Source organism: Manis javanica, chromosome 10 (assembly GCF_040802235.1).
Source record: "Manis javanica isolate MJ-LG chromosome 10, MJ_LKY, whole genome shotgun sequence".
Taxonomy (NCBI): domain Eukaryota; kingdom Metazoa; phylum Chordata; class Mammalia; order Pholidota; family Manidae; genus Manis; species Manis javanica.
Genome location: NC_133165.1, coordinates 36,122,440 through 36,259,776, shown reverse-complemented (window position 1 = coordinate 36,259,776; position 137,337 = coordinate 36,122,440). Strand labels below are relative to the sequence as shown.

General features: G+C 50.5%; 7 protein-coding genes, 1 long non-coding RNA gene and 1 other non-coding gene across 28 annotated transcripts; 4 read left to right on the top strand and 5 right to left on the bottom strand.

Moving 5' to 3' along the window:
- Window positions 1–18,262: 18,262 nt before the first annotated feature.
- On the bottom strand, window positions 18,263–23,166 carry TBL2 (transducin beta like 2). Of its 3 annotated transcripts, XM_017662663.3 has the most exons (7): window positions 22,753–23,166; window positions 21,134–21,264; window positions 20,708–20,892; window positions 20,072–20,223; window positions 19,617–19,743; window positions 19,104–19,256; window positions 18,263–18,876 (listed from the first exon to the last, which is right to left on the bottom strand). In XM_017662663.3, the coding sequence occupies exons 1-7, from the start codon at window positions 22,880–22,882 to the stop codon at window positions 18,414–18,416; spliced, it is 1,341 nt and encodes a 446-aa protein (XP_017518152.1). In that variant the 5' UTR covers window positions 22,883–23,166; the 3' UTR covers window positions 18,263–18,413. The 3 variants fall into 3 exon arrangements, with proteins under 3 accessions (XP_017518152.1, XP_036858632.1, XP_036858633.1); XM_037002737.2 differs by lacking the exon at window positions 22,753–23,166 and having other exon boundaries at window positions 20,708–20,980; window positions 21,134–21,262; XM_037002738.2 differs by lacking the exons at window positions 21,134–21,264; window positions 22,753–23,166 and having other exon boundaries at window positions 20,731–20,866.
- Window positions 23,167–23,602: 436 nt separating this feature from the next.
- MLXIPL (MLX interacting protein like) lies at window positions 23,603–60,401 on the bottom strand. 11 transcript variants are annotated; one of them, XM_017662642.3, is made up of 17 exons: window positions 46,810–47,154; window positions 41,200–41,306; window positions 37,600–37,682; window positions 37,407–37,496; window positions 37,026–37,070; window positions 36,261–36,462; window positions 36,058–36,138; window positions 32,969–33,138; window positions 31,100–31,646; window positions 30,814–30,881; window positions 30,588–30,738; window positions 30,320–30,435; window positions 30,108–30,227; window positions 29,842–29,969; window positions 29,637–29,760; window positions 28,894–29,023; window positions 28,353–28,608 (listed from the first exon to the last, which is right to left on the bottom strand). In XM_017662642.3, exons 1-17 carry the CDS (start codon window positions 47,106–47,108, stop codon window positions 28,490–28,492), a joined length of 2,580 nt encoding a protein of 859 aa, XP_017518131.2. In that variant the 5' UTR covers window positions 47,109–47,154; the 3' UTR covers window positions 28,353–28,489. The 11 variants fall into 11 exon arrangements, 10 of the variants coding, with proteins under 10 accessions (XP_036858631.2, XP_017518098.2, XP_017518104.2 ...); XM_037002736.2 differs by lacking the exons at window positions 28,894–29,023; window positions 46,810–47,154 and adding exons at window positions 37,769–37,850; window positions 60,275–60,401 and having other exon boundaries at window positions 23,603–28,608; window positions 29,680–29,760; window positions 30,588–30,881; XM_017662609.3 differs by lacking the exon at window positions 28,894–29,023 and having other exon boundaries at window positions 23,603–28,608; window positions 29,680–29,760; window positions 46,810–47,156.
- Window positions 60,402–67,328: 6,927 nt separating this feature from the next.
- Window positions 67,329–71,413, top strand: VPS37D (VPS37D subunit of ESCRT-I). 3 transcript variants are annotated; one of them, XM_037002491.2, is made up of 5 exons: window positions 67,329–67,561; window positions 68,884–69,055; window positions 69,516–69,598; window positions 70,204–70,556; window positions 70,804–71,413. In XM_037002491.2, the coding sequence occupies exons 1-5, from the start codon at window positions 67,424–67,426 to the stop codon at window positions 70,832–70,834; spliced, it is 777 nt and encodes a 258-aa protein (XP_036858386.1). In that variant the 5' UTR covers window positions 67,329–67,423; the 3' UTR covers window positions 70,835–71,413. The 3 variants fall into 3 exon arrangements, with proteins under 3 accessions (XP_036858386.1, XP_073071303.1, XP_036858385.1); XM_073215202.1 differs by having other exon boundaries at window positions 67,331–67,561; window positions 70,198–70,568; window positions 70,804–71,409; XM_037002490.2 differs by having other exon boundaries at window positions 67,331–67,561; window positions 70,198–70,556; window positions 70,804–71,324.
- A 4,368-nt stretch (window positions 71,414–75,781) lies between these two features.
- DNAJC30 (DnaJ heat shock protein family (Hsp40) member C30) lies at window positions 75,782–78,497 on the bottom strand. Its single transcript, XM_017662592.3, has one exon. The coding sequence runs from the start codon at window positions 78,479–78,481 to the stop codon at window positions 77,786–77,788; it is 696 nt and encodes a 231-aa protein (XP_017518081.2). The 5' UTR covers window positions 78,482–78,497; the 3' UTR covers window positions 75,782–77,785.
- An 85-nt stretch (window positions 78,498–78,582) lies between these two features.
- BUD23 (BUD23 rRNA methyltransferase and ribosome maturation factor) lies at window positions 78,583–90,807 on the top strand. The gene is made up of 12 exons (XM_017662581.3): window positions 78,583–78,721; window positions 78,816–78,853; window positions 81,331–81,426; window positions 81,514–81,596; window positions 81,687–81,783; window positions 83,566–83,662; window positions 85,559–85,609; window positions 86,351–86,436; window positions 86,646–86,691; window positions 86,863–86,924; window positions 90,316–90,408; window positions 90,543–90,807. The coding sequence occupies exons 1-12, from the start codon at window positions 78,674–78,676 to the stop codon at window positions 90,595–90,597; spliced, it is 852 nt and encodes a 283-aa protein (XP_017518070.1). The 5' UTR covers window positions 78,583–78,673; the 3' UTR covers window positions 90,598–90,807.
- On the top strand, window positions 89,857–89,988 carry LOC118969249 (small Cajal body-specific RNA 20). The gene has a single exon (XR_005057194.1).
- Window positions 90,808–91,454: 647 nt separating the features above from the next.
- Window positions 91,455–107,869, bottom strand: STX1A (syntaxin 1A). Of its 4 annotated transcripts, none has more exons than XM_037003040.2 (10): window positions 107,780–107,869; window positions 100,255–100,332; window positions 99,814–99,913; window positions 96,897–96,971; window positions 96,077–96,150; window positions 95,884–95,992; window positions 95,737–95,810; window positions 94,855–94,992; window positions 93,165–93,275; window positions 91,455–92,854 (listed from the first exon to the last, which is right to left on the bottom strand). In XM_037003040.2, exons 1-10 carry the CDS (start codon window positions 107,807–107,809, stop codon window positions 92,777–92,779), a joined length of 867 nt encoding a protein of 288 aa, XP_036858935.1. In that variant the 5' UTR covers window positions 107,810–107,869; the 3' UTR covers window positions 91,455–92,776. The 4 variants fall into 4 exon arrangements, 3 of the variants coding, with proteins under 3 accessions (XP_036858935.1, XP_036858936.1, XP_036858937.1); XM_037003041.2 differs by having other exon boundaries at window positions 92,767–92,904; XR_005057155.2 differs by lacking the exon at window positions 91,455–92,854 and adding an exon at window positions 94,439–94,556 and having other exon boundaries at window positions 93,165–93,357.
- Window positions 107,870–113,655: 5,786 nt separating this feature from the next.
- Window positions 113,656–118,590, bottom strand: ABHD11 (abhydrolase domain containing 11). Of its 3 annotated transcripts, none has more exons than XM_017662528.3 (6): window positions 118,394–118,590; window positions 118,092–118,227; window positions 117,302–117,475; window positions 116,962–117,132; window positions 116,686–116,867; window positions 113,656–116,412 (listed from the first exon to the last, which is right to left on the bottom strand). In XM_017662528.3, the coding sequence occupies exons 1-6, from the start codon at window positions 118,510–118,512 to the stop codon at window positions 116,352–116,354; spliced, it is 843 nt and encodes a 280-aa protein (XP_017518017.1). In that variant the 5' UTR covers window positions 118,513–118,590; the 3' UTR covers window positions 113,656–116,351. The 3 variants fall into 3 exon arrangements, with proteins under 3 accessions (XP_017518017.1, XP_036858814.1, XP_036858816.1); XM_037002919.2 differs by having other exon boundaries at window positions 113,656–116,458; window positions 118,394–118,588; XM_037002921.2 differs by lacking the exon at window positions 116,686–116,867 and having other exon boundaries at window positions 113,656–116,458.
- Window positions 118,591–118,696: 106 nt separating this feature from the next.
- LOC108398481 (uncharacterized) lies at window positions 118,697–119,426 on the top strand. Its single transcript, XR_001853434.3, has 2 exons — window positions 118,697–118,967; window positions 119,231–119,426. It is a non-coding gene; the product is annotated as an uncharacterized lncRNA (long non-coding RNA).
- Window positions 119,427–137,337: the final 17,911 nt, after the last annotated feature.

Genomic DNA, 137,337 nt, shown 5'->3' with positions numbered 1-137,337 from the left:
GAGAAGTTCCAGAGTTAGTTTCCATTGTGCAAAAATTTGTTGGGTGCCTTTGGGTGAGCAACTTCAGCTGTCTGAGTCTCTATGCAATAAGATGAGCACTCTGGACCTGTTTATCCCCAAGTTCCTTTCTGGCCAAGAGAGACAGAGACACACAGACATGCGAGGGTGGGATGTGTGTCTGCTAGGTCCCCCAAAAGTGGAAAGCAGGAAGAGGCTGAGGAGTGAATTGAACTGCAGGGCATCCCTGAGAGTAAAGCAGGAGGCCCCTGGAACCCCAAGTTCCCAGACTAGGGATTAAGGAAAGGATATTTTATCTCAGTACAGGATTGAGTGAGAAGAAAATTCCCGAGGGCACATTTCCCCCCAAATAGTAGACGTCCATAGGGAAGGGAGAGATTCCTAGAGGCAAATCTGATTCCCTGAGGGTACTAGCCAGAGCCTGGCTAAGACCCCCTGAGCCACACCCTTTACTTCTACCCAGCTTTGTGCAGAGAAGTAATAGGTTTTTAATACTTCATAGCTAGTTGGCAATTCTCAGGAGCAATGTAGGTGTTGTTATAATTTTCATATGAAGTTGAGGTTGGAAAGGTTAAATGAGTTGCACAAGGTTGCATATAACCTATATAAAACCAAGCAGGAGAGAACTTGACTCCATGTGCTATGGTCCTTCTCCTCCTCAAGCAGCCTATAGAACCAGCAAGGGTGTCCTTGAATTGGAATCTAAGGTTTAGAGTAAGGTGTTCAGATTTCATGGTTCAGATTTACAGAAATTTAGTTCCAGTGCCCCAAAACTCAAAGATTTAGGAGAAACACTCCTCTTTCCTCTAGTACTCTCAATTCTGGTTACCAAATACATGGGGTTTTCCACCAACCAATTCTCTGACAACAGCTGGGTGTCCTACAATTCAGTTCAGTTCTGACATTACCTACCTGGAGTTAGCATCAGATCCCATAGGTTAAGGGCTCAATGCCACAAGACTACCACCTCCTCCCCACTTCAGAGGCCAATGGAAAGTCCAGATGGTCACCTGAGCTTTTGACTGATTGACCATAAATAGGAGGTTCCCATAACTTCCTCCTCAAGTTTGATTAATTTGCTAGAGCAGCTCACAGAACCCAGGAAAACAGTTTACTTACTAGATTACTGGTTTTGACTTAAAAAACAAGAGCCAGCCATTTTACCAGCAAAATCAGCTTGTTCAGAAATAGCAGAGAATTGCATGTCAGGCCAAGCAAATTATAGCAAACTGTAGGCACATCCAGAGAACAGAGAAGAGAGGCTTACTTTTATGGAGGAAAGGAGAAAGTTGGGAGGGACTGTTTAGAAGACTTTAGGGTAGGGGTGGTTTCTCATTGGTTGGGCTGTTGCTGGGTGAGGAGAAATCCTTCTTTCCTCCAGCTAGGGTACATAAAGTAAGCCTTGTCCTGTTCAGGGACTGAGTGTGAGCTCTCAGGGACTAAGGGAAGGATATTTTTAATCCTTAATTAATCCCTTAATAAAGGGAAGGATATTTTTAAAAATTAAAACCATTTTTAATGAGGTTTCCTTTATTTATTTTCAGACAAGTTTATTATAAAAGTATATATCTCAGAAGAGCCAGATAGAAAAGGCACACACAGGGCAAGGGATGGGGGAAGGGGCACAGAACTTCCCTCTCTGAGTGTACCACCCTCCTAGCACTTCCATTTGTTCACCAAGCCATAACTCCCATTGGGATTTTTATGAAGGTTTCATTGCATTGGCATGATTAATCAAATCGCTGCCCATTGGTGATTACATTAATCTCCAGCACCAACCCCCTCCCTGGATGTGGGGAAGAGTGGGGCTTAAAGTTCCAACCCTCTAATCACATTGTTGGTTCCTTTGGCAACCAACCCCGATCCTGTGGTTATCTAGGGGTTTTCCAAAAATCACCACAATAAACTCAGGTGTGGTCAAAAAGGACTTGTTATGAATAATAGAGCTGAGAGCTATGAACCATAAACAGAGACCAAAATATATGTTTCTTTCTACAAATCACAACATCACAGGGATAAGCAGAGTGATATTCTGTACTAAGTGTATTAGTCAGGATAGGCTAGCTGCTGTAACAAACAACCCCCACACATTACATGGCTTTAACACAATATGAATTTATTTCTTGTTCATGGTCACAGTACAATGCTGGGGTCAGGAGGACCTGCTCGAAATAGTCATTCAGGGCCTAGACTCCTTCCATCTACTGGTTCATCCATTGAGAGCCTCAGCAATCTCCCCTGAATCCTCTGTTCTCAGCTAGCAGAAAAGAGAAGAGACAGCATGGAGAACCACAGGAGGGGTTCGAGAGGCAGTCCACATGTGGGTAAAATTGTAGTATTTCCAGAATATCTCGCCTGGCTTTTGTACATCTGCATATCAATAGGCGTTCAGAGGTGGAAAGAAGTATGGCTTTAATGCATTTGCATATCCTCAGAGGTGGAGAGAAGTTCATATCTGTACCTGAGAGAAGAGAGGAGGGCTGGTTTTGCTTCTGCTGGAGCAGGAAAGAGAGAAGGGCCCAGACTGCAGTTTGTAAGCAATAAACAGATTTTAAACTTTATTTCTCCCTTTGACTGATTTCGATTTCTAGAGGTATTTTGCCCCAGGATTTCCTTTCCCCAGACTTACACCACACTAAACAGATCACTTTTTTTTTTGAGAGGGCATCTCTCATATTTATTGATCAAATGGTTGTTAACAACAATAAAATTCAGTATAGGGGGGTCAATGCTCAATGTACAATCATTAATCCATCTCAAGTCTAATTCTCGTCAGTCTCCAATCTTCTGAAGCATAACGAACAAGTTCTTACATGGTGAACGAATTCTTAGATAGTGAATAAATTCTTACATGGTGAACAGTACAAGGACATTCATCACAGAAACTTTCGGTTTTGATCACGCATTATGACCTATAAACAATCAGGTCAAATATGAATATTCTTTTGATTTTTGTACTTGATTTATATGTTGATCCCACATTTCTCCCTTTATTATTATTATTATTTTTATTTTTAATAAAATGCTGAAGTGGTAGGTAGATGCAAGATAAAGGTAGAAAACATAGTTTAGTGCTGTAAGAGGGCAAATGTAGATGATCAGATAATCAGGTGTGTGCCTATGGACTAAGTATTAATCCAGGCTAGACACGGGCAGCAAAACATCCACGGATGCAGAAGATTTCTCTCAAAGCAGGGGGGGTGAGGTTCTGAGCCTCACCTCTGTTGATCCCCAAATTCTCACCTGATGGCCCCCCTGCGACTGTGCCTGTCTTAGGTTGTTCCTCCCTTGAGGAATCTTACCCGTCTCTGGCTAACCAGTCATCTTCCGGGGCCATACAGGGAAATGTAAAGTTGGTAAGTGAGAGAGAAGCCATATTGTTTGAAAAGGTTAGCTTTTTACTTCTTTGCAGATTTATACCCTGTGGCTTCTATGTCCAGCACTTGTCTTGAGGTATCTTTACCACCTGGAGGAATTATGATACTTGGTAAATTTGATATGAGGCACGAATTCTATTTAAGGGTTGTAATTAGGAAGGAAGAAGAAAAGCTACAGATGTAGCATATGGAAGGAAACATGGGAGGATTGATTATTTCTTTGACATATCTTCTTGTAGAGTACCTTAAGTATCGATAGGTTTTAAACTACTAACTAATTTGCACACACATATTAACATAATAGGAATACGGTGACATAAACAAAGCAAATCTATAATTACCATCCATCTCCAGTGAAGCCAAGAAAACCTCAGGCACCCTAGGCATTTGTGAAAATTTGTCTATGATATGATGGATATTGCCCAACTGTACTTGAACAGTCTGAGAGAAATCAGACAAATTAAAGCAGTCCATTTCTGGGATCTGTTCACATCCCATATGTTCTTTTAACCGTAGATAGTCTATAGTCATAAGATTTTGGAGTGCTACACCTTGCACCCCTCCCAACTCCTGGTTGAGTTCCAACAGTACAGATCCAGTCAAATTCGTTGTCTCACTGTATGCACATGCCAACCTAGACATCTCCCTCCTCATTCCTATGGCAAGTCCAGGAGACGGTGGGCTGGATGCAGCCACAACCACAGCATCGTCCCGATCCCTGTGGAGGCTTTTTGATGATCATCCCCCGGCACAAGTCCTCCAGAGAGTGCTGATGCCAGAAGCTCCTCCTCATATCGTATCTTAGTTCATTTTCTGGGTATCCAAGCTAGGCCTTGATCTTCTGCATAGAAACAAATAGACCCTTTGCCCACACTTTGACATGCCCTCTATACCACTGTGCAGAACTCATTGGAGGTCAGCACACAGTAACTGCTTTTTTTTTTTTTTTTTATTAAGAGAAAGGAATATTATCAGAAAAGAGTACCTCCATAGCTGATCATCTGACACCCTTTAAGTGATCAACATTAAGGATATTTAAAGCATGCGTTGATCTTTGATTTACCAATAGTTTTATCCTATCAAGGAGTAATCCCCCTTTTTTCTTTCTTTCTTTCTTTTTCTTTTTTTTTTTTTAATTTTTAATCTATACTTACATGAAGAATACTATGTTTACTATGCTCTCCCCTATATCAGGTCCCCCCTAACAACCACATTACGGTTACTGTCCATCAGCTTAGCAAAATGTTGTAGAGTCACTACTTGTCCTCTCTGTGTTGTGCAGCCCACCCTCCCCTTTCTCCCTCCCCCCCATGCATGCTAATCTTAATGCCTCCCCTTTTTCTCCCCCCCCTTATCCCTCCCTGCCCACCCATCCTCCCCAGTTCCTTTCCCTTTGGTACCTGTTAGTCCATTTTTGGGTTCTGTAATTCCACTCCTGTTTTGTTCCTTCAGTTTTTCCTTTGTTCCTATATGCCTCAGATGAGTGAAATCATTTGGTATTTCTCTTTCTCCGCTTGGCTTATTTCACTGAGCATAATACTCTCCAGCTCCATCCATGTTGCTGCAAATGGTTGGATTTTTCCACTTCTTATGGCTGAGTAGTATTCCATTGTGTATGTGTACCACATCTTCTTTATCCATTCATCTACCGATGGACATTTAGGTTGCTTCCAATTCTTGGCTATTGTAAATACTGCTGCGATAAACATAGGGGTGCATCTGTCTTTCTCAAACTTGATTGCTGCGTTCTTAGGGTAAATTCCTAGGAGTGGAATTCCTGGGTCAAATGGTAGGTCTGTTTTGAGCATTTTGATGAACCTCCACACTGTTTTCCACAATGGTTGAACTAATTTCCATTCCCACCAGCAGTGTAGGAGGGTTCCCCTTTCTCCACAGCCTCGCCAACATTTGTTGTTGTTTGTCTTTTGGATGGCAGCCATCCTTACTGGTGTGAGGTGATACTTCATTGTAGTTTTAATTTGCATTTCTCTGATAATTAGCGATGTGGAGCATCTTTTCATGTGTCTGTTGGCCATCTGTATTTCTTTTTTAGAGAACTGTCTGTTCAGTTCCTCTGCCCATTTTTTAATTGGGTTATTTGTTTTTTGTTTGTTGAGGCGTGTGAGCTCTTTATATATTCTGGACGTCAAGCCTTTATCGGATGTGTCATTTTCAAATATATTCTCCCATACTGTAGGGTTCCTTTTTGTTCTATTGATGGTGTCTTTTGCTGTACAGAAGCTTTTCAGCTTAATGTAGTCCCACTTGCTCATTTTTGCTGTTGTTTTCCTTGCCCGGGGAGATATGTTCAAGAAGAGGTCACTCATGTTTATGTCTAAGAGGTTTTTGCCTATGTTTTTTTCCAAGAGTTTAATGGTTTCATGACTTACATTTAGGTCTTTGATCCATTTTGAGTTTACTTTTGTATATGGGGTTAGACAGTGGTCCAGTTTCATTCTCCTACATGTAGCTGTCCAGTTTTGCAGCACCATCTGTTGAAGAGACTGTCATTTTGCCATTGTATGTCCATGGCTCCTTTATCAAATATTAATTGACCACATATGTTTGGGTTAATGTCTGGAGTCTCTAATCTGTTCCACTGGTCTGTGGCTCTGTTCTTGTGCCAGTACCAAATTGTCTTGATTACTATGGCTTTGTAGTAGAGCTTGAAGTTGGGGAGTGAGATCCCCCCTACTTTATTCTTCTTTTTCAGGATTGCTTTGGTTATTTGGGGTCTTTGGTGTTTCCATATGAATTTTTGAATTATTTGTTCCAATTCATTGAAGAATGTTGCTGGTAATTTGAGAGGGATTGCATCAAATCTGTATATTGCTTTGGGCAGGATGGCCATTTTGACGATATTAATTCTTCCTAGCCATGAGCATGGGATGAGTTTCCATTTATTAGTGTCCCCTTTAATTTCTCTTAAGAGTGACTTGTAGTTTTCAGAGTATAAGTCTTTCACTTCTTTGGTTAGGTTTATTCCTAGGTATTTTATTCTTTTCGATGCAATGGTGAATGGAATTGTTTTCCTGATTTCTCTTTCTATTGATTCATTGTTAGTGTATAGGAAAGCTACAGATTTCTGTGTGTTAATTTTGTATCCTGCAACTTTGCTGTATTCCGATATCAGTTCTAGTAGTTTTGGAGTGGAGTTTTTAGGGTTTTTTATGTACAGTATCATATCATCTGCAAATAGTGACAGTTTAACTTCTTCTTTACCAATCTGGATTCCTTGTATTTCTTTGTTTTGTCTGATTGCCGTGGCTAGGACCTCCAGTACTATGTTAAATAACAGTGGGGAGAGTGGGCATCCCTGTCTGGTTCCCGATCTCAAAGGAAATGCTTTCAGCTTCTCGCTGTTCAGTATAATGCTGGCTGTGGGTTTATCATATACGGCCTTTATTATGTTGAGGTACTTGCCCTCTATTCCCATTTTGCTGAGAGTTTTTATCATGAATGGATGTTGAATTTTGTCAAATGCTTTTTCAGCATCTATGGAGATGATCATGTGGTTTTTGTCTTTCTTTTTGTTGATGTGGTGGATGATGTTGATGGATTTTCGAATGTTGTACCATCCTTGCATCCCTGGGATGAATCCCACTTGGTCATGGTGTATGATCCTTTTGATATACTGTTGAATTCTGTTTGCTAATATTTTATTGAGTATTTTTGCATCTACGTTCATCAGGGATATTGGTCTGTAATTTTCTTTTTTAGTGGGGTCTTTGCCTGGTTTTGGTATTAGGATGATTTTGGCTTCATAGAATGAGTTTGGGAGTATTCCCTCTTCTTCTATTTTTTGGAACACTTTAAGGAGAATGGGTATTATGTCTTCTCTGTGTGTCTGATAAAATTCCGAGGTAAATCTGTCCAGCCCTGGGGTTTTGTTCTTGGGTAGTTTTTTGATTACCATTTCAATTTCTTTGCTCGTAATTGGTTTGTTTAACTTTTGTGTTTCTTCCTTGGTCAGTCTTGGGAGGTTGTATTTTTCTAGGAAATTGTCCATTTCTTCTAGGTTTTCCAGCTTGTTGGCATATAGGTTTTCATAGTAGTCTTTAATAATTCTTTGTATTTCTGTGGAGTCTGTCGTGATTTTTCCATTCTCATTTCTGATTCTGTTGATTTGTGTTGATTCTCTTTTTCTCTTAATAAGTTGGGCTAGAGGCTTATCTATTTTGTTTATTTTCTCGAAGAACTAGCTCTTGGTTTTGTTGATTTTTGCTATTGTTTTATTCTTCTCAATTTTGTTTATTTCTTCTCTGATCTTTATTATGTCCCTCCTTCTGCTGACTTTAGGCCTCATTTGTTCTTCTTTTTCCAGTTTCCATAATTGTGATGTTAGACTATTCATCTGGGATTGTTCTTCCTTCTTCAAGTGTGCCTGGATTGCTATATACTTTCCTCTTAAGACTGCTTTCGCTGCGACCCACAGAAGTTGGGGCTTAGTGTTGTTGTTGTCATTTGTTTCTATATATTCCTTGATCTCTATTTTGATTTGTTCATTGATCCATTGATTATTTAGTAGCATGTTGTTAAGCCTCCATGTGTTTGTGAGCCTTTTTGTTTTCTTTGTAGAATTTATTTCTACTTTTATACCTTTGTGGTCTGAAAAATTGGTTGGTAGAATTTCAATATTTTGGAGTTTACTGAGGCTCTTTTTGTGAGCTAGTATGTGGTCTATTCTGGAGAATGTTCCATGTGCACTTGAGAAGAATGTATATCCTGTTGTTTTTGGATGTAGAGTTCTATAGATGTCTATTAGGTCCATCTGTTCTAGGGTGTTGTTCAGTGCCTCTGTGGCCTTACTTATTTTCTGCCCGGTGGATCTATCCTTCGGGGTGAGTGGTGTATTGAAGTCTCCTAAAATGAATGCATTGCAGTCTATTTCCCTCTTTAGTTCTGTTAGTATTTGCTTCACATATGCTGGTGCTCCTGTATTGGGTGCATATATATTTAGAATGGTTATATCCTCTTGTTGGACTGAGCCCTTTATCATTATGTAGTGTCCTTCTTTATCTCGTGTTACTTTCTTTGTTTTGAAGTCTATTTTGTCTGATATTAGTACTGCAACCCCTGCTTTCTTCTCACTGTTGTTTGCCTGAAATATGTTTTTCCATCCCTTGACTTTTAGTCTATGCTTATCTTTGGGTTTAAGGTGAGTTTCTTGTAAGCAGCATATAGATGGGTCTTGCTTTTTTATCCATTCTATTACTCTGTGTCTTTTGATTGGTGCATTAAGTCCATTTACATTTAAGGTGACTATTGAAAGATATGTACTTATTGCCATTGCAGGCTTTAGATTCGTGGATACCAAAGGTTCAAGGTTAGCTTCTTTAGTATCTTACTGCCTACCTTAGCTCGCTTATTGAGCTGTTATATACACTGTCTGGATATTCTTTTCTTCTCTCCCTTCTTATTCCTCCTCCTCCATTCTTCATATGTTGTGTGTTTTGTTCTGTGCTCTTTTTAGGGGTGCTCCCATCTGGAGCAGTCCTTGTAGGATGCCCTGTAGAGGTGGTTTGTGGGAAGCAAATTCCCTCAGCTTTTGCTTGTCTGGGAATTGTTTAATCCCACCATCATATTTAAATGATAGTCGTGCTGGATACAGTATCCTTGGTTCAAGGCCCTTCTGTTTCATTGCATTAAGTATATCATGCCATTCTCTTCTGGCCTGTAGGGTTTCTGTCGAGAAGTCTGGTGTTAGCCTGATGGGTTTTCCTTTATAGGTGACCTTTTTCTCTCTAGCTGCCTTTAAAACTCTTTCCTTGTCCTTGATCCTTGCCATTTTAATTACTATGTGCCTTGGTGTTGTTCTCCTTGGATCCCTTCTGTTGGGGGTTCTGTGTAATTCCATGGTCTGTTCGATTATTTCCTCCCCCAGTTTGGGGAAGTTTTCAGCAATTATTTCTTCAAAGAGACTTTCTATCCCTTTTCCTCTTTCTTCTTCTTCTGGTATCCCTATAATACGAATATTATTCCTTTTGGCTTGGTCACATAGTTCTCTTAGTGTTGTTTCATTCCTGGAGATCCTTTTATCTCTCTCTATGTCAGCTTCTATACGTTCCTGTTCTCTGGCTTCTATTCCTTCAATGGCCTCTTGCATCTTATCCATTCTGCTTATAAATCCTTCCAGGGATTGTTTCACTTCTGTGATCTCCTTCCTGACATCTGTGATCTCCCTCCGGACTTCATCCCACTGCTCTTGCATTTTTCTCTGCATCTCATCCCATTGCTCTTGCATTTTTCTCTGCATCTCTGTCAGCATGTTCATGATTTTTATTTTGAATTCTTTTTCAGGAGGACTGGTTAGGTCTGTCTCCTTCTCAGGTGTTGTCTCTGTGATCTTTGCCTGTAGTTTTGTCTTTTCATGGTGATAGAGATAGTGTGCAGAGCTGGTACAAGTGACTGCTGGAAGAGCTTCCCTTCTTGTTGGTTTGTGGCCTTCCTCACCTGGGAGAATAGCGACCTCTAGTGGCTTGTGCTGGGAAGCTGTGTGCAGACAGGGCTTCTGCTTCCTGCCGGGTTGCTATGGGGTTTATCTCCGCTGTTGCTGTGGGCATGGCCTGGCTGGGGCTGCTCCTCCAAAATGGTGGAGCCCCGTTGGAGGGGGAGCGGCTGGGAGGCTATTTATCTCCGTAAGGGGCCTCTGTGCTCCCTGCTGCCCAGGGGGTTAGAGTGCCCAGAGATCCCCAGATTCCCTGCCTCTGGTCTAAGTGACCTGTCCTGTCCCTTTAAGACTTCCAAAAAGCACTCCCCTTCGCAAGGCGCTGGGTTCTTGCAAGTGTGGATATGGTCTGGATGTTGTCCTGTGTCCTGTGGTCTCTATTTTAGGAAGATTTTTCTTTGTTATATTTTCATAGCTCTATGTGTTTTTGGGAGGAGATTTCCACTGCTCTACTCACGCCGCCATCTTGGCTCTGCCCCCTAAACAGATCACTTTTGTACACATTCCAGGACTCATCACAGGGCCTCACCTAATTGCAAGAAAGGCTGGGTAATGTCTAGCCTTATATCCAGGAGAAAGAGTTGATGCATCGAAGCAATGTCTGCCACGGTCCCTGACAGTCCTGCTACTTTTCCATGGATGAACATGGGATGGGGGAAACCTGGCACACAGCTCACAAAAGGCTTCTCTATGCAGGTGCAGAGGCCACCTTGTTAGGGTGCAATAAGCACTCAAGGACCAGAGGCCAGTGCAGTTGTCATCATTGTCCCTTTCCTTTTGGGCTTGTTGTGATTGTTGTTTTCCCTGCCTCTGGGCTCCCAAAGCCTCTGAAACACACCTGAACATCTCCTGCTGGTTGTATGGAGATAATTTGTGTGCATGCCTATGTCCCAGACAAAAATCATTTTATAATGTGTAAATAAATGACAAGGGCAGAGGACTTAGCACCCATTTAAGATCTGGTAAGTTAGCTGGATCTAAAAGACCTTATAGAAAGTGAAATACTTATTGGGCAGAGGGGAAGTAGTGACACTGTCCAACAAACACCAGGGTGTGGGGTGCTGAATCTTATATCACAATGGGCTCTGGACGTTTTGTCATTGATGAGTAACAGGCCACCCACCCTTGCTCCCATCTGCTGATTCCCCCAAATCACTACATGGGGAAATAATGGTTCTGGGTTCTAGGTGTCCCAGAAAGTCTTGGAGAGACCCAGGGAGCAAGCAGGTCTGAGGGGCCTGGCAGACTGCAGACACTTGAACCCCACCCCTACTGCACGTGCATGAAGGCTTCTTTGTAGCTGTTGCCTTTTCTTGCCTATGCAGAGAGTTCAAATTGTCTGGTTGTGATGGAGGTGAGCTGAAGTCCCAGGAGCTCAGGGTGGTTGTAGCCTCCAAACCCCAGGGTTTGAACTCCCAGTTCTGGGATCTTAATGATCTTGCTCAGGAGCCATTAGTCCCTGAGAGAATCATGGTCCAATGTGTGAACCCAAAAGATGTAGTGACCCCACAAAGTAACAGAACAATTTCTATGGACAGCACAATTGCAATGATGGAGGGTTAAGTGGTAGCCATGGTGAGCTCACTAACTGTTGGGCAGTATGTGTATGTGTTCATGTTAACCAACAATAGTGAAGTGCCTACTGTGTGCTTATTTGCATTACTGCACTAGGATAGAAAGTGGTGCTGTTACACAGGAAAATAGATATGAGCAGGGTAGAAAGAGAAAAAGGCCAGGAAGTCCACTAAAAAGACCCAGAGTTAATCAGATAAAGCTCAAAAAGCCAGAAGCAACCTGGCCTGGAATATTTGAATATTCTCCAGATAAAGGAGGGTACCTCAGCATAGCCCATGTTTTTATGGTGTTAATCATGCAGGCTCAGCCTTAAACAGCAGTAAAAGGCAGGAAGTTCCTTGTGTTAATTCTAAATATTCAGCGACCACTTAACAAGTCCGCACCCCCAGCCCTAAGTCACATTCCTAAAGAATCCTTAAAAGAGGGAACCCCCAACCTTACAGGGTGCTCCTCTCTCTGAGGTCGCCCATACTTTCTAAGTGTGTAACCTTTTAATCTTAGACTTTCTCTCTCCAACCTTTCAGGGCACCTCTCTTTGCTGAGGTGGCCTGTACTTTTTCTAAGTAACTTTAAATAAAATTTTTACTCTGCTTCGCTACTGTGTCTCTGCCCTTCAATTCTTTGTTGTGGCAGGGACAAGAACGGAGGAAAATACAGAACACTCCACCAACAGTGCTAGACAGACTCATAAGACTATAAAGTCCTCAAGGAACTTACTCTGGATGGCAAGGCAGAGGCAGTGGGTGGTAACTCCAAGAATGAGCCTGAACTCTATACTGTCCCAGGTTGAACTCTAACCTCAACAAGCCTCATTTTTTCCATCTGCAATATGGGGATAATTGCTATTCAAGAACTGCTATGAAGTGAGAAAAATGTATATAATGAGAGGTTATTATTAATACTTCCAATATATCATGTGATGATCTTTTTATAAAAGAAGTTCATGTTCATCATGGAAAACAGACAACACAGAAACAAAATTTTATGCATCTTTTCCCAAGATATTCTCTGAAACATGACTTTACTGGAGTAGCTCTAATTATGAAAACATGCCCATACACTAGATGCTACCCAGGGCTTCAAGTATCACAGGAAGATGAGCAAGTGAAGGAGCTGGTTTCCATTATGCTCCTGAAGAGCTGTGTGCAGGCAGTGGGAACTGTCCCTAGGAAAGTAGTCAAAATGAGGGGCTGAGGCTAGGAGAAGGTAGGCAGGTCCCTGGGATGTGACAGCCACTGTTAGGATGAGAATGCCATCTTAATCTCCCCATGTGCTGTGTGATTTAAGAACCTCAAAGTCAAGTCTGTTCCAGACCCTCATCTTAAAGCAGTTCCAGGTTCTGGGAGTTTAAAGGACATGACTAGAGTCACATGCTGGTTATAGGCCACAGTATTCTTGGGCTAGGGTTTGGAAATAGCCACATCAGAAGGGAAGTGTCCAGAATGAGCACCCAAGTGGGCCCTTGGGGATGTGAGACCCAGAGCAATTGGGGAAGGCTCTAGGGAGGTGGAAGTTTGCTTATTCAGCACATCAGCCCTTTGGCAGGCTGTTGAGGGTATACAAATTAATCAGATGTCACCTGCCCTCCGGGGAACCGCAGCAGAGATAAATGGCAATACAATGCAGCATAGAGACAAGAAATGTGAAGGCTTGTGAAAGCACTGAGGAACCATTTAGTCAGTCTGAGATAACGGGGAAAGGCATTTTCCAAAGAGGGACTCCTAAGGGAGCTGAGGTGGTGGCCCATGTGACCAGGGACAAGAACTGTGGGACTTCTGGTACCAAGCAGTTTGGGAGAGAAAGCTGGTGTGCTCAGCGCCCACGGCTCCCTTCCTAACCTGTCAGATGGATCCCGGGATGTGGCGGCAGAATGACCAAGCTGTGAATGGTTTCCATACTGGTACCCTGGCTGCAAGCTAGTCTAGGGGATACTTGGAAGAACTTATAGGTGAGGAAGGAGAGCCAGTAACCAGCTCACAGATACCATGCAAGAAAATATACAAGGCTGCTTCCACATATCTGGAATTTTCAGAAAAACTCTCTGAGACATAGCTGGCTGAACCCTGAGGAACTCAACAATATTCACTGTTTACTTTCTGATATGCTGAGAGCTTAGAATAGAGACCTTGAAACCGCATGGAAAGAAGTGAAGAATGGTTAATGCAGAGGTTAACAGCATTAGATGTGGGCAAGGGGCCTCCTTCTGGGGGTCTGTCCTGGCCTTCCTCATGCCATGCCCCTCCCTATGAGGCACGGAGTTTGCAGGACCAGGGAAATGCCACCCAGAGCTTGTTTTCCCACCTCACCCACCAAACCACACTCAAGGTACACAAGACCCTGGAATTCCTGTCCCAACAGACCCAAAGCTGCTTCCAGGGATTGTAAGGAGCCCCCATTCCCCACTGGGTTTGTTTCCACAAAGGCAGTGCAGCTACGGGGTGCACCCTGAGGCCTGAGTGGTGGGTGGCCAAGGGGCTGTGATTTGTTGAGCTATGGTGGCATATGGAGGTGAGGCTGGGGTATCCCTTGCAATGTGGGGAAGATCCAGGTGGGAAAGAAAGGGGATTAGTCCTTGACCATGGAATGGCTGTGTTAACAGAGTAGGGCAGAGATCTGAGCCTGAATTCTAAATTTAAGCTTGGCCTTCCAGGATGTTCTATCAACATAGGAGGATGGAACATATTTGAGCTCAGCTTGATTTGTAAGTTTTAGATATTAAGACAGGGTATGTGGGCCTCCATTTGTATTCTTGCCCCTGGCTTTATAAATGTTGGGGATGGGCCTGGTGGTAAAGGTGTACTTCAGTACCAGAGACACCTACACTTACACTTCTGGGTGTGCCATTTACGGGGTCTGTGCCTCAGGCAATTTGAGTCTTTCTAGTAATACTGATATTAAGGCTTTTTTGGTTGCAAGAGTACCCCAACCCAAACTGACTTCATCATAAATGGGAATTTATTGGCTCTTAAGTGACAATTCCAGTGGTGGAAACCTCAGGCGTTTCAGGATCTGGATCTAAACAGCATCCTTAACGTGTGGTCTCTACTTCTTTGGCCCTGCTCTCCTGTGTCACCTTCATTCTTGGGCAGGACTCCACAGACTAACAAGCTTATCTCCTACTTACTAAGCAGTCCCAGCAGAATATTAAAGGTATTTTCACTTTCTAACATTCTGCTAAGTTCAGGGATCTGCTGATTGGTTATATACCATCTATGGGTCTGGGTCTCTCCCCTATAAATTATATGGGTTAAAGAGTTGGGGAAGTGGTACTTCACCAAATAAAAACTAAGATGTGGTTACTGGTAGAATGGCTGAAGCAAAAACAGTAGTGAGTTGGTAGGGATTAAATGCTTAGCTCTCAATGTTGGCCACTGATAATAATAATGGGCACTGAATAGAAAGCAAGTGGAAACCACACTCATTTTTCAACTGCTCTGAACTCTGGAATCAGGGATGGAAGCCTGAAGAAATGAAAACTGGGAAATGCAGTCAATTTCAGAAGACATTCACAAGCTTGAATGAACCACGCTTTCAGCTGCTGTGGCTGATTCTGCAATGCCACCCCGTGCACATCAGTGGGCCTCAGCCTGAAGAGCTGTGTGCTGAGACCAAGCCACACTCACCAGGAAGACTAACAGTTTTGGAATTATGCAAATAAGTACACGAAATACCCCAAATCCTTGAGTTTCTTGGTATGTGGCCCATGTGAGGCAACGCTGGGTCTAACGCTATCTGAAGCAAACCTACCCTCAGGCGTACCTCATCACAATAGTCTGTGCTTCCTACTTACCTCTTTATCATCTCCAATTATAGAACAATTTAAAATATTTGTATTCATAGTCCCTTGATGGAAAATGACCAAGAGAATCCAGGGACCTTTAAATGTGTACTTTTGTGGTTTAAATATTTTTTTCCATTTTTGATGACTGATAAAAATAGGCTATATACCACCATTTTTAATACTGCCCCAACGTTTTATTTTGGAAATTTTCAAATGCACAGAAGTTGAAATAGTAATATCAAAATATTTAAGCTGCCTTCTCAATGAGGATTTTTGATCAAACAAAAAACAAAAAAACAAGGTGGCCTCTGCTGTATGTTAAAATCCAGATATCTTCTCCACATGTAGGAGAAAAGCAGCCTCATTGTTAGTGAGAGGGGCTCTGTCCTTACGAAGTCTCTGTAATGACTTTTTTGTAGTGCTTTCACTCAAGGCACACATGATAGGATTTATTCCCATTTTACAGATGAGAAAACAGGCTCAGAGAAGTAAAGTGATCTGCTTAAGGTCCCAAGTGACCCAACTGAAACTGAAACCAAAGACTTCTGACTTCAATAACTCAATGCTCTACGTTTACTTCCTGTCCTAGATGCAATGAGTATAAAGCCAGAGCCAAGGAGATATGCAAAGAAGTGTTTTAGTTTCATTGATCTGACAATCAGAAAGCAATATTCACCAGGACCATGTGAATTTACTTTATGTTACTTAATGCTATCTGAAATTAGGAATCAAAAGTCTGGTATTAGGAACATAAAACTACAGTGGAGGCTGGGAGTGGGAGGATGTACGCAGAAGGTACTGACATTTCTGTTAACCGTCTCTGATTTAAGTTCAACATTTATTGAGTACTTTGTCCCAGGTACTGTGCTTGTGACAAGGCAGACAAGGATTCTACCCTCTAGAGGTCACACTCCAGCAGGTTAATGAACAATCCAGAAACTGCCAGAGAGGTTGGTGGGCTGCGTCTGACTCACACCCGCATCTTGCTTAGTTCAGTGTTGAATTTTTTCTTTTTATAATAAATTGCCAACTTCTAGCTTCTCTGAAACAGACAACTCCTGCTGAATTCCTGAGTAGGCAGCAGCCCCCCTCACCCCTAACCCAGGACACATGCTCTCTGGACAGCACTTCACCCCAGCTGTGTCCTACCATCTTACCCAGACAACTGAGGCCCAACTCACACATTTATGTTACCCACTTGATGTCCATAAGTATTTACACTGCAATCCCTGAAGCAAATAAATATCCAAACAAGATAATTTCAGAGAGCATTAAGTAACACAAAAGTAAATAAATAAAATAACCCAATGTAACAGGTGTGATAACAATTGCTGGAAAGGGCTACTTCAGATTGGGTGATCAGAGAGGGTCTCTTGAGGTGTAATGGAAACTGAGAGTTGTGTTATGGCATGTCTGCCAACAGAAAAAAGTTCTTCCAAGCAGAAGGAACAGCATAGGCACAGGTGTCCCTAGAGGCTGGAAATAACTTGGCGTGGTCAAATTTGGAAGAGCAAGTTTGGGATAGCTGGGATAATGGTAACAAGGCCGTAGAAGAAGGAAGAAGCCAGATTACATAGGACCTTGTAGGCCACAGGAAAAACTGGATTTTACCAGGTGTGATGGGGAGCCTTTGGAGAGTTTTCATTTGGGAACAATGTGATCTGGTTTACATTTTCAGAGATCATTCTGCCATGTAGAAAAGTGATTTAATGAGGCGAGAGGAGCAGGGAGACCAGTGGGGAAAGCTGTATTACAGTCCAGTAGGTGACTGGCTAGGACCAGGATGGTAACAGAGAAGGTGGAGAGAATGGCAGATTCGGGATGTATCTGGCGTGTAACCTGAAGAACTTTCTGATGGAGTGGATGGTAGTAGTGGTTGTGAGAAGAAGGGACGAATTCAGGATAGTTCTGAGGGTGTGGCTTGTTCCAACAATTATAATCACTAGGGGTGACACAGGAGGTACTAGTTTTAGGGAAAACAAGAATTTGATTTCGGTTGAATACATCTGACCAAGACTCAAGTCTTCCTAGATTCCTCATTTTCTTTACCTCTCACAACCAAGCAGTCCTCAAGCCCAAAAACTTGAACTTCTGTATACTCCATCTCTTACCAACTTTACCCCTTCAACTTCAACTCCACTGCCTCTGTCCTGCTTCAACCTCCCTCTTGTCTTTGACTTTTACAACAGCCTTGTACAGCTACGAAAAAATTAACAAAAAGCATCTAAGAGACATGTGTACCTCTCTCCCCCTAGCCATTTTTGATGGCAGGGTTCATGTCTTATTCATATTTACCTCCAGTGCCTAGTGCAGTGCTGGGCACAAAGCAGGCACTCAAATGTTCGGTGAACTCCGAAGAGGACTCCTCAGACAGGCTACAATCTCCTGAAGGAAAGGAGCCCCATCTTGGGAATCTATGATTCCTCCCTACAACTGAGAGCAGAACCAGATACGAAATGTATAATCAAGTCCCAGGAACTTCTCTTCCCAAGGTGAAGGGATGTGTTTGTTTTTTAGTTCAGTTTCAAATTACACCGAGTCCCACTTTTCCCCAGTAGTTAATAAATGATACTGGAAAACAGATGACATCTATCATTACTCTTTTCCTCTTTTCTTTGAATCTAGAGACTTTATACTCTCATGTCCTCACAACATCCTTGTAAGGTCAAGAGAGGATTATTCTCCATCTTACAAATGAAAAAACTGAGGCACCGAATGAAATGCCTTAATGACCTTTCGGAGGAGTTAGGCACTTTGCCTGGGCTTGGACCAGCTGTCCCAGACAGCATACCAGCTGTGTCACTGAAAGATATCCCCATCTCCCACCCCTGCCTAACACTCAGGGGTACCCCAGGCTCTGTCTCCACAGTTACAGACTGCTCTGGGTACCAGGGTGCACTGCCACAAGGTCAGGGGCGTTTTATCTCTTCACCACTCTCCTCAGTGACTGGTGAAGACAGACCCTAACTACCCTGTGAGCCCAGGAACAAGAGAAGCACCTTTGGTCATTAGCCTGGGAGGTCAAGTAAGGCCAGGAGTCACAACCAGTGAGCAAGACAGAAATCTAAGTACACAAGAATAATTTCAATGGGGAAAGGGAGAGATGGGCCACCATTAAGAACAGGAGGATAGCCTTTCCAAAACGGTTCCCGCGGGGAGCACCTGGGAAGGAAGGTGGAGCAGGCCAGCTCCTTCCAGCCACACCCTCCCAGAGTCATTTCTTCAAGGCACCCAGGCTCTTCAGGGCCTCCCGCGCTTGGCTCAGCTGCTGCTGCAGCCTCTGGCGGGTGCTCTCATTGGAGGCCCGCTTCAGGAGGCCCTGCATTTCCTCCACCACTGCCCGGTGGCCAGGGGTGTTGTGGAAAAGCCGCACTGCCCGGTCCCCACATGAGGCCAGAAGCCGGCCCGTAATGTCAAAGGACAAGTCAGTGATACACTCCCCATGGACCTGCTCGAAGCACTCCTCCTCCTCACCCCGCCGTGTATTGTAGAGATGAATACTGCTGCCACTGGCCAAGGCCAACACCTGGGCATCAGGGGAGAGTGCCAGGCGGCACGGCATGGTGCTCGCCCCTTGAAAGCAGCCTGTCCTCAGCAAGTAGGGGTCCTGTTGCTGCTTGTATTCCACATTGGTGTCCCACAGTTTCCATGTACCATCCTTGGAGACAGAAGCCATCCTGCAGCACAGGAAATCAAGGCTCTAGCCCCAACACACCTTGTGGGGGAGGGTCCTGGGACAGCCTCAGGGGATCCAGTTGGGAAGCCAACTCCCCCTCCATGTCTACCTCCTGCTGAGGGCCGGCACCCCACCCACTTCGGAGCTGCTACAGGGATAGGCACAAGGACCCTGGTTGCCAAGAGGGGCAGAGCGCGACTGGTGAGAGATCTGAAAGGATTCACTCACCTCCGAGAGTCATTGGAGAAAGCAAAGAAGTGGACAGCTGCCGAGTGGCCCTTCAGTTCAAAGGCTCGCACAACTTCCTGGAAATCCCCTTTTTTCCCAAAGCAGACTTCCCAAACTTTTACATCTGGGGTGAAACCACACGAGGCCACAAACCTGCCATATAATCCAGGTTCCTTTAAAACTTAATTTTAAGGGCATCTTGTTTCTGCAAACCTACTGACCCTCCTTTCTGAGAAAGTTAATAATCCTAGCTAAATAACACTGTATCTTTTAAAACTTCTTTGATAACATGACATCAGTTCATCCACAGAGCCATGTTATAGGTTACATAGTACCCCCACCCCAACCTTTTAAAAACTAGAGATGAATAGAGACTAAGGGCTTGAATCTAGACATCCTGATTCCACACCATATGGGTTCCATTATTTGAAGCCGGCTCTCTGCTTTGTCCCTGGCTTCCAGCCCCAACTTCTGCCCATCCCAGATGATATGCCAAAGCCCCTCCTTCCTCACCTGCTACAAGGGGATATAGCAGCATGTGTATTGTTCATCTGGTTGGTGTTGATGGTAGACAGCACCTGACCTTTCAGATTCCAGATGAGGATAGTTGTGTCACTGGAAGCGGTCATGATGAACTTTCCTGAGGAGTGACATGAGCTAAGGTCAATGACCTGACCAACTGTCATCCTCCTAGGAGACATTTTTAAGGCTTCTGCTGCCCCAAGTATCCACGCTCCCCTCCTGGGCCAGGGGTCACCACAGATAAGACTTTGCTAAAGACTGTGGCTTTTATCTACCTCCTCTGGGGACCTGGTGTGGCTCCAAGGACTCCAGGGGAGCCCAGAGGCAGAGTCTGTTTGTCAAGCTGGCACTGAGCCTAACTCTCAGGCAGTATTAACTCATTCAGCAAACGTAACTGGGGCATCCCCATGGCCTTGGGCAAGCTCCACCCTCTGAATGCCTCTTACCTGTGTCGGCAATGCCGATGTTGATGATGGGTGCCTTGTGCTTTTTAGGAAAATCCTCTGGGATGGCCGTAAAGGTATAGCCCCCATCCTCTTTCTTGGCCATCTTGAAGACCCGGAGGGTGTCTCCATTGGCCAGCCAGATGATGAAGGCTCTAGAGACAGCAAATAAGTCACTCACTGACTTTGACATGGAGGCCTACATGGGCCAGGTCCCATGCTAGGCTCTGGGGAAAATCAAGATCTCCTTTCATGCCCTACAGTTCAGCCCTACAACTTCACCCCTTGGTTCAAATCTCTTAAAAACTCCTTGGAAGATAGGACTGTCATAGTTTTGGCTCTTTTAGTTTCTCTAGGACTGGTTTCTCTAAAACTAGTTTTCTATAACTCCAAGGCTAATCTGGAAGCCAGGCTTTGTACCTCCCAAGTAGTAAAGACCGTTACCTCTCTGTTTCCTCACTGTGTAGCTGCTGTAAAGCTCTCCAGGGAGCCCCAGGGAGTGCTCAAATTGTCAGGATGCTCCTTGCCACCCCAAGGGAGACCCTGGGTGCCCCCTCACCATCCCAAACCAAGTATGGGAGTGACCTAAGTCTGGGGCTGGGCTTCTGCAGGCAAACCTGAGTCTCCACCCTGGCCCACCTGCAGTCAGGGCTGAAGCGCACCAGGGTGGCATGGTCCAACTCCACATTGGCTCTCATGCTGCGGTGCTCCCGCTGCAGGAAATCCTTGGTGCTCCAGATGCGGACAGTGCGATCATCTGCACAGGTAGCTAGGTACTTGCCATTGCTGCTAAAGTCCATGCAAGATATGTTCCCACTGTGGCTCTGGAGGAAGGGTTGCAGGAGTGTGAACAGGGACCCCTTGAACAGATGGGGCAGCCCAATCTGCAGCCAGACTCCAGGGCCCTGTTGCCTGGATTAACATGGGATGAGGAGAGAGAGAATGGAGCATCCCTACTGATTTTGGTCAGAGGCAGAGGGATTTGTAACACGCACAGAATCCTGCAAAGGCAGAGTCTACAGGGCTGTGTTTTTGTAGAAGTGTGTTGTGCAAGGGTACGCGTACCTTCAGTGCTGCTGCCAGGAGGCGATGAGTGAAGTTGTGTTTCTGAGGCTTCTCCTTGCGAATCCGCTGATTCTGTTTCTGCTTCTTGGATTTCAAGGACTTGTCAAGTGGAAATCCATTTGCTTTTTGGCCTATAAGGAAGAGCCATGTCATCCATCCATTCATTCACTCAGCAAGCATTTTCTGACCACCTCAATGGGCCAGGCATTTAGTGGAGCATAAAAAAGATGGCCAGATTCAGTCCCTGTCCTCGAGAAGAGCAAGTTACGTGGGCAAAAACAGAGGCTTTAGCATCAGACCTGGGTTTGGATTTTCTTTACCACTGGGTGATCTCTAGGAGGCTGCTGGCTGTTAGTCCATGTAAGACCTTGATGCAAAATAGAAAAAGCACCCTCTCTGGGATGGCACAGCTCAGTGGTTACATAGCACCACCAGTGGAGTGTGGGTCCTTGGCCAGACATCCCTCCATAGGGAATAATGTACACAACCAAATCTGGCAGCCCTGGCCTTGGGTAAGTTACACAATTTATCTGGACTTTGGTTTCCTTGAAGACAAGTTGTGAGAACTGGATAATGTATACAAAATGACAAGCAGAGTACCCAACACAAGCATTAAACGCTCAAAGGACTCCCTGAGAACTCAGGGTTGAGAAGCAGGCAACATATGTTGTGCACCTACCCTGTGCTGGGAATGCTGCCAGTCACTTGCATAAGATAGCTAATTTAATTGAGAATCAGGCCAGGCACAAAGTCGGCTAATGTTAGATCACTGCAGATGCACCCCAATTCCTACAGGAAAACACTCCTGAGGGCCACATACAAAGATGGCCACAATCTGCCCTCTGCTTACCTCCCCTACCTGTCTCACAGGCCCGCCCACTCCCCTGACAGCGGAGTCACACCAAATTTTGTTTCAGGACCCCGTCCTTCCTGTACGCTGACACTGCCAAAAACGTTCTTCTTCCCTCCCTGGCCCCCAGCCAAATTCTTACATACCTATGCTTTAAGACCCCATCTCATGTATTCCCTACTCAGTGCAGGTATCCTAGAACAGACCCCCTCCCCGAAAAAGCAGGACTGATACTATTCCCACCTCTAGATTTCCTGCTTCTAGTACTGACCTCTTCTACGAAACCTATTAGACTCTATTTTTCACTTCCATTTTCAGATGTTTTGTTCCCTTACCCGACAGTGGACTCCCTAACGGAAAAGACCCCAGAGCCTGCTGAGGTCGTAGGTACTGGATATATGTTCCTGCATGCTGGGGAACCAGTGGGGATGCTTACAAATGGAAGGTCCATCTCCCCGATTTTCATAAAATAACGAACAAGTGTAGCACGCTTGAGAGTTTACATGCGTTCCCGAAGCAACCCTGGGGAGAAGCTGGGGCTCAGAAGGAAAGCAGCAGTGCGGGACCCTGGTTCTCACTTGACCTCCCGAAGGGACGCGACCAGCCCGGCGAGGCGACATCTCGTCTCGGGAAGCGAAGCTCATTTCACAAGAGGAGAAACTGAGGCCCAGGGGTCTTCGGCACCCTAGCAGCCCCAAACCAGAGGTCGGAACAGGGAGCCCGGGGACGAGGGCCCCGCAGGCCGCCCCTACCCTGCCGCCGCACTTACCGGCGGACCGGCCGCACGTCTCCTCCTCCGCGCGCAGCCACCCCCGCGCTACTGCCGCCGTCGCCATCAGCGCCAGCAGCCCGAGCAAGAGCGACAGCCCCATCAACTCCGGCATCTGCGGTAGCTCCATATTCGCAGGGCCGCTGCCACCTCAGCCTCGGACGACACGGGCGTCTGCACGTCTCCGCGGGGCCGCGCACGCACGCGGGGTTGGACCGGCCGTTGGACGTCCCGAGGGTTGTTGGAGCGCCCCATGGGGCGGAGCCGGACCCCTGGAGCCTCTCGAGGGGCGGGGCCTGGCCTGGCCCTTAGTCTGGCTTGTCGGAAAGGTTTGGGGACCAGATCTACAGGCTCAGCTCAGACTTCCCCTTGAATAATTGACTAATAGTCGTTTATTAAAAGTTGTTCCAGCCATCATCACACTGGACCCTTTCAAGGAGGCGAGGCGGGAAAGCCAGCATCAGGGGAAATTTTGATGGGCTTTATGTTAATGGAGTACGGAAAGGGTAGTCCTGGGACTGGGATGTGGAGCAGCTTCAGCAAAAATCTGAGAAGGAGGAGTGCTGTGGAAAACCAAGGCATAAACCACATAGAAAGCAGCAGATAATTGGAAAGTTCTGGAGGTCCTTCAGCACTAGCTCAATCCAATAAGCAGAAAGGACCTGCCACTGGTTATTACAGCGCAAGCTAGGGCACAACCCGTGTCTTGCAGGTTCTGTGGATGGACCAGTGTGTGTCAAGATCAAAAACAGAAGGAAAACCAGGAGGTGGTTGCAAGGAGCCAAGAGGGAGGTGACAGGGCCTGGACCTAGGAGTGCCCAAGGGTGTGGAAAGGAGCTTGAAAAGCAGATTTTATCAAGACATTTTTTTTATTTTGAAATAATTATAGATTCACAGGGAACTGAAAAAGAAAAAAAGCAATAAGGTTCTGTGTACCCTTCATCCAGTTTCCCTCAGTGGTAACATCCCACATAACTATAGTGCAACATCAAAACCAGGAAATTGGCATGAGTACAATCTAGAGAGTTTATTCAGATTTCACCAAAAAATATATTCTGAAAGTCTAACTGATAGAATCTGGATTAGACCCACTTGACTGGGGAAGGAATGTTTCCAGAACAGGTGTGATCTGTGGGTCGCCCAGCCCCGCAACCCAGAAGGAGACAAAATACCAGGGTCAGGGCGCATCTCCCAACAGGGCAGGCCCTTTAGCCTTTGGAGAGGCTGCTCCAGAGGCTAGAAGACAGACACACCTGCAACGTCGGATGAGGACACAGATCCAATCAGAGAACAAATGGAGGGACCTCATTACCTTTTTTGTACTGGGGAGGTGGAGATTGGCATGGACTCAGCTGTGGACAATAGGGTGGGGAGGATTGGGAAGGGGTGTCTAGAATATTCTGGGGCTTTTCCTCCTTAATTTGCTATTAGAAATGCAGGTCCAGCCATGAACCACTTCACGTGACCTAGAGACAAAGCTATATTTTAAAGAATTTCATTCATAAAACATTTTGCATGTGGCATTTAATGCTCCAGGAGCTCTGCATTTAATCTTCTCACATTCTTGTCCTACAGATTAGCAGACTGATGATGCTCTAGGAAGTGCTCATTAAGTGACACTATTCATACATGTAAAGCATGCCTGGGGACTCATGCAGGTCTGTAATTCCAATCTACTGATGTGGGGACAAGGAGAAGCAAGAGTAGGGCTCAGCTGTGGGCTGCTCAGTTGAAGCTACAAGGTTCTCTCACATCATGAGTTCAGCTGATCTTTAGAGTGGCCTTTAAGACAGGAGATGCTATAAAATAACTTGAAGCAGATGAAAAAAGCTAGGCTCAAATTAAGTACCTAACCCAAGGTGATCAAGGAAACAAGGGACCGAACCCAGACTCAACCTGGGGTCTGCTATATTCCAAGATCCACACACTTCCCACCTCGCCTCTCCACTGGGGTACAGCCTAGTTCTTACCCTCAAGTGTTGTAGAGCCCAGTTGGAAGCCAAGGCCAACAAATGACACAAGGCAGGACCGGGAAAGCTGGGCAGGCCAAGAAGGGACATTCCCCAGTGGATTCTGAGGGACGGTGAGGCTTGTCTGTACCTTCAGGGGTAGATATTTAGGTGACGTGGAGGGTAGGAAGGAATTCTGGGTGGGAAACAAGGCATGGGCAAAGGTGTGCAGGTAGAAGTAACTTATTTCTACTTAGAAGAGAGTGACATTGCCAGCCTGTCTGGGGGAGTGTTGCAAATGATCCTGAGGAAAAGATGCAGTGGGAGGAGGATGGAAAAGCTGAGGCCTGCCTCCCTCATGGGCTGATTATGGCTTGCAATGGTAAAGCAGAATGATGCATCCAAAGGACCACTAGAGGTTCAGGACTCTTTGGAATGTGAAAGAAAGGTATATAGAGAAATGAGGCTGGAGGGGTAGTAGAGCCCAGGCATAAAACACCTGGAACATCTGCTCAGAAACCTGGCCTCATGAGAGGGAAGCAGGAGCCAAAGAAACAATGGGAAGACAACCTCAATTTGCAATTGAAGATCCACCTTGCATTGATCAGAGCCCTCCCTGCCTCTGGCCTCTATGGTAGGTGAAATTTCCTCACTGCTGAAGTGGTGTATCCCTTAACAGCTGCTCCTCAAACTTGAATGTGTGTTTGAATAACTTGGGAGGGGGGGCTTTAAAAAATCTTCATGACCAAATCCAGTCTAGACCAACATTCTCAGTGTGGACCCTGGACCAGCATCATTAGGAATGCAAATTCTTAGACTCCATCTCAGAACTGCTGACTCACAAACTCTGGAAGTAGGCGCCCAGGAATTTGTATTTTAACAAGCCCGCAAAGTGATTTTGATGCACACTTAAGTTTAAGAAGTGCTTATTTAAATAGCTTGAGCCCCAACCATGTTATTTGCAGCTCAAAGCTTCTATTACAGTGGTTCTTAACCTTGGCTGCATACTGGAATTACTTTAAAAATGCTGATGTTTAAACTCCACATCCAGGGGTTCTGATATGATTGGTCTAGACTGGATTTGGTCATGAAGATTTTTGAAGCCTCCCTGCCAAGTTATTCAAACACACATTTAAGTTTGAGGAGCAGCTGTAAGGGATACAGGAGGCTAATGCAAAAGTATATGTAAAAGGGTGATGTTGTGTTGGACCATAGTAGTGGACGTGGGGATCGATGCTTACAAGTCACCTGGTCAGGCCTTGGTAACATACCACAGGGCAGTGGGCCTGGGGAGTAGTCAAAGATAACTGCTCCTAACTTGCACAAGTCTCTGGATGGGGGCACCTTTCCTGGGATTGGGGAACATGGAGTGGAACAGGCTTAACAGGGAAGACTGTGGGCCACAGTCTTGGAAGTTATGGGTTCTGTTTTGGCCCTTTCAAGGAACACTCAGAGGGACAGGTCTGGGTGGCAGTCAGATGTGTGGTTGTGTAGCTGTAGGGGGAGAGCAGGGTGGATACAGAATAGAGGGTCCTCAGCAGAAAGGCTGAAAAGGAGGGCATCACTCAGGGCTTGCCAGTGAGAAGGGAAGTGGGCTGAGGAAGGGACAGGCGGAGGAAGAGGGTCCCGCAGAATCTGGGAAGGCACTGTCGGGGAGGGGGAAGGAGAGCCTGGGGTGAATTCTGGATTCTCAGGGACAGGGTGGCTCAAGAAGGAGGTCCAAGGGCTGGGAGTTGGGCAGGGGGGAGGCAAGAACAGCACTGCAGAGTGGTCACTGGATTTGGCAAAGAGGGAGTCAAGTGACCTCAGTGAGAGCAGAGGCAGTGCAGGGGTGAGGCTGGGATGGAAGGGGGAGGAAGAGGCCAAAGGCAGGAGCTGGGAGGAAGGAGGAAGGGCAGGAGGAAGAGAGAGCAAGTGTAGACAACTCAAGAGAAGGTGGCATCTAGAAAAGGACACACGGTCAAAGGGGTGTATTATGGGGACCTTCCCGGCAGGTATGAGTGGGTGAAAACAGCAGAGCGCAAACTGCCAGGCTTTTACCTTTCAAAGAGCCACTTCAAACCTCTGTCTGCAGCAGCAAATGGCACTTAAAGCCTGGGTGGCCCTGTCACCCGCACAGTGATGAGTAGTGACTAAAAGTGGAGACTAGAGTCAGTCCAGGTGGGTATCCTGGTAATTATCTTTGTCTGTGCCTCAATTTTTCATCTGTAAAATGGAGGTGATAATTATGATAACTCTTACACAATGTTACATGCCAGGCATTTGTTTTAAGTGCTTTATATTTCCCATTAAATCCTGACAACTGGCCTGTAGAGGTAGGCCGTGTGAGGATTGAGTGGGTTATACACATGAAGTGCTTAGAAAGGTGCATGGCATGCAGTAAACACTAGGTAAGTTACCACAGTTGTTACAGTTGTTATTCTACATGAATGAAGGAAAGTAAAAGCCCTAGGAAGACTTCGTGCTGATACTCCCTGCATATGTCTCTGGAAGTGCTGAGATGTGAGAGGTCAGAGTCATCAGGTTGGAAGGTCAGCTCCACAGGGAGGGGGCTCCAGCAGGGAACAGAATCCCCCGGGCTGAGCCCATGGCCTGGCACACAGTAGGCCCTCAGGAAATATTTGTTACATGGATCACTGAAGTATTGAGGCCATTTCCCCAATTGCCCATCTGAAGTATCGGTTTCTTCTAAGACATCCCAACCTAGCAGCCGGAGGAGGGATGCTCTGCCTGTATAGCTCACAGAATGGGGAGGTCACTCCAGCCCTGCTGCAGCACCTTCTCCTTCTGGGTGATCCCAGTGGGAGGCCCTGTCACTTCCACTCCTTGGTCCCAGCTCTGCCCTCTTCCTAGTTAGAAGGTGGCAAGCCTCCCTGAATTTTCTCCTGGCTGCAGAGGGAGGATTTCTAGGATGAGTGCCAGTCCTCTCTTGCCTGGATGACAGCAACAGCCTTAAACTGGCATCCCTGCCTCTGCCCTTGCCCCACTGTGTTCTCAACACCCAGAGGGATCCTATTTAAAAGTTACATCTGATCTTGTCCCTCTCCTACTCAAAACCCCCAGTGGCTTCCAGCTTATGGGAAAAGCTAAGGTCCTTTCAAGGATACCTCTCACTGCCAAATGGCTCTCTCCAACCCACACAGAGAGACATGCTGACAGTCCCCAGCAGTTGTTCTTATTGGTCAATAATTCTTTATAAAATATACGCACACACATACACACACACACATACAAGATGGCTGCCCTGGTTTGGCCAACCCCTGCCCTGCTCTCCTGGGACCAGACCTTATTGGTCTCACCCAGGGATGCCATCCTGCAGCTCCCCAGGCTCTCCGAAGGAGAGAGAGAGGAAACCTTTTCTGCTTCTCCACTTGAAAACAGAGGCCTGTGCCCTATCTGTTGGGGAGCAGGTGAGAGTAGTGGCCAAACAGGATCATCCCGCTCCTCCTTCCATCTCCCTGAGTTGCCAGCTTAGGCCACCAAGTGTCATAGTCACTAAGACCTTGGGATCTTCTTCTGGTTTAAGCTTCCCCATCCCCATTTTGCAGGCTGAAAAACAGAGGCCCAAAGAGGGAGTAAGAGTCCCCCAGGCCACAGCATTAGTCGCTGGTAGAGCAGGGACCAGAACTCAGCTCTTCCTGGCTGAGGGGAGGTAGGAAGAGACTTGGGCCCTGCTTGAGCCTCAGGAAAGGGAACAGCCAGGGCCTCAAGCAGGAGGGGACTGTCTAGAAGTTGCCCAGGGAAAGCAGCCCCTGGGCAGCTGGGTGAACAGCAGGGTCCGTCCAGCCCTATAAAGGTTTGCCAGGGGAGCCCTCTGTGACTGCCCGTGCAGCTTGCTCGGGTATACGGCCCGGGTCCGTCAGGATACTGGTAGAAGTGCTCAGCTGGCGAAGGGAGTTCAGGACAGCTGGGAAGAAGGAGAGAGGAAGAGACCTCTGGGGTCAAGGCCTTACCCTTGGGTGCTGAAGACAAGGGGATTGGGGAGGGACTAGCTGGTAAGACTGTCAGTCCCTTCCTGGCCCTCTGTCTACAGGTGTCCTGGTAGCCAGAGGACCATCCCGGGGCCGTGATGGGCTGGCCCAAACCCTAGGCTGTTTTGAAGGCAGGCCGGACCTGGCTGGGGTCTCAGCAGAGTGGAACCCTCTGTCCTGTGGCCTGGACATTCCAGTGGGCAGGCAGATGGCTCACGTACTTGGCCGGAGAGCAGGCAGGGAGCAATACTGGTCCAGCCAGGCCAGTGAGGTCTGGCGGAGGCTCTGCAAGCTTGTTGTGGACACCATCCCATTGAAGGACTCAAACAGAGGCCGAATGAGGATACTGAACTGGGCCCAGGTCAAGGAGCAGGACTGTTGTTCAGCTGGTACCCTCACTCAGCTCACGTGTAGCCCTGACACCTGGCTCAAACCAGGAGGAGGGCCTGGCCACTGTGGAGCCTAGAACCCTGAGGCCTCCATGGCAGCTGCCCTCCCCTCCTGCTGAGGCCCACCCAGCTCTCTGGCTTTCAGCCCCCTTCCCAGCTCCTCCATGGCCCTCATCCTGGGCTAGAATATGCCCCATCCCTGGGCTTCCTTCCCCAGCTCTGTTAAAAGCTTGACCAGGTGAGGGAGTGAGAGGGTCCCTGTCTCCTCTAGGGCCTGCCCCACTCCCACCACTGAGTTGTTCAGCTTCTCCCAAACTACCCTTGGGACTTCCTGTGGGCAGGGCTGTGGTCCCCTCACCCAGGGGCTCCTCCCTCAGTTTGCCTCTGCTCCCAGCTCATCACTGAGCAGTTCTGCTGGCCAAGCTTCCAAGGGTCTGGGAGGAGGGGCCAGAATGAGAGCTCCCTCCCCTGGGAGCAGCCCTGAGGCCCTGGATGGCCTGTGGAGCCGAGTCCTGGGTCAGGCACAGCCTGGTCTGGCTGCAGCAGTCACCCTGCCCCTGGACCAGTGAGGATACTACCCAGAACTTCCAGTTGTGCAGGGTCCGGGTGCGGACGTACTCATCAAACATGTCTCGCATCTGGTCGAAACGCTGGTGTGTGATGGGCACCCCAGTAGCAGGCAGCTGCTGCTGGCACAGGCTGGAGGCATGGGGCAGGTCAGGGACCGGGGGTCAGGCGGCATGTGCCCCTTGCCCCAGCACACGCAGGTCCCCTGCCTACGTAATGGCAGCGTTGAGCTCCTCTATCTGGTCCCGCAGCTGCTGGGCCTCCTCCTGCATGGCTGCACGCTCTTGCTGCAGCATGGCGATGTACTCGGCCGTCTTCTGCAGGGTGCTTGCCTTGCTAACCTGTGGGTATCTCCAGTGTGGGCTCCTAGATGTGGCCCTACCCCGGGACCCATGGAGGCACTGGGGTTTGGTCTTGGGGAGGGGGCTCACGAAGGGACCCCGTGGCTCTGGGGGTGCCAGCCTGTGCTGGCAGCTCACCTTGAGGCTGGGCTGGATGCTGAGCGTGCTCACCAGCCCGTGCAGGGTGTCAAATCCCAGTTTGATGTTGAAGCGCCGCTTCTGCTCTGCAGAGATGTGTGTGATGCGCCGGTTCTCAGTCTTGTGGGGGCAGAGAGCGGGGTGAGCCTAGGAAGGAGCGTGGGAGGAACTGGGGGTAGCCAGCGGATCTTAGGGAGGAGGGAGGGTGCCACCTTGTTGCTGTCTTGACGGCCCCTGCTTAGGATGGGTTGAGGGGGAGAGACATGCACACGCAGAGTCCCAGGGCCTGGCATGGAACTGAGCTCCCCAGAAAGCCTCTGCTCACCACCTGTGGCAGGGACAGACAGACCCACAAACAGACAGATACAGGTTCTCCTTGCCCTATCCCTCTTATCTTGGCTCCAGATATAGCGCCCCCTCCCTTTTTTCTTCCCCTCCCTCCAACCCCAAGAGTCCCCAGTCCCTGCAAGCCCTCTTTACCGCTGGGTGCTGGGGGAGAGAGCCGCTCCACTTTGGGGACAATCAGGGGCCTGGGAAGGGCCAGAGTAGCTGGGCCTGGAGGTGGCCAGGGAGATATGGGGGCTGGGGTTGGGGGTAAGAAGGTGCAGGGGAATTCAGGGACCATCTCCTGCTGGGGTGGAGAAGGGAGGAGAGTTGGGGTGAAGCCCCTGGGCTCACCCTCCTCTCCCAGTGCCTGCCATCTTACCGGGGACTCTGGGGGCTGGAGAAGGGCACTGGATGCGAGTGGCCGTTCCAGGGCTTGCTCAGGCTTGGCTGTGCACAGGCAGATGGTGAGGGCTGCTGGTGCTGGCCCTGCCCCACCATGTCCCCTCCCCTCCCACAGCCCAGACCACTTTTGGGTCCCTAATTCCTCACACTCTTCCCTTCCAGGTGAGCCTGCTCCTTCACCTTCACCCTCCGATCCCACAGGCTCCCCACTTTGCATTTGGTCCCCATCTCCCCCTCTGCTGACCAGCTCCCCCCCATCTCACCTGCCCTGAGCAGCTGTGTGAGGCAGGGGGTGTTGCCTGCGGCAGTGGCAGTGGGGCTGGCAGTGGCTGGGGCCAAGGCAGGGGGGCTGGGCTTCCGCCCCCTAGGGGACAGGGTGGGGGGCTTGCCTCTGGGCGGCATTCCTTGGGGCACTGTGACATGAGGCCCAAATGGGGGCTCCAGATATCCTGAGGGTAGAAGGTCTATTGGGAAAGGGGCAGGGGCAGGGCCTGGGCCTGGCTGTGGGGTAGGTGGGAAGGCTGTGGGAGCAGACAGTGGGGACACTCCGGGGGCAGTAGGGATGGTAGGGAAGGAGAATCTGGGAGAGAAGAGAGGCTCTTCCTGCAGCAAAGCAGGGGGAGGAGCCACGGGAGGGAAGAGGGGTGGGAGACAGGGCTCCAGGCCAGGCCCCTTGGCAGGGGCAGAGTATTGGAGGAGGGGTGGGGGTGCTGCAGTGGGTGGGAGCTTGGGCTTGGGGTCTTCAGGAAGGAGGAAATCAGAGCTCAGGAAGGCACTGGAATCCAGGGGGCCAGGGCAGCTGCTCCGAGCCTGGTTGTGGGGACAAACAGAGAGTAGGGGGAAAAGCTGGCTTTCACAGCCACCCAGGCAGTCTCCTGCCCTGGCTGAGCTCTGGACCGGGTACTGTCTGAAACAGGAGAAATGGTCCCTGGGGTCCCTTACACACACCAAGGGAAATTATAACCTAATGAGAGGAAGGAGTGGATACATGTATGTACAAATTAGGCATGACAAAGAGTATCAGTCTCCTAAATGACTTATCCATCTATCCACCAACCCATCACTAACCCATCCATCCATCCATACTCCATTCACCTACCTATTTGTACTCTCACCTATGGGCTAGCTCATTTATCTATCTCTCCACTATCCCACCACGTATGAGTCCATTCAGTAATCCATCCAACCATCTATACTTCATTCACCCACCACCCCATCCATAATCCACCCATGTATCTACCATCTGTACATTCACCAGGCATTTATCCAGCCACCAATCCATTCATTGATCCATAAAACTATCATCTATGAATCCATGCACTAGCCCATCCATCCATCCACTTAACCACTCACCTACCAATTGAGATAATATATATGCCTATACACATATATATGCATATACTCACCAACCCATGGAAAATCTACCCCATCTGCAAACCATCTATCCAGTCACCAACACACTCATCCACCCATACATTCCTTCATTCATTCACCTGCTCAGTCACTGGGCCACCATTTACCCAGTATTATTAATGTGTTTGACCTGTGCCAGTTACGGAGGATGCAGTAGCAGGCAAAACAGAGCCCTTCCAACCTAGTCTCGTTGAGGAGACAGACTTCACAACAGTGAATTACAATAGTGCCTGAAAAGCCCCATCATGGAGGAAAAAGGCATCTGCCCAGCAGCAGGGAGGCAATATCTGGATTGAACCTAGGAGTTCCTGAACCAAAATGGTAGGTCCACTGTTTCCTAAACACACATGTCCAGCTTTCTGCCTCCATGCACTCGGTCCCACTTCTCCCATCTGGCCTGCCCTCTTCTGGTTTCTTCTTCTGTACTGGTCACTAAAGCCCAGAACACCCCCTTCTCCAAGAAGCCTTCCAAAGCAACCCAGGTCTCAGTGGTGCCCTGCTCCATGCTCACCTGCCCTCAGCCTCCCTCCCACAACGATCTTATCCAGCTGGCTTCACAAGGGCTTTTCCTCCCCAACTGAATTGTGCCTTCTCGGGGGGCAGAGATGGGTCTCTCCCCCACACCAGTCCCCCTCAGCCAGGGAGTACCTTGAATGCATCCTGAGCCCTGGACGTGGCAGCTGAGCTGGGCGGGGATGGGCAAGAGGGGGTGAGCTCACCTGCAGGTGGTCATGCCCTGAGAGATGGGTCATGCCTGAAGAGGCAGGGGGCACCTCCGAGCCCAGGGTCCCACTGCTAAAGAAGGGGTCAGCCATGGGGCCAAAGCTGGGGGGCTCTGGGAAGTTTGAAGACGTGGGCGTCTGTGGGGGGTGATAGCTGGTGAAGAAATCTGCAATGTGGACACACAGGGCACAGCAGTTAGGGCTCAGGCAGAGGTTGAAGGCAGGGGGAGGAGAGCGGGCCTCGTGCCCTGTCCCCAGGCTGGCCTGGCGGTAGGGTGAGGGTGTTGGGGGAGGGAGTGCTCCCACAGGAGATTGTGAAACTGAGTTTCTGTCACATTCAGGGGAAGCAAAACAGGGGCTCCGGTGGGATGGGTCTCGAGACAGTGGCGGGGACTGCGGGGGTGTGAGCAGGGCCCAGGAAGCAGCCTCCCACTGAGCTCATCCTGGCTTGTGAGGCCGCCTTCCCCATCCCCGCCCTGGGCACTCCTGTCTGCTCCGGTTACCAGCTCTTCTGGGGCCATGGAGGCAGGGCGGGGGTGGGGGGCAGTAATAGCAAGTGTGGGGAGCGAAAGGGTGGGGTTCCTAGGGGAGGAAGTCTGGGATGGGGAGAAGCCCCAGGGTGACAGGAGGGCAGGGGGTGAATCAGAGGTGAGAGGGCTCAGGAGGTCAGTGGGTCAGAGATCAGTTGGTTTGTTGGAAGGCCAACCAGTGGGACCTCAAGGGCAGAGCCCAGGAGTGGGGCAAGGGGCTAAGAGGGTCTTAGCAGAGGTCAGAAGGTAGGCTCAGAGTGGAGGCAGGAATGGGGGATGCTGGAAATCCTGGCACAGCTGCCAGGGAGAGGGCAGCCAGATTGTCTGGGCTGCAGGTTGTGTAAGCCCCAGTCTATTCTGGTTTTTGGGAAGCAGCTGCCTGTGGCCTAACCACATCCCGGGCCTGGGTGCCACCCGCCTACCCGCTCCCTTCCGGGCACCTTTCTCTGACCCTGACCAGCTTTTGGTCTGTACCAGTTCCCAAGGCCTCCTGGTCCGGCCAGACCTGGCCCCAGTGGCCGTGGCTGGGCCGAGGTGGCCCAGCCAAGGGAGCTGGTTGGGCCCCTCTTCCAGGGTCCACCTTGAGGGAGACCTAGGAGTGGGACGGATGAGACCTCACCAAACCCCCAGCCTGATGGAAGTCAAACCTATGTGTGCACCTCATGTGACCCCGGGGCCCGTGTGTCACTGGGCAATTGGCCCTGCATGTGTCAGTGTGTGGTCTCATGCAGCATCTGTCTGCCTCCTTGTGTGTCCATCCTACCACTATAGCTCTGTCTGGGTCTGTGCACCTGCCCTGATGTGGGGTGCTAGGGCATGTTGGCTGTGTGGCAATGCGTGTGTATGTGTGTCTTTCCTCAGCCACCTGATCTAAAGGAATCTTCTTGCTACCCTGCTGTGTGTCTCCCTTTAATGGACGGATCGATGGTAGAGGGTAAACAGTCACTGATCCTCTGCTCCCCAGCCCTCAGGGACCATCAGCCTTATCATTTGGCCCCTTATGGCCTGGCCCTAGGATGCTGAGGGTCCCAGAACCTCTCACTGCTCACTGCTGCTGCCCAACTGCCCGGGGCTTGCTTGGTGAGTTCATGGAGCAGCAAGCCCAACTTATCACCAAGCCACCACCAGCCTCTTGCCATAGCTTGTCCTTGATTGTCCCCACTCTGCCTTGAGAAAAGTTGCTTCCTCAGCCACGCACTGAGCCGGAGTCCCTTCCTGAGCCCCTCTCCTGCCCCAGCTCCCTCCTCTTCCTTGCACACTCCTCCCCAGACCTTTGCCTAGGAAGCCCCCTACCTCCATAGAGTTCAGGCCTCTTCACTGGGTTTCCTCTCAAGTGAAGAGCTCTTGCGGACAATCAAAGTGCAGGCCCTGCTGCTCCCTGCCCCCGCCCTGGGCATGGAGCACTTGAGGGGCCACAATAGCATCCTCCTCTGCATGACCCACATCCCCTACCAGAGGTTGCCCATGCTCACCCCCGCCCCAGCAGCCACTCAAGACTGAGGGAAGTTGCTTCCTAGCCCAGGATGGGGACAGTTAGGCTCCTACCTTGGCGGGGTCTGTGTGCCCAGATGGGGCAGCTGCCCTCCCAGGCTGCTGTGCTCTCAGGACACTGCCATCAAAACTTCTGCCCCCACAGCCCCCACCCCTGCCCAGGGCTACAGCGGGGGTGGGGGGGTGGGGGAGAGGTTGGTTCCTCATTCCCTAGTCCCTGCCCCACCTCTTGATGACAGGCTCAGGACCCTGTGGGGAAGGCATGGAGGGGTTGCCAAAACTAAGTCTTCACACCAGAAACCCCCTTTTTGCTCCCTGAGCCTTGGCTGAGACAAGCTAGGCCTCCATGGCTATGTGATCCCCAAATGGCTCCAGAGTCCCCAGACCTATGAACACTGGGGTTGTCTCCAAGACCCACAGTGAAGCAAAGGGAGCAATGTGGGCAAGAGCTGTGAAAAGACACGTGTGTCCACGCGGACTTTACAGACATGAGACTCTCTGGACGTACATGAAAAACCAGTACCCTGGTGGCCCTAGGGGTCAGGAGAGAGAGGCAGGGAAACAACCTACTTAAAAAAAAAATGCTTTACAAGATATAATTCCTAGGATTTTCTTAAAAACAACATAGGAGGGATGAAGTGGGTGAGGTCTAGATGAAATAATACTGGCCAAGAGTTGAAGTGTGTAATTGTTACATGAAGGTTTATTGAACTCTCCTTACTTTGTGTATGTTTGAAATGTCCTTTAGTAAGTTTGTAAAAAGAATTATTTAAATAATACATAGACCCAAACAAATCAAAGTTCCTCCTTTCCCTGAGAGAGCCCCAGCACCTACTGCTTTCCTGGGAGGTCCTGGAGGCTGCAGCTTTGATGAGCCTGGCCCCCTGCCCAGGTACCCAGGCTGGCCCTGCTCTCACCTGATGCCACAAGAGCTGCATTCCAAGGCAGGTCAAAGGAAGACCAGGAAGTTTCCCTCTGAAATCACCCAGAGCCTCTGCTCTCCCCAAGGGGCCTGGGACCAGCCTGAGGTCTCTGCCCTCCCCCAGTGGGAGGGGCCTGTCCCACCTGAGATCTCCATGAAGTCATCCAGGCTGGGCTGCAGAGGCGTCAGGTCTGGCTGGATCATGTCAGCATTGCCCACGTAGGCTGGAGGGAGCAGTGGTGATGTCAGGAGCACAGGCAGGGTTGTGTGGGGGCTACTCACCCAGGCCATCCTCCCTGGGCTGCCTGGATTCTCACAGGCCCCCTTCCTGGGTGCAGGCCCTCACCATCCTCCGGGGGCAGCTGCAGGGGTGAGGAGTTGGGCTGAGTCATGGTGAAGAGAGTGTCGGAGATGTCGGACAGAAAGCAATCGAGGTCCAGAAGCTGCCGCCTGCCTGGCTCCTCCTCTGGGCCCCCCAGCAGCACGGGTACCACGCTGGAGAAGAGCTGCTCGCACCATTGTCCTGGTGGCTGCCACCCCTCCTCCACCTAGGGAGATAGCCGTCAGCAGCCTTGGGACGGCGGCACTGCCCCCACTCCTCCTCAGCCTGGGGACACAGGGGTCTCCCACTGCCCCTGGCCCTTCTACACACTGGCCCCCGTTGGGGGATGAAGTGGTCAGCCGGTCAGAAGGCCTCTCTGCACACTACCCCTCCTCACCTCTGCCTGGGGGACCAAGCCTGCTGCCTGGAAGGCTAGGGTTATCTCATTGGCCTCTAACAGTTTTACCCAGGAGACAGACCAGATGGCCTGCTGAAGAGATATGGGTCCCCTGCCTGCCTCTCAATACTTTTTCCTTCCTGAGACTCTAGTTCTTAGGGCAGGGCCCTCTGTTCCCCCATGTCTCCCCACCACTGGCTCAGCCAACTAGAAAGCTTAGGGTCTTCCCATCACTGGCTCCAAGGCTTCCTTTCCCAAAGGGAGAGGGGTTCAATTAATCAACCAGAAAACAGGGCCACGGCCACTCCCCTCCTGTCCCACCCACATTCTGGGCCATGGCCTTGCCCATCCAGAGGGAAGCTGCCAATTCTCTGGATCTATAGAACACCCACCTGCTTTGGGGCCAAGAGGTCCCCTTCCCTGCTGGACTTACGGAGCTGCAGAAACACACAGAGGTGAAACTCCTTCCTTGCCCCTCCTCCATCACTCCCCGCGGAGGCCTCCCCTATCACCAGCTCCCCCAGATCAACAGGATCCATCCAGCTTTTTGCCTCTGGAGCTCCTCCCCGCTGAAGGTAAGGAGGCTGCCAGGAGACCCCGTGGCCACACGGTGGCACTGTCAGCCTGGATTCTAATGGAGGGCGAGGTGGCGCGGTGCGTGGTGCGGGGAGAGGTCTGGGGTTGGCAAAAGCTCCTTCAGGGCTCTTCCACGACGGGCAGTGGCCGGCAGCCCCAGGGGTAAGGTCTGGGGTCTCCCCCGGCACTCCACTGACCCGCTTCTTGTAGTAGATGCGCCATTTGTGGTACTCGCGCATCACCACCTCGATGCGCCGCTTCCAGTAATTCCCCTCCAGAACGACCGCCTGGGGGGCGCCGGGGAGGGGCTCAGTGAGAGGGACAACACTGACCTCGCCCCTTCCCCAGTCCCCATACGGACCAGCACAGCCCCCAGCCTGCCGCCCATACCTCTGGTTTCCGGTGCTCGTCAGCCTCAGGCCCCTGGAGCGGGGTCACGAAGCCACACACGGGGCTCTTCCTCCGCTCTACATCTGAGATAAGGGGGCCAGGTCAGAGGTGGCCACCTGCACCCTCATCTCCTACTGCAGGGGCAATAGTGTGAAAGGACGTCCCCCACCTGCTCCGCCTCCCTCTGGAGCCTGGTAGGTGGGCAGGTGATGCTGGCTGAATGGGACTTCAGGGCCACAGGCAGGGAGCCGCTTCAGGAAGGTCACGGTCAGACTGGCAGGCCAGGTGCCCAGAGCCCTCCATACCCTGCTCCAGGCTCCTTGACTGCCCGATCTTCTCTCAGAGAACCACCACTTGTCCACTTCAGGCCACCTACCGGTGCCCTCTTTCCTCCTCCACTCCCTTCCTTGTCTCCAATCCTGATCTCTCCCCCACGGTCCTACTTTTTGGCCTTTAAACACATTCCAGGCTCTCCTTCACCTCCCATACTTTTCCCTTCCTTTGCTGCCCCTCCAAGTTAAACTTCTTTGCTTTGATACCTTTGCTTTTCCCCCAAATTCTGCAGGAGTTGTCACTCGTCACCTCCACTCCTACGTCTCCTGTAGCTCAGCAGCTGCCCCCATGCCAGCCCCACAGATCCAGCTCCTGAGCTGCAGGCCTGGGCCCTCCCCGGTTTCCTCCTTCTTGACCTCCACTGCACAGCCCCTCCTCCTCCCTAAGCTCCGAAGCCCCTTCCCTCTCTTCTCCTGCCTCCTGGACCACTTCTCACTGCCCTTTTGTGAGGCACATCCTCCCTTATCCTGCACCTTTCCAGCATCAAACCCATTTTCCAGCTGCCTGGGGAAACAACACGAGGCTGTTCCAAAGCTCGTCCCTCTCAGGTGTTTGGGAAGTCCACGGTCCCACCTGCCTCACTCTCCACCTGCCTGGTTCATTCCTCCGCATGCCGGCAGCCCCGCTGGTAAAAGGAGTGGAAGCAGGAGCTGTGCCCGTTTAGCCCCAATCCCTGCACCTGGCACGGAGCCTGGCACACAGCAGGCCTTTGACACCCTGGGACTCCCCCACAGTGACCTTCCCACACAGTGACTTTTCCCATGCAGTGACAAAGAGGACTTCAGCAGTGCCCATGAGGGCCCAGCCTGCCCTCAGCAAAATTCCTCTGAAACAGTTGACAACAGAGGACAGGGACCACCTGAACATGAAATTTACTGGGACTTTCAGGATCATTTATGAAGTTCTGTCCCAAAAAAACCCCGTGATCCCCATGGGATTGGGGGAGAGGGGCTGTCCTGGGTGCTGAGTGTGGCTTGGACAGCAAACAAAGGGATGGGCCCTTGGGTTGTGGACTCCTAGGGGGTTAGAGCAAGGAGGGTCTCAAAAAGTATCTGTGCTTGGCTTCCTGAATGAGAAAATGAACACCAGGGAAAAGTACGTTTGTCTAGGACCCCCAAAGAGTCAGAGTTGAGCAGGCCTAGCTTGGCTCTCCTCTCCCTGACTCAGGGATCCTGTGCTCTGGATAAAAGGGCAGTGACCATGTGACTTCCTGGAGCTGGGGCAGACTTTACCTAGCAGTAATATGGTCATCCATTTATGGAACCACCTAGCCCCTTGCACCTATGCTGGGACAGGGAATCCACAGATGAATCAGGGTGCTCCGTTTAGTGGGAGAGATGAGGAAAGCGCACACATGAGCTGATGCAAGGTGGAGAGTCTGCCCAGGAAAGGTGCACAGTGCTGTGGGAGCTCAGAGGAGACTGAGATGATTTGGCGGTGTGGGAAAGGAAAGGATCTTGGGTGCCAGGAGCCAGCAGAGGGGTGGTAGATGCCAGGAGGATGAGCTAGGCAGCTTTCTAGCAGTCCTGACATTTGTTATATGCCTGCCTTGCACTGTTGTTATTATCACAATCATAGTAATAAATCCCACAGCTCATTGGGAGCTCTTACATGTGTTGAGCACTAGGGTGAGCTCACTGAAAACTCACAGCAAACTTCAGCAGCTGGATCTATTATTATTCCCACTTTACAGATGAGCAAGATTCGGCTAGGGAAGGCTAGGGATGGCTAGGGACTTTCCCAAGGTCACACAGCTAGGCTAGGCTGGAACTTAACTCAAACCAACCTCTGTCTGACTCAGAACCAGAGGTCCTTCCAGCAACTTGTGCAATAGCTGGAGACCAGAGTCTCTCCATCTGGGTGAAGACCCCTGGTGGTATCAGAAATTTCTTCCGCAGAGAGAAGGGTTTGTATTTTGTCTGACTCTGGGGTAAGGATAGAGGGTGAAACCTGCAGGCAGCAGACTGTGGGGAGGAGGGCGGACATTGACTCCCCCTGGCCTGTCAGCTTCGTGTTTTGGGCAGGGCCTCTGCTGTGTATTCTCGGGTGAGGAGTGGAAGCCAGCGAGCTGCGAGCAATAGAAGGAGCACTTGGTCAGAAACCCCAGCTCCTAGACTTCCAGCCAGCCACAGACCTGCTCCTTTTATGCTCCATGACCCTGATCAAGTCACTTGCCTTCTGGGCCTCACTTGCTCATCCATCAGATGGGGGTAATAATTCCTATCTCCTAGGGTTGCTAGGAAGTCTTAAATAAGATGATTTATGAAAGTGCTAGGCTGGATAAATATAAGATGAATTTATAGAGAATATAAAGATGAGTATAAACCAGAAAACACTCCCTCTCTCTGCTGGATGGAATCCAGTGAGGCCAGTCCAGAAAATACTGCATATGGTCCCTCCACAGCATGGCCTTTGATCCTGCAGCAGCATCTAACTGAGGGCCTAACAGTGTCCCAGCACAGAGCTAACCAGTCTGAGGCCTCTGGGAGGGACTCTGCTGTCCTGTCACAGAGGGCAGGTGGGTCTTGTATCTCCAAGTGAATGACTGTGATCTCCTCAAGGGTCCATCAGATTCAACCATCATTTGTTAAGCATCAACTTTGTGCCAGGCCCATTCAAACTGTTATCCCCATGCTAACCATGATAAGTAGGACTATTTGCCTCATTTTATAGATGAGGAAATAGGGTTAGAGAGGTTAGACAGCTTGCCTACAGTCACACAGTCACCAAGAGGCAGAGATAGGCTGGGAAAGCAGCTCTGTGTGACTCCACATCTGGAGTCCCTTCCATTCTACCACACAACCCCTCTGGGCTCCCTCCTCCCAGATCTCCATGGGGAGCACCTCATTTGGGGTTCAGTAGGGACCTCAATGAAAGGCTGGTGGAAACCCATGCAGGATCCTCCCCATTTGTAACATGATGACATCAACCCAGATAGTATCTGATGCCTCTTTCTACTCTGGCATTTGAGGCATGTGGCTATACTACTGGCATGTGGAATGGGCCTTGAACTCCTCCCCAAATCACAGCCCACCTTAGGGCATCCAAGAAGTGACCCCTGCTGTGCCCAAGTTCACAGTGAAGAGCATGAACTTTGGACACATTTACCAAGACTCTCTGGGGTTAGAAGCTGTTCAGGGGCTCTGGTGGTGGGGGCCTGGTTTCCTTAAACGCATTCTGCTGGGGCTGGCCCCGAGGACCCTGGGGGTCTCCTGGGAATCCCCTGCATATAGCCCTCCTGCTGGGGCGGTCCAGGGACCCACTCACACTGGATGTACCAGGCCCTCCAGATGGCATTGTTGAGGCGGATCTTGTCTCGGCAGAGCAGCTTGAGACCTTTGAAATTCTTCCACTTGGGGGAGACCAGCTTGCCACTGTCAGAGGGAGAGACTGGGTCAGGGTGGTGGTGGAGAAAGGGGAAGGTTGGAGGGGGCTTCTGCGGGGGCTGTGTCCACACCCTTTCATGCACTAGTCACTCAACCATGGTGGGCAATTTGAGGGACCCCCGAGATCCTGTCCTTCACTCTAACCTGGCTGAAATCCCTACTCTGAGTGTCAGATCTTTAAAATATCTCCCAGATTTACCCAAAGAAAGCAAGATCTCACATTTAAAAAGACATGTACACCCCTATGTTTATTGCAGCACTATTTACAATAGCAAAGATATGGAAGCAACCTAAGTATCCATCAGTAGATGAATGGCTAAAGAAGATGTGGTACATGATAAAGGAGCCATGGACATACAATGGGGAAATGACAGCCTCTTCAACAACTGGTGTTGGCAAACTGGACAGCTACATGCAAGAGAATGAAACTGGGTTATTATTTAACCCCATACACAAAAGTAAACTCGAAATGGATCAAAGACCTGAATGTAACTCTAGAAACCATAAAACTCTTAGAAGACAACATAGGCAAACATCTCCTAAATATAAACACGAGCAACTTCTTTCTGAACGTATCTCCTTGGGCAAGGGAAACAAAAGCAAAAATGAATAAATGAGACTACATCAAGCTAAAAAGCTTCTGTACAGTAAAGGACATCATCAGCAGAACAAAAAGGCATCTTACAGTATGGGAGAATATATTTGTAAATCCGACAAGGAGTTAACATCCAAAATATATAAACTCACATGCCTCAACCCCCAAAAGGCAAATAACCCTATTAAAAAGTGGGCAGAGGATATGAACAGATACTTCTTCAAAGAAGAAATTCAGATGGCCAACAGGCACATGAAAAGATGCTCCACATCACTAATTATCATGGAAATGCAAATTAAAACCACAATGAGATATCACCTCACACCAGTTAGGATGGCCAGCATAGAAAAAACCAAGAAAAGCAAACACTGGCGAGGATGCGGAGAAAGGGGAACCATCCTACACTGTTGGTGGGAATGTAAATTAGTTCAACCATTGTGGAAAGCAATATGGAGGGTCCTCAAAAAACTAAAAATAGAAATACCATTTGACCCGGGAATTCCACTCCTAGGAATTTACCCAAAGGATACAAGTTCCTAGATTCAAAAAGACATATGCACCCCTATGTCTATTGCAGCACTATTTGCAATAGCCAAGATACAGAAGCAACCTAAGTGTCCATCAGTAGATGAATGGATAAAGAAGATGTGGTACATATGCACAATGGAATACTATTCAGCCATAAGAAAGAAACAAATCCTACCATTTGCAACAACATGGATGGAGCTAGAGGGTATTATGCTCAGTGAAATAAGCCAGGCAAAGAAAGACAAATACCAAATGATTTCACTCATTTGTGGAGTATAACAATGAAGCAAAATGAAGGAACAAAACAGCAGCAGACTCACAGACTCCAAGAAGGGACTAGTGGTTACCAAAGGGGAGGGATGGGAGAAGGTGGGTGGGGAGGGAGAGAGGGAGAAGGGGACTCAGGGGTATTATGATTGGTGCACATGGTGTGTGTGGGGTCACTGGGAAGGCAGTGTAGCACAGAGAAGACAAGTAACGACTGTGGCATCTTACTACGCTGATGGACAGTGACTTCAACGGGGTATGGGGGGGATTTGATAATATAGGTGAATGTAGTAACCAGAATGTTTTTCATGTGAAACATTCATAAGAGTGTATATCAATTTAAAAAGATAAATAAATAAATAAATAAATAAAAAACAAAAAACAAAAAAAACCCCAGTGGTTTCACACCCACCCATGCTACCACCACTGTTGTTTTATATATGCCTTATAATTACTTTGCTGTCTATGTGTATGATCTGGAAATATATCCACAGTAAATAAATATGAGGTTTACAAAAAAATAAATTAAATACTCTCCCAGGTCCCCCTCCCCTGAACTAGTTGCCCTGTGTTCTCTGGTGATACCTTCTTGTTAAACTCCTACCAGAACTAAAGCCAGAGCTTAAACCTGTTTATCAGCTCTGTCTTGATTACAATGCCCAGCAGCCTCAGCAGCATCTGTCCTGTGAGCTGGCTAGGGAAGGTTCTTGGACCCATTTATTATTGAAGGAAACTGAGGGTCAGGAAGGGAAAGGGACATGCCCAGGGTCACGTGGTGGAGACTCACTGAGGCCCTGTGGCTTTTTCTCCACCTGTCTTGCTGGCCCCCTTAGGCTAAGGGGATGGGTACGGTGTGTCTGGGTGGAGAGGGGGCCTCTTCACCAGAGGTGGCTTCCAAGAAGCCAGCTGCTGCCTTTTAACTGTCCTTCTGATGTCTGTCCAGTCCAGAATCCCAGGATGGCAATCTGGGCAGAGCTGGAAGCTGTGTTCCTTCTCAGGGGTGTGTGTAAGACAACAGTCACCACGGCCCCAAGGAAGGCAGCTGGGATGATGCAGTGGTGGGCAGTGGGGAGGCAGCACCGACCCTGACCCCAGCAGTCAATCAAATGCAAGAGATGGAAGAGCTCTAACACAGATGAGGAGCTTGACTGTCAGGGTCCTCCTGGGCAAGGCCAAGTCTGCCACTAGGGAGCTGACCTAGGAGGTCAAGATGTTCAGTGTTAGACCCCTGCTGGTGCCTCCTTCCTCACGGTCCACAAGTGTGGATTGTATACAAGTCCCCTCTGGCCCACCCTCTCCAACCCTTGCTCACATGGAAGCCGAGGCCCGAAGGCTTAGAATTTGAGAACTGCAGTCCTGCTCTCTCCCTGGGCCTCTTCCTCATCCTGGTGGGGAGCAGTGGGTGGGTATCAGGCTGACTCCTGCAGCCCCTTAGGTACATAGGTCACTGAGTCCCCTTCTCCTCTCTGGTCTCCAAGCTCCTGTGTTTGCTTTGAGGTGGACAGAGGGGAGGACTGCTGTGCCAGGGTACAACTGGCCTCATTACCCAAATAGAGTACAAAGCCCAGCGCCCAGGCAGGTGGGCTGGCCCCCTTCCTCCTAAGTTAGATAAACACCATCTGTCTAGGAGGGAGACATGGGTGGGGGGCACTCTGACACCTCCTGGGCCAGCTTCTTTTGTGGCTCCTGGGGGGACTCCTGAGCTCCTTCCTGTATCCCAGCAACCTCCCAGACCTCTGGTTACCAGGGCCCCACCTCCAGCCTGCCTGCCCTGCTGAGGTTAGGGTGATTGTGGCCAGGCAGGGCTGAGGGAATGAGACAGGGACATCCAAGCCCAGGAGGAAAGGATTGGTCTGTATTGGACCTGTCAGCTGGGAGGAGAGGAGAGGAGTCTAGCCTGGAGCTAAAAGCCTTGGGCCAGGATTCAAGAGCTTCTTATGACCAATAAAAAATCTGGACATTTTGGGAATGGGAGGGGGAAAACACAGAACTCCCTTCCTGCCCTTCCCTTCCCCACCCCCACCCCCAGCCCCCACCCCCCCACACACCTGCCTTGCAGGAATCCTCTAAGTATCTCCCTCAGAGGGTCGTGATTGCTCCACCACATCCCTGAGGCCATTCTTTACACAACTAGCCAGTTCTGACTACAAACCACTATCTTCCTGCAACTTCCAGGACCTGCCTCCCTGGGCTTCCACCCACAGAACTATGGAGCACAGGCCTCCTCCTCCAGCTTTTCCTCTGTCCACACTGCACTGCTAAGGGTGAGAGCTGGCCCCACATTCACAGGCTGTCCTTTGGGTCCAGCTGGCCAGTTGCTCCCAACATCTCTGAACCCCTTGCTGTCCCTTCTCACCCAGTCTCTCTCTTGGGATACCCTGACTTCTGTAATCCCCTCCCCTCCAGGTAACCGCTATAATTAAGAGTCTTTAAGGGCTAAAACACTGTCCCAATCTGAGCCTCAGTAATTTTCTTTTCCAAATGGGGAAGTCCAAAGGCTCCTCTGGTACTGAGCCACATAGGCCCCCACCAGGGGGCAGGCCAGAGAGATTGAATATTCTGGGTGTTTAGGGAGAAAGCACAGCTCTCTCCACCCCAGAGTGGAGTCACATCAGCTTCCAGTCAGCCTCTTAGTGGGACTGGCTCTTGGGAGTGGGCTCTGTCGCTTACCTTGCCCCCTCCCGAGCCTCCCCTTTTGGTCACCCATGGTCTGCGCTGGAGGGTGTGTAATATAAAGCCGGAAGCTAAAGCTGCGAGCGGGTGGGAAATGGGGGGCCGCGGACGTTTGAGGGGGAGGAGTGCCCACATTGTACCGGGACCTTAGATGCCCTGTCCCAGGCGGTCCCGTGATGTCCGAGGAGGGGAGGGAGGAAAGGGAAGGGAATTTGAACTTTCCACAGCGTCCTGCGCTCTGGACGATCAGGTTGCAACAGGACCTGGGCCCGGAGCCCAGAGCAAGTGGGCCAAGGTTACAGAGCCTCCAACCAATGGGGTCGAGGCTGGGCGGCCGTAGTTGGGGGTGGGCAACACTCCGCCGCAATCCCCACGCCAGACGCGGCTCCCAGTCTGAGCAGCAACTGTCGGTCAGTAGCCCGCGGTTCTCAGAACAGGAGGAGGAGGTGCCGCGGAGGAAGAGGAGTATTTGCACAGAGAAAAGATCAAGGCCGGCCATACCCCTTTCTCCCCTACGGTTTACGGTTGATAATTTATCCTGGCCCCTCCGCTCCTGGGAACTTTGCTCCGGGGCACTGGGCCAGGACCACGGTTTGCACCCTCCCTCGGGACGCAGGCACAGAACTGGGGCGGCTCGGCCGTCGCACTCTGCAATGCGCCAAGCAGGGGTTCCAGGCAGAGTTGCGCTCTCAGCCTTGGGCGGCGACCGCGGTAGGAGAGGCCTGGCCTCCGGGACACCAGACCCCTCTCGGCTGTAGCACCTCCTGCCGAGCCATGGGTTGGAAACTATGAGCTGTGCCCCCAGGGTCTGTCAGGGGCACCCTATTCTCACCACCCTCCTCTCTTGACCTAGCAGGTCAAGAACAGGTGTTTGACACCTGGGGAGTGCAGGGTGGACGAGAGACTGGGTTTTAGTCGACGTCGGCTATGAATTGGGACAACCATGGGTAGGAGGGGTCCCACAAGGGTGCAGGAATACAGTGGGTCTGGGCCGGGGCTGCTGGGGAGGGAGCAGGGAGCTGCAGGTGGTCGGGTAGAGTGGTCCCCAGAATGGAGGGTGGGGATGGCAGGATCTTAGGGCCCTGGGAGCGCGAGGGATGCCCTAGCATTTCTTTGGGAGCAGAGGAGTCAGAACCAGGGAGGGGGCCTACGGCGGTCAAGTTGGAGGGCAAGCCGCCAGCGACCTCGGAAGGAAGTGATGATGGTGAGGAATGGGAACCAGGAGGTGCGCAGGCCTGTCGGGGGCCAGAGGGTTGGGCCGGGGTCAGGAGACCCTCAGGGGTAGGGGAAGGGGGGTGTCCAGGACGTGTCCAGAGTCTCTCAGAGCAGCCGGGGAACAAGGTTTGGGGCCGAGTGGGGTGTCCGGGGCCCCAGGGCACGGTCCCGCCACAGAGGGCTGAGGCCGTCGGGCCCCGGAACCGCCCTCACCTGTAGGCCAGGCTCATGCACTCGAAGAGGTGGGTGAGTGTGGGGTCGATGCTGCGCGGCCCGAAGTCGGCAAGCCCCGCGGGCCCCTCCTGGTCGCGCCGCCGGGTCAGCGAGTCTCTGTGTGGCGACGACACCATGAAGTGTCCGCTGTGGATGACCTGCGAGCGGAGCAGCCCGGCCGCGCTGCGCCGAGTACTCGGGTCCTCTGAGTCTGTGTCTGAGTCCGAGTCCGGGCTGGGCACGACCCGTGGGCCCTGCAAACCCGCGGCCAGACCTGCCAGCGCCCGGGACGTGGCCATCGCCGAAGCCGCCTCTCCTGTCCTGGGAGGAGCAGCCGGCGGGGCTCAGATGGCCAGACAGCCTTCATTAGCATATCCCTGCCCTGCTCGAGGAGGCGGGGACTCAGAGCCTGGGCGTGGACGGGGCGGGCTTAATTAGCATAAGCAGTGGTTCAGGTGCGAGCGCTTGGGCCGCTGCGCTCCAGAGGGTCTCTTTAGAAAAAGAATTGGTCCCTAACTCCCCTCCCACCTTTCCTCCTGCTGTGACTTGGAGCTCTGGTGGAACCGCCTCTATTTCAACGCATATTGGTCTCAAGAAGAGTTGAGCATCAGTCATTCACATCTGAGCCTGAAGGCTCCCTTGGTGCTTGGGGTTCCTGCTTCTAGGGGCGCCCTCCCGTGACCTCCCACCTAACTACTACCTCCTGTTCTCTCTGCTCTCCCGGCTCAACTTCCACAGAGCTGGAAGCACCCACCTCTCAGAAGTCTTGTGTGGCCTGGCCCTCAGCGCGCGCACACACACACACACACACACATGTACACACACACGCGCACACACACCGTCACCATATGATCACCACCACCCCTGCACAGAGGCCCCAGGGGGTAACATGAGTGTGAACCCTGAGAGGGTGCCTGGGGCCCAGTACCAGTGGTGATGGCTGACAGCTAGCAAAGTGGAGCCTTGGTCACCCTCCCCAGGACATCCCCCAGTGTGGCTGTCAGCTCGGGTGCTCTGCGCTGGGTCCTCTCACTGACCCGGAGGTCCAGCTCATGTTCCTGTTCCTGATTCTTCCCTGGGTCTGAGGATACACACCAGGGTGTCTAGTCTAAGGTGTCTACACTGTCACCTTTAACGATTCTCAGAGGTGGGGTTCTTGCCCCACTTCAGGAAGACACTGGAGTCTACAGGAGTAGAAACATACCCATGTATCTACAGAGGGATGGCAACAAAACCCGGTCTAGAAGAATTCCAGACTTCCCACTGTGGCCTAACTGTGGTCATAAGAGGGAAAGGGAAGGGTCACACATGTCCCACAATCAAACGACAGTTCCCAGAGGGCCCCCCCAGGCCTGCTTGAGGAGCTGAAATGGTTACCTGAGGCTGCTCACAGGCCCACCCAGGCCCTTGGCCAGGTACCCTCTGTCACTGCTGAACTGACCTCTTGTTCCCGGAAGCCCAGGCTGCTCTTCTCGTTGCTCACTGCAGCTCTCTGCAGCTGGTGCATTCTCCCTACTCATTTCTGCCAAGTTCTCTGGGGTCACGGATGCCCACCTCAGCCTGCTTCTTCTGGAGAGAGAGCCATCCCTAAGCAGACTTTTTGGGATCCTTGGCACAGAGAACAATGGGGTCGTCTACTTACCCTATGTGCCTGTCTGACTTTTCTCCTGGCCTGGGTGCCCTGAGGCAGCACTCTGTGCCCACTGCACTGGACACTCAGGGACTTGGGGAACACTTAGAGAAGGGCATGACCCTAAGAGGAGTGGGTGGCCACTGTGGGGGTTTGGGGTAAAAAGCAGGGCCTCCTTTCTCCTTGGAGCCTCCTGGCTTAAGGGGCCCTGGCTTAAGCAGAGGCCCGAACTGATCCTTGCTCTGGGCAAATAAATGACCCTGGGAAAATCTCTGTCTTACTGGGGCTCTATCTCTCCAACTGTAAAATGAGGAAGTTGAATTCGATGATTTCTTAGTGTCCTAAGCTTTAGCCACCCTTGGTTCTAAGTCTCTGCTATCAGAATCCCAGCTAACCCCATTATGTTACCCAGGACCTCCTGTTCCCAGGAGAAAAATCTCAGAGTTGTCTCCTGCAGTTCAAGAGGCTTTCCCCTGAGCTGGGTCACAGTAGGGTGGATTACTTCCTTCACCCCATCCCCTCCCTTTCCCTAGTCATCAGTTGACCCTCAAAAGGCATCTGATCCCATTGCTGTCCTCTTCAGGGCCTGATAGGACCTTTGGAAGCCTAAGCACTAAGAAGACAATCCTTGTGTAATTCAAAACAAAACAACACTGTATTGTATAATAAATTCAAGGAGGCCCACACATTCTGATTTCTTCTATGATAACATCTTCAATTAAAAAAATCAATTACTAAATATTTCTACACACAAAAAACAACAACAGTAACAACACAACAACACCATGCCTTGCTGGGGCCTTGAACGTGTGCTTCATCAGCCTTGCGCAACCTCTCCTGACCTATCTGAATGGCCAGTTAAGGAAGCCTGTATTGCTTGTCGCAGGCACTTTTGCACCATATCTACCCATACTGAAGCAGGTAATATTACCCCCATTTTACAGTTGGGGAAATAGACTCAGGGAGGGGAAGCACTTGTTCAAGATTGCCAGCTAAGAAAAGGCAGACCTTGGTGACTCTGAAGTCCAGGCTCCTTCACTTACAAGGCTGCTGCTGTCTGCTTTTAAATATGGCTCCAGTTGCAGTTGACTGGGGAAGTCAAACTAACTGGAGGTATAGGGGCCTGGCTTTTCCCTTCAGGGTGTCCTTGCTCAGATGATAGTGCAGGCTTCTGTGGGCTGGCCTGGCTTACTCCCTAGTTCCCTTTCCCATTTGGGCTCTATCACCCACCACCCAGTGTTTACAGCTCCAGGAGGCGCAGAACTAGGTCCTGACTGAGGTGTGAAGACTTGGCTGTCCTTGACCCTGCGAGATACCACACCCTCTGGGCCTTAGTTCTCAGGATTCCTCCCCCAGATGGCCCCTCCTGTGTCGGGACAGCTCAGCCATCCTAGAAGCGCTACCTACACCTCTGACATCTTCCATCTAGTGGGGTACTCTTTCCCACTAGATGGCAAATTCCCTGAAAGCAAGAATCATATCTTAATCCTTCCAAGTGCAGATGTGCAAATGGGTATTTGTTGAGTGAATGAATGAATTTTTATTATACCTATCTACTAAGTGTGCCCTATCTACCGATCCATCATCTATCTATCTATCTATCTATCATCTATCCATCCATCCATCCATTGATCTATCCATCTGTCCACATACACACATGTAGATAACATTTATAAGAGCATTTTATGTGCCTGCTCCATGCCTTTTTGCAAAAGTTAAAAAAATAGAATAGTAAAGATTTGGAACATTTAATATCCATAGAGATGGAAAGGAGATTAGTGGCTACCAGGGTTTGGGAACACTTGGGAGTTGGGAAATGGTGAGTGACTGCTAATGGGTACAGGGTTTCTTTTTTTTTAGTTAAAAAAATTTTTTTTATTTTGGTATCATTAATCTACAATTACATGAGGAACATTATGTTTACTAGGCTCCCCCTTCACCAATTACCCCCCACAAACCCCATTACAGTCACTGTCCATCAGTGTAGTAAGATGCTGTAGAGTCACTACTTGTCTTCACTGTGTTGCACAGCCCTCCCCATGCCCCCCCAACATTATACATGCTAATCATAATGCCCCCTTTCTTTCCCCCCCCGCTTATCCTTCTCTTCCCACCCACCCTCCCCAGTCCCTTTCCCTTTGGTAACTGTTAGTCCATTCTTGGGTTCTGTGATTCTGCTCTTGTTTTGTTCCTTCAGTTTTTTCTTTGTTCTTATACTCCACATATGAGTGAAATCATTTGGTACTTGTCTTTCTCTGCCTGGCTTATTTCACTGAGCATAATATCCTCTAGCTCCATCCATGTTGTTGCAAATGATAGAATTTGTTTTCTTCTTATGGCTGAATAATATTCCATTGTATATATGTACTCCACCTTCTTTATCCATTCATCCACTGATGGATACTTAGGTTGCTTCCATTTCTTGGCTATTGTAAATAGTGCAGTGATAAACATAGGGGTGCGTCTGTCTTTTTCAAACTGGGCTGCTGTATTCTTAGGATAAATTCCTAGAAGTGGAATTCCTGGGTCAAATGGTATTTCTATTTTGAGCTTTTTGAGGAACCTCCATACTGCTTTCCACAATGGTTGAACTAATTTACATTCCCACCAGCAGTGTAGGAGGGGTTCCCCTTTCTCCACAACCTCGCCAACATTTGTTGTTGTTTGTCTTTTGGATAGTGGTGATCCTTACGGGTGTGAGGTGATATCTCATTGTGGTTTTGATTTCCATTTCTCTGATGATTGATGATTAGCGATGTGGAGCATCTTTTCATATGTTTGTTGGCCATCTGAATTTCTTCTTTGGAGAACTGTCTGTTCAGCTCCTCTGCCCATTTTTTAATTGGATTATTTGCTTTTTGTTTGTTGAGGTGTGTGAGCTCTTTATATATTTTGGATGTCAACCCTTTATCGGATCTGTCATTTATGAATATATTCTCCCATACTGTAGGATACCTTTTTGTTCTATTGATGGTGTCCTTTGCTGTGCAGAAGCTTTTCAGCTTGATATAGTCCCACTTGTTCATTTTTGCTTTTGTTTCCCTTGCCTGGGGAGATATGTTCATGAAGAAGTTGCTCATGTTTATGTCCAAGAGATTTTTGCCTATTTTTTTTCTAAGAGTTTTATGGTTTCATGACTTACATTCAGGTCTTTGATCCATTTTGAATTTACTTTTGTGTATGGGGTTAGTGATGCAGTTTCATTCTCTTACATGTAGCTGTTCAGTTTCGCCAACACCAACTGTTGAAGAGGCTGTCATTTCCCCATTGCATGTCCATGGCTTCTTTATCATATATTAATTGACTGTATATGTTTGAGTTAATGTCTGGAGTCTCTATTCTGCTCCACTGGTCTGTAGCTCTGTTCTTGTGCCAGTACCAAACTGTCTTGATTATTGTGGCTTTGTAGTAGAGCTTGAAGTTGGGGAGTGAGATCTCCCCCAATTCTCAGGATTGCTTTGACTATTTGGGGTCTTTGGTGGTTCCATATGCATTTTTGAACTATTTGTTCCAGGTCGTTGAAGAATGCTGTTGGTAATTTGATAGGGATTGCATTGAATCTGTAGATTGCTTTGGTCAGGATGGCCATTTTGATGATATTAATTCTTCCTAGTCAGGAGCATGGAATGAGTTTCCATTTAGTGACCTCTTTAATTTCTCTTAAGAGTATCTTGTAGTTTTCAGGGTATAGGTCTTTCACTTCCTTGGTTAGATTTATTCCTAGGTATTTTATTCTTTTTGATGCAATTGTGAATGGAATTGTTTCTCTTTCTGTTCAGGGTTTCTTTTTGAGGTGGTGAGGATGTTCTAGAATTAAATAGTGGTGATGTTTCTATGACTTAGTGAATATAGTAAAAGCCAGTGAAAAATGGTGAATTTTATTGTAAGTGCATTATATCTCATTTTAAAAATGTAGGCGCTTTTATACAGTACTGCATTTACTAGTAATCCTGTCAGCTGTGCTTATCTGTGAGTGTTACTGTTATTGCCATTTATTCCTCAGAAGGGGAAGTGGAGGCTCTGAGAGGTTAAGTGATTCACAGTATTGTGAAAATTAACTATAAGTAACTAATTTTTATAAAGCCTAACCTAACTGGCCTATGAAATTCTCAGCCCCATGATCTTCAACCCATTTACTAGGCAAGGAAAGAGGCTTTGCTGAAGGTCACAAGGTAAGAAGAGAACTAGGATGCAGATTCAGGCAATCTGACACCAGCCTGCCTCACGTACCTACCATCTTAAACTAAAATGACTAGGGATTGTTTATGAGGATGTGGTACCAGCAGGACCTCACCCACTGTGGCTGCCAGGGTAACTTGACACAATCACTTTGGAAAGCTCAGTTTGCACTAGAGCTGAACATGTACCTACCTTACGACCCAGCAGTTCCATGGAAATGTGTGCCTATGTGCACCGAAAGACATGTACAAGACTGTTTAGAGCAGCATTATTCTTCTCAGCTGAATATTGGAAACAATCAAAATGTCTATCAGCAGGTGATTGGATAAATACATCCTATTACAGACATACTATGGCATGTTAGCACAGCTGTGAGAAGGAACACTGTAACCAAATGCAGCCATGTGGGTGAATCTCACCAACAACATGTTGAACAAAAGTAACCTGATATAGAAGTGTATGTGCTGTAAGATTTCATTTATATAAAGCTCCTAAACAGGCTAATCTGTGGTGTTATGAGTCAGGGTTGTGTTTAGCCTTGGAGACTGGAGAGCTCAAGAAGGGGCCTTTTGGGGGCACTGCTAGCATTTTGTTTCTTTTTCTGGGTGTGTTTGCTGTGAATGTTCCCTCAACTGGATACTTATAATGTGTGCGCTTTGTGTATTAGACTTAAAAGTTTTTAAAAAGAGAACCCGAGATTACACAGGCACACACACACAAAATCAGCCACTCCACCTCTTTAGTCACCTCAGATCCTGTTACCTGAAGCCTTTCTTGGCTGGGGATGGATTGGGCATCTAGTAGGGGGCGGAGGGAGATGATGGATCAGGCTCAGAGGGAGATATGGCAGGGGGTGGAAGATTCGTTGAGCCAACTGAGGAAATAGAAGATGGAGAGGTATATGAGTGAGAAAGGGAAGTCTTAGCTGTGTCTCTAACTGGAAGCAAGACACCCTGTTTGTGTCTCAGTTTCTGCATCTGTAAAATGGGTGAAGAAATTATGAAGGGAAAATTGATGCATATGATGACACTAAAGTGAGGAAGCTGGACTGGATTCATTTTCATTTCAGAAGCACCCATTCTATTAAAATTTTGGATCTTGCAACCTATTAGAAATTTTAAAAATCACGTCCCTTTGGAAGAAGCATACTTCACTTCTTTTAAAGGGGAGGGCATCTGAGGCCCAGATTAGGGGATGATATTTATGTTTAGTGATACTACAAGTAGCAGTCATATTGTTCAGACATTTTTAAATTATGAAAACTACCAGATCAAAAAAAAATCCTATGTTGACTAGCTCTGACCCCAAATGAGAAGTACCGGTGTTTGTGCTCCAAGACTGTGAGGGTAGGGGAAGGGAAAGGAGGACAGGAAGATGAGGAAGTGGAACAGAATAGAGATCAAGTGAGCATCCAGCTATCCATCCACCTATTGATTCATCTTTGCATCTAGTCATTTACCTATCCATTCATCCACCCCCTAATAGTCAGTCCATCTCCCTAACCATCCAATCTACCTTTCTATTCATTAGTAATCTGTCACTCCATTTATCCATCCACTCACCCATCCACCTCCTACCAATCCACTTGTCCATCCATCCTTACAACTATGTATCTACCTAACCTTCCATCTCTTCAGCCAGCCCCCCAGCCAAATACCCCCTCATCTGCCCATCTAGCACACATTTGACTGTCTCCTGGTATCAGACCTTCAGGTAAGCCAGGGGTGGGGTATGGGAAGATGCTCAGACACTTGTAACATGACTCCTGTCTCCAAGCAACACAGCATGAGAGAGTGAGGCATGCCCACTAGCAACTCAGAGAGGGGAAGACAGTGCCTGGGACTGTGGAAGTTCAGTGGAGGGAGGGCTGACTTTCAGCGTGGGGGTAAGGGAAGGCTCTCTAGAAGAGAGTTTGCTTAAGGTGGGCCTCAAAGGCCAAAGCAGGAATCAGACATGCAGAGAGGGGAGAAGATGTTCTGGAAGGGAACAGCAGGGCAAAGGCAGGGCTGGGGAGCGGCTGGGGTGAGAACAGGATGCTGACAGCCCACGTAGCCACTGTCCTCCCTGGAAGCCACCCACTGGCCCTGCCCCAACACATAAATTGAGAGTATGTGTTTAGAAACATTTATATCAGTTTAATACAGCAATCTGATATCTGTTGAATATGGTAGTAATAACCTGGGCTTCTAGTTTGTCAATTTTTGAATTTAATTTTTCTAGTAATTGATTTGTTATGATATTTTGCATACTTATATGTCCATGGCAGATTGTAAATAAAAATGGACCCTTTGCCCACTTATTTTGGGATGCAGCTACTTTGAGAAGCACTGGTAGATAACACAGCTGACACTCATGTATCCTTTGCCAAAGTGGGTTCATGGTCATGAGCAGCTAATTAACACATATGTTGTATGATATGTGTTCTGTGTAATGTATTACAATAAAGTAAACTAGAAAAAAGATTTTTTCAAATTATTGCAAACCTCCAAAATATTTTTCAAAATATTTATTGAAAAAAATATGCATATAAGCAGACCCTCGCAGTTCAAACTTGTGTTGTTCAAGGGTAAACTGGACTGAGAAATGGGAGAGTGGTTGAGTAGATTTTGATCAATTCCTACAGTAGAATGCTGTGAAACTGTTAACCTCATCTGTAAAATGTGGATAAGGATAGTATCCATGTCTCACAGTTTTTATGAGATTAAGTGAATTAATACCTACAAAGTGCTTAAATAGTAAATGCTAGCTATTACTATTATAGGTGTAGAAATAGGGAAAGACAGCAAAGATGCAATGCTGATTAAAAGGAAAGTTTCAAAACAAATGTAAAGCGTGATCCCATGGGAGTAAAAATTAATAGCAAACATTCACATACTCACAGGAAAAGAGGACATGAAAAGAGAAGGGAAATCTGGACATATAGACACCAAACTATGACATTGGTAGTCCTGCAGGAAAGGGAATAGCAGGGGCATTCACTTTGTAAATTTCTTTAAGTTTTAAAGTTGTATAATACCTGTTTATTACTTCTGAAACCAGAAAATAAATTCAGTGAAGTGAAGAAAATAAAAGGAGACAGTGGATGATGGCATGGGAAGCCCCTCCCATCTTCTTGAGGATCCCAATGTCCAGAGATGAAAGCTATACAAACAGCAGGAAAGGCTCCTTGATTGGCTCACCAGAAACTGGGGAAGGTGGAGGTGTGGCACCCAGCTCAGCTTGTCAGGACCCTCATTCTTATCCAGTGGGAACTGAGGACCTGGAGGAGGGTGCTTTCTTTTTAGGGCACAGGACCCAGGGGCTGGGTCATCAGGGACATGTGGGTCATCTCCAGCAAACCAGTCTGCTAATCTGGGCCTCAGCTGCCCTCCCTGTAACTTGGGCAGAAGCAGCCCAGCCTTTTGGTACGTTAGGAACAGCAAGGGGAGGAGAGGTACTACCTGTGTTACAGAAGTTCAGGTGATGGGGGGTCAGCCTGGAGTTGGTGTTTCATTAAGAGCTGTCATACTAAGAATCCGTAAAAATGTCGATGGCCACCATTTATCAGTGGACACCAGCTGGGTGTCCTAAAATTTAATTCACGTCTGACATGATCTACCTGGAGTTAGCATCAAATCCCACAGGGAAAGGGCTCAGTGCCATGAAGACTTCCCCTCCTCCTCCACAGAGATGGGGGTTGGGGCTGAAAGTTCCAACCCTCTAACCATGCCTTGATCTTTCTGGTGATCAGCTCCCATTCTGAAACTATGGGGGACCCCAGCCATCAGTCATCCCATTAACACACAGAAATTACTCTTCACTCCAGAGATCCCACTGGTTTTAGAAGCTGTGTGCCAGAAACCAGGGATAAAGACCAAATATATACATGTTTCCCACTGAACCACACGAGGCATCCCAGTGGGCTGCCAGGCCTGCACACTGGTTATCTGTCTGACCAGTTCACACACCACCTGTCACAGAGGGCTGATGGTCCCCAGTTTGCAGAGCATTCTGAGGCTCAGAGAGCTGTTGTTTCTCCTACGCAGTAAACATGTATTAGAGAGAATGGGACAGTCATCCCCGGGTCATACAGTTTATGAGTAGTGTAGCCCGGGCTGTTTGGGGGGAACTGAAGGCTGACTTTCCCTTATTCCTCTGCCCCCAAACATCACATCAGCTGAGCCCACCCAAGCACGAGCTACAAGGAAGGTACTAGGGTGGAAGCAGCCGGCACATAGTAGGCACTTGGGGACTACTTTGCTGAGTCAGTGAAGGACTGGCAAGGCCATCTCCCTGCGCTCCCCAGGAGGGGCTGTGAGGACTAGGGTCTCGCTGCTGAGGACCCACACCCACCACCTAGGAAGTCTGGCATTCAGAACAGGTGTGAGCTGCGGAAGTTGGCACGGACAAGGGCCTCATGTTCTGCAGTGAGGACATGGCTCACTGTGGATCAGGGGCGTTCCTCAGACCACCTGGCATGTCAGCAGCCCAGCCAGGCCTCCTGCCCCCGATTCCCTTCACGCTGCCCTATTGGAGTCTCACACCAGAGACCCAGAAGAGGTAGAAGAGGTACCACAGTGTCAGTTTACCCATTCTACAGATGAGAAAACAGGACCAGAGGGCAGGTGTGCAGCCCCCTTCTTTGTGCCTAGATGATGCTTCTGGCCACCTCAGTGTCCCAGGGTGGGATCTGTGCCTGACTCTCCAGAGTCAGTTCTGGCAGAGTAGAAATGGGGTTGCTTTGGAAGGGGTACTCTGATTGCCAAGGCCGGGGCCCTCCTGGCACCGCAGACCGCTGCTTGCCTGGGGAGCATCAGGGTCAGACAATGGCCCTGCTGTCAAGGGCTCCCTGGCACAAAGACATGGGGGACAGAGTGTGGGCTCTGTTGCTCAAACCTGCCCCTGTAGTGTGACCTTGGATCTCTTTCTGAGTGTGACCCCTATACAAGGAGGGAATGGTGTGGTAGGCTTTGAGCCTTGGTTTTCTCATCTTTAAAGCGGGTGTGGCGATATAATGCTATATTTACCTTACGGGATTGTTGGGAGAGTTGAATGAAATATGTAAGTGAGAGCCAGTGGTAGGCATGTGGTAAGTGTGGGTTTCCTTCTTCCTTCCCTCTCTTTCTCTCCCACCCCGTTCTTTTTTCCTTCCTTCCTAGACAGCAGCTCTGAGTATGGTGTTACAGAAAGAACCAGGTGCTGTAGGATGCACACAATGTGGGGCACCAATGTATGGCATTGTGTGTCCCCTCCAGAAGATGGGAGAGGGTTCCCATGCCACTGATGTTGGGACAACCTTCAGCAGGGGACTTGGGGATGGAAAATAAGCTTCTCAAACCAGTTCTGCCCTGCCCAGAATACCCAGGCCTCCCACGCTGGGTGGCACTGGGAGTCACACCAGCCTCATGAGGGCATCAGGCTCCTGGACTGACATGGAAAGGGGTCCTAGAGGCAGAGCTCTCACCCAAAGTCACAAGCTACTGAGGCTGTGTGAGACAAGAGCTGGTGGGACTCCCAGAGCCACCCAGCACTGGGGAGGCCTGGGAGTTCTGGGCAGGGCAGAACTGTGACCCCCCCACCCACATGCTGTCTAGCCTGTCCCATATCTCAGGGAAAGTCAGAGGGATGCTTCACCTATTTTTTTGGTGCCAGGCCCTGCCCTGTTCCTTCCTACCCTGTTGGGATTCCACTGTGCAAAGTCAAATTAGCCAGCCTCAAAGAGGAAAGGCAAATGTGAGATGCCTCATCCCTGAAGCTCAGGGGAGGTGGATGAGGTGGCGCAGATCAGGTGGACAGCCATGAGCACTTACGGGTATACACCCTCTTGTGTGCTGCTCCCCAGCTGCTCACAAGCTGCTGCCTGCCAGTCCAGGCAAACTGGCTCAGCCCCAGATGAGCAGAGTGAGGCCTGGAAGAGGGCAGGGTCACCTGGGGACAAGTCAGAGGCAGCCCCGGAGCAGAAACCAGAGCTCTGGAATCAGGCTGCCTGGGTTTGAATCCCAGTCCTACTATTTCCAGACTGTGTGACATTGAGCCAGTACCTTGACTTCTCTGGGCCTCCATTTTCTCATCTGCAAAGGGGCAAGACTATCTTTTACTTCTCCAGTTATCAGGAAGAAAGAAACAGTGCATAAAAGCCCCACACCGTGTCTGGTACACAGTAGGTGCACAGCAAGTTTCAGGTCCTCCCTACCACCTTCCCGGCTACCCTGAGCCTGAGGGAAGCCCCTCTCTCCTCCTCCTCAGCCTCACTTCTGAGCCAAAACCCCTCCTTCGGGCTAAGGAGAGCCTCTCCCAGCTCCAAGCTCCCATACAGTCTCATCTTGCTTTTGCCCACCACAGTCAGCATCAGGGTCAAGGGCAGCCTCAGAGGAAGGCCCCAGGGGGCTGCCTGCCTGTAGGGATAGTGAGCATCTGGGCAAGTGTGGTCTGTTGGAGCCACAAAAGCACAGCCCTACTTGCTTGCATTACACTCTGCAGTTTGTCGAAGCTCATTATGCCCTCCACCGGTTAACCAGTGCCACCCACATAAGCCCAGTGATTTCATTTACAGCATTCCAAGACTCCAGGTGGGGCCCTGACCCTGGCTCATGGCAGCCCTCTCACCTTGTCTCAGGTTAAGTTCTGACCTCAGCCTGAGCCCTGAGCATGATTCCAAACTGAGCACTGGCCTGGGGTAAACTGGGTCCTTGGGTGGGGAGAAGGCACATAGTGGGAAGTGCAGTCAGAAGGCTCATCCCCTAGAGAGAGGGAAATCCTGGGGGCCACAGCTCAGAGCTCCTCAGCAGGAATCCCCTTCTTTCTCCAGAAGCTGCCCCTGGCCTGAAGCTGAAGGCTGAGCCTCCCTGGGTGAGCGTGAGCTCACTGCTCAGACTCCCAGGCCTGAGATTCCCAGGCCCCTGTTGAGAATAAAAGAACTTGTATGAGACGCAAGCAGGGCTAGACCCCTGGCCCCACCTACCACCTGATTCAGCTGGCCAGTGACAACATCTCTCTTGTGGGGAGGACCAGAGGGATCTTGCCTGGAGCGGCCTGCTTCAGGAGACACAGGGGTGGGCGCAGGGTGACTGGGAGTCAGAGGAAGCCCTGGTCCTCCATAGCCAGACCAGTGGGAGTGTCCTTCCCCATTTCTCTAGCTTCTACCTGTTGGCTAGGAGCCTGGCAGCCATGAATCCACATGACTTCCCAGCCCCATGGTGACATCTGGCTTCTCCCTACCTCACCAGGGGGAACTCTGGGTTCTTGCCTCTGATCCTAGGGTCCAACTGGGACCAGGTTCTCTACTGGCACCCACACCTGCCCAAGGCAGGGGATACAACAGGGTGGAAGGCCCCCATCCTGCCTCTCTGGGCCCACACTGAGCTCCACAGAGAGCCCCTAGACCATGATTCAATCTATTCAATCTCAGCCCAGCCAGTAGGACAGGGAACCTATGTGCACCTCACTGGCTGCTCCTGGAAGGGCAGGCAGATTGAACTCTTGAATTTTTGATCCTGAGCCCTTCCTAGGGTGTGAGCTTCTTCCCCCTGGCAGCTGAGTCAGGGTGGGTACACAGGGCATTAACCTCATCAGCCCCTCTGCATTTGACAAGTGAGGAGACTTATGTCCAGTATAGGGGAGGAGCCAACTCCCCTCCCACTAGGCGCGTCCACCCACCTTATCCCTCATCGTCCCTACCTGGATTCCGTGCGATCAGCGGATGGTCTGGGTCTCAGCTAGGGCCACGGCGTTTCCCGGGCGCACGCGGGTGCTCCGCGGCCCGGGAGCTCTGGGGGTGTCTTCTCTGCGAGGGCGGCAGAGGGCTCTGTGCACGGCGCCCTGGGCCGGGCTTTTAGCAGTGGGTGTGGACGCAGGCACTGCCCGGGCCCCACCCACTCGGGGTGTTCTTTGCCCCTTGATCGGTGCCTCCTTCTCTCCTTAGCACGTGAATGGCAGCCGCTCAGCGGGCTGGCGGCCTCTGGGTCAGTAGCCTGCCAATCCCCGTCTGGGATCTGCTCGTGCCGGCTCACCTTTAACCTCCCTCTCCCCAGGGACTCGGTGCCTGGCTCCCAAACCGCGGGCTGGGTTCGAGAAGGGAGGAGCCACGGGTGTGGTGCCATGGCCAGGCGGGCCGAGGCAGCGCCTGGGACGCCAAGTTACCTCCTCCCTCTAGGACGCCCCAGCTACTCTGGGAACCTCATCCCAGTCCCCGAGTTTCCTCTCTCTATTGCTCTCGCATCCGGCTCTCTGATCCCCTTTCATTCCTTGGGTGCAGCTCTATCCCGTACCTGCCTCTAAACCTTCTCCACCTCTAAGCCCCGACCTCTCCCCGATTTCCCATTACCCTCGACAAAGCCCCGCTCCCACTCCTGGGTCTCTCTTCCCCTCCCTGAGCAGCCTTCTCCCTTTTCACCCCCCACACCACCCCTTACAAAGCCTTCCCCCTCCACCCCTCTGCCCTCCCTGAGCTCCATTCCCCCTGGGAACGCTGCTTTCTGCTCTCCTTCCTCCCCACCTCCAGTTCTTGTCTCCTCCTAAGCCTCTTTGCTCTCCCGGAATGCCTCCTATACTCCCATCCTTAAGCCTCTGTCACCTTATCTGAACCTCACCTCTTCCCTGATCCCCTGCCTGAGGCTCCTCTTGCTTCCCGGAGCTCACTCACCTCCCTTCCAGAGATCTTGTTTCTGGATCCTGAGATTCCTCCTGCCCGAATTTTAAATTTATTCCACAAACACCCGCAGGGAACACCCACAGGGTAGCAGCCAGAAAAAGCAAGGAGTGATACACCCCAAATTCAGAAGTGTGGTTACTTTGGGTGTGGACAGGCAAAGGCACAGGCTTGGGTAGGAGCCCCCAGATGTAAGGTATGAGTTCTGGGTTTCAATGATGGATTCATTGGTGCTCATTATAAATTAATAAATCCACCAAGAAATGAAATAAAAGCAGACCACAAATAGACCAAAAATGAGACTGTATTTTTAAAAATTAGGATTAATCTACTTTTGTGTACTTGAGGACTTAAAAATCAGGGTATGTGTGTACACTAGGACAACTGGATATCTACATGCAAAAGTATGAAGTTTGGATTCCTACCTCACACCATATATAAAAGCTAACTCAAAGTGGATCAATGACCTAAACGAAAGGGCTAAACTATAAAACTCTTAGAAGAAAACATAAAGGTACATTTTCATAATCTTCATTAGGAAATGGTTTCTTAGATATGATGCCAAAGCAGAAGTAATAAGAGAAAAAATAGATAAATTGGACTTCATCAAAATAAATATTTTTGCACTTCAAAGAACACCACTGAGAAAGTGAAAAGACAACCTACAGAACAGGAGAAAATTACAAACCATATATCTAAAGAGGACTAGTTTCCAGAATATATAAAGAGGTCTTACAAGTTGACAATATAAAGACAGATACCCAACTTAAAAATGAGCAAAGGCTCTGAATAGTTATTTCTCCAAAGAAGATATAAAAATGACCAATAGCCCATGAAAAGATGCTTAACATCAGTAGTCATCAGACAAATACAAATCAAATCATGAGGTACCACTTCACACCACTAGGATAGTTATAATAAAAAAGACAATAACAATGTTGGCAAAGAAACTGGAAGCTTCATATATTGCTAGTGTGAATATAAGATAGTGCTGTTGCTTTGGAAAAGGCTGCTCTTTTCTCAAAAAGGTTAAACATAGTTACCATATACCCACTCATTGGCATATAACCAAGAGCACATGTCACATAAAACTTACATGTGAATGTTCATAGAGGTACTATCCATTAATAGCCAAACACTGGAAACAACCCCAATGCTTATGAACTGATGAATGGATAAACAAATTGTGGTATACACATACAATGGGATGTTATTTGGTCATAAAATGGGATCAATAGGTATATAATAGAATATTATTTAGCCCTAAAAAGGAAGGAAATTCTGACACATGTTACAGCATGGATGAACCTTGAAGGTATTACATTGACTGAAACAAGCCAGTCACAAGAGAACAAATACTGCATGATTCCACTTAGATGAGGTCCCTATGGCAGTCAAATTCGTGGAGACAGAAAGTAGAATAGTGGGTGTCAGGGGCTGCAGTGAGAAGGGATGGTGAGTTAGTATTTAATGGATACAGAATTTCAGTTTGTGAAGATCAAGACGGTCTGGAGATGGATGGTGGTGATGGCTGCAGAACAATGTGGATATACTTAATATCAGAGAACTGTATGCTTAAAAATGATTAAAAGGGCAATGGTAAATTTTATGTTATGTGTATTTTACCACAGAAAAAGTCAGAAGGAGTCATGTACTAATAAAATACTACAACATGAATGAATCTTGAAAATATTTTGTTAAATGAAAGAAGCCAGTCACAAAGGGCTATATTGTAGGATTCCATTCGTATGACATGTCCAGAAAAGGCAAATCTATAGGGACAGATTAGCAGTTGCCTAAGGTTGGGAGTGTGGGGCACTGAGGGAATGGGGAGTGACTGCTAATGGGTACAAAGCTTCTGTTTGGGATAATGAAAGTGTTCTAAAATTGACTGTGCCAATGGTTGTACAGCTCTGTGAATACACCAAAAAACATTTAATTTTGCAACTTTAATTGTTGACTGTATGACATGAGAATTGTATCTCAATAAAGCTGTGTTTTTTTTAGGGATGGTGACTGCTTCTTGGAGAATAATGAATTTAAAGACGGAACCAGGGAGCAGAACCATGAAGACGAAGTGCCCCAATTGCACAGTCCATTCCTGGAAGTTCCAAGCAGATAGTAATAGGTGTTCCATAATAAAACCAAGGGAGTGTTTCTAGAAAGAGAAACCCATTGCAGCTACTGTTTTTGGAGCACCAAGTAGGTGCCAGGCCTCATACTAAACACATATCAAGTCACCTAATCCTTCAACTACCCATTTTACAGATGATATAATTGGGGCTCAGGAATATTAAGCTTTTGGTCACATAGGGAGTGGCAGAGCTCAGGAGACCCGGTCTGTTCAACTCCAAAGCTAAGGTTTAAAGATAGCCCCTAATAATTATTAATGTTGTATAAAAGTTTTTAACTTTACCAAAAAATATAAAAAATAATACAGTGCGCACTTGTGTACCCCCACTCAGTTTAGAAAATAGAGCTATCTGTTAGTGCCACTGAAACCTTCTAGCTCCTCCCTGATTCCATCCTTCTGCTAGACAGCCATGCTTTTGCGTTTGGTATTTATTGTTCCCATACTATTACTTTGTACATATCCCCAAGCAATATCAAGATTAGTTTTGCATGTTTCTAAACTTAATATAAAGTGTTATAATGCATGTACTCTTCTGAGGCTGTCTTTTGATGCTGTGTTGTTTGTGAGATTCATTCAGATTGACATGTGTAGCTGTAATTTGCTCATTTCTGTTGCTGTGTAGTATAAAATATTCCACCATATGAAGGTCCACCAGTTCCTTTGTCATTCTCCTGGGATTGGACATTTAGGTTGTTTCCAGTTTTTTGTTATTACAAGTTGAGCCACTATTAACAATCCTGCTCTTTTCTTCTTGTCCAAGAGTGAAAATTTTTAGGAGTTTGTATTAGTTTCCTACTGCCTCTGTAACAAATTACCAAATTAGTGTCTTAAGGCAACACAGATTTATTATCTTACAGTTTTGGATGCCGGAAATCTGAAATGGGTTTACCTAGGCTGAAATCAAGGTATTGGCAGGAACATGCTCTCTCCCGAGTTTCTAGGGGAGAATCCATTTCCTCGCCTTTTCTGGCTTCTAGAGGCTGCCTGCATTCTTTGGCTCCTAGCTTCTTCCTCCATCTTCAAAACAAGCAGCATAAAGTCTTCAAATTTCTCTCTGGCTCTGTCCCTCCTGCCTTCCTCTTATAAGGAGCCTTGTGATATACAGTGGGCTCCACTTGAATGACCCAGCATGTTCTCTCGACCTCAGGGTCCTTAATTTAATCACATCTACAAAGTCCTTTTTGCCATGTAAGGTAACATATTCACAAGTTCTAGGGTTTTGGATGAGGACACCTTTGGGGACTGTTCTTCTGCCCATCAGAGGGGAACAGCTGCATGTTGTGATATAAGCATCTTTGAATCACCAGTTTGTCAAACAGCTCTCCAAAGTGAATTGATTCTCTCTCCCACTAGCAGTGCATAAGCGTTTCTGTGGCTTCTCCTCTTCACCAACACTTGATATCACCTGACTTGTTAATTTTCAGCAACCTGACAGCTGTGACATGTCTGGGGTCTGACTGCTATGTGGTCAAGAAAGAGATGGTGGTCAGTGAATGTGAAGGGGGTGGTGCTTGGCAGCAAGAAAGGTGGTCAGTGACCTTGGTGAGAGCAGTGCCCTTAAAATGGTGAGATGGGGGGTAAGTCAGACTGAGTCCAGGAACAAGGAGGGTGAGGAAATGGGCACAGGAAGTGCAGAGTGTAAAGGCTATGTCTTGGTCAGCTCGGGCTGCTATAACAAATACCAGACTGGGTAGCTTACCCAACAGACATTTATTTCTCATAATTCTGGAGGCTGGGAAGTCCAAGATCAAGGTGCTCGCAGATTTTGCTTTTGGTGAGAGCTCTCCTCCTGGCTTGCAGTCTTGTCTTCTCACTGTGTCCTCACGTGGTGGAGAGAGAAAGAATTCTGGTCTCTCTTCCTCTTAAGGACACTAATCCCATTGTGGGGGGCCCCAACCTCATGACCTCATCTAACCTCATTGCCTCCCAAAGGTCATACTTCCAAAGGCTATCACATGGGGGAGTAGGACCTCAACAGATAAATTTTGTGGGGACACAAGCATTCAGCCCATATGGGATACTTTATAAATATTGGAGGTGGTAGGGAAAGGGAGGTATCAGTCTAAAGGCGGAAATCAAAGGAGAAAGAAACAGAAAGAGAAAGAAGAGTGGAGCAGGAGGCAGGTGGAGATGACATGCACAACAAGGGACCTGGGTTGGCTTTGGAAGGAGGAGAGGCTGCCCTTCCTGGAGGTGGGAGGAAAGGAAGGGTGCTGGGGTAGATAGAGAGAAAATCCAGAGGTGGGGCATGAAGTACAGAAGCTTCTCCACGTGATGGGCAGTGAGTTATCTACTGAGAGGGGCAGGAATGGGTGTGGGGATCTGAAGTTTACATGGGACATTGCTGTGGGGCATTCAACAGGGCATTGAACAAAGGGGGTTTGGTGAGAAAGTGGGGACAAGCTGAGGCAGGAACCTTCCATCAGCTCTCACCAGCACCTCTGAAAGTGAAGGCCTGCAGTCCAGAGTAGAAGAGGTCAAGGAGGGCCGGGTAGGGGGAGTGTCTAGGAGACCCCTGAAAGCTTAATGGAAATAGTGGGTCCTGAGAAGTCAGAGCAGAACCAGGGAGATCATAGCCAGGAAACTGCGAAGTGTGGAGGAGCTCTTGGTAATGCCCAGGACAGCAGTGGAGGGAGAGTTGGGACTGCGGGAGCCAGAGGAAAGGGGCACGTGACTCAGCCTGAAGCGGTAGAGAGGGCTTCCAGGAGGTGGTGATGTTTCAGCTGAATCTTGAAGGAGAAAACCAAATTTCAGTTGTCGTAAAAATGTGGAAAAAGTGTTACCATCATAGTCTGTCAACAAGCCTGTCCTGCTCAACTCTATCATTTTTGTTTCTCTCATCTCCACCATACCCACTGTGTTTAGGCTGGACTGGGAGAGTCCTTGTTGGGTTCTTTCAGTCCCCATGCTTTGGCTTATAGTAGTCTCTTTGGTTTTATTACTTTTTCCTTCAATTTCAGAACTCCTATTCATCCTTTAAAACCCAGCTCAAATGTCACCCCCTCTAGTGAGCCTTTCTGATTGCCCTGGTTCCTTCTCTGTGCTTTCTTAGTAGTTGGCTGAAGTGGAACAAGTTCACTCATCACTGTCTGATTTTAGACAAGTCAGTCTCTGAGTGCTTGTTTCCTGACAATGGCCACTGGCCACGCCTAGTTGTGACGATAAGGGATGTGACATCCTCTGGCATCATCCAAGAATCACAGAGGAAGATCTCGTGTGGTGACCATTCTGTCCAGCACTAAAGTAAGCTGAGTGAGAATGTGAGCTCTCTGAGAGTTGAGGCGATGCCCAGCCCCGAGAGCCTTCCCGCAGAGCTTAGCCCAGTGCCCCCCCGCGGCACCATGTGCTTTGCGGACCGCACAGACTAGAAGAACTGAGACTATCATTTACCTGTAAGGTGACTTTGGGGAGGTGACATCATCTCTGTTAGTCTGTTTCCTCATCACTAAAGTAATAACTTATTATAAGGTATTCACTCACTGCAAGTAAGGCACGCAACATTCACCATCTCTAACCCTCACCCCATTTTACAGAAGAGAACACTAAAGCTTAGGGAAGTGAATGATTTTGTCCAAGTTAGCAGCAGGGCAGGAGCTCCTGGCGACTAGCTGAACTCGGAAAATTGTGCGAATCGAAGGGGAGATGCGAACTAGCCCTGCAAACTGTACACGCCTGGGGTGGGAGAGTCCGTGCCTGGGGGAGTGGTGAATGGTGGCACGGAGAGGGGTGCGAAGGTGGGCGGCCTCCGCTGTCCGGAGGGCCGCAGGGGTGGGTTTGCCCGGCGGTCGGGTGCTGGAGGGGCAGCGCGACGCTGCGTGGCTTTGCCAGGGTGGGTAGGGGTGCGGCCCGCCCCCTCCTACCCAACCACCAGCGCCCGCGCGGCGGCTCCTTTAAGAGCGGGGCGGGGCGCCCTCTGGCGGCGGAGCGGCGCGCGCGGCCGGAGCCGGAGCCGGATCCCGGAGCCGGAGCGGAGCGGAGTGGAGCCGGGGCGGAGCGGGCCGAGCGGGCCGAGCCAGCAGCCGAGCTGGGGGCGCGGGCGGGCGGCATGTACCGGGCCCGGGCGGCGCGGGCGGGGCCGGAGCCCGGCAGCCCGGGGCGCTTTGGGATCCTCAGTACCGGGCAGCTCCGGGACCTGCTTCAGGACGAGCCCAAGCTGGACCGGATCGTGCGGCTCAGCAGGAAGGTAGCACGGGGGGCGCGGGCGGGGGGCGCGGGGGACGGGCCGCGGCCTGCCGGACCTGCCGACCGACCGAAGGGCCGCGCGGGCCGTGCTGCGGGGCCGCCGGCGGGCGCGGGAGCCTGGCACGTCCGAGTGGGCCCCGCGGAGCCGCCCCCGGGGGAGGGGGCCCCTGGCCTGGGGAGGGTGGGGCGCTGGAGACTCGGGGAGGCACCCGTGCACCCCCGGGATGGCTGCGAGACGTGTCCTACGGCGGATGCTCCGGGGAGGTGTGTTCCGGGGACAGGGGGTGGCTATGTTGTGGGGGGCCCTGGCCCGCACACCCACGTTCTGTAGGGCCAGAAAGGGGAGGCACCTTCCATAGGGAGAACTAGGGGCCTGTGTGACATCTGGGGGGGCCGTTGGGAAGGGCGTCTGCATTCTGGGGGTGCAAGAGGGGGCTTTGTGTCTTCCATTGGGGAGGGGTACTGAAAGCTGATGTGTGTATTCCATAGGCCACCATAAGAGAAAGTTGTATATTTCACAGGAGATAGGCCCGGGCTGGTTGCTGTGGGGGCCAGTAAGGGAAAGTGTATGTTGGAGGGAGGCAGATAGGAGGGGCATGTGCATCCTATAGGGGACAGATGGAGGGTAGTGCGTTCTCCAGGGGCAGGGAGGGGAGGCTTGGCCCTCCTAGAAACAGAAGGAAAAAGCATTCTCCAGGGCCAGGGAAGAAAGGGGGTCTGCTTTCTGCAAGAGAAGAAAAGCTGGGAGCAGGTGCTAGGGGATCAGGGAGGAAAAGGGGGTGTGTATTCCTTGGGGTGTGGGGATTCCACTGGAGGGCAGAAGGATGGGGTGTGAAGGGAAGAGAGGGTGGCTTGAGGGGAGTACCGCACAGGGACAGGGGAAGACATCACTAGAGAGTAAATAAATACAGGGGGGAGTGTGTTCGGCACAAACACCTGAGGAGGAAGCAGACAAAGGCCTGGAATGAGAGGGAAGCTGCCCATGCATGGAAAATGGGACAGAGGAGGGAGGGGGACTCTTCAGGGACCTGAGCAGACATATTAATTGAAAAATTAAAAATTAACTAACATTTGTAGAGGCCTTCATAGTTTTTCTCACTTAGGTCTTACACAACCCCCTTAAGATAGATGTTTTTAGCTCACTTAGTAGAAGAGGAAACTGAGGTCCAGGGAGGCAAAGCCTGGTTGGGCCTCATGCAGTCTCTCCACCTGTTGGCTTGCCATCCTGAAGGTTGGGGTGCCTCTGGCTTGTCACCCAGGGTGGCAGTAGGTGGATGTGGGCAGACTCCATGAGCAGGCCTCTTGTCTCTTCTGTGCCGGCAGTTCCAGGGCCTACAGCTGGAGCGCGAGGCATGCCTGGCCTCCAACTACGCACGAGCCAAGGAGAACCTGGCACTGCGGCCACGCCTGGAGATGGGCCGGGCTGCCCTGGCCATCAAGTACCAGGAGCTTCGAGAGGTGGCAGAGAGCTGCGCGGACAAGCTGCAACGACTAGGTGAGGGGGCAGCTGGGAGAACAGCCTGGGCAGGAGCTGTTGGCCATATGGCTGGTTGGCCTTGGGAAGTGCTAGCCTCTGAAAGGTGGGACTTGGGCAGAACTTTCTCTGGGCAAGTTTGAGAGCTGCTCAAAAACTGAGAAAACTGAATTGGGGAAGTGAGCAGTGGAGAAGAGCTGGGTTGGAGAGGCCAGAGGGGAACCCTGGGCAGTGGGTAAAAAGGGGGCCCAATACCCAAGAGCCAGGGCTGCTCTAGGAGACAAGCCCCTGCTTCCTCTCTTGCACTAGGAGGGGGACAGAACCTTGAGAGGGCAGGGTACAAAGCAGTCCCGTGGGCATTGTAGAGGTGAGAAACTGAGGCTCCAGAGAGGGGGAGCAAAGCACAGAATCACACAGTCAGGATGGAGCCTTGGGATTCTGAGGGCAGGGGCCATTCACACTGCCCCTCTGTGGCCCTCAGAGGAGAGCATGCATCGCTGGAGCCCCCACTGTGCGTTGGGCTGGCTGCAGGCTGAGCTGGAAGAAGCAGAGCAGGAGGCTGAGGTGAGGGGGGCTGCTGCTGGGCTTGGGGAAAGGGAGGGAGACCCATCGTATTATCTCCCCACCTCATTCTCACATTGCAGGCTTGAGAGCACCTCCTCCAGGAAGCCTGCCCTGAGTGCCTGACCCCCAGGACAGCCCTTGGCATTGCTGTCCAGCCGTTTGCACTGGACCACAGGGCCCACTCACCCCACCCTGGCCCCCCTCCCCTGTGAATGGCTCAGGGTAGCATAGGCGGGGTCTACAGAGGAGCCAGGGCAGGTTTCTCAGCCAGCTGGGACAGCTGGGTTGGGATCACAGTGCTCAGGGAGTCCACCAAGGTTGGGGAGGAAGGGCTGTGGCCCTGATTCTACTTCAAGCGTGCCCCCATCTCTGATCCTGCCTCATCTCTGACCCAGCAGGTGGGGTGATAGTAAGGAAATCAAGGCTTGCGAGTAGAGGACATTTGTCTGCAGTCACTCAGCAAGTCAGAGGCAGGCTCAGGCTGTAATTCAGGTGCCCCGTCCCCCAGTTGTGGGGTGGTTGCCATTGTACGGGATTCAGGCTGGGAGAGCAGTCTTTGGGGGTGCTCCTTCCACACTGTCCCTTCCCTCCTGTCCCAGGAGCAGATGGAGCAGCTGCTGCTGGGGGAGCAGAGCCTGGAGGCTTTCCTGCCCGCCTTCCAGCGAGGCCGTGCCTTGGCCCACCTGAGGCGCACCCAGGCCGAGAAGCTGCAGGAGCTGCTGCGGCGCCGGGAGCGGTCTGCCCAGCCAGCGCCCACTGCTGCTGTGGATCCCCCCAAGCCCTTCCCTGCTGCGGCTGTCCTGCCTACCGGTGCTGCCCGGGGGCCACCAGCAGTGCCCCGGAGCCTGCCCCCCTTGGACTCCCGCCCAGTGCCCCCACTGAAGGGCTCCCCCGGGTGCCCCCTTGGCCCAGCCCCTCTACTGAGCCCTCGGCCCTCGCAGCCAGAGCCCCCCCACCGGTAGGATCCAGGGTACGGCCCCCCAAAGGGGGGCCCAGACAAACTTGATGCGTGGCTCCTCCTCCTCCCCCACTGTCTGGGTGGGGGGAGGGGCAGGCCCTTCCCCCTGGCGTCAGGCAGGCCCTGGCCCTGGAGGCTGAGCTGGGGAGGTGGGTCACCTGGAAGATGCCCGGGAAGAGGGCCGGGGTGGGGTGGGCAGGGTACTATACCTCTGGCGCTGAGGAAACTCTGCCTTTTTTCTCCCCAGGGCCTCCCAGGTGATGGGCCAGCCCCAATGAAAGAACTTTACTCTTGGGGTCCTGGGAAGGTGTCTGCCTCCCCCAAGGGGCCCTGCCTACGGGGTCTGTTGCACCCCACCACTCCACTGGGCTCACACAATGCCAAGGCTGACAGGAGTGTTTTTCATCATGTCCTGAGCTTACCTTTACCCCAATTCTGGGGCCCACGGCCTGGGAGCCAGGTGGTCAGGCTCCAGCTGTGGGGCCAGGGACTCCGTGGCTGTGGGGTTACTACGTGCCCCATTCATGCTCCAGACTCTGGGGCAAGGTAGGCCAGGGCTTCTGACCTGCACAGGTGAGAGTGGGCCATCCCCAGGAAAGACCGTTCTGTATTTTTCTGTCCCCATCTCCCTAGAATGGAACCTTTTTGAGGGCAGGTCCTTGTCTTTGTATGTTCTGTCCCCAGCCCCACCTCCCAGGGGCCGTCAATAAATGTGATGAGGATGATGATGCTGCCGACTCCTCTCTGCCCACGCAGCCGGCCACTCTGCGGTCACAGCCTCCACATCTCACTCCTGCGCTTCCTACTCTTGAGACGCCCTCCCTTCCTCTCTGCCCATCCAAAGCCCAGCTGTCCTTCAGGTCCAGCACTGCTGCCTCTTCCATGAAGCCTTCTCTGATTACCAACCCCTGGGAGTCTTTCCTAACTCTTAACTTCCCAGTACTTCTGGGCAGAAGTGCACTCTGTTCCATCACTGTTCAACTACCTCACCTGTACACACCTTCTTTTCCTGGATTGCTATAAACCCAGTCAGGATGGCACCTGCTCCTTTCTGGCCTGCCAAGTAACCACCCCCATCAAACGATGGTGGGGGTATATTGGGTAAATACTAGGCGGCAAGCTTGGCTGTTGAGCTTGGGACACAAAGTTTGGAGAACAGGATTGGCTTCGGTCAAGTCTAACAAGATGAAGTTTGGCAGGGAGGCATGGGAGGTCCTGCAAGTTAAGAGGGGACAATCAGAGTGCTGTAGAAGCTAATGTGATCTTGAGCCATGTTAACAAGGATCAACAACCAGCAAGAAGAGGGAAGTATTGGGTTGGCTCAACACTGTAAGTGGGATCCCCCAAACCAGCACCTTTGGAGTAATGAAGAAAAAGAGGATTGTGAATAAGTCCCATGAGGAACAGTTGAGGGATCTGTTTGAAATACATGTGTAATATTTAGCCTTTGAATCTCTAAAGGCTAGAGATGTATAGCCAGAGGTCATGCAGAGCCAGTCATCAGAGTCAAGACCAATGGGTGGAAATCACAGACTGCCAGGTTTGCGCTCAGTATGAGGCTTTTAAGTCAGGGTTGCTGCTGCAGGTAGATGGTCCCTAGTCCTAAAGCTGTGCAAGCAAGGCCTGAGGTACTGCTTGATGGGTTCCTTAGAGATTTAGGCAATGATTGGAGGGACTGGCCCATTTGAGCTTTTGAGAGTCCTTCAAGTCCAGTCTGATTTACCCTGGGTAGGGGTGCAGTCAAAGCGCTGACAGTGTCCACTTGAGAACTGCCATGTGACACTGGCCTTCGTGTTCGTTCCTGCAGTCCTCACTTTTCCTACTGCTGGCACTCGAGCTGCTGGAAGCTCAGGGACATTGGAACCACATGTGCCTGCCTGAGAAGACAGAAGACTGAATGTTGGCAACTGCCCACAGTCTGAGCACAGCCTGGGGGCAGGCTGGGCTCCTGGTATCCTGGCCTCTTACTCCTAGCACAGGCTTCCAGGGAGTTTTCTCCCAAAGGAGAACAGGAGCTAAGATTGGGCATGTCTGAGTTTCCTCCACTACCATGAATTGGGGAGCATCCTCTAGAAGGCAGAGTCTAATGTCCACAGCCTGGTTCAGTCTCCCCTCCCCAGTGCAGGTGAGAAGAGAAAGCAATGATCTGAGCAAGGGAGAGAATAGGAGGGGAGAAGAGTATTTTCATGGTAACCAGATGGAGGTCCTTCAAAAGGCCTTCCACCCTCCTCACCTTTAGGAACTCAGACTCAGTTTTAGAGTGGGGAGGGAATGAGGCCCCTTAGTGTTCAGGTCCAGCATGAAAAAACTCTTGAAGCAGGTGGGTACAAAGACCACTAGAGTGGAGTGGGCCCACTTCTGGGCCATGGTTAGCTTAGAGTTGGATGGTTAATGAACTCCATTAATCCTCTGATTGAAGGCACATAGAATGTTCTGGAGGGTTCCAGGCAGTTCTGGACCTTCTGCCTGCCAACTTCTGCAACTTTATTTTTCCAGGTTCTGGGCCCTAGAGAATGTTCCTGATGGTAATCTCTGTGAGGAAGAACAAGGGGCCTATGAGAAAGTTCCCACCAATTAGACACCAGCGCTTTTATAAACCAAAACTATAAAGTTGCCCATGTAACAAAACTGCTCCTTTTTGATAAAAACAAGGAGTTCCTGCCCCTCCAGACAGTGTTATGTACACCTCCTTGTTTGGGAATCACTAGCTTCTGAGTATTTTCCTAAGCTTCCCCCTTGTTTTCCGAACATGAAACATATGTTATTTTAAACATTATGTTTTAAACATATATATTTTATATCTATTTTTTTAACATATATATTTTAAACATAATATTATTTTAAACAAAATGTTATTTTAAAAAGTACATATGTCCCTCCCCCCCTAAATCAAGGCTTACTGAGCTCAGGAGGCCTAAACTAGTGTGGGCTCCCATCTTTATCATTGAATCTGTGGTCACTGCAAAGCCATGGCTATAGACTGCTCCTGACCTCCAAGGCTACAATCAAATGGTTTCCAAGAGACAAACTTGGACTAGCTGTGGGTTTATCCCTTTATACAAGGATTTTACACAAGGTGAGAGTACAGGAATTGGCATTACTGTACCAAAGGAACTCTGGCTTTCCTTTGTCTAGGACCTTGCCACTGATGTAGATTTCTCTTGTCCCACAATAAAAATGAGATTCACACTCTCCCTCCCTGCATAAAGTGTGAGTCATGTAACAACATGTGATATATAGCGTAGAGTTCTGCATACTCAAATGCCTGTGGAGTCCAGGAAGGTCACAGAGGTGCAAAGCAGTCCATTCCCACAAAAAAAGCCAGCCTCCCTCACTTTTCTGGAAATGCATAGTCCTTTTTTTTTGTTTTCCCTCTTGATGGACATGGGATACAGAGAGGTATTTCTCTGCTCTGGGCAAAAGGGAGCAAGTGTATTGATCGAGACCTTTTACATTTCCCCTGTTGGTGGGAGTACAGCAAACTGGGGAGCAATGTTCTATTATAAACGGCAGACGCTACAGCTTCTCCCAGGTGGTGATGCAGGTATGAGAGTGAGCTCAATGGAAGCACATTTTCTCATTTTCTGAGAGAAGTCTGAAATCTAGATTTTTACACAAAGTCTCCAAAACTTTTTTGAGTTATTTAAAGACACCATGCTAGCCACAGCCAAACACCATGTAGGTTGGCTGTGGCCCATGAACCATGAATCTTGGTCTGTTCTTGGGCCTCCTGAAGGCAGCCTTCTGTCTAGCAGCGGTCCCCTCCCAGGACTGAGGGCATGAATGTGGGAGGGGCAAAGGTGGGGTTGGGAGGGCCAACCCACCTCTCCACTAGTGAAAACTGTGTTTGGACAGCCTTCAGAAACAGTGAGATGGCTGCATCCAGAGACCCGATGACCTCCTGATACAGTGAGCGTGAACTCTCTGCACTAGTTTCTTGGGGATGAGAGCACTGAATGCTCTCGGTATATTCAAGCTCATACTGTCCACACTCAGGTCTCACTATCCTCCTCACACACTAACAGAGGGACCCTCAGCTTCTGTAAACAAGCCAGGCGTGAGAGACAAGCTGCTGAAGGCAGGTAAGGTGGGCCTTCTCCTAGGATTTTGCTTATGGCAGGTGGCAGTGTGACACCCCATCACAAGGCTAAGGAACAGAAGGGGCAAAAGCCAGGATAGATGCCACTTTCCTAGTGCAATGAACTCAAAAGAGTGGACTTAAGTAACACCGCCACTTACCAGCTGTCCTCTCACTCTTTATGGGATCTGGTGTTTTTGCAAGAGGCCCTTGTCCCCTGCCATTTTCCCAAAAGACAGTGTGGTAGCCACTCACTTGGGCTCCACCCATGGTGTCTCAGCCTCAGGCTATATATAATTACTATATATATGATTACAACACACTGGTCTAAGGTAGGCTATTCTTACTCATCTTGGCTCATGCTGCGACCAGTACAGAGGGCAAGGTGCACCCGGTGAACGAAATGCCAGAACCTCAGAAGGGAGCAAGAAACCCTACTCTCTCAGCACTGCAGTCTACAAAGGATCATTTCACCTAGTAACAGATAAAGGGCAATGGAGGGAAACAGCAGTTTTGACTCAGGAGGAATAAAGGCGATCTGATCTAGTCCAAGACAGTATTGCAACTGTCTAGACATGTACACATTTGATTCCTTTGTCCATTTTAGGACCTGTGTACATGGTTCACTCAGCCTGGCACTGTACTTGCACCGCCATCCCCACCACAATGAGCACTGCTGGGGACAAGCTGGGCCCCTCATATCCATCTCCTGGTCCAACCTTCTAGAGTTTTGTTTTAGTTTGTGACCAAAAGGAAAAAATGAACTAAAACAGCATGTGTGAGCCTTCCTCCACTATTAAGAATTGGGGAGCAGCCCCTAGAAAATAAGGGCTAACGCCCACAGCCTGGATCAGCCTCTCTTCCCCAGGGCAGGTGACAAGCTGGGAAAGTAAAGACCTGGGATGATCTTGGGGGTGGGGGTGAGGGCAAAGGGAGAAATACCATGAGAACCAGTTGTGGGTGAGGGGTCCTTCCAAAAGCCTCTCACAAATCTTCCCTTCCAAGAAGAGCCCACTCTTTCAGGGAGGGGGGTAGGGAGTGGGGTGTCAAGAGTTCAGCTCTGTCCTAAAAGACGTGAGGCAGGTAGGATGGCACTGTAAGTAAGAGTGGAGTGGGTCTAGTTCAAGGCCTAAGGAGAGGCTTAGAGTTAGATGGTTAATGTGCTTTATTGACTATCCTGCTAAAGTTACGGAATGTTCCAGAAGTTACACGCAGTCTGACTCCCACCCCCAGACCCCTGAAACCTTCTGGAACTCTTTATCTACCACCTTGTTCTGAGGCACCAGGGAATGTTCTTGGCTTAGATCTTCAAAAGAATACAAACTTGAGAGGTCTATGTCCATGAGCCCCTAAGAAAGGTCACAGCTATTACAGACCATTAGTGCTTTTACACACAAAAACTAAAAGAACCCCAATTCCTTTTGATAAAAACTTTGATAGAATCTTGCCGAGGACACTGTTATGACCCAACTCCTGTTGAGAACCATACTTCTGTACATTTTACTAAGCTTCACTTCCTGTAGTTTGTGTTTCAGAAATACTTTCCCTCGTTTGCCAAATATGAAATACAACATTAAATGTTTTATTTTAAAGTACATATGCCTCCTCCCCACAAATCAAGTCTCACTTAGCCCAGCAGGCCTGAACAAGAGTGGGCTCTAATCTTTATTGCTGAATCCTGTGGCCACTGCAAAGCCAAGACTAAGAGGTTGCCCTTGACCTCCAAGGCAAGAGAGAATCCATTGTTTCCAAGAGGCCAAGTTGAACTAGCTGTGGGTTTATCCCAATTTATAAAAGAATTTCACAAAGATTGAGTACAGGAATTGGTATTAATATACCAAAGCACCTCTGGCTTTGTTTAGAACCTAGACTTAGGCCCTAAACCTTGTGCCAGATCTTTGGGAAAGGTTTTCCTATCCCACAGCTCTACATTCAGCCCCAGCGCATAAATGCTCCAGCACCTACCACCTCACAACTTACATGGCACCTGCAGTGACTGGGGGTTAAAAGAGCCTGACTACAACTCTAGTTGAGTGATGACTCACTGCCTAGCAGAATTATAAAAAGAAAACAAAAACCTCAGCCAGCTCTAATGAACCCAGTTTCCACCATGCACCTCCTGTCTCTCAGTAGTCCCTCTAAACCCCCCAAATTCCCCATAGCCTCAAGTAGCTGTTTTTCAAGGACTTGGCTTGTGGGGCCTGTGATAAACACTGCAAACTAAACAGAAGGGTGGGCCACATTCAAGAGACTCAAACTCCCAGTTTGATGCTCTATTTCTGGGAGAGGATAAGCTGCAGTTAGTCATGGGACTGGCTGGTAAAGGGATGACGAAATGGCAGGCACACTGTCCCAAGGATAAACCTGACTCTATTAGCATCGTTTTAAATCACTGAGCCCCCACTAGAACTATGGATAATAAAGTATGACAGACCTCAAGAGGGCAAATGATTTGCTCCTCTGCTGTCATGCCTGAAGGTACTCCTCCAAGGTCATATATTAGATAAGCGTGGGCACAGGAACACTTACTCCTTATGCTCCATAACCTTGTTTTCCCATTCCCACATGCCATCAACAGAATAGGGACTGGGTTCTGGGGCTGACCATAAAAAAATGTCAAGGTTTCCACACATCAAATTCTTACCCTATGTCAGGTCTCACCTGTGGCTTGGGGAACTCACAGAAAGACAAAGTTCATGCAACCCCAGAATTTTTCTTTTGGCAGCCGATTGGTCACATTGCACGTTTCAAGGTTACAGAGGAGCCCCACAGTACAAACGTCGGGGGAGCAGACAGTGCTTGCTCAGAGCTTTACAATAAAGCCAGAGCAAGGGTTCCAGAAGTTGACAACCACAGGAAGGCAACCTCTGGAAGCAGGCGCCCAAGGGACTCCAGAAAACCCTTCATTCTGGGCTTTTGGGACTTTCCATCTTGGGGCCTCTTCTTGGGCATTCAGTATCCTTTTCTGGGTCGTAGGGGAGGGACATGCAGGTGAACGACTAAGCAAGGTGGATGGGGAAAAGGAAGGGGGAGAACAGTTCCTTCGGACCCCAGCTGAGGTAGAAAACGGAAGACAAAGGGTTCAAGAAGACAGGAAAGGCTATTTTCTTGGGGTTGGCTGGGGGCTGCTCCCCTTTCCTCCTCTCTCCAACTACAAACGGAAGCTTATGATGAGGAAGATTGTGACGAGAAGGACGACTAAAGTGGCATCTCGGGTCTCGTCCCACTGGAAGTCCTTCTTGGCCCGGTTCTCCTGCTGCTTGCGAAGGGCCTCCCGCCGGGCCCTCAGGCGCCGTTCGCGCTCAAGCTGTTCTCCGTAGTGCGCCTGGTAGAAGGCGTCAAAGTTGAACATGGTGCGGTTGGCGCCCGACGCGGTCCGAGAACGGGCCCCGGCCCGAGCGTCCGTGGGAGGGGTGCGGGGCGTGCCAGGGTCGGCCGCCGGCGTCCTGGGGGGCCGGACTCCAGGTCCGCGCAGGTCCTCGTCGCTGAGCAGGCCGCGGTCATACTTGCGACGCAGGGTGGCACTGCCCAGCACCACATAGGCCTGGGAGATGCGCGTGAAGCGCTCGGCAGCCTCTGTGCTCCCCGAGTTGCGATCCGGGTGATAGAGGAAGCTCTGCCGGTAGTAGGCCTCCTTGATTTGCGCCTGCGTGGCTGTGGAGGGAACGCCGAGCAGCTCATAGAGCGCAGTGCGCGAGTATGGCCCGTTGCTCAGGCAGTAAGTCCTTACTTCTAAACCCAGGTCGGATCCCGGCTTCTGTGGGGTCCCAAGGGCACGCCATAATCTCCACAGTAACAATCTCGGCCACCTCAAATCGTGCTTGGCTGCCATCTTGAATACGTCCATGGGCGGTGCAAGATGAACTAGCCTATGGGAGACAAACGTTTTTCTCAGCGCGTCAGCCCTATAGCCAATCGAGTAAAGAGGAAGGCGGGGAAAAGAGTGGAGCATGTGTATTAGGAGGCAGTCGCGTGACCGATGATATAAAAGCTGGGTTCCGGGCTAAACCAACTGCAGTCGTGCTGCTAAGGTGGTAGGATGGCGGCACGTGTGCGGAGACCGGAGCACGGCGGCCCGCCGGAGCTGGTGAGGCCCTGAGTCCCGCCGGCATCACTTTTTACTTTTCCCACGATCTCTGCTTCTCGATACCTTACCTTTTCTGTTTTTTTTCCCCCCTCAGTTTTATGACGAGAAGGAAGCGCGAAAATACATGCACAAGTAAGGGGAGCCTGGATGTTGCGCGGTGTCGGGGGTCGGGGACCGGCAAGTTGCCTTGACTGCGGTCAGAAGATGGGGGATGGGGGAAGGGGGAAGGGAGGGACCCGGGTTGATCCTATTTCTTACATTGGCAAAATCAACTTTAAGGAAATCTCAGAATCCCGTAGGCCACAAGTGAACCTAGCATTAAAACGGGGTGATCATACCTTTTTCTAGGTTGTTCTCCAAAGTTTCGTATGACAACTCGTTTACAGCGTGTGGCAAAAGAGCCAGGGGGCAGTGGATACATGTAAGGGGTCAGTGCTGTTGGGGGGAAGGAAGTTATACTTGCAGAGAATCATCTGTGTGCCCTTTTACATGATCTCTCTAAATTCTCACGACAACTCTTGATATATAGTCTCCGAATTTCTGAGAGTGTAGTCATTTGCATCATTACAAAGCCATTTAACAAGTGAAGCCCGGGGCGGGGCGGGGCGGGGGCTTCCACACCTAGCGTTTCTGATAGGCTACTCGGTACAAAATTCTACAGGTAGCTGTTCTTTCCATTCAAATGAGAGTCCAAGACCAAAAGGTCAACAAAAATCCGGCCCAGCTGTCGTTTTGTAGCAAGTACAAACTTTTTCCAGCGGCAGAGGCATTTTGAAAACCATTGTCTGATTCTTTTATCTTGGGAAAGCCAGATACACTGGCTTTATATTACCTTTATATGGTAACCGATGGTTGTCAGTCATCTATTGAAACATGTTTAGTCTCAACTTCTTGGTATGAAGAAAATGTAGATGTTTTATTTATACTTTTTTGTATGTGTGTTGATATTTAGAGCATATTGGGTTAAGTAAGATACATTATTAGGTAGGATACAGAGGGTTGGGTAAGCTGTTATTACAGTTAATTTTATGTGCTTACTATTTTTTTTTCGGTATCATTAATCTACAATTAGATGAAGAACATTACGTTTACTAGACTCCCCCCCTCACGAAGTCCCTCCCACAAACCCCATTACAGTCACTGGCCATCAGTGTAGTAAGATGCTATAGAATCACTACTTGTCTTCTCTGTGTTGCACAGCCCTCCCTGTGCCCCCCCACACACATTATACATGCTAATCATATGCCCCCTTTCTTCCCCCCCCCCCCTTATCCCTCCCTTCCCATCCATCCTCCAAAGTCCCTTTCCCTTTGGTAACTATTAGTCCATTCTTGGGTTCTGTGATTCTGCTGCTGTTCTGTCCTTCAGTTTTTTTCTTTGTTCTTATACTCCACATATGAGTGAAATCATTTGGTACTTGTCTTTCTCCGCCTGGCTTATTTCACTGAGCATAATACCCTCTAGCTCCATCCATGTTGTTGCAAATGGTAGGATTTGTTTTCTTCTTATGGCTGAATAATATTCCATTGTGTATATGTACCACATCTTCTTTATCCATTCGTGTACTGATGGACCCTTAGGTTGCTTCCATTTCTTGGCTATTGTAAATAGTGCAGTGATAAACATAGGGGTGCATCTGTCTTTTTCAAACTGGGCTGCTGCATTCTTAGGGTAAATTCCTAGAAGTGGAATTCCTGGGTCAAATGGTATTTGTAGTTTGAGCTTTTTGAGGAACCTCCATACTGCTTTCCACAATGGTTGAACTAATTTACATTCCCACCAGCAGTGTAGGAGGGTTCCCCTTTTTCCACATCCTCACCAACATTTGTTGTTTGTCTTTTGGATGGTGGCAGTCCTTACTGGTGTGAGGTGATATCTCATTGTGGTTTTAATTTGCATTTCTCTGATGACTAGCCATGTGGAGCATCTTTTCATGTGTTTGTTGGCCATCTGAATTTCTTCTTTGGAGAACTGTTCAGCTCTTCTGCCCATTTTTTAATTGGATTATTTGCTTTTTGTTTGTTGAGGTGCTTGAGCTCTTTATATATTTTGGATGTCAACCACGTGCTTATTATTTTAACAGTGGTTAGTAGAAAGTCATGTGTGGCTTGTTTTATTTCTCACGGACAGTATTGCTATAGATTTTTTTTTTAACATACAAAGCTATTGCAGTATTGACTGTGTTCCCTGTGCTGTATTTTCATCCCTGTGACTTACAGCTGGAAGTTTGTACCTGTTTGTTTGTTTGAGCTTAGATTTTTGTTGTGCCTTGTTGGTCCTTACATGTCTGAGTAACGTGGATAATTTTTCTGGAAAACTTGTTCTTGGGTAATGCCGTATCAAAGCCTGATTGAGTTGGAAATACCCAGTGGCCGGTCATTAGCTGAGTGAATTGGCTTCCTTCATGTTAGCTTTGCAGCTGGTATAGTTAAAATTTGTGCCACAGAATAATTTGTCACTGTACTGCGTGAGCTTTGGGGGTCATTTTTAAATAGTCATAGCTGAGCTTGATGGCTGGGAGCCCACCTTGGGATTGTTCTCCTTTCTTTTGCTCTGGGGAGATTGTGGCCCAGGATGCTGACCGTGCGCTTGTGTTTGTGCCTTCGCAGCTCACGGATGATTGAAGTTCAGACCAGGATGGCTGGGCGTGCGCTGGAGCTCCTCTGTCTGCCTGAGGGCCAGCCCTGTTACCTGTTGGATATTGGGTGAGTGGCTGGGGCCCAGTTCCCATTGCTGAGGTGGTGGTGTCTTTGCTGATCTCATGGTTGAGCCCCTGTTCATTTGTTTTCCAGTTGTGGTTCTGGGCTGAGTGGAGACTGTCTCTCGTGTGAAGGGCACTATTGGGTGGGTGTCGACATCAGCCCCGCCATGCTGGGTGAGTATTTCTGGTTCAGTGCTGGGTGGGTGGCTCCCCTCACTGGCACAAGAAGCCACATAATCGTGTTTTTTTCACAACCTGCTGTAGACGCAGCCTTGGACCGAGAGATGGAGGGAGACCTACTTCTTGGGGACATGGGCCAGGGCCTCCCCTTCAAACCAGGCACCTTTGATGGTTGTATCAGGTAAGTCTTAATCCTGCTTTAGTCCTGCAGGCCAGTGCACCTGGCTGTGCAGATACTTAAAAACGTGTCTCCTGGGATTTTCAGATTTACAAGGTTAGAGCAAGGGCCCCAGAAACAAATTTTTTTGTTTGTTTCTAAACTACATACTCCTTCTCTTCTCTTGTGCTGCCTGGTTCAGGCACCCTTTGGTCTAGATTCCATTGCGGGTGGGAGAGGCCTTCTGAGCCTCTAAAAGCCATCTTGTGGGCCCTGGCAGCCATGTTGAGGGTCCCAGCAGCCATGTTTTTACCTTTTTGAAGAATTAACAGAGTGGTCTGGATTGCTATAGTTTCTTAGTGTTTTGGGGGTCCTTTCTGGGTTATCAGAGTTGAGTTTTGAGGGTGTACGTAGCCCTTTGGTAACAGGTCTTCAAACATCAAAGTTATTATTGAGACAATGAAGTTGTGCTGGGTTTTCTGTGGTAAGTGCTGAGCGGTGTAGTGTGTTTTGGGGCAGAGGAAGGTGTGAGTGGTACAGGGGAGACGACCTCCTGTGACTGCAGGTTAAGCAGGAGGGATCTGGGTGAATAGTAAAAACACGGGTCTGAGGTTTTCTTTTAGGGCAAGGGATTAGTTTACATCTGGGAACAGGATTGGGAAGAAAGATGTCAAGGATAGCAATTGCATTTTAGTAATTGGGTAGGATGTTCTATACCGCAGAAAGCCAAAGCCAGGGATGTGGCTGTTGTGTTTTAGGAGCAGACGGTCGTTTGTGTTTGAGAGACCCTATGGTGAGTTTTTATTTTTAAATGTTGGTTATATGTAAGACTGTACAAGGTGCTGTGGAGTTTATGGAAACAAAACGCAGTCCCTGTCTTTAAGACTCCATGGTAAATTAGGGGCTATGAGACAGAGACCAGCCAAGTACACATGAGTCCGAGTGTGGGGTGTGACTTAGGGAGTCAGGGGACCCAGGTGAGCACAGGAGAGGCTGGGGCTGGGCCTCGAAGGTGGGGAGGATTTGGATGGTCAAGGAGGAGGTTTCCACGTGAAGGAACAGGGTGAGCAAAGACAGAAGACAGAAAGTGGGTAGGGAGAGCAGTCTGATGGGTCATGGGGTGAGTGAGAGATTGCTCAGAAGATGAGATCGTGTGGGATTGTTCTTGGAAGGCTTTTCACTTTGTGGGTGGTTGGTGGGGAGCTGGCTGGGGCAAGGTCAGATCTGTGTTTCAGGAAGATTGAGGGAAGTGAGAGAAGAGGGGGAAATGAGGTTGCTGAACTATTGAAGTGGTACTGAGTGCTGACCTAGGAGAGTAAAAGTTGGAGGAGCCACTGGGGCCTGGGCTTCTGTGGGTGGGTGTAGAGCAGAGAGGAGGTGAAGCCAGAAAAGGATATGCTGGGTGCTGGAGGTGTTCTGTCTGGGAGCTGGTTTAGGAGGAGAGTGAGGATGGCTTTGTGTAAGTATAGTAAAAGGAGCTTCTCTTGATTGGAGGGAGGGAGTGAAGGGGTAGGGGCAGAGGGAGCCTCCACATGCTTAGTAATCTTAGATTTGAGAAGCCTGTAGAAATAAGATGGAAAAAATGTTCCTTGGGGCTGGCTGCAAGGAAGTTAATGCTGACCTGGGTTTGGGCCAGTATGGTAGAATCGTGACCCAGAGTGGACCTGCACATGCCCAGGAAGTTCCTGGCAGGAGGGTTTCACTTGGACATCAAGGATGTAGCTGTTAGGCTTGAAGAGGCTGGAGGGGGCCATGTACTTGGTCCCTCTCCTGACCAGCTCCTTTCCTTCCTTTTCTTTTTTTTAGCATTTCTGCTTTGCAGTGGCTCTGCAATGCTAACAAGAAGTCCGACATCCCTGCCAAGCGCCTGTACTACTTTTTTTCTTCTCTTTATTCTGTGCTGGTGAGTATGAAATTTCCCTGCCTGGACAGTGATTGCTTAGAGGTGTCCCATGGGAGGACCCTTCAGGTGGGACCACATGGGGTGGCAGGACCACCTTATTGTGGTTACTATTGTCCAGGTCCTTAGCCTAAACAGAAAGCTCAGTGGACTGACACTCCCTAAGGAAATGCAGAAGATGCTGATGTCAAAATAGGAGACCAGTCGCAATGTCTGTGTCCACTATGCTCAGCCTTAAGCATAAGTTGGTTTGGGACATGGACTCCACAGAGTGAGGACAGGGACATTGTGTCTAGGCCCCACAGGACACTTTCCAGAGTACCCTCACCTGTGACATCTCACCAGAAGCTCAGATGGGGAGCAGGGTGCTTATTTACTCCTGAGAAAGCCTTTTTTTTTTTTTTTGGATCATTAATCTATAATTATATGAGGAACATTATGTTTACTAGGCTCCCCACTTCACCAAGTCCTCCCCACATACCCCATTAGTCACTGTCCATCAGTGTAGTAAGATGCTGTAGAATCACTACTTGTCTTCTCTGTGTTGCACAGCCCTCCCCATGCCCCCCCCACATTATACATGCTAATCGTAAGGCCCCCTTTCTTCCCCAACAACGTCCCTCCCTTCCCACCCATCGTCCCAAGTCCCTTTCCCTTTGGTAACCACTAGTCCATTCTTGGGTTCTGTGATTCTGCTGCTGTTTTGTTCCTTCAGTTTTTTCTTTGTTCTTATACTCCACATATGAGTGAAATCGTTTGGTACTTGTCTTTCTCCGCCTGGTTTATTTCACTGAGCATAATACCCTCTAGCTCCATCCATGTTGTTGAAGATGGTAGGATTTGTTTTCTTCTTATGGCTGAATAATATTCCATTGTGTATATGTACCACATCTTCCTTATCCATTCATGTACTGATGGACACTTAGGTTGCTTCCATTTCTTGGCTATTTTAAATTAAATAGTGCAGCGATAAACATAGGGGTGCATCTGTCTTTTTCAAACTGGGCTGCTGCATTCTTAGGGTAAATTCCTAGGAGTGGAATTCCTGGGTCAAATGGTATTTGTAGTTTGAGCTTTTTGAGGAACCTCCATACTGCTTTCCACAATGGTTGAACTAATTTACATTCCCACCAACAGTGTAGGAGGTTCCCCTTTCTCCACATCCTTGCCAATATTTGTTGTTGTTTGTCTTTTGGGTGGTGGCAGTCCTTACTGGTGTGAGGTGATATCTCATTGTGGTTTTAATTTGCATTCCTGAGAAAGCTTTTTTAACTTTTATCTTTATAACCGGTGGTGTTGATTTCCATGGTTTACTGTGATCTGGGTAGGGATAGTTTAAGGTCCTAAGTCCTGAAAATGAGTTGGTTTGTTATTCTGGAGGACCCAGGGGTTGGTCTTGGTACCCCTCAGGTCTTGGCTTCCTCAGGGTAGGTGGTTCCTGCCAGTGGCTGGTGGTTCTTGTGCATTACATGGTTTCTCCCACTCGGGAGGGTTAATCCTGAAGTTCTCATGGCTTTGTGTTTGCCTTTCTCTGCTGAAATGTGCTTCCCTTCTACGTTTAAATAGTCAGTTCCTGCTGTGTTTAGCTCTGTGCTCAAGTGTTCCTCTGAGAGATCTTTCTTGAACCCAAAGTAAATACAGCAGTCTGTCACTTGCCATCTCTTTGTCGTAATTTGGTGTTCTTTTTAGCCCTTAATCACAATTAAAAACAAGCTGTAATCCTCACTAAAATGTGAGATCTGGAAGTTCACAGGCATCTCTTCTGTTCATGGCTGTATCTCGTCCTGAGAACACTGTTGTGCTCTTAGTGGGACACAAATATTAAGCAAATAAGGAAGGAGAGTCAGGGTCCTGGCCCCATGGGATATTGTCAGATAGTGACGTTTCTGTTGCTTGCAGGTCCGTGGGGCCCGAGCTGTCCTGCAGCTGTACCCTGAGAACTCAGAGCAGGTGAGTCCCTTGGCTTCGGGAAGTGCAGGGGAGGGGGAGGAACCCAGAGCAGGTGTGATGTTCTTCCTCTCACTACCTGCCCTTCTGCTCTTGGGAAGTGACAGAACAAGGAACCTTATGCTGATTGGTGCAGAAAATAGGGAATGAGCACCCCAGAGTGGTCCGTGTGATGCCACCCCCCCAATGGCACGTTTTTGTGATTTTCTCAGGAAAGGGTGGTACCTGCAGGGCTGGGATAGGTGGTTTGTGTTCTCTTGATAGGTAAGATAGTATTAACAGCTAAGTTAGTAAATGTGATAGATTATTGATCTCCATAAGCAAATAAGCATAAGTGGGGAGGTGGGGAGACAACAGCACAGGCCTCTGTTCTGCCAGGGGAATGAGGAGGTGCCAGCTACAGACTCTGGAACATAAGTGGTGAGTTGTCCCTGACTCATACCACCAATGAGTCTGCCTCCCAGGTGGTGGCAGAAGTTTATTTCCTGAGTGGGCTAGGAAGTAAGACTTGGGGGGAATTGCGTGTTGTGCATGCCCCTGAGGGGAGTATATGCAGCGGCTGCTTCTGGCCTGTCCTTGCCTCTGGCTTTTAGGGACGCAGAACTGGGAGTAGTCTGATAAAGACGTTCGGTTCTCCCAGGTGAAGTTCATCCTGGGACTATATTGGCTTCTTGAAGGGAGTAGAGGGAAAGCTGTCTGCTCCCTCGGCCTCCCTGCCTGACCCCCTTGCTGTTCTCTCCTCAGCTGGAGCTGATCACCATCCAGGCCATGAAGGCTGGCTTCACTGGTGGGGTGGTGGTGGACTACCCCAACAGTGCCAAGGCAAAGAAGTGAGTGGGGGTGGGCCAGTGAGCTGCCTGCGCTGCAGAGAGAGGGCAGAGGTGTGGCCCCTGATGGCCCCCGAGGAGTGGGCCAGCATAGTGCTGGGCTGGTCTTGGGGGCCTCCCTCTCTGCACCTGTCTGGGAGGGAGCATGAGGACCCGTTTTGCCTTGCAAAGCTTTGTGACCCTGTCCCTCACTCTGTACTTTCTCATTGTAGGTTTTACCTCTGTCTGTTTTCTGGGCCATTGACCGTTATGCCACCGGTGAGGGGCCTTGAGTTTGTGGGCCATGGCTTTTGGCTTCCTTTCTTGTTGGGCTTGGCCCAGTACCTGTGGAAGGGCTCAGGCCTGGGTGCCCAGACCTGGGGTGTGGGGTGGGGCAGATGAGATGAGAGACCTTCAGGGTGATCTAAGGGTACTTGGGTTCCTGTGCAGGGCCTGAATGGGAACAGTGATGAAGAGGAGGGGGCCATGGAGTCTGTGTTCCTGAACGAGAGGTAAGGCCGTCGTTCAGCCCTGCCTAAGGGGCAGGGAGTTGCTGATGCTGGGTCCATTAGTAGATGTGGCAGAAGGAAGGTGCTGGCAGCAAGACGACTCATTTCTCTCTGCTTTTACCAAGTCTCACGTTCAGAGGCAGCAGTGACGCCCAGGTGGTAACAGAACCAGGGAACCCTGGCTGAGGCTGCCTCCCCCACCTTGGTCCTGGACCCCATCCCCTCCTGTCTCCCGTAGTTCTCCTTCCTCTTCCACATCCTCGTCTCTCCTCTCCTGGGTCATTGCGGTCAGTGCACAGACGTGCTGCACAATTTCTCCTGTCTACAAAAACACCCTCCTTCAACTGCACACCAGCTCCTGGCTACACAGGCCTGTTCGCGAGCCTCCCCTTGTAACAGAGCTCCTCATCCTCGCCACCTCTGGCTGCTTTGCCACCAGTCCTCTGCTCAGGCTTCTGATTTGGTGCAAATTGCTCTTGTCAGGCCACCACCAACCTCTTGGCAAATCAGTGTTCACTTCGTAATTTTTCTTCTGTGCCTTCATCTTAACTTGAATGGTCAGCAGAAGCTGACACAGCCGATCACTCCCTTCATGCTCTCCTCACTTGGCTCCCCTTCCTGTCCTGGTTGTCTTGTGTCCTCTCTGGCTATTGCTTCTCACAGCAACCTGGGGCCCAATCTGGTCCCTTCTCTCTCTGCTGCCTTCGATGCAAACTCTAGGTTCGTAACTCCAGATGTATATCCTTGGTCTCAACCCCACCTCTGATTCTGAACCACCCCCTAAGTATCCTTACCTTGACTTTCCACAGGTGTCTCAAACAAAAGCACTCAGCCTTTCACCCCCAAACTAACTCCTCCCTTCTCAGTCACTCCATCTTCCTTAATCTGCCCTTCAGGCAGTCTGCCAGCAGGTCCCGCGCTCACAGCCTCTCTGTGTAGCCAGTCCCAGCCCTCTTCCCACTCCCACCTGGGTCACTGAAAGCTGCCTCCCTTGTCTTTCTGCTCCCAGTCTTTGCCTTTTTGAATTTTTTTGCCCAGCAGCAAGACTGATCTTTTTTTCCCTTTTAAAAAAAAGTACATCCAGTTTTGCCATGTAAGCCATGTATCTTCAGTTGAGTTCTCCTTACCTTTCTTGTTTCCCTTACTACCTTTCAGGGCTCTAAATCCTGTGTATTTGTTTACTTGGTTATTATTTGTATCCCCAGCCAGAAGGAAAATGGGAGAAGCTGGTATGATGTAACTGACATCAGGGTAGTATCTTGTTAGAGGTATTCTATATTTGTTGAATGAATAATTGTAAGGTAGCAAAGGAGTTTCTTTTTTAGTTCTGGTAGAAACGAGTGAGGTCTTAAGACTTTAAAAGACACTTAGGAGGAAAAATAGCAAGAGAATAGATGAGTTTGAAAGGCCCGTGGGTTGTGAAGATAGTGTGTTCCTCATGTCCACCTCAGGTTTATGCCCTATGACCCTGTGGCCCTCCAGGGTCATCTCTCTTAGCTTCCTCAGCCCATTGCCCCTGAGGTTTTGGGGGCTCTTCTAGATGTTTTCTGCTGTGAATTGCCCACCCCTTGCTCCCAGCGGGTGGTTCCCCCTGCTGCATCACAGAGGTACAAATTGTTAATTCCCTCCAACCACCTTAGGATCCTTCTGGTTCTCACAGTGGTACAGATGGCATGTCTTAACTAAATCTGGGTAAGTTGTGTGATCTGAGCATCTAGTTCTCATCTGTTTAAAGGAAAGGGAGTATAAGGCCACCGACTTGGGTAGCTTGTTAGGTAGAGTTTATACAGGACTCTGCAACAGCGCCTGGCCCGGGCTGAGTCTCCCTGGCTCCACAGGCTCCTAGGTTTCAGTCCTCAGGTGTTGGGAGGGCCAGATGCGGCTGCTGTCTGTCAGATTAATTGGGTTTTTCCTGTTACTCTCACTGCTAATCACGTTCAGGCCACTTAAATAGTGAATTAAGGAAGGTGAATTTTTTAAAGTTCTACTTAATCTTAGATCTCTAATTTTTTTTAATATAAATTTCGCTTCACCTGTGCCTGCCTTAATCCTCACCACCTGGCCTCTACCCTGCCACTCCTAAACCAAGGGGTTTGCCCTGCTGACCATTTCTGCTCGGCGCCATTGGTCCGGAGTACTCAAAACGCCTTCACCTGCTCCCTTTCTCTCCCTGATGACTCTTTACCATTGTTGTTGTATGGCTCATGTCTTATCCCCTACCTGCTACCCTGCCCCACAGCTTGTCCTTCCTTACAGTCTCATGGGAATTGGTCTTACATGTCCAGTCCCCAGTTTGCACCTGGCACATCAGACGCTGTCCCCCAGGTGTAGGAGCTCTGGGGTTTCTTGCGTGAACTGCTGCCTCTGCTCACCCTGAAGTGCAGCCATGCTGTGTTGTCCCTTTGGGGTAAGATGTCACCGCTTCCCTGAAGGGAGAACACATTCTTGGTGTTCTCACCTCTGTGAACTGGCCCAGCCAAGTGACATTCTGAAATTTTTTTAAAGTTTTTCTTTGATTAAAAATATGCGTAAAGAGGAAACGGCAGAGTAGGATCACTCCATCCTTGGTGGACCCCAGAATCTCACTTCCATCTCGACTTTCCCCTTTGGGCCTTTCATGGAGGCCCTTGTAGGTATTCTTGCCTGGATGCTGCCCCCACCTCCTGCATGTAGAAATAACCAGCTTGTTTGGTTTTGCCCAGACCCTGTGCTCTTCGGCCTCCTGGTGCTGCCTTAGCAGCAGCTAGGTCTGTGTGCTCACTTTGCCTGGGGTAGGGGGTCGTGGCCACCCCCCAGTCCTGGGCTCTTCAAGGGCCCAGCTGGTTCGTGCCTGCTGTAGAACATCCCTGGGCCATGCATGCAGGTGCTCAGGAAATGGTGTGCGTTATGCTGGGAAGTTGGGGATCTGGTTTGGGGGCCTAGGCCCCCGTTCTCAGGCCTTTTTCCCACGGGGCTGTGGCAGGTCCCTTTTCTCCTCAGCCAGGGCTAGAGGCCAAGATCAAGTCCTGAGGATCATTGTCGGGGCCGTCATGAGCTGGGCAGCCTTTTTTTCCTGCCTCAGACATTTGTAGTTGCTGGAAGCCCCTACTGGGTGTGTACCAGGCACACTGACCCACAGCCACAGAATGGCCTTAGGTGGCTGCACTGGGCATGGGGCCTCTGGCTTGGCTTGGACAGTATCAGGTATTTGGGAGCTGATCCTGGCCTGTGTTGCCCCAGAAGTAGTTTGGCCCCCGCCTGCCCCACAGGCAAGTGTGTATGCACCCCAACAAGGAGTCATTTTCCCCAAAGATGCGCAGAGTCGGCATCTTTGTGCCAGCTGGGTGCCAGTGGCATCTGGGTGCCAGCCAGGCGGGGCTCCATCCATGGGCTCACAGCTGTGTCTCCCGCACAGGATTCCACAAAGCACTGGAAAGCACAGGGTGATGTGGAGGAAAAGGCGTGAGTGGGTGCTGGAGAAGAAGGCGCGCTACAGGCGTCAGGGCAAGTGAGTACCTGGGCTGGACATAGGCTGCTGGGGCAGTGGTGGGTGTGGCCACTAAGGTTTCACCTGCACTTGAGAGTCCCAGGTTCTCGGTGCCTTTCTCTGAGCCTGTTCTTCCTGTTACTTGTTCATCACAGGGCAGTCAGACCTGACACTCAGTACACTGGCCGCAAGCGCAGGCCCCGCTTCTAGGCGTCAGCTGCGTCTGACCGGACAGCTGCGGCCCGCCTCACTGCTGTGCCAGCCAGCCCAGGCAGTTGCCTCAGGGAGATTTTCTGTGTTCAACTGCTACTTCATCAGATAAAACTGTTTTGGAAAAGTACTACAAGTTTTTCTTCACTAAAAAAAGTTATGAGAGCACTTTATTTTGTTCTGAAAGCAATAAAAAAACTTTCTGTGGAACTCTGTTCTAGCATCCAGCTCTGTGGTCCTAAACAATTTATCCAGTTCCTTGTTGGTAGGGGTTCCCACTTGATTCCCCAGGTACAGATTAAAGACCCTTAAAGTGTAGAAGCACTCAACCCACAAGGAACACAAGTAAATTAATTTAGAGCTTCTCATGTATGTTATATCTAGCCATGTTACATTTTATAACATCAGGCACAGGTGGGAAGGATGGGCGGGAGGAAATGTATCCATGGCGCCCTGTGGCTTAAGGCCTCAGTCAGTTCAGTCACTGGTTCCCCTTTGGTCTGAAGGCTTATCCAGCACAATGGCCCAGGCTCACCTGAGCTGCATGGGCTGCTGCTGATCAGCCCACTATTTAGCTCCCTCAGAGGCCTGTCTCCTGTCCTGTCTGGTGGTCAGGAGGGCAGGTCCCGCCTTGGGGCACGAGGGACTGTCAGTAGGCCCATACGGGGGGCATCCAGTGGTAGATGTGGGCCTGCAGTGCAGAACAGGTGCAGACATTCAGGGCTGTGGCAGAGGGGCTGAAGGGGCTGGCAGGTGAAGGCTGAGGGGGAGGTTGGGATGCTTTGCCTCCAAACCTCTTTTAGGGCCACACACCCTCAAGTTCTCATGGCATTACAACAGCAAAGATCTAGTGCAGAGGCGTGGTACAGATACAAATGTTTATTCTACATAAAAATTTCACAAAATGGGCAGCTGGTTATACCAAGACCTTTGGTGAAGGGGTCGAGGGGAGAGCTGCTGTGAAAGGCAGCACAGACCATGGTCAGTCACTGGGCAGGAGCGAGCTGAGGCGGCTGGGCAGACGCGGCCCCATGCCCTGCATGTACTCGCATGCACACTCTGCCTGCTGAGGAAGAAGGGTCTTGGGGTAGGGGCACGTTTCTGATTTGAGAAGCCCAGAGATGGTGGGGAGGAGAAAGGTGCTCCTCTCCGGCTGGCTGCTGAATACTGCATCCAAGACACCTGACACCCATGTGGCACATCAACGGGGACAGTAAGGGTGGGATGTGATTGCAAGCCTGAAGTGAGATCTGACTTCCCAGAGCACAAGAGAGCAGGGACACTGTCCCACACATGCAACATACGATGGCTTGAGAACTTGACCAAGGACTGCCAGGGAGAGTGGCTGGCCCAGGCTGTGGGTTTCTGCCCCAGCAAAGGCCTGGGGCCTGCTCTTGTCTCCCCAGCTCAAGGGCAGCTAGAGACCAGGCAACCAGATGGCCTCTTCCAGAATGTTACCTGGGCTCAAGCATAGCCCAGAGGGGTTGCTCCTGGGACAGCAGGAATGTGGGAAGGGAGGCTGAGGCAGCCAAGACCTAGAGGACTCTGCCCCTTGGCAGGGAGGGAGCTTGGTCTTGATAGGGCCACGGCACCTGCCTCACCTGCCTCCCTGGCAGTGACTGGCTCTTAGAGGCTTAGGGCTGGGCTGCCTCTCAGGGCCACCCTTCACCTAACCTGAAAAGCAGCACCATGTGGCCAGCTGGCCCCCACCCCTCAGGGGGCTCAGCTTATGGGGACAGCTAGAGAGGACAGAGGTCAAGGCAGATGGGCTGGTCAATAGGAGGCAAGGTGGGGGTCTAAAGAGAGCGCTGATCCCAGAAGAGAGCAGACCCAGGCTGGAATGGAATTACCGAAGGCAGAGGAAGTAGGGTGAGGACACCCTGGGCAGCCCTGCCTGGGAAGGGCAAGGTGGCCTGGGCCAGGGGCCTGAGTGTTGTCCCTTGCTGACCCATCCCTGCCCCTCCAGCTGTTTCCCAACCTAGCTTCACTCTGCCTTTCTGGACACACACATTTACAAAGATCATGCACACGATGGCTCAGGGCAGGGTAGGTATGAAGGGCCCTGTGGCAGAGAAAGGAGCAGTACAGGGTGGGAAGGAGGGGGCTCCGAGTCAGAAGGTAGCAGCAGCCAGGGGGCCTCCTCAGGGTGAACCATTCAGAGTGGCGGGTGGGCTGGTTCCTACCCGAAGATTCCCCCAAAGGTGGAGGCAATGACAATGCCCAGGACCACACAGCAGATGACGATCATGATTTTCTTCTGCGCCAGGGAGGCAGGAAGGAGAAGCCTCAGTCAGCTCACGGGAGGGGCTGGGGGGGTGGGGAGCTGCTATGTATACATGAGGGTGAAGGGGCTGAGGGCCTTGAGAAGGGGCATGAGAGTTGGGGATGGAATTGGGGGAGGGTGACAGCCCCAAAAGGGTCTAGGGAAGTGGTTATTATGGGGAGCAGAAGGCCTGGGAGAGGGGTGAGAGCTCTGTTCAGAGCTGAGAGGCGGGGGAGGGACTGTGACAGGATGGGGACTTCAATGGGTGCATGGGGGATGGGAGCTCAGGGCTGGGGCTGCTCACCCTGCGTGCCTTGCTCTGGTACTTGACAGCCTTCTTGGTGTCAGACACGGCCCTCTCCACATAGTCCACAGAATGTTCCACGTTGTACTCAATCCTGTCAATCATCTCCCCCTGCAGGGCCCAGGCACCAGAGTTCCAGAGGGCGCCCCTCAGGACCAGGAGGGGGCTCAAGGTAGGACTTCAGGAAAGCACCCTGAGGGGAGAGAGAGTAAAGGGGTGTGTGTGTGAGGAGGATGGGGTACAGCTTCTCACCTGTGTCCTTTGGGCCCAGAGCTCTGGGCAGCTCCCACCTCTCCCGGCAGAGCAGCCATGCTGGGGAGGAACTGGCCATGCGGCCTCAGCCAGAGGGGTGGGGGCCATGCAGAGCACTCTCAGCTGGGGCCCTGACCCCTGGGGCCAGAGGATGGAGCCAGGCACAGGAAGGCAGGGCCAGGTGTGGGCTGGCTGGAGTCTGGCCAGAGCTCCCAAAGTGGTCACAGCGAACCCTCTACTCCATCCTCTCTAGGCACAATGGTTCTGTCCAGCTCTGTCTTTGGGATTCAACCTTTAAGATGCCCCTACCCAGCCCCATAGCCCTCTTGGGTCCCAGGCAGCCCACAGAGGCCACTCAGTGACACTACCCACAACTCCCAGCAGCAGCGTCTGACAATGACCACTTTCTCCAAGTTCACAGCTCCCAATCGCGTTCACATCACCCTGATCTCTCACCCAGATGGCAGCAATGGCTTCCTCATGGCCTTGCTGCTTCCTCTTGGGTCATGCCAACTCCCACACTTATGACCCTCCAGTCCAGCACCACTACCAAGTCCCCCACATCTACCTCACGGGCAGCCACCCTGGGCTCCAGCCACCCAGCGACCTCCTGCTCCTCCAATAAGCCAGGCTCTTGGTCAGTCTCAGGACTGGGATGTTGCTGGCCCCCTGCCGAGCCAGCTCTCCACTCTTCCCCTGGAAGTCTTCAAAGCTCAAATGCCACCTCCTCAGAGGTTTCTCTGTCCTCCCCACCCATAGTGGCCACCGCAGGTACTCTGTCACAGTGTTCCTTCAGGTGCTGCTTAAGGACTAGTTGCATTAACCTCACCCTTGAACTTGTTAGAAATGCAAATTCACGAGTTTGACCTACCTACTCTGACCTATCCATCTCCAGGAATGGGGACAAAGAAACTTAGGAGCCCTCCAAGTGATTCTTTGGCACTTTCAAGTTGGAGAACCACTACTTTACCACATTGCCCCCTAACCCCTGCACAGCTGCAGGATACCCCACTGTCACTCACTTGTCCTGCCCTTTCTCCCAACAGACATCAGCTTCAGGAAGCAGGCCCTCAGCTGTCCTGGTCACCACTGTACCTCCAGCTAGAAAAGTGCCCATCCACAGGGCCCAGGTGACAACAGCTGGTAGTGAGTGAATAAGACAGGATAAGGCTGGGTGTAGGTGAATATGGTCATGCAGGGCCTGGGGTCCTGGAGGGCCAAGCAGAGCCATGCAGCGTCGGGGGCCTGGTGGCAGAGCCATGCAGAGGAGAGGGTCCTTCAGGGGGGCAGGGCCCTTGAGGCAGTTTTTAACAGCAGGCAGTTAGTTACCTGGAGACTCGGTCCCTCCCAGGCAGGGCAGCGTGTTGGGCAAAAAGGGCAGGGGTTAGTGCAGCCCTGGCGCTGAGGCAGGCTGGAGAGGAGTGGCCCGGGCACTCACCTGGCTCTCCACCAGCATGGCCATGTCCATGAACATGTCGTGCAGCTCACGGATACTGTTCTCCAGCTTGATGATCTCGCTGTGCCGTGTCTCTATCTCGCTCAGAGCCTGTTTCGAGATGCTGGAGTCCATGATGATCTGGGTGGGGGCGGGGGACAGGGACTAGGACCAGGCCGGCAGGAGGCCAAGGGAGAAGGCAGCTGGGATGGGCCACAGCTTCCTTTGCCCAGCCCTCCCCCCACCTCCTGACTGGTTCTATGACTTCATTTCTCTGAGACAGCAGACTTCCCACCTGTATATGGGGCTACATACTGCCCACCTGTGCCTGTGGCACAGCAACTGCTCAGTAAGTGGTAGTTTTCATGGCCAGGTTGTAGACCCTGCTGACCGCCCCAAGGGCCAGGCCCTGAACTGCTGTTCTCCCGGGCCATCCTCCCGTTCTCCCTCCCACACTGAACATCACTGCCCCTCCCCTCCCTCCTCCTGGACCCCACAACTCCAAGCTGCCTCCCACCCTGTGTGCCACCTTCAGGAAGCCCACCCACCCTCCGCTCAAAATTCACTTGCACATAGAGACGACCAAAGATGTGTCCCCCAAGAGAGGAAAAGGGTTCTGAGGATGGCGGAAGGAACGCCCTGGCTGTGGCAAATGGGCAGGGGCAGCAGGGAAGTGGACCCAGCTGGGATGAACCAAGAGGCAGGTGTCTTTAATTCCAGCCTTGCCACTAACATTTATGTGACCTCGGTCTGGTCCCTTCCCCTCTCCGGGACTCAGCCCTCTCTAAAACCTGCCTTACGAAGTAGCTGTGTCCCACTACCACCCAGACCCAGCACTGCACACACCCCAGGGGTCCCTGTGGGAGGGGGCTGGGCCACACTCACCCCGGAGGCAAAGATGGCCGGGTTCCCACTCTCCAGCATGTCTTCCAGCTCCTCACTGGTCGTGGTCCGGCCAGCTGCGGGCAGGGGTCACACTGAGCCCCGCCCCTCACCTTGGCTCCACCCTCCAGCCCCACCCCCTCGGCTTACTGATCTCCAGCTGCCTCTGGATGCGGCCCTTGCAGCGTTCTCTATAGTCCGACTGCGTGGCATTGTACTCTGACATGACCTCTACAAACTTGCGAGACAGTGTGGAGTGCTGGGGGTTCGAGATAGGGGTGCAGGAGTTAGGCCCAGCCCTACCTGACCCTAGAACCTCAGGCGCCTCCAGCCGGGCCCAGACCTGTGTCTTTCGGATCCTCAGGTCAGCAGACGAGCGGTTCAGGCCTTCCTCCTGTTCGATGCTCTGCTCGATGCCTGGGACAACAGATGGCTTCTGAGCCGTACCCTGCCCCCATTCACCACTGCCCCCCTACCCACATACCCAGGACCTGGCCCAAGACCTCCCCTGGAGGGTTCCTGTGAAGTCTGTGAGTGGGGGGTCACATGGGAATCAGAGGAAGGGGGCACGGGGTTCCAATGGACAAGGGTCCACCAAGGGCGCTTCCAGGCATCATGTGGGTAAACACATGCACATCCACACGTCAGGCCTTGGCACACACCAAGCTGGGTGTGTGGGCTCCTACTATGTGCTAGGCCTGGTGGCGCAGGCCCACCCCGTCTCCCTCCTGCTCAGGAAGGCTGTGCACCCAACAAGGTGCCATGCCCAGAGTGGGAGGGCCGGGTGGCCACAAACCCATAGGGCTCATGGCCCCTAGGCCTGTACATTCCTGGGGTGCACACACCTGAGCTCACAAAGGCACAGGGGGCTTCTGCATTGCACCAGGTGGTGCTGGCCACTCCTTTAACCCTCTGCAGCTGAAGTGGGGGGAATGCCCAGAGGGGGACTCTCCCATGACGAAACCTCATGCGTCTGTCCCGAGGCCCAGCCAAGCGCCCGGAACACATGGGCCTTGCCAGGTGGTATGAGTGAATGGGCACACGATGGCACCCTCAAAGGAGAGCAAGACTCGGTGGACCCCCAGTGTTTGTGAAACCCCTGCTTGGAGAAAGAGGCCTGAGTGCCCCCCACGCCCCAGACAAGGCCTGGAGCCCAGACTCACTCTTTAACTTGGAACGGACTTTGTTTGCTGTCTTCTTTATGTCAGACATGAGTTCCTCTAGCTCCTCCTTCGTCTCTGGGGAGGTAGAAGGGGTGGCGGGTGGACTCTGGGTTCTCCACTGCCTGATGTGCAGGCTCAGCCTCCAGCACAGGGAGCCCAGCAAGGGGCTCTAGGCAGCCCTGGGTCCTGGGTCTCCCCTCTTCCCCTGGCTAGGGCCCTGCCTGTCCCTCTGGTCTTGGACCAGGGCCACATCAGCTGCATGCAGCCTCACCCCTTCTCATGCTGCTTTCCAAGGAGCCTCCCTTCTTCCTCTGCTGCCTCTCCCACCCCCTGCAGATAACAGATGGGTCTAAATTTAAGGCAGAAATAATTGTGGAGCAGCTGGCGATGCTAGAGTTGGCACTGGGGAATGGTTACTTGATACTTGCCTGAGCTGAGGGTGTGGGGGTGCAGCTCACCTAGCATTACCTGGCGGGTCAGGGGACCAAGTGTCCAGCCAATACAGTGATGGGGCTGTGGGCCAGGGAGGCAGAAGCCAGCACCCCCATGGAGTACCCTGGGTGGGGCAGACCTTGTTTTCCCAAATTCCTGTCTCCCACAGGTGCTGAGCTCAGTAGAGGCCAAATGCTAATGGCCCAGCAGGGAGATGGGGGTGGGATGCATGGGGCCTGGCTGGAGCTGATGGAGAAAAGCTTCAAAGAAGTGGGTCCCCTGGGGTAGACCTGGCCTGGAGTGGCCAGGAGCTGGGCTTACAAGGGTAAAGGTAGGGGTAAGTGGTGACATAGTATCTCTGGCACTTGTTCCAACTGGAACCATTCCTCCAAATCTGGCAGAAGCCAGGAGGATGCCCAGTGCACTCCTGTGAGGGGTTGGCTGGCAAAGTGGGGCAAGATGGCTGCTTCCTTTTGGGGTGCTGGGTGGATCAAAGGGTCCTGGTAATGACCCAGCCTCAGGGCAGCCCCCAGGACTGCACCCCTGGAGAAACCATGGCAGAGCTCTTGGCTGTGGCCTTTCTCATCCCCGTCGCCCTGCTGCTTGGGGTGGGGGCTGGGGCTTCTCCTATAGGGGTCTGGGGAGGGGTGTTTACAGGGGTTGATCAAGTGGGGCCCACCTCCCAAGTAGAACGTGGGTGAAGGAGAGGGGGGATTTGAGGAGCGGAGGAGGGTGCCTTATTCATAGGAACAAAGGAAAACTTGGTTACCAGCTGCTCTGACGACTCAGCCTCTTTTGCTCGAACCCAAAATAGCCCAGCCCGGATGGCAGCACCCAGAGAAGGCAGAGTAAGCGTTGGCCCAGGAAAGCCCCCCCACCCCCACTCACTGCCGTCTTTCCCTTGACTTCTCTGTGGGTCTGCTCCACCTCTGCCCTAGAACACTCAACAGGGAGACCCTCCCCATGGGGTTGCCTGTTAGCCCACACTGTCGACCACGAGCCAGCCTGACGGCTCCACTCTCAGCGGTGATCCTGAACTGGTTGCTACTGACTGAATGGCACGGAGAGAAGGGTTGCTGGTGGCACATGGGAGACAAGAAGGGGAGCTGGGCAACTCCATAGCCCCAAGCCCACCTGCCTTCCATCAGGGATAGGCCACTGCCCCGCTGCTGACAGTATCTGCTCCCACAGCCAGCCCCCTTCCAGGAGTGGGATGGACAAGAGGACAGAGTGATCTACACAACCAGAAGTGATCCACATGGAGACACACACTGACCCTGATACACACACAGGCACAAAGACATACCACATCACATGCTGCCACCCCAGGCAAATCTCTGGGCAGGGGCAAAGTAAGGACTTTATCAGATGTATGGATGCCCTGCTTTGGGTGGTCCCTCTCTCTCCACCCCTCCTGGGACAATCTCCCCAGCTCGCCACTGACTCATTTTGTCTTCTGAGGGCCTGGCACCAGGCTTGGTCGGCTTGGCACTGCCTCAAGGCTAAGGAGCTGTGGACTGGGAGGCAGTGTTGGAGATGAGACTGAAATCAAGCCCTGGACACTTCCCTTTGGCCACTTGGAGGCAGCAGGGCTGCACCCTCCTGGTGTTTTCTTACAGGCCCACAGGCTGGGGCCTCCCAGAGGAGCTGGGGAAGCTGGAGAGGAGGTGAGCTGGAGGAGAGGAGCAGCTGGCACATGCCCAGTCTAGTGAGTCCAGGTTGCCGGCCCCCTGTCTGCCTGGGGCTGAGGGGGAGCTCCCACCAAGGGAGGGGATCTCGCCCCTGCATGCTGTCAGCATGGCACGGGACAGCATGGTTATCAACACCTCAACAGGAATTGTGACAACCAGGCCAGGGGAACCTGCCTGGGGACAAAATGGATTGCAGACACACACAGACTCCCTGTGAGGAGGGAGAGAGGTGGCTTTCTGGAGCCCTGAGAATGCCTGGCACTAGGGTACCACTGGCCAGGTGCCAGGGCTCCAGCTCCTTCCAGAAGCTCTGCCTGCTTGGCCGGCTTGCCCTCCCACAGCGCTGAGCCTCAGAGCTGCCATCTGCTCCCCTGGAGGCAACGGAGAGGGAGGGGCTGGACTGAGAAACTGCCTATTGATCAGAAGCAGCTCCCTCCCAGAATCCGAGTGCTGCAGCCAGCCCGTGGGCCTTAGAAAACAACCAGCTTACCTGGGGGTGGGCAGGGGGTGGCCACCTGACCCACCCAGGCCTGAGAAGGGCTGCCTCTCCCTCCATGCAAGTCTGCACGAGACCAGGTCCAGCGGGTGGCACTGGGCACTGACCTCCACCCTGGGCCTGGGCCAGCTATTTCCTCAGGCTTCCCACAGCCCTCATCCGCTTGCCCAGGTACTCCTCAGCTGGCTGACAATGAAGGTTGTTGGGGTGCCAGGAGGCTGCCCACAACCCCTCCCCAGCAGCTCCTCTTCGGAGGCCTGTGGGGCCTGAAACTGGCCCCTCACACCTACACACTTACTCTCATCAGGGTTGGGGGAGGCCAGGATGGCGCTGTGCTTCCGCTTCACCTCCTCCACATTCTCCGAGATCTTGTCAATGAAGCCGCGGATCTCCTCCACCTGTGGACTGAGGCCAGGTCAGGAGAAGAAAGCCAGGGAAGACACTTCTGGGGACCAGGGCTTGCCAGACTGGGGCTGAGGTCAGGACTCAGGAGGAGGCTGGGGCGGGTGGAACTGCTCCACATATCCTTCTAGACTTGTGTGGGAAGGAGTGGGCGGCTCCAAGCCTGAACTTTGCTCCCCTCTGAGCTTCAGTCTATTCTCTCTCACAATGGGTTCATTAATTGGTGTGGGCTGCCAAGCCAGGTCCAGGTAAGAACCCTGGACCTAGCTCAGGGGTGGGACATGGCCACCTGGGGTCTGCCCATGCATGTCATGAGATGGGGTGTGCTGGCTCCCACCTGTTCGAAGAACTCATCCATGAAGCGATCTCGGTCCATGGTGACTGTGACATCATCATCATCATCGCTGTCCTTGGCCTACGTGGGGGTGTGCACACAGAGCAGACCTGTGGTAGGACCACTGGGTCCCGCTGGACCTGGGCCCTTAAACTGTCTGGCATCCATACACAGCAGGCTCTCAGCCTGCAGCTCCAGCACCTCTCCGTCTTCTTGGCAGGGACAAGTCCTGGCTGTGCCCCCAGCTCCAGCCACAGTGAGACTGGGATGACCCCTGGGGACCCGGCAGAAGGAGAGGCCTTGCCTGTCAAATTAGTGACAGCCCCAAGTCTCCACCCCCGGGCCAGGACTCCTTCCCCTGCCCTGCTGCCTGCCCCTTCTCCACAGGACTGGGTCCTCCCAGCAGGCCCCTCGCCCTAGGAGGCCTCGGGAGGCCTTGCCACAGCTGGCCAGACAAGCAAACCTCAGGGTTTCATCCCCTTGCAGTGGCCCTAACACACAGACCTTGCCTGAGACAGGCTGCCCGTGGAAGCCAGTGTTTTCTACTCCCCTGGCCCAAAGGTTTTAATTAAGATGGGGCTCAAAGTTCCCAAGCGCCTTTCTGGGGAGGGTCCTGGAGGAGGAGGAGGCCTGGGCACTACCTCCCTCCAAAGAGGGAGGATGGCTCAGAGGTGGGGCCATCGCACAGCCCCCGACAGGTCCGAGATACTGCCTGTGGGGCTCTGTGAGGTGTGCGCTTTGCCCCTTCAGCCCTCTCGGGAATCTGCTCTCTCCTTGCTAGTCTTGACATAGGACCTTGATCCTCTTTCTTTCCAGGCCCAGCTGGGTTCAGCAGGCCCAAGAGGCCAGTCATGTTGACACTTGGCTTGAGACCTAGCCTTAGGCCTCAGCTACAAGTGCGGGCCCCGCCCCGGTGCCCCAGGAGCAGCCCTACAAAAAGCCACCCCCATCGTGGGGCAGGGTAATTACACCTGACTTCCCAGTACTGGTCATCCACAGTACTGCTTGCCTTATACACCTTGGGTCTCCAGGGTCAGCCCGCTGTGCTGGCAAGGCCAAGATCCCTCTGCACAGTCAAGGCCAGGATGCCCAGGGCAGGTCTGTAACCCCTCAGACTGTTTCTTGGGCCTGGTTGTGCCTTGTTTCTTAGCTGCACCCCATGGGGAAGAGGCATTAGCTGGCCCAGCATTGGCCTCTTCCTCAATGCTCTCATGTCAGGGCCAACAATGGGGCCAGGCTGAGGCCGAGGGGATGGGGAAGTTGGGTCCTGCTGGCCTTCAGGGGAGGGCCCAGGTTCTGGGTGCAGCACAGACACTGACTGGCTGAGGGGCTTCCCCTCTGGGTCTGTTGGCCCCTCTGTGCAATGGGGACAGTGATGCCTGGCTGCAGGGAGGGCTGGCTGAGAAAGAGAGAAAGCACAGCGTGTTCTATAGAGGGCTGTGCCTCTGGAGCTCTCAGGGTCCCACTACCCCACCAAAGTGGGACCAACCAAGAGAGGGGGTTGTTTGGGAGCTCTGTGGAGGCAGCTCTGAGGGGCCCCGCTCAAGAGATCACACCTCCTCCCCAGCAGCTAAATAAATCGTCGCTCCCACAAGTGCCTGTGGTTGCTACCAGGTGGTCCCTCCACCCCACAAGCCCACCGACAGATACAGAGCAGCTAGGAGCCATTTGCACACTTCTAGACTGTACCAGATCCAGGGGTTGAGCCAGAAAAGCACTCCTTAGGGAAACTGAGGCAGAGTGCAGCCTGGAGGAGCCCTGTTTCCCTCCTGAGGAGCTTGCCAGGGTGGGACGTGGCCCCTAGAGTTCCTGCCATTCAGCACCCTGTCCTTCAGGTGCCCAGAGAATGACGGGGGTGGCTGGGGAAGGGTAAGAAGGAGAATTCTCCAGCTCTGCTCCCAGAAAGTAATGACCAGCTAGGGCCAAAGACAAGGGCACTTGAGTTACCAGAGATGAGTCATTGCCAGAGACTCCCGGGATCTGGGCTGGTGCCCCTCTCTGGGGCTTAGCTTGTCCATCAGTAAATGAAGGCATATCTTCTCCAGGCATCCAGCCAGCTCTGACCTGCTACCTCCATGGCCTCCCCAGAAGGCTGAAGGCTGGACTCGGGCAGTTTCTCTAACAGAGGTTGGCAGGAGGCTCTCCTCCAGGCTGTCCATCTGAGGGTAGAGCTGGGAAAGGGACACCTCAGGCCAGGGACTGATGGAGGCACCCGAGTTGGGGTCCACACTGGAGGTGGCATTCAGATTGGCCCAAAGCCAAAGGGAAGGTTTACAGCCTGACCTCACAGCCTTGTCATACTAGCTGCGGCTCCAAGCCAAGCCCTGAGGGAAGCTCCTTACCGAGTCCAAGAGCTTCTTCCTCAGGACATTCCACCCCCACCCATCCCCTTCACCTCACTGCTCCAGCTGGACATCTGATCCCAGTGCATCCCACCGATGACCAGCCTCTACAACCTACCTACTGTCCTCCCTTCCTCATGCAATCTCTTCTCCTGGGAAGGTGACTTTTCTCTCATTCTTAGATACTACCTCCTCCTGGAAGCCCTCCCCAGCTTTCCAGGGTCAGAATCTTGCTCGTCTGGTCCCTCACCCTCTATTCACATCCCTTCCGGAGCCATAGCCACAGACTCTCAGGCCCTAAGGAACCTGAAAGGTCACCTTGGCCTCTGCTTCCAGCCTCAGCTTGCACACCTCCTGGGATGGCAAGCTCACCAGCCTTCTGCCCATCTTGGGCAGCCCCAACTGTTAGGAGGTCCTGCCCTTTCCTGTGGTTCAGCCCCAGGCCACAAAGAACCTGTTGATGAACCCTCCCTGGGCTGGTCCTGCCAGAGATGCAAAGGCAGTATCCACACACTTCCTGGGTTTTTCTTCTCAAGTTGACCTTCCCTCCTCTTCAGATCCTCTCTGGGGCCTTCAGGTGCAGCCCCTGTCCCAGACTTGTTCAGCTAAGCTTGTCTACAGTCCAGGGTTCAGGCTGAATCTGCTATTGACTGTGGTCTAAGCAGTGCCAAAGAGCTGACCCATCCCCTCCCTCTTTTTACATGGTCTACCTCTGTTAATGCAGCCAGAAATCAGTTTAGATGACCATGTAGCACTTCCTGCTGAGGAAAGCCTCAAGCCCTTCCCTACCACTGTCCACCTGGCTGGACTTCAGACTCCAGTGAAGGACCTTCTTCCTGTTTTACTTTGTTATTTCTTCTGATCCTTGCTCCAGTTTGTGCAAATCTGATGGCTCGTGACTCTGCTGCCCCATGTAACCCCTGTACATCTAGGCCAGAGCGCCATGACATCTTTCTAGAAACATCCTCCAGATGAACCAAGAGCCCTAATAAATTCTCACTGGACACTGAGTAAATAAATAGGAAGTAGGATGCCGGCTGCCCCCACCCAGACACACTCCTGACCAAGAAGTAACTAGGAACTCGGCTGGCAAAATCTCGTGTCCACCCTGAGGAGACCAAATCAGAATTTATGGGGGTGGGGCTGGTGATACTGTTTAAGGCCCCTCCCTGCCCTACCCCTGCACCCCCTCCCCCCAGGGCGCAAGAACCCTTGCCTGGTCTCCCTCCTCTGGGATGGGCTTTCAGTTTCAGCACCAGCCTGAGTAATCACGCATGAATGGAGACAGGTGGCAGGGAGGCCCTGCTGTGACCTCCTTCAGGAAGAGAAGATGCCACAGGTGGGCGGGAAGCCCTCAGCCTTCCTCTAGGATGGCCAGACAGCTGTGGTGGTCTCTCCTGGCAGTGGCTCCAGGATTCCAGGATATCTTCCCGGAAATAACAGTGTGATTCCTCCAAGAGACACGGAGGCCAGCAGCCTCCAGGCCTGTCTCTGGGGATGGATGGCAGCAGGCCAATCAGCAGAGTTGATTCATTCCTGTTGAACAGGAGTTGCTGTTGTCTGCCTCCAGGGCTATTTTTTTCTCCCTTATTTTTAATGACTAATCAAAGTTAGTATCACTAGAGCAGAGAGGCCCAGAACTGAGTCAGGGGTGTGTGCGAGGCCAAGCTGGGTTCAATGAAAGGGGGTTCCTCAGTATGATTCCTTCAGCCTCTCCCCATCCTGGGTCCTCCTCCTCCACCAGAGCCCTGCTCTCACAGGGTCTGCCCCTTAGCAGGTCCTAGAGCAGTTCGGGGAGGCAGCTTCAGGACGGGGAAAGAGGCTGGGTTCTGCCCCAGGTGCTGTGTGCCATTGGATAAACTCCTGGCCCTTTCTGAACCTCAGTTTTCTGATTTGCAAGATAGGAGGCTGGCCAAGCTAGTCCATGAAGGCTGTTCCAGCTGCACCCCTGATGACAAAGTGCCCAAATCCATTGTTTCTTCTGGGAAACCCCAGGGAGGTAATGGGAGGGAAGGAGGGAGACCCAACCTTGGGTCTACATTTATACCTATGGTTACATCCACTCTGCAAGGTGATCCTGCTGGCTCCACTGTGCAGATGAAATGGGTATTGAGTGATAAGGCATGAACCTGCCTGGTGTTGACCCAGGATCCCCAGTCTCTTCCCAGCCATGAGAAAGAAAAGGGGAAGAACGGGTGGGCAAAGTGGGGCAGTGGGCTTTCCCATCCAGGCCTGCTGCAGCTGCTCCAGGGAGCTAGGCCCTGCTTTAGAAGAGGTGTCAGAACTACCCAGCCTCTCTGCCTTTACTCGTGACAGCCCCTCCTTCTGGACCACCCGCCCTCCTCCCATTTAAATCTAGCTCTTCCTTCTGGGCCATCCCAAGTTCTCTTCCACCAGGAAGGCTTCTTCCAGGGTCCCACCAGGAAGGCTTCTTCCAGGGTCTAGCTGCTCCAACTCTCCCTCCTCTGACTCCTGCAGCAAGTCCTTTGGGTCTCACATGGCCCAGCATGTGAATAAACACTATTCTGGGCCCAGAGAAGGGTGGGTGACCTCCAAGAAATTCTCAGAAAGAAAACTACGAAGGCTCCGAACTGAGGCTAGGAGGCAGCTGCAGATCAGGTGGGGCTGCCTGGGGCCACCTTGCCACAAGTCTCCCTGGTTGTATGACTGGGCTACTCTTTGCCCTTCTTAGGCCTCGGGATTGCCCTTCTAATCTGAAGGCTGTTCAGAGCACTGAGGCCCCACTGTGTCTGCACACTGAGAATCAGCCCCATGAGAGGTGGGATGGAGAAGGCTGGAGGGCTGGGCAGAGCGCTGAGGAAACAAGCCAGCTCCTTCCCCAAGTGTGACTTTTATAAATAAGCTCCCTTTGCTTTCCTTCCTTCCAAATGTGGTGGTGTTGGGTGGAGAAGGAGGAGGCAGGTGGGAGGAAAGGAGGGTTGGGGGTGGTGCAAGCCACTGTCCCAAGCACCACCTCTGTTCAGCCAGCCAGTACTGGCCTTTTGGTCCATGGGGATTCTTGTGGTTCAAGGGCTCCCCCAGATAAGGAGTCAGACTCAAGAGACCTGTCACCACCCACCCCTCTTGCCCTGAGACATTGGGTTCTATCTCCACTTCATAGATGGGAACCCGAGGCCCAGAGGTAGCACACCAAACTGACCCTCCCCCACCCAGTGTGGGCTTCTGCCAGCTTACCCTCAAGGCTGCTAGAAACCCCAGTGGGCAGGGCCACCCAGCAACGAGCAGCCTCCAGGGCTCTAAATGTTTGAGGGGTGGGATCTGCAGAGGAAGCCTTAGTGGATTCACAGAGAAGTGACCATCTAAGGGACCACCCCGGCTAGTAAGTGTGTATGTGGGCGTGCAGGGGGTGAGGGTGCAGGGGGTGAGGGTCAGAGACACATAACAGAGCAAAATACCTGGGCTCAAGCACCCTACAACCTAAGCTCTCCTGGGGGTCCCCAGTCCAGCCAAGCCTGTGTCTGTCTTCAGGACTAGGCAAAGACCCTTTCTACCATCCCTCTACCATCTACCACGTAAACCACTTGTCCCTTGTGCCTCAGTTTCCCCTTTGGCAGAGAGGATGAAGGCTGATGAACGAGAGACCCTGCTGGATGTAGAGGACTGTGTTACCTCTGACCCCTTGGTTTCAGCTCTCATCTGCTCCACCAGGCACCCAAACATTAGCAAAAACATCACAAGGCCATTCATTGATGAGATAACATTCTTTCTGACTCAACGGAGCTCAGGAAACTTGAGGGCAACCAGAAGGGCTGGAGGAGGAAGTGCTTAGATATTATATATGACGTAAGGGCCATCTTCTTCCTTTGAAATCCCATGGAGTTTACCCACCGGGGCTGGGCATTCAGCCAGAAATGACACAGGTTTGACGGGGTGGGAGCTGGCAGCCTGCTCCAGGTTGCCTGGGAGACAAGCCTGGTATAATGGGGGAGACCTAGGCACAAACCTAGGGAGCCTTTGAGCATGGAGGTCAAGCCTTGGTATCAAAAACCCAAAGGACACTTGAAACTTTCCATATGAGGGGCCCTAGGTCTCTGACTCCAAGCTGGGCAGCAGGGGATGGGTTCTGGGGATCCACTGAGGTAGGGTCCCCCACCGGCTTGTGATCAATGTTGGGGGTGGAGAGGAGGCCTGCCCGTGGGGCTGTCAGCCAGGCGACCAGATGAGACTCAACCTTTTCTAGAGCCTTGATGGCTCCCTCCTCACACTTCACTGCCCCCCACAGGCCCCAGAATTTCCATTTGCCTAAAGTTCTGGTAAATGACAGAGGTCAGGGGAAGTGGGGCGCCTGAGGATGAGGAGCAGGGGCCAGGGGTCTCGGTCAGGGCTGGGAGAGGGTGGGCTCCTAGCGCATCCACCTACTCCCCACACCCCGCCCCAGGAGCCACACCCCGGGGGCCCCCAAAACACAGGTGCAAAAATAGGTTAGGTCGGAATGAGACCAGGGAACCCCGGAAGGTCTGGAAATGCCAGCCGGCGCTGCCCGGAAGCCAGGAAGGTGGACCCTTGGCGGGTCTGACCCTCCCGGGCCTGGGACAGCAGCAGATCCCGATTGCGGCCGGGTGGTGAGCCACAGGTGATGGAACCTACAGGTGATTTAAGGTGATGGGGGCGGCGGCGCGCCCCGCCAGACAGCACCGCGGAGGGGCCCGGCCCCACCCGATCGCCCGGTTTCCGCAGCGCGCCCCGCCGCGGGGCTCTGGGCAGGGGACCGCCCTGGCCCCTTCCCAACGCGGTCCTGCCCTCAGTCTACACCTGCGGTGAAGGGGGGGGCAGAGGGGTCAGTGATGAGGGGACAGCGTGGGGGCTGGGGCGGGGACGTGACCTGCTTCGAGGGCCGAGGGCGAGTCAGGGTTCGGTCCCGTCACCGATATCCGACAATACCCCTCCGACCCGCCAAAACAAAGGGTGCCGAAAGTTTATTCGCCACCCCGGGTTCCAGCCGCCAGCCCGGGAGCCAACGGGGCCGAGCTCACGCGAGTCCGTGACCCCGAGTGGGTCCGAGGGGCGGGACCCAGAGGAGGTCGGGGTCCCGGGCTCCGCACCGCTTCCTCCCGCCCGGCCGGGGCCGCAGGGGCTGCCGCTGGAGGGGCCGCCGGGGCTGCGCGGGGAGCGGCCAGCGCCTGGGCGCAGGCGGCGTGCGGTGGCGTGCGGGGGACCGGACTCACCGTGCGGAGCTCCTGGGTTCGGTCCTTCATGCTCCCGGGAGTGGCAGCGGCGCCGGCAGCAGCCGAATGAGCCCCGCATGCGCGGCGGCCGCCCCGCGGCTGCGCAGAGCCCGCCCAGCCCCGCCCCGGCCCCCGGGACTCTGGACCAGCCCCCAGCCCAGTCCTGCCCAGTGCCGACCCGGCTCGCTGGCCCCGCTCAGCGCTGGGGTATCGAAAGCCAGGAACCTCGTCCTCCTGAGCTCACAGCACTGTGTGATCCCTGCTTGGGATCGGACTCCGGAGCTCCTGCTCCAACCCTCCCTCGACCCAACTGCTTAGCATCTCTTTCTGGTCCCTCGAGGAATTGCTGGAGATCATACCCCTCCCCTCGAACCCCCTCTCCCCCTCACTCTCCTTGATTTTACTGCCTTGGCACCTGTAGCGCTTCCTTCCAAAAATCTCCTCCAGCCAAAAAACCTCCTGCAGAGTGAATTCCAGCGTCTGAGCCCTACCCTTCCCACTTTCCGCCAACATCCTATCCAGGATCAGGCTGAGCCCCCTCTTTCCCCAGGATTTCTCAGTTCATGGGTTTAATGCTGGGTGACCATCCCTTTTGCTTTAGTTTCCACTAAAGCACTCCTAGAGGGATGTAGGGCGTTTCCAGACCTTCTATCTTTGGGGAAGGGAGATCTAAATTATAGCCCACTCTCTTTCCCCTTTCCCTGCACTCCCAGCCCCAGGCCTGAGAACCTATTTCCTATTTAGAAGCTGGGGCAGCTAAACCTGGGGTCCAGCTCCCTCTCCCACTAGCTCTGTTACTTGGGAAGATAGATCTTAATGGGAAGATCTTCCCAGTAACTTAGAGGGATGGGGGAGGGGTGGAGGATAGTCAGTAGCAGATGCTCCTTTTCTGGTCCCTGCCAGTATCTTGTTGAGACAGTAGACACACACCCCTGCCCCAGCTGTCCCCTCTGTGCCCTGGCCCAGACCCTCTTGACCTCAAGCCAAGCACCCCGCCTTCCTATCCCAGGGCTGCCAAGGTGCTCTGGAGCTGGGCCAGCTCCCTGTTGGCTAGTGTGTCTGGGCCTGGCAGTTCTCCCAGACTGGGGGCACAGGTTAGCTGGCTGGCAGACAGGCTGGAGACACTGTTCCAGCTGTCCCTCCTTCCCTGGAAATCTGGCCCAAGGCTACTACAGATGTGGCTTGGCATGAGAGACAGCTACACGTCTTCCAGTTGTCCAGACCTCAACCTGGAGTGTCCAGCAGAGCAAGCACTGGTGGTGCCCCATTTAACAGAGGACTCACCTATGAGAAGGACTTTCCCAGGGTTGCAGGGAACAATTGGCAGGGAAGGTACTGCATGACTCTTGGTCCAGGGTGCTTTCCTGTGTGCAGGGTAATCAGTGGGGCAGGTCATAGGTGCACCCCCAGAGCCCAGTGTCTAGCTCTGTGCAAGAGGGCAGGAAGGGGAGGCACAGCTCAGGCCCTCAGAGAGCCCCAGTGTCACACCAAAGCATCACTCATTGAGATACATACTAAATGGTAGCATTAAAAATGAATAAAGAATGAATGTATGCCCTTTACCTTGAGCTTTGCCTTTCTGGTACCAGGTCTTACCCTCATTCATTCATTCATCAAACATTACCTGGAAAAACATGCTCTGGGGCCACTGTTTGTACCTAAGGTGCTCCTAGTGTAGTGGAAAGACAGACATGGTTTCAATGTGAGGGATCCAGGGTGGCTTCCCAGAAGCAGTGACTTTGGGGCTGGATGTTGGGGGAGTGGGGCTGCAGCAGGGAGAGGTACAGGCATTCAGGACAGAGGAGCCTTCCCAGAGCCACTTTCAGGACAGAGGAGCCTTCCCAGAGCCACTGGGGTGGAAGTGGGGAGCTTTTGGAGAACCTCAGAGCCTGTTTTGGCACTCCAGTATGAGGGTGGGTAGGAGATGAGGCCAGTGAGAGAGGCCTAGAATGTTAAGCTTTATTGTATAGGCAAGGGGGAGGAAATCAAGGGTCGGACTTTCATTCCTTCAATCAAAAAATATTGAGCATCTACTATATGCTGAATTGTTCTAGATGCTGGGGATGGGTCAGGAAAAAAGATAGACAAAAGTCTTTGGAGTCTCATGGAGTCCACATTCTGCTAGAGGAAAGAGATGATAAACAAATAACATACCTAATAGTAATAATATGCTATGGAGAAGATAAAGTAGGAAAGTACAGGTAGAGTGTGCTGGGTTTGAGGCAGGTCTCCAATTTTCAATTAGATGGTCAAGGAGAGTGTTGCTGAGAAGGTGGCATTTGAGTAAATATTTGAGGGAGGTGAGGGAGTGAGCCATGTAGGTCTCTGTGGGAAGAGCATTCTGGACAGAGAGGACATCAGGTGCATGACCACCAGCAGGGGGCATGCCTCCTAGCACATTGGAGAAACAGCAAAGAGACAAGATAATCTGGAGCATGGTGGGTGAGGAAGAACTCAGAGGGGGTGAAGTCAGCGAAGCTGAGGGAGAGAACTTGTAAGTGACTGTCTTTGGCTTTTACTCTGAGTGGGATGGGAACCACAGGAAGGTTCTGAGCAGAGGAGGGTCATGATCCATCTTGCGCTTTAGCAGGATTGCTTTGATTGCTGGGTGGAGAATACAGATCTTCCTCAATTTACCATCGGGGTTACATCCCAACAAACCCATCATAAGTTGAGAATATGGTTAAGTTGAAAATGCGTTTAACCTAACCTACTAGTCATCATAGCTTAGCCTAGACTATCTTAAATATGCTCAGAACACTTACATTAGCCTACAGACAGGCAAAATTATCTAACAATCTATTGTATAATAGTGTTGAATATCTCATGTAATCTATTGAATAACTATACTGAGAATGAAAAACAGAATGGTAAGTATATCGGTTGTTTGCCCTTGTTATTGTATAGCAGATATGGATAGCAGAAAGCTGCAGTTCAGTACTGCTCCACAGCATCTCAAGAAAGGATCCTACCACATATCCCCAGCCCAGGAAAAAAAATCAAAATTTAAAATTCGATGTTTGGTTTCTACTGAACGTGTATTGCTTTTGTACCTTTGTAAAGGCAAAAAATTATTAAGTTGAACCATTGTAAGCTGGAATGTCTGTAGACTGAAGGGTACATGGGAGGAAGCAGGGATGTTATTTACAAAGTGATGGCAGTAATGCAGGTAACAGCAACAAAGGTGATGGCTGTGGTGGTGGTAAGAAGTCATACTCTGGATACATTTTAAAGGTAGAGCCAACTGAGAGAAAGAGAGGAACCCAGGAAGACTGGAATCAAGGTTTTTGACCCAAACACCTGGTAATAGGGTGTCTTTTGCAATGGTGAGGAAAGAACTGGAGAAAGAACAGGTGGGGGCAGGGATCAATCAGGATTTGGGGTTGGGACCTACTAAATTTGAATTGTTCATTAGACATCCCAATGGGGAGGGCAAGTAGGCCATTGCTCGTTATGAGTCTGGAATTCATCAGAGAGGCCCAAGCTGGAAGCGGCAACACAGATGGTTTCTAAATCAAAGGAGGAGCGTGTAGCAGCATGATTGACAGCTGGAAGGCTGCTGTGGTGTCCAGTAGAGAGACTGAACAGAAGCGTGACCCTGGCTGGAGAGGAGGGTCAAACACATTCAAGAGATTTATTTAATATTACTATTCTTTATTCCAATTACAATAAGAATGTTGTAAAACATTAAAACAATGACAGATATGAACCAGAAGCAACAGGCCCTGGTGACTAATAATGAGCAGATAAAAGCAGAGCTGGGGTTCGGAGGAGGCATCTGGGGGCAGGGGAGGAGTTCAGGTCAGGACAGGGAGCATTAAAGGTGCCAGCCCTGCCCTCCAGGGGAGCCATGCAGATAGTCAATGAGGGGTTAATGTGCACACCCGCTGGAGACTTCAGAGGCAGGAGTTGCCTGTCTTGGGGTGGAGATGGAAGTTGTGGGCCACAGTCCAGGAGTGTGTACATCCGTGCATGGGTCAAAGGAAGGAGCAAGAGCTGAAGATGGAGCTGGAATGCTCTGTGATGGGTGAGGGGTGGGCAGAGATGGAGCCAGAAGCATGGCGGGGGCTAAAAGAGAAACTGCTGCACATGATGCCTTTGGTTCCTAGAGCAGCCGACTCCCTGGGATCAGAAGCCAGTTCAGAGAGGCAGAGCCTTTGAATTGGGGCTTAAAGGATGAGTAAGAAGTAGCCAGGTGGAGAATGGGGGAAAGGTGTTCACGGCCAAGAATGTGAACAACCATGATAGGGAATGTGAGAGCTTAGGGCTTATTCCCAATGAGAACCAGGCAGCCCCATAACATATGTGGTTCCCACCCCATCTTTAGTGTGGATAATGGATGGATATTCAGTTCAGGCCAATGCCGTGTAAAGGCCTGTCCCCACTCTAGACAATGATGCATCTGCAGCCCCATATTGGCATCCACCCCCCCACCCACTTTTTCATGGTGGAGAGGTTTCCCTATTGCCCTGGAGAAGGGAATCCTAATAGCCCAAAATAGTTTTTCATTTTCTTTTGATCTTGGCCCTGCCTCACCCTTTGGAGCCACCTTCCTTGCCCACTGTGAGCAGCCATAATGCCCACACCTTGGCACATGCCTTAGTTCTCAGGCCTGAAGACCTCTCCTCTGTTTCCTTCCTCTCCACAATACACCTGGCCAATGACTTGTAGTCCTTCCCTTCTAGACATCACCTCCTCCAAGATCCACCTGTCCCTGACTGCCCAAGAATAAGTGTTGGGTTCCTTCTGTCTGGTCCCACAAAGATCTGTACTTATCCCCATGATAATAGCACTTACAGTCCTGTGTTACATGTCTGTCCCCTCATTAGATGGGGACATATAAAGGGAAAGAACTGGGGCATGTTCTTGTTCATTCCCCAAGGCTGGCACAGAAAGTATGTTTGTGCAGTGAGTGGTACACACTTGCATGCCTGAATGAGTAGTGTTCCTATAAGGGAGGACTGAGAGAAAGGCTGGGCATTTGGGAGCTCCCAAGCCCCTGGGTACAGAGTGTGGTTCCACCCCACGGGCTGGGTGGGGGTGGGGGTGGATCACTTGCCCACTGGATTCCATTATTGGGAACTGCTGCCACCTGCTGGGCAAGGCCGGTGTTGCCTCACCGAGGCTGTAGCTGCTGAGCACCTGTGTCCAGGTTGAATGGTAACAGGCACTGTGCATCCTTCAGAAGCCCTTGAGCCGGTGGGAGAGACACCTTGACAGTGACAAGACAATGGTAGGGAAGTACAGGGACTATAAGGGTCTGGAGGAGGAAGAGGTCAGCAAGGGGCACTCAATGATCAAATCTGGGACAATTTGAACATCAGAATAAATCATGGGGACGAGTTATAATCTATTGAATAAAATAGGAAACTACACCTATCTGATATAAATAAATAGATGACTATATGGGGATGAAGAGAAAGTTATTCTTTAGAGCACCAAATAAAAAGTGTAGAAGAGATGACGAAATTAGAAACTCCCCATTTGTGAACTGTTGTAGTAATAATTTGGCCAAGAAACATCAATGGATACTGAGCCCTATGGGTGAAAGTGGGATGAAAAGCATGTTTCATAGTCCCAAAGTACTTCCCTTCTGCAATACTTACTAATCATGATTAAGTGATCAACATTAATACCATCAGTCATGGTTCCAAACGATATCAGATATGAGAACACAGCATCATTTCTGCGATAGTTTTTTGCCCAAAATATGTAACAGTGGTCTCATTATGAGCAAGGACTGGGCAAACCCAAACTGAAGAACAATCTACAAAATAAATTGGCTGTGAGCCTCAAAAATGTCACGGTCATGGAATTCAAAGAAAGACTGCCAACTGTTCTAGGCTAAGGGAAACCAGAGAGATGTGACAACTGGGTACAATGTTTGATACCACATTAAATTGTTTTACTCTAATAAAAGGATATATATATAATTTTGGACACTGAAGAGCAGTTTGGAATTGTTTCCAAATAAAAAGCTGAAATAAAATAAACACCTATCAAAGAGTGTTAGCTTAGCAGACATAATGTACAGGGGGGCACGGGGAGGGCTGTACAACACAGAGAAGACAAGTAGTGATTCTATAGCATCTTACTACACTGATGGACAATGACTGTAATGGGGTATGTGGTGGGGACTTGATGATGGGGAGAGTCTAGTAACCATAATGTTGCTCATGTAATTGTAATTAATGATACCAAAATAAATAAATTAATAAATGAATATTAAATAGTGAAAAAAAAGGGGGGGTGTTTAGCTCTCCTCTTGGCTGTTGCCTGCTGCCTGCAGGATTCATTTTGGACAAGCCCCTGCAGAACCCTCTGGGACTGAGGAGGTGTGAGGGGCCTCTTTTGTGCTCCCACTGTCCCAGACTCCGTTTTCTGATTACATCTATGCTTCATTCAGGCTAGCCTTGGAATTCCCTGAGAGCAGGGGTTCTGTCTAGATCATGGCAGAGCAGCCTCTCAAAACACACTGAACAAATCTCAGTGAAAGGTGGGGTGCAGTTCGATCCTACTTCATGTGGGGTTCAAACAAACTGTTAGTCTGGCTGTTGCAGACATACCTGGGTGAGGGACCCATGCAGAACCAGGAGTCATGTCTGCAGGGAGTTTCCTGGGGGGAACTGGAGAAGCACATACTGTTCAGGGCTGATCTGAGGACCTGATCCCCAAGACATAACCTTACCAAAGAGGCCTCTCAATGGGGAAAATGCTTTTACACCTTTGATGTCACTGGTATGCTCAGTGGTCACATTGACAGCGACATGGGATACCGAGCCACATCCCCCCAGCTGAGCACAGCAGACCCAGCTATGCTCAAGGATCAGGATGTGGGGGAATTTGTTGGAATGATGTGCAGTATGCTAGTAAGGATGGACATTCAATATGTCAGGAGGGATTTGCCAGAAATGGTTACTTTTTTCCTTCTCTTTCCTGCTGGGCTAAGGTTACAGTTGTGTGGATGATGCCATTCAAGATGCCAAGATGCTAACACTTCAGGATGGAGGGCTAGGGCACACGACGTCTCAGCATTCGAACAGTGCTGGCTCTGTCCTTTCTTTTTCACCTCTTGATGTGAGTACAGCGCCCCCTTGGGGTGAGGGACCTGTGTGACTGGGCAGGAAAGGGCTAGGGAAGCTCTGGGCCTGGCAGGAGGGTTCCAGATCCAGGAGGGGAGGCAGGGGCATGGCTGGCTGGTAGGGGGTGGGGCTTGACAGGGAGTGCCTTGCCCGGAAGGGAGAGCAAAGGGCCATGTCCTCTGCCTGCTCCACCCTGCTGACAAGAGTCCAGGTCACCAGGCCACCCTCTCTGTCTGGGGCCCTGGAGGGGTAAGTGCCCTTCTGAACCTACCTTGTCTTTTTCTGGAGCGGGTGATCGTGTGAGAACTCCTTTTCCTCTTTGGCCAGGAGCAGGGTCGTGGGGGGTGGGGGCCGGGGATGTCCAAACACTCTGCCACCCTCTGTTTATCCTTAGGCCAGACAGAAGCCACACCTGCCACCCTCTCAACACAGCACAGTCCTCCTGTGCTCCTCAGAGTTCCACGAGACTGGGGCAGTGAGGGGCAGGTCCAGACAGTCTCAGATCCTTCCCCTCCTGATATCAGCATCAAGACTAAAGCCAGTGGAAGAACCCTGAGTGGGGCACCTCATCCAGGCAAGCCCCAGATCACGGCTTCCACCTGTCACCCTGCAAGGAGCCCAGAATCCCCAGCAGCTGGAGCACTGGGGGACACCCAGACAGAGCTGTCGCTGGACCAAGCCCTCCAGGAGCGGGATGAAGCCATTGCCAAGTGAGAGGCACCTGCTTGTGATGGTGTAGATGGCAGCGGGTGGCTCACCCTCAGGGCTCTGTCCTGCTAGAGGAGGGGAGGGGCAAGTCAGGTATTTCTGGAAGGAAAGCCACAAAACACCTACCTTGTCACAAGGCAGCAGCTGGCGCCAAACACGCCCACCTCCAGGGCCCAGAACCAGACCTGCAGGGCTGGAGCCTCAGGCTGCTCTCTCTGCCACCTGCAGGAAGCAGGCAGTGGAGGCTGAGCTGGACACATGCAAGGCCAAGTTGCGAGCTGTGGAAGCCCAGCTGCTGGAGGTCCTGGAGGAGAAACTGAGGCTGAGGCAGGAGGTGGAGACCTGGGAGGTAGGGTGGGAATGCTGGCCAGGTCTGGGAGGCATGGGAAGAAGGGTACAGGATGGGCCCTGAACCTGCTCTCCTGCCCTCAGGAGGACATGCAGCAGCTGGTGAGGCAGCGGGTCGAGAATCAGCTGCAGAGAGAGTCCAGAGGTGCTCTGGGAGCCCCTGTGGAGCCTGGAACTGCCAGGACCCCCTGGGTCCGATTCCCCCTGGGTCGGTGGGGACGTTGGCGGTGAGAGAGCTCAGTCCAGAACCTTGGAAGCAGTGTCTTTATTCATTAAAGCTTGAGGTCTGACCACTGCACCCTTGTTGTTAGCCTCTTAGTGCTTGCCTAGGTCCTTCTGTGCAGAAAGGTGGAGTAGTCTGCAGGGCCTTGAAACCTGGGATCTCATGTCCCATCTTGCCAGCAACTCTTAGGCCAGAAAGTCTCGGATGGCAGTCACGAAGTCCTGTGGAGAGTCACTGTGGATCCAGTGGCCAGCGTTGGGCATGGTCTGCATCTGGGCCCGAGGGAAGAGCCGCCTAATCTCAGGGTGGTGGCTGGGACTGTCCACCGGAGGCAAGGCCACCAAAGGGGTGAAAGTAGGAAGATGCAGAGAAAAAGAGATGTGGAGGCAGAGCAGGGAGAGATGGAAAACCACATGAACCCGCAGGCCCAGCAGTGTTTCTGGGATCTCAGGTGTTCTCTGCCCACGTCCAAACCCTCCCCAAGGCAGGCTCCCCAAGCTGGGGGCTGGGTAAGGCATGCTTCTCCCACCACCAGCCTGTCTTACGGCACATATTGAGAGTTTCCACCCAGGAGGAAAAGGGTAGGCCCAAGGTAGGATTCTTGTCGTGGTGGGAAGGCCAAGATCTTCTCCACATGCTGGGCCAAGGCATCCAAGTTTACTCTCCACATGAAATGCCCATCTACCTCCACCAGATTGGTGAGCAGGAACTGCCGCACGGCCATGTCCTGTGTGGGGTGTTCCCTTGTAAGGCCAGGGGCTGCCACTCTTCCCTTGACAGATCGCAACCCTCACAGCCATTTAGGGGCTTGGGTGCATTACCTGGATAACAGGGCCGAGCTGCTTATCAGCCAGTTTTCTGGCACAGGAACGGGACACCTCATCAGGGATGTCTATGGCCCTCATGGCTGCAATGTAACTTGGGAAGTCTGAGCTGGATGTGGTCTCTACTGGGCTGATGTCCACGGCAATCAGCTGCTCCACCAGTTCTGGCTGTGGGAGAGAACCAGACTTAGGACCAGCCTTATGGCAGACAGTGTGTCTCAGGCATAGTTCCCAGATCCTGAACTTGGCCATCCAAGGCTCATTTGAGTCCCAAGTTGCCTGCTGGAAACTCAGGGTCTACACTGGATTGGAGGAAGCCTGGATAGGGATGGCTCACCCTCTGTAGTGCCAGCAGCATGGCTGTCTTGCCTCCCATGCTGTGGCCAATGAGGACACAGGGCACCAAGTCCAGCTTAGGCAGGAGGTCCTGTAGGTCCTGGCTCATGGCCTCATAGCTCATGTCTGGGCTGTGGGGACTGTCACCATGGTTCCGAGCATCCACTGTCAGCACCTGGGGTGTAGGGTGAAAGAGAGGCAGCGTTGGCATCCACATTTGGGGCAAACCTGCAGGTTGAGGGATGTGGAAAGCCTGGGAGAGATCTTGAAGTGGAAAAAGGGCCCAGATGGTGAGAAGGCCCAGTTCTTAGACTGAGGAGGACCAGAAGAACCTGGGGCCATTCTGCCAGAGAAGAGAAGGCTAAGGAATATAACCCCGTCTCTGAAGGTTTGGCTCATCAGGGTGGCCATCCCAGAGAAGGCAGATGCCAAGAATTTCCAAGTTGGGCTGCTGTAAGAGGTGGTAATCTCCCTGTCATCCCTAGTGAACAAGCAGTAACTGGTCCCCTTAGTGGGGAGGGTATTGATGCTTAGACTTTGGATAGCAGAGCCTAGCTCAGTGAGCACACTGATGGAAATATAGAACACGAATGAACGACTGGCTGGATGCAAGCATGAATTAATGGGGTCCACCTAGGGCCTGGGTCTGCCCTGCGACTTCCATCCTCAGAAGATCAACCTCTCATTTCATTTCTGATGAGACATCTGCCGCTCCTCAGCCAGGGCCCAGCTGCGAGGGCAGAGAAGTGGCCCCGCCTCCCGCGGGGGACCCGCCTCTCCCGGAAGCGCACCTTCCGGCCTGTCTGCTGGGCTAGGGCCTTGGCGACAAAGTTGAAGTTGGTTTTGCAGCCGAAGAGCCCGTGCAGAAAGACGAGGGCCGGGCGGGCCGCCTCCCCGTCCAGAAGCTTGTAGGAGAGCGGAACCGACCTGGAGGGAGGAGCAAGGGTGGGGGAAGGGTGCGAGTCGGCTGGGGAAGGGGGTTTAAGGGAGCAGCCTGGGAGGGGGCGGGCCCAAGGAGGAGGCAGGACCGTCGAGGGCCGGACCGGAGGGGGAGGGGCGAAGGACGGCCGCCCACCAGACGCCCTTGACTGACCTCGGCTTGGCGCCGCCTCGGCCGCTGCTGCTGAGTGTGATGGGCACTTTGAAGAAGCTGAGGCCGGAGAGACCAAGCCCCCTCTGGGAGAAACTACAGGAGTGGACCCAACGGAGCATGTCGGGGAGCTGCTACACGACGCGCACCGCGTCCGGTCCTCCTCGCCCCTTCTCCCGCCCCCCGCCTTCAATCAGGGCTCCGCCCAGTTCTGGCTGGAGTCCCGCCCTCCCGGCCCCTTTCGCTGAATTCCCGTTTATACTTACGTTCCCTTACGTAATCCCAGAGAACATACCGCCCCTCCAGCTCCGCCCCTTGCGCGGAACGTAAACCCCGAGGCCACCGCGCCGATAGGCGGGAGACCCCGTCTCTGGCCACGCCTTGGGCGGAACCAGGTGCCATGGTCCCCGCCCCCTAGAAGCTCCGCCCATCCCCTCCCCGCGCAGAATCTTCTCGAGGAGTCAGTGTCCTGCGGTCTGGGAGTTCTGTCTCCGCTGCTCTCGGGACATGCTGGGTTTGGGGCTCGAGCACCGGGAGGCTGAGGGCCAGGTCCTTTGCAAGCCGAGGAGACCCTGCGGTAGGGCTGCGCTCGACCCCGCTCGTTGCCGGCTCCCTTGGGCGAATGCCATACTTTATTTGCCGCGGGCGGGCGCGGGTGAGAGGCACCAGGAGTGGCTGCTGTCGCTATGGTGCCAGGTTGAAGGCGCCGTGCTGCAAAGCCGGGAGATCAGGCAGGCTGTACTGAGCATCTATTACCCGTCCTAAAGTCATCTACTCTAAATAAGTTAGGAAGGACTCTAGAGGTCGTCTCTAACCACCCTCCATTTTCGCTATTTACAGATGGGGAAACTGAGGCAAATGACTTGTACAAGAGGCAGAATCGGAACCTCAGTCTGGTCTGCCATTCCTGATGAGAGTCAAGGTGGGAGACCAGGTGTTTGTACTGGAGGGAGCATTCAGTTGAAATGGTTCACATATGCTCACACAGCAACACTCCCCGCCCCAATTATTTACCAACAGAGAAATAAACAATCGTTTTCCCATGCCCAGAACTCAGCACGTTCTGCGGAGAAATCACCTCCTTTTGGAAACCTGACCGGCTGCCATCCTCCCAGTCTAGGATGGTGTCGGCAGTGATGGCATTATCTCAGGTCTCAGCTAGCTTCCACTGCAGTCCAGCTCTCCACCATTGCAGGAGTAGCTGTTCTTTCTGTAGCATTCTGCTCAGAATCCTGTCCCCATCCCTAATGTTGAGCTGAAACCTCACAATATCCCAAGTTTCCCCCAGTCTGATACTACCTTCCTTTCCACCCACACTTCCCTCTTTTAATCCTCAACCATCCACCCCAAGAATTACACTGCAGGCCTCCCTTTAGGTCTTTACCCCAACATCTTTCCCTGCTGGGATGCTGTGGCTGCCTTCTAGATAGCCAGTTGCCTAAGTCCTATTCCTTTTTTAAGGTCCAGGATAACTGCCCCCCTCCTCCCCAAAAGCCTTCCCTGATTTCCCCAGTTGAGAGGAATCTCTTCCATTCCATGCTCTCAAAGCATTTGTGAGAGCCTGCAGTACAGTATGATAGACTGGGCTTTCTCTATGTCCTCCCTAGGCCGGGGGCTCTTGGAGGACCAGAGTTAATGTTTTATTCATCTGGTGCGAAGTGCAATAGTAATTTTACTGAGTGATCATGGAGTGATTTCAGGGCACTAGCTGAGGCTTATAGATGAAGGTTCATTTGGTGGCTGGCTCATTTCCCCCTCCAGGAGATGACAACTGGGATAGCCAGGGTTATAACACCCTCTCCCCAACCTCTTTAGGGTAGGTCTGGTGGAGTTAGGATTGTGGAAAGCATCCTAACTCTAAGGCCTTTTATGATCTAAGTTCATTTAGTAATGCCTTGCCTTATAAAATGGCCCCCATCTTGAATCTTCCTGGCAGGTGTTTTGTTCTAATCTGAAGAGGGCTTTGAGGTCGCTGGGGAATCTAAACACACCAGGTGGTGTGATCATTTGTTGCCAGCAGTTATTTGGGGAGTGGTGAATTCATCTGAGCCCTGGATGGGGCCTGGTCCAAGGCCTGGAGAGGTGGGTCCTTGGAGGAGGCCATCAGGCAGAATTTTTTTTGGAATTGGTGAATAGAGGGGAAGGGGATTGACTAGTGTTGGCAATCCATAGTGTTAGTATTTCAAACCGCCCCTACTCCCATCCCAAACTGCTATCTAGCCCGGTAACCTGAGCCTGGTCCACGAGCCTTGACTTTGCTAGGATCCAGAGCCTTGAGTCTAGGGGCAGACGCAGTCTTGAGACATTCCTGAGTCCTGGGCCCCAACTGGGTCACGTGGCTGGTTACGGCCAGGCAACAAGCAAAAAAACCAGTCGACTTGAGGGGGTGTCAAGTCCTGGAGGGGCGGCCTTCTAGAGCCTCTGATATGCTGGGGTGATGTAGGGCAGAAACGGGGTGCGGAAGCCGGCGCTATCTCCGCGGGGAGGTCAACACTCGCCTCCGTGTTTCCCAGCAGTCCGGACCTCCCGGGGAAGTGGAAGGGTGTTTAGAGCTTCATTTTACTCCTGAGAGAATAAACAGCCGCGGGAGGTGAAGTAGCTCGGCTCCAAACCGCTCAGCCGTGCGTGACCCAGCCCGAATTCCTTCCCGGGCTCTGTGACTCCTCCTGCTGAGCTCTGAGTATTTCGTCATCACCCTGCTGGCTGGGCACTGAGGGTCCGAGGGGTGTGGCCTCCTGCGGCAGGAACGCTGCGCCCTGGTGGCGGCGGCATTGAATGGGTTAAGGTGGCGAGGCGGCAGGTGTCCCGTCACCACACCTGGCTCAGTATCGGTCACGTGGCCAGGGTTTCACCTGCCCCACTGAGCAGGGACAATTACGCCGCTGTTCCGCTGTTGGTCGCCATGGTGACAGGAGTGCGCCTGGGGAGGTCAGCAGGGCAAATTCCTGCCGACCGGCCGGGTGGGGCAGGGGAATATGTTGTGCTGGGGCAGCCTAGGGCTTCCCGAAGACCCCTCGAAGTTTTCCCAGGGGGCCCCTAGGTGACTTCCCACCCAGGCTCCTCCCCGTCCCTGTCCCTCCCCTCTCCAAACCTAGCTTCTGTCTTCTCAGATCCTGAACCTGGGTCTATTCATCCGCCAGGACTTTCATATACATTATCTTGTTTAATCCCGGCAGCAGCCTTTCCCACGTGGGAATGATAAGCTTCTGGGCCCCCACCAGAGGCGGTGGGCTGTTTGAGAACATTCCCTTCTTCCTTCAAAAACCAAACAGATACCTTTGCACACAGTCCTGAACAAAACAACAAACTGCTAACCAGGCAACCGCAGATTGTGTATTTATTTTCTTCAGAGCCTACTGGGAAGGCCCCTGGGGCCCCCAGTGGAAGGTGGGAATGCACGGTCATCGATCATCTCATAGTTCTAGTGTTAGGAACACCTCTAGTGTCAGGACCTCTGCCACCCCAGGTCTGCCCACGTCTCCCTTCCAGGCTTCCCACCCAACCCACTAATCCTGCAGCCCCTATTTCATCCACTCACTCCTCTGTTTCAGAAACTCCCACAGCCCTGCTAATAGCAATGCTTGTCAACTTACTACCTCCAGACCTGTGCACCCTGTGTCCCGCTTATAGTCTTATCTTCAAGCACAGATTCTTAAAGTTGGCGGGGTGGGTGGTGAGGGCGGGGACGATTAATGAGGAGTGGAGGCGATGGAGAGGAGTGGAGGTGGTGGAGGGGGTTCTGTGAATTTTGAAACCCGGCAACCTTCACTTCTCTGGAGGAACACTAGCCTGCGGGATCCATATGGCTCCCTCTGCCTGCATTTGGGAGCCTTTATTTATGGAGCACCTACTATGTTCCTAGCACTGGAGATGCGAGGGTGAACCCAGATCCACTCATAGGCCTGACAGTCTGGTGTGGAAGATACTAACTGATGTGTAATTATTATACCCAGAAAATATGCAAAGGAAAGGGAAAGCGTAAAACTGAGGGATCTGGTCCTGTGGTCAAGTCAGCGGCTCTGCAGAAGAGATGCTTGAATGGAGATCTGAGAAATGAGTAGGAGTCGGTCAGATGAAGGGGGTGCAGTGGAGAAGGCTGTTTCCCAAAGCGGGAATGCCGAGGGCAGTGGTGAAGTCATCCCATCTCCCAAGACAGAATCTTAGGAGTCATTCCTGATGCCCCCTTCTTCCTACCTCCCTAACCCAGCCCAATCCCTCACCTAGTTCTATTGATTTATCTCTCTCAAATAGCTCTGATATCCATTCACTCCTCTCCATCTCCGCGGCCCCATTTCTCCCCAACATTGCCACCTCCTCACCGGGCTTGGCCATTTTGGCTCCTCCAGTCATTTCTCTACGTGATCCTTTCTATGTATTTCTATGTTAATCTAGTTTGTTCCTTCCTATGTTTTCCTGTTTTTCTGGGCTCTGGATTTTGTGCTTATTGCCCTTGGAGATGCATGTGACAGACCTAAGAGTAGAAAATCTGGTTTCTGTGTTTTAAAAGCTGAAGCCCTGAGGGGAAGGGAATGCCTCAGCAGATGCAAGCATCATGGCCAAGGATGGGAGGGGTTTGCCACCTGCTTCTTGGCAGGATCCCCAGAAGGAACGGCTTATGGGTTTACTGTTTTTCACCATAGGCAGCTTGCAAAATACTCCCTGGTGCCGAAGCAGCACACACAGTGTAAGCCACAGGTTAGGATGGAAGGAATCATAGAGAAGGATGAGCTATCTCAGCAAGGGTCACCGTTGCCTGAAGGCTGCGTGCTGTCCAGCTTCTCCCTACCCCCAGCCTCCTCCTCCACAGCTCAGCAAATTTGGTGCTGCTGAATATTCTGGAATTGTGTCTCAACCTCGGGAGGACTGAACTTCAATTCGTTTCCAATTGCCTCAGCAGGATGCAGCATCAAGGAAATAATGTCTCACATCTAAGTTTGTGAACTGACTTTCATAGTTGCCACAGCGCCACACACATTTGTCCACAACTGACTTTCTTTTTAAATCAACAATAATTCATTTAACAAATATTTACTGAGCATCTGCTAATGCCAAGTATGAATTTTAGAGCTAGGGATATGGCAATGACACGGCCCTGTTCTGCCAGGAACACAAAAAATCAAAACCAAAAAAAAAAGCCCCTGGCTTTTAAAATCTCCAGTGGGGATACAGGCCATCAACAAAAATCAAAGAAATAAATATGTAAGTACAAATTGTGGTAAGTTCAGTGATCAGGGTACTGTGCTTGATGATAATTGGGGTGGGAGATATTAAATAAGGAAAGACCTCAGGTAAGGTAATATCTGAAGGATAAGAAGGAAGCAGTCATATTGAGGTAGAGCAGGGACATGGGACAAGCATCATGATAAATTTTTCCTGCCTATCATGAACAATGCCAAAATATTAACAGTATAGTAAGAACAGGAGGGACTCCATCTAAAGGCCAAGATTCCATTTCAAAAACCAGAGAGTCAGGAGGTAAGATTCCTAACATACTTTATGGTATTTAGCCAACAACTGACCCTGTCTTTCAGGCAGGGCAAGCAATCCTAAATGGTATGTCTCCACTTCTTGAGGGTAACCACTCTGTTGGAGAACCAAAGGATCAATAAATTCCTGTGTTAAGTTAATCTTACAGAATATCTAAAGGACTGACTATGAATGATGACATAATGTCTCTCACTAGAGATGGACATCATGAAACCACATGTCAAGCCCATGTACCCTTGGCCCTTTGCCTCATCTTGAAATACTCAAAAGACAGGAATCCTAAGCCTTTAAGTGCACCCCCTCTGAGGTTACTGCACTCCCCTTTCTTTGAGTGTACTTTGCCTTAAACAAAAACTTCTTGCTGCTCAACTTACTGCATTTTGTCTCCATGCTGTTCCAAGTCTGTCAGGAGGTTAATAAGAGACCTCTTTCCTGGTGGTAGGCGTCTTTGTTACTTTGCTATTTCATTCAATTTTATAGACTTAAGGCCTTCACTCTTTCTGTTCTACTTGAGACAAGGAGGAAAGGGCTACTGAGATCTGATTTGGGCTTGCAAATTCTCATTGCCTGGGAGACCTGGATGGGACTGCAGCTGCATGATCTTGCTCTTCAGTAGCCTGCCTGAAAATCTCCTTTCTTCACTTTGGGGAAGTTCTCCAAACATAATCTCACTCCATCCAGTGCTCTGCAGCTCCCCCAAATCCTGGGGTGATAGGGGCTTAGTTTCCATGCTATGCAGATTCAAGCAGACACTGGACACCAGGTGACCCTGGCTTCATGAGTTGACAAGGGATCTGCCCTATGCTGACCAGGAGTTCAGTGAACTTCCCTTTTCTCCTTCTGTTCTTCCTTGCCCTCTACTGCCCACATGGCTGCTGCCATTCACTACCATTCTCACTTTAATGATTCCTTCCTTACCTACATTTGTCTGACCTGTTCGAGAATTCTTTCTTGATCAGAGTCAAGAACCATCTCCTGCCCAGGTTGAGGTTTCACTTAGTGGGCAGAAAGACCTCCCCAGATACAGCTGCCCATAAACAATATGAACACCAGGGGGAAAAGTGTTCTAGGCAGTGGGAATAGCATGTGCAAAGGCCCTAAGGTCTAACAAGACTTTGTCTTGTTAGAGGAAGAGAGAGGAAGGCAGTGGAAGCTGGAGCAGAGAAAGGGAGGGGAGAAATGCATATATGAGGTAATCTGGGGTTGGTCTGAGCAGGGACCTGGTAGGGGATTTGCCATAAAGAGAAATGAGAGCCAGTGAAGGTTTAAGCAGGAAGAGGTGTGATTTACATTTGTATAGGACTATTTGGCTGCAAAGGGGAAGGTGGAGAGACAGATAAGCTGAGAGGCTATTGCTGTTGTCCAGTTGGAATATGATGGCAACTTTTGACCGGGAGGTGGTGGAGGTAGAGAGAAAAGGAGATAGATTTGAAATATATTTTGAGTTAGAATCAAGAGAGCTTGATGAAGAACTGGATGGGTAGACAGGAAGATGGTGATGAGGAAAAGTAAGGAATCAAGGGCATCTCCCAGGTTTCTGGACTGAACACATGGGTGAGAAGCTGTGCCATTTACTGAGATGGGGAAAGTTGGAGAGGAACTTTTTCTTCCTCCTCTACAGGCAACTAGTGGGGGTGACCTAGAGTTCCACCTGAGGCATGGTAAGTTTGAGATGCCCAGGAGGTGTCATAATAGTTACAGTTTATTGAGTGCTTAACTTGTGCCAAGCACTGTTCTAAGTGCTTTCTGTCCATTAACTCATTTAATCCACGTAATGACTGTGTGAGGGTCCATGGAGTATTTACAATCCCTCCCTCTTAGCTGAGAGAATTGAGCCACAGAGAGGTTAATTAATTGCCCACCATCACATAGCTTGGAAGCTGCTGGGTCACACTGTTAACCACCGCCTTCCGTGGTATCCAAGGAGGCAGCTGGACGCTTGAGTAGGGAGCCCAGAGGAGAAGTCTGGGAGCTAGAGCATGTGAAAGCTATGGGAAATGGCTAGAATCAAAGGGGACAAGTATGCATTGGAGGAAGAGAAGAGGGTCCAGGATAGAGGAGCCTTGGAGTCAAGTAGAGGAGGGAGGAGGACCTGGGAAGTGAGATGGAGGAGTGGCCTGAGTGGGAGCACTACCAGGTATGGGTGGTGTCACAAAAGGCTGGAGAAGTAAGTTTTCTCAGGAGGAGGGAGTAATCACCTGTATCAAAAGTGGCTGAGAGTGTTAGTAAACTCTGGATAGAAAAATGACCGTGACTGTGACCGTTGGTCATGGCAACCTGGAGGCCACTGGGAGCCTTGCCAAGAGCAGTGCGGAGTGGTGAGGACAGAGCAGGAGCAGACAGGAGTGGCTGACTGGCATGTGGGCAGGGAGGGAGTGAAATTAAGGGTGAGGATAACTCTTGAGCAGGTGACAGAGGAATGTGGTGGCATTTGTTTGGAGGTGGGAAGTCCAAGAAACATTTTTTTTTTCAAGTTGAGAGATAAATGAGTTTACATGCTTCCGTGAAGGGTGTAGTAGAAAGGGGCTGGAATTTGATAATGCAGGAGAAAGAAGCTATTTCTGAGCAAAACTTTTTATTATGAAAAATTGTAAATATATATCAAAGGAGATGGAATGGGAGCCCCCATGTACCCATCCCCCCAGCTTCAACAACAATCAACTCAAAGCTAGTTTTGTTTGATCTGCATCCCATATATCTCTTCTTCCACTTGTGCATTATTTTGAAGTAAATCTCAGGCATCATATCATTTCATCTATAAATATTTCAGTATGTATGCCTCAAAGGTAAGGACTTTTTTGGTTTTAAAACTTAAACCACCTTATCATTTATAAGCTTTAAAAAGTAGTAATTCCCTAATATTGTCAATTATCCACTCAGTGTTCAGATTTCTAATTGTCTCATAAATGTCATAAACTTTAACAGTCTGAATCAGGAACCAATTAATGTCCACAGCTGTGACTGGTTGATATGTCTTTTTAATTTAATTTTATTTATTAAGGTATCATTGATATGCAGTCTTATGAAGGTTTCACATGAGCAACATTGTGGTCACGACATTCACCCATATTATCAAGTCCCCCCCACATACCCCATTTCATTCACTGCCCATCACTGTAGTAAGATGCTGTAGAGTCACTACTTGTCTTCTTTGTGGCCCCCCTACATTATGTGTGCTGATCATAATACCCTTTAATCCCTTTCTCCCTCCCTCCACACCCATCCTCCCTACTCTGTTTCCCTTTAGTAACTGCTAGTCCCTTCTTGGAGTCTGTGAGTCTGCTGCTGTTTTGTTCTTTCAGTTTTGCTTTGTTGTTATACTCCACAAATGAGTGAAGTCATTTGGCACTTGTCTTTCTCCGCCTGGCTATTTCACTGAGCCTAATACCCTCTAGCTCCATCCATGTTATTGCAAATGGTAGGATTTGTTTCTTTCTTATGGCTGAATAATATTCCATTGTGTATATGTACCCCATCTTCTTTATCCATTCATCTACTGATGGACACTTAGGTTGCTTCCATGTCTTGGCTATTGTAAATAGTGTTGTGATAAACATAGGGGTGCATATGTCTTTTTGAATCTGGGATCTTGTTTTCTTCCGGTAAATTCCTAGGAGTGGAATTCCTGGGTCAAATGGTATTTCTATTTTTAGTTTTTTTGAGGAACCTCCATATTGCTTTCCACCATAGTTGAACCAATTTACATTCCCACCACCAGTGTAGGAGGGTTCCCTTTCTCTGCATACTCGCCAGCATTTATTGTTCCTTGTCTTTTGGATGTTGGCCATCCTAACTGATGTGAGGTGATATCCCATTGTGGTTTTAATTTGCATTTCCCCGATGATTTGCAATATGGAGCATCTTTTCATGTGCCTGTGGGCTATCTGAATTTCTTCTTTGGAGAAGTGTCTCTTCAGCCTGCCCATTTTTTAATTGGGTCATTTGCTTTTTGGGTGTTGAGGCATGTGAACTCTTTATATAGTTTGGATATTAACCCCTTATCGGATATGTCGTTTACGAATATATTCTCCCATACCATAGGATGCCTTTTTGTTCTACTGATGGTGTTTGCTGTACAGAAGCTTTTTAGTTTGATGTAGTCCCATTTGTTCATTGTTGCTTTTGTTTCCCTTGCCCAAGGAGAAGTATTCAAGAAAAAATTGCTCATGTTTATATTCAAGAGACTTTTGCCTGTATTTTCTTCTAAGAGTGTTATGTTTTCATGACTTATTCAGGTCTTTGATCCATTTTGAGTTTACTTTTGTGTTTGGAGTTAGACAACAATCCAATTTCATTCTCTTACATGTAGCTGTCCAGTTTTGGTTGTTGATAGGTCTTTTAAATCTCTTTTGATCTATAAGTTCTTTCCATCTCATTTTTTCCTTGATTTTTTTTTTCTATTGAAGAACCCAGTTTGTCCTTGAGTTCTCCACATCTGGATTTTTCTGGCTGTATTCTGTGTCACTGTGTTCTCTCTCTCTTGCATGTGTTTTAAGTAGATATTGGATCGAGAAAATTGATCAGATTCAGATTTTATTTATTTGTTTATTTATTATTTTAATTTTTCTGCAAGACTACTTCACAAGTGACATTGTACTTGCTTCCTTTTTTAATGGCAGCCTAGTTGTACTGGTTAGGGCATTTTTGCTGGAAACTCCAGGTTGAACTGGCTTAAGCAATAAAAAAGTCACATCTCCCACACTCAGAGATCTAGAGTAACTTGAGGGCCCCAGGGAGGAGCCAGTTACTGGATAGAAAAGGTTTCCAGGGTTCCAGGTTCCTCCTCTCCAGACAGATGTCCCCATCATTGTCCTTATCCTCAGGCTCATTCTCTTTGGGGTTCAAGATGGTGATAGAATTCTATATGCTACCACCTGAGAGGAAAATATCCTGGGGTAGATGGAATACTCTCACTCGTAGGAATGTGGAGGCCCGACTCTTCTACCCTATAACAGACCTTCTCTCCTGTCTTTTGGCTGGAAGTGTCACATGCTCCCTCTACACCAACCACCATAGAGGGAAAGAGACCAGCCACCGTGACTGGCTTAATCTAAGCAGGAAATATCCTTGGAGCTGGGGGTGGGACTGTTCCGGTTATACTGCATGAAATGAATATCCCATCTCCTTGCACACTGTGTGTTTCTGAACAAAGTTACCTGGAAATAGACTTGCAGGGTCAGATCATTTTTTTATTTATAAGGTACTTAGTTTTTTAAAGGAGTCAAACTGCCCTCCCAAACTGTTTATCAATATATGCTTCACCAACAGGGGAGGAGGAAAACAAAAGAGGCAGGGGAGTGCAGTGATTAGTGAACCTGGGCTCTAGTGGGCCAGCTCCTCTATGTAATATCTGTGTGAACTCTGGGCAAATAGTATAGCATTCCTGTGCCTCAGTTTTCCTATCTGTAAAATGGGGATGATGATAATAACACAACTAGACACTTAATACTTGTGTTTAAAAATTGTTAACTATTTCTATTTTTTCTCAGATGGGTTATCATTAAAATGCAGCTTGTTGTCCCCAGATTCATTGTCTGCTTTTCTCTGTGATTCTGGGAGGCTGACTTTTACAGACTGTGTCATCCTTGCCTTCTGGCTTGAGGGTGAGATGAGAGAGGTGCTGAGCTGCTTGTGTCTCCCGTGGCTCCCTGCTTTGCTGTGGCTTCTGTCCAGAACCCCTTTGCCATGCCTCTGTCTTTCAACCAGGCTCCTGTAACTCGGTTTCCTCTCTTTGCTTCTTTGGGCCTGGGGGCAGTAATGTCTTCCCACTGTTGTTGCCTGATACCTCAGTGTCCTTTACTGAATCCCTTAACACTATTCATACCTCTCTGTCCATAGTCCCTTCAATAAAGTCTCTTTAAAATCCAGCATGCTGTTTCCTGCCAGGTCCCCAGTGATACAATTGGTCTTTCAAGTTTGCCAATATCTGAAAGTGGAAAAAAAACTTGTTTAATTTAGAGAATTGAGAGAAATATTGTTTTATAAGGAGGTTATGCATATTTTCCTGTTTATTAGCAGAATAATGCTATTAAATTTATTTTTTAACTTAATCCTACTTTATTTCATTTTTTTAAAGATGGGAGATGGGTATGTGTGTATTTTGGAACTTAATTTTTTTTTATATTGAGGTACCTAAAATAAAAGGTGTAATCTTAGTGTACAGCTTGATAAATTTTGACATGAATATACAGTCAGGTAACTGTCACCCAGATCAAGACATCAAACATGCTCACTAATTTTTTCCTCCTTAAAATATTTCTTTTACTCATTGCTTCCTCTCCTTCGTCAGTTATTCTATTGGATCCTTTCTTTCTTTCTTTTCTTTCTCTCTTTTGATACAAGAAGGGTGTGAAGTGATTTCTCATTGTGGTTTTGATTTGCATTTCACTAATGATGAATAATGTTGAGTATCTTCCCAAGTACTTATTGACCATTCATGTATCTTATATATCTTCTTTGTAGGAGCTTCTACCCAAGTCCTTTGACCATTTTTGAATTTTTTTTGTAGCATTTCAGGAGATTTCTATATATTCTGAATATTATGATTTGCAAATGTTTTCTCCCAGTCTGTGTGTTGTGTTTTCACTCTGTTCACATCGTCCTTTTATACACAAAGTTTTGAATTTTTATCAAGTCCAACTTGTCTATTTTTTTCTTTTGTTGCTTGTGCCTTTGGTGTCATATCCAAGAAATCATTGCCAAATCCAGTGTTGTGAACTTTTGCCCTGTGCTTTCTTCTTAAGAGTTTTATACTTGTAGCTTCTGTGTTTTGATTTTTGATCCATTTTGAGTTAGTTTTGTATACGGTGTTAGGTAATTTTTCTGCATGTGGATACCAATTTTCCTAAGAACCATTTGTTGGAGAGACTGTCCCTTCCTCATTGGGTATTCTTGGTACCCTTGTTGAAAATCGTTTGACCATATATGCAAGAGCTTATTTCTGAGTTCTCAATTCTGTTTTTATTGGTCTACTTGTCTGTCTGTATGCCAGTACTACACTGTTTTGATTACTGTAGCTTTATGATATGTTTTGAAATCCAGAAGTGTGAGTACTTCAACTTTGTTCTTCTGTATTTGCTACTTAGGGTCCCTTGAGATTCCATATGAATTTTAGGATGAATTTTTCTATTTCTGAAAAAAATACTACTGGGATTTTGATAAGGATTGCATTGCATCTGTAGATCACTTTGGGTAGTATGGATGTCTTAGCAATTTTAAGTTTTCCAACCCACGAATATAGGGTATCCCTCCACTTATTTTTGTTTTCTTTAATTTCTTTTGGTAATGTTTTGTAGTTTTCAGCATACAAGTCTTTTGCCTCCTTGGTTAGGTTTGTATTGAGTATTTGATTCATTTTGGATAAATTATAAATGGAATTGTTGATTTCCTTTTCAGATTGTTCACTTATTTTACATTTTTTATGCACTCAAATCTAGTTCTCTTTTCTTTTATTCCTTCTGGGGTTTGTGTCTTGTTTAGGGAGCTTTCCTCATTTCAATTTTATAAAAATATTTTCTGCTTTGTCTTTTGGTTCTGCCATAGGTTTTTGTTACTTTGATTCGTTGTTGCTGGACTTTTAAGCCATTGGAATTTCCAGTGAATCACCAATTCCTCAGTGATGATTAGGACTTGGACAGAAGTGAAGGTGGAAGAACAGGGATAGTAAAATTGTGGTGGCTGAACAGCAGGATGTTCTTTGGGGAACAGCACCAGGTGGCTCCATTGTTGGGTCTGGTAAGGAGGCAATGAAGGTCTTGGAATATCAGGCAGAGAAATTTGGATTGAATTGTAATTCAATGTCCCTATTCATTTTTTTCAACCTTTTCTCTTACTGTCCTATATAGGAACGTTCTTCTTCAACCAGATCGGTCATTGGCCACGCCCGTATATATTATTCTTGTGCCTGCCTCCTTGTCTTTGCCCAGTCAGTGACTCCTGCCTGGAAAGCCTTTTGTTTTTAGCTCTGCCCAACTACTTATTGAAGAAAGGAGTTGGATACATGTAAGACCTGGTCCAGGGACCCCTCCACAAAGCCTTCCCAGACTATTGCAGCTCTTTGTGATCTCTGAACTCTTCTAGAACCAACCTGATGTTCCTTGATTGTGCATAAGATGTAGTCAGTTTCTTCTTCAAACTACACCATGGTTATGAACCTTGTCTCTCCTTTACTGAGCGTCAGCTCCATGTTGGGCATTCTGCTAGGCTTGGGGCATACAAAGGTGAACGGGATGCTCAGGACCTCTTGCTAACAGAACTGATGGTCTCAGCACAAGAGAAAGACAAGTTAAGAGGTGACTCTGGGTGGTAATGGGTGGGTTAGTGTGGTCTTTGTGGGCTTCCACAGTGGCATGGTGTGGCCATGGCCAAAGTGTGGAAGGTGATGGTGTAGCTCATCTTCAGATACCTGCAAAACAGATCTTGAATTCAGATGTGGCTTTATGAGCAAGTGAATGTGTGGCTAGAGGGCTGTCTCATTGGCTTTGATGAATCTCTGAATCATCTATTAGATGATGCAGAAGAGATTCATTCTAAAAGAAAGTAAAGAAATCCAGGGGGTCGAATCATGCTAAAAGGAGATAATGTTACTCTGCTTCAAAGTGTTTCCAACTAGAAATGATTAATGAAGTGAGAAATTATTCAGAAGACAAGGCACTATGTTTCTTCAGGTGTCCTTTGTTGGGAGTATTGGTCTAAAACGTTTGTTCCTATTGTTTTGATTATGCTCATGTTATTACCAGGTGACAATAAAGGCTGTGGGATTGCTTTTATTTAAGGAAGAAAAAGAAAAAAAGAAGTGGTTCTGGACAGAGTGACAAATGTCATGGTAGTTCTGGAAGGACAGGACTCTCTAGGGACAGGTTAAGTGTTAGGGAAGCTTCCCTCAGTTAAGATGTGCAGTGATCTCTAAGCTTGCCAAGAGGGGTGAGGTGAAGGTGGGGAAACTGTGCCAAGCAGAGAGAACAAGGTGTGCTGAGGCCCAGGTCCAGAGAGCATAGGAGTTTTGAGGAACTGAAGGACATCTGGCAGGGTTGGGCCCTGGTGGTTAGGGTGGGGAAGAGATGGGGAGGGCAAGCAGAAACTGAGAGGCAACCACGGCTCTGCCCTTGCTGGGCTGTTAAGGCTGCAGTGGGGTCAGAGTGGGACCCTAAGAGCCATTTGTGGGTAGGAGACTGGGAATTTTAAGTAGGGAGTGTCATGGTCAGGTTCAGGACTTTGTTACTCAGTCATTTGGCAGTCCCCGGGTTAGTGGCTTGGAAAGGGGCAGAGCCGATTTGGGGGTGTGGATGGAGCCTGGAGGTGGGAAACACTGTTGAGGCTCTTACAGAAAGATGGTGGTGGCCTGGTTGGAGTCACAGCAGTGCAAGTGGGGAAGAAAGGAGTTGGATACATGTAGAAATAATGACAAGATTGACATGTTAGGGGCTGTTAATCAACAGGAGGTAGTAGGGCCTAAAGTCCAGTCTTATCAACATGTGAGCCTTGGTGGCTTCATTGTGTAAAGCCTACCTTGCAAGGTTCTTGTGGGGACCCAGTAGAACAAAGACAATATCACATCTGTTACAGACGAGAGTGAGCACAGGTCCCTCAGCAAGCACCAGAGCCATGGCTGACCCTCTCTTCTTTACCTGCTTTGCAGAGCATACATGCCTTGGCACAGATGACCTTCAGTGAGGTGCTGGCAGGGGAGGGGAAAGGAAGGTACTGTCTGTTCCTCCAGGCCAGCCACAGACCTTGAGGAAGCCACAATAAACCCTGTGTTTGTTTGATAAAGCACTTGGCTTTTGGTCTCACAGGAGGAAGAGCTGGAACAGGTGTGGCAAGGCCAGAGCAGCCCACAACACAGCAGTGGGAGGTGGGGTGGGATGAGCCCCGGGGCCTGGCCGGGGGCTCCAGGCCTGTGGATTTGGGTCTTACTACCCAGCCATCTTGTTAATGTTCCCAGGCTCCTGCCTAATTGAATACACCAAAAATGGTAACAATACCAACTCCCATTAATTCAGGTCCTTTTTCACTCACACAGGCACGTTTTCATTCCAAAAAGAGGTGTTGGCCTGTGCCAGGTGCTGTAGACACAGTGAAGCTCAGGACAGTGCCCCTAACCTTGGGAGATGATCTGGTGGGCAGGTCTGACAGGAAACAACAACACAGCATAGTGTGTGCGGCACAGGAACTCTGAGAATGGCTCAGCTAATCCTCAACAGAGCTCAGTGGTATGGTCACACCCATTTTGTAGAGGAGGAGACAGGCTCAGAGGCGTCAACTGCTTTCCTGGTAAATCTGGTTCTAATTTTCCTCTGCAGGACATGATAAGGATAAAAATGGGGATGGAATGGAAAGCAGTGTGGAGGTTCCTCAAAAAGTTCAAAATAGAAATACCATTTGACCCAGGAATTCCACTTTTAGGAATTTACCCTAAGAACGCAGCAGCCCAGTTTGAAAAAGACAGATGCACCCCTAGGTTTATCGCAGCACTATTTATAATAGCCAAGAAATGGAAGCAACCTAAGTGTCCATCAGTAGATGAATGGATAAAGAAGATGTGGTACATAAACACAATGGAATATTATTCAGCCATAAGAAGAAAACAAATCCTACCATTTGCAACAACATGGACGGAGCTACCAGGTATTATGCTCAGTGAAATAAGCCAGGTGGAGAAAGACAAATACCAAATGATTTCACTCATATGAGGAGTATAAGAACAAAGAAAAACTGAAGGAACAAAACAGCAGCAGAATCACAGAACCCAAGAATGGACTAACAGTTAGCAAAGGGAAAGGGACTGGGAAGAATGGGTGGGAAGGGAGGGATAAGGGCAGGGTAAAAGAAAGGGGGTATTACGATTAGCATGTATAATGTGTGTGTGGGGGGGCATGGGGAGGGCTTTGCAACACAGAGAAGACAAGTAGTGATTCTACAACATCTTAATATGCTGATGAACCATGACTGTAATGGGGTCTGTGGGGGGAACTTGATGAAGGGGGAACCCTAGTAAACATAATGTTCTTCATGTAATTGTAGATTAATGATAACAACAACAACAACAACAACAAAATGGTGATGGAGGGACGAGTTAGAAGGGCCCTCATGGATCATGTGGTCCAACCCCCTTGTTGAAATGATGGAGAAGCTCACACCTGGAAGGGGAAGGGAATTGCTGGGTCACATAAGAAAAGGAGCAGGTCTAGAACTGGCAGCCTCCCAGGCCCGGGTGCTCCTGCACACCAATGCCTTTCTCTTCTCCAGCCATCCAAAGACTCCCTGGGACCCCTCACATGGGACCCTCCTCAGTTTAGGGTGTGTATCCTGCATCACCCCTGTTTAGACCCTCACCTCCAGAAAAGGTGAGAAGAGGTTGAGTTAGGACAGACCCTGAGGCGAGGCAGGGATGTATGTGTATGTCTGGGGTGTGCAGTGGGGTCCCTCAGCACCCCCAGGAGAGCCCAGGCTGGGGGGAGACCAGAGACCCAGGGAGGGTCCAAGGGCCCCCCCTACCTGAGGGTCTGTCTCTCTTCTCTGTCACACCCCTCTGGCTTGGGGGTGCTGAGGGTTGGCTCTGGGCCTCAGGCTGCTGCTCTGGCATAGTGTGGCCCATAGCCATTCTGTCCAGCCTGTCCCCTTGAAGCTGGTGGTAAATGAATAACTTTGCTCCTGTCTGCAGGGCTTTCTTGGACAAAGAAGCCACCCGGTGCCCTTTAGTTCTGACTTGGCCACCCAGCTGCCTGAGTGCCCTGGCCGGGGACCAGGGGGTGAAGGCAGATACAACACCTTGGTCCTCTGTACCCACTACCCCAATCTAACCCCAGACAGGCCCAGAGGACGGTTCTCTTCTCTGTTTCCTCCCCCTCACCTCCTATTTCTAAGCCCCCTCTTTCTCTGACCTTTCCTACCCTGCACTGAGTACCCCCCCATTGGGCCCCTCCTCTCAGAGAGCCCCCCTACTGAACTCTGCCCCCTTTTCTCAGCCCCACTCTCCCTGAGCCCACATCCACTCTATCCAATTCTCCCTAGGACCCAGCTCCATCAGTCACCCCCCACCCTAAATTCAGTGTCTATTTCCTTCCCCCCAGGCTAGAAGGGTGGCTCCCAAAGGGGTCTAGTTTGGAGAGAGAACAGTCACAAAGCCAAATCCTTCCCTGGAATCTTACAGAGAATGACCTACAGCTAAGGTCCTTTCACGGTTCAAAGATATACTTTGTCTTCCTTGGGTCATGAAGGGTGACAACATAAAGATATTCCTTACCAAGAGGAGAATTCTGGAGGGCTAAGTGAAGGACTGTACTGAAAAATCTAGCTACTGCTGGAATCTTTTGCAAAGAAGCTCAAGACACAGTAACTTTGAAGTAATTTCAAGTCTCCCCAATCCCAAATACCTGTCTTGTGACCCTCACTCACCATCAAGTTGCTGACTTGGCCTAGATTCCCTTTATAGGCAACCTCTTGTTCTACAGTTTCCATTCCCTTTTCCTTGCATTGCATCTGTCTGCACACTTCTTGCTAAGGCCACTGTGGTGACCACCTTGCTGTTTTTAGTCCCATGGTTATTCATCAAGCCTCATCTTGCCTGACCACTTCTACAGCCTCAGATGATATTGCTAACACCCGCCTATTGAAACCCTTTCTCTTTGGTTTCTAGACTGACCTCATCTATTCTCCTGGTTTCAGTTGTCACCTATATCCTAACAACAGCCAAGTTTACCACTCCTGAGTTCCAGATCTTTATATATGCCCTGCCACTTCCTGGCTGTCTCTGTCTAGAGGTCCCACAGGCTTACCAGACTCTGTACATCAACCTGGTCTCCTATTTTGGTAAATGGTACTACCATCCATTCTGCAACCTAAGGCAGAAAATTGGGCTTATCCTAGTTCTTCCCTCTTCCTCACCCCACATATCCAGATGGTTCTCCAGCCCTGCTCATGGCTTCCTTACCAGCCTCCCAATGTCCCTGCCCCCAGCCCCACTGTTCCTGCCTTATTTCTGGCATCTCACAAGGGGGTGGCTGCATAGCCTCTCAGATTGCTTCCCTGCCTTCATCTCCCTCCTTGAATCCCAGTTACATGGAGGCTAGAGAGGTTATTTGAGCATAAATCTGACCAGGTACGTCCCTTCCATGACTCCCCAAAATCAGAGTAAAGTCCGAAAGTCTGTGCTTCTGCACATGAAACTATGACTTGGCCTCCTCTGGGCCCCTGGGCCACATTGCTACTTCCTGTTACCTTGCTGTCTAGCCAGCCATGTGGAGTCTCTTCCTGGATCTGGGCACAGGCCCCCTTTTCTGCTGACGGGACCCCCTCCACCTTGTCTAAGATGCAGATACTTCCAAACCTGTTTACCTCAAGCACTGGAGTGTCACCAGAGGGTTCTGTGACCCCCCTCTTTCCCTCCCTTAAGGGTCATCTCTCTCATCTCTCCTGCAGATGAGAAGATTCCAGTTTTACTTTTGGGTGTGTGTTTTATG

Excerpts from the sequence above, each read along its gene's own strand:
- STX1A (XM_037003040.2), bottom strand. The coding sequence starts at position 107,809 with ATGAAGGACCGAACCCAGGAGCTCCGCACG. Across the intron at positions 99,914-100,254 it reads TGGATGAGTTCTTCGAACAG|GTGGAGGAGATCCGCGGCTT; the intron begins GTGGGAGCCAGC and ends CTCAGTCCACAG. Across the intron at positions 95,811-95,883 it reads CCAGAGGCAGCTGGAGATCA|CTGGCCGGACCACGACCAGT; the intron begins GTAAGCCGAGGG and ends CCCTGCCCGCAG.
- VPS37D (XM_037002490.2), top strand. The coding sequence starts at position 67,424 with ATGTACCGGGCCCGGGCGGCGCGGGCGGGGCCGGAGCCCGGCAGCCCG. Across the intron at positions 69,056-69,515 it reads GGACAAGCTGCAACGACTAG|AGGAGAGCATGCATCGCTGG; the intron begins GTGAGGGGGCAG and ends TGTGGCCCTCAG. Across the intron at positions 69,599-70,197 it reads AAGCAGAGCAGGAGGCTGAG|GAGCAGATGGAGCAGCTGCT; the intron begins GTGAGGGGGGCT and ends CTCCTGTCCCAG.
- ABHD11 (XM_037002919.2), bottom strand. The coding sequence starts at position 118,512 with ATGCTCCGTTGGGTCCACTCCTGTAGTTTCTCCCAGAGGGGGCTTGGT. Across the intron at positions 118,228-118,393 it reads CGAGGCGGCGCCAAGCCGAG|GTCGGTTCCGCTCTCCTACA; the intron begins GTCAGTCAAGGG and ends TCCTCCCTCCAG. Across the intron at positions 116,459-116,685 it reads GGAAACTCTCAATATGTGCC|TCCCAGCCACCACCCTGAGA; the intron begins GTAAGACAGGCT and ends TCCGGTGGACAG.
- MLXIPL (XM_017662602.3), bottom strand. The coding sequence starts at position 47,108 with ATGGCCACGTCCCGGGCGCTGGCAGGTCTGGCCGCGGGTTTGCAGGGC. Across the intron at positions 37,683-41,199 it reads GAGGGCCTGGTACATCCAGT|ATGTAGAGCGGAGGAAGAGC; the intron begins GTGAGTGGGTCC and ends CCCTTATCTCAG. Across the intron at positions 36,463-37,025 it reads ACCTCTTGGCCCCAAAGCAG|GTGGAGGAGGGGTGGCAGCC; the intron begins GTGGGTGTTCTA and ends CTATCTCCCTAG.
- DNAJC30 (XM_017662592.3), bottom strand. The coding sequence starts at position 78,481 with ATGGACGTATTCAAGATGGCAGCCAAGCACGATTTGAGGTGGCCGAGA.
- BUD23 (XM_017662581.3), top strand. The coding sequence starts at position 78,674 with ATGGCGGCACGTGTGCGGAGACCGGAGCACGGCGGCCCGCCGGAGCTG. Across the intron at positions 81,784-83,565 it reads ACCTTTGATGGTTGTATCAG|CATTTCTGCTTTGCAGTGGC; the intron begins GTAAGTCTTAAT and ends TCTTTTTTTTAG. Across the intron at positions 90,409-90,542 it reads CGCTACAGGCGTCAGGGCAA|GGCAGTCAGACCTGACACTC; the intron begins GTGAGTACCTGG and ends TGTTCATCACAG.
- TBL2 (XM_017662663.3), bottom strand. The coding sequence starts at position 22,882 with ATGGAGCTACCGCAGATGCCGGAGTTGATGGGGCTGTCGCTCTTGCTC. Across the intron at positions 19,257-19,616 it reads GCTATATCCCCTTGTAGCAG|GTTTGTGGCCTCGTGTGGTT; the intron begins GTGAGGAAGGAG and ends ATTATATGGCAG. Across the intron at positions 18,877-19,103 it reads TTCTCCAATGACTCTCGGAG|GATGGCTTCTGTCTCCAAGG; the intron begins GTGAGTGAATCC and ends CCTGTGCTGCAG.